The following is a 111,166-nucleotide window of genomic DNA, read 5'->3' on the forward strand; positions in this document are numbered from 1 at the left end:
AGCTATTGTCGTTATTATTTTGAAAAATACTGGGAGCAAGTTGTTCGCTGTTGATTTTTTCTGTAATTTTACATTATTTCAATGCGTATAATGTAAATGCACGAAGTTTTAAAAGAGACGGCTACATTTTATATATTTCAAGCACTTTTCGGGTTAAAAAAATTGTAAAAAAAAATGTCTTAAAGAAAACATAATCTATTTCATGGTGAAAAATTATCCGTATATCGTTGAACTTTAACGATCTTTGTTTCGTTACTATTTTTTCTAATTTTAATCATGTCACGTGACATACAGCTGTAAAAACGCTTTGACCGAACTCGGTTAAGACCCCATACATACATATGCACTTGTAAAATTCCTGTTAAATTCAATCTCACGCTAATAAAAAAGATATTAAAAATATTATTGATTATATTATCGGAATATTTGAAGGCATATTTCCTATGGTCGCCCTTAAACAAGCTGCGCATTTATTCCTATAAAAAAAAACTTTGATCATTAGTAATGGTCCCGTCCTACCCCGGACCGTGATCTGAACAGACGTGAATCTACTTGAGGATATATCCATATAAGTATTATCTAGTGTTTTTGAGAAGATTTTTAAAGAATTTTTTTTCAATATATTCCAATGTAAGTCTTTGATTGTAAGCTGTGGCCCAGCCCAACCCAATTGGGGCCATTATTTGAATAAACCTTATTCTACACTAAACGAGGACGTTTGCACATAAGTTTCGTCTTTCCTGACCGAATTGTTCTTGGGAAGAAGTTTTAAAAGATTTCTCCTATATATTCCTATGTAAATTTTTGATCGTCAGTTGTGGCTCACACTACGCATGAGTGTTATGATTTGATCAAAATTGAATCTACACCATCTGGGGATGATTCGTTATAAGATACAGCATTTAAGCCTTCGACTCAGGTGAGCTAAAATGTACAGGTGCACACTGTCGTACATCTTTAAAAAGGTGCAAAAGACGAAGACATATTTATGCGTTCATAATTGAATTGTTACATCAATTCATATGCCAAATTGTGACTGGACAATTTGATCTAGTTCAAAAGAAATGTAAAAAAAAAAAACTTCGGAGAAATGTATTACGTTATTTATTTCTTTGAAGTTTTAATGATATTAAATATGCTCCTTGTTTACAAAAGAAACCAATCCAATTGTGAAAGTAGCAAAGTAACAAGGTACAAAAATCACTCATATAATTCACATGTTTTCTTTAAATTCTTTCATTGTCACAATGTTTATGAAGACAGCTTTCGTATTCTTAAAAATGCCAAAGCTTTCCATTATACAATCCTGTTAAACTTGAATTAAAGATTACAGAAAATAAAATTAAAAAAAAAGATGAAAAGTAAATGACGCAATTGCACAAAATGTAGAATGAAAATAAAGTCTAAATAGATATAAAAATAAATAAACAAAATATTCAAATTACTATTTACACATGTTACAATAACTGAAAAAATACAGTCTTAACACTGGAAAATCTCGCGATATGTTGATGAATGATGTGGAACAGTATTCAATCTCAAAGTCTATAAATCACTACAAAATAGGAGCAGAGAAAACACGACCTCTGAGACATTAGAAGTAGAATCAGGTGCCAGTTGATAGAAAACCAAGTACGCATTGAGATATAAAGCATCCATAACTTCTCATGCCTGATCTAGAATAAATCTCTGTATCTTATTAATGATCCAGTAGTGCTAATTCATGTTTTTACGCCTGGTCTAGTATAAAACTTTGTATCCATTTACTGATCCAGTTGTGATAATTCCCATTTTTCACGCCTGGTCTAATATAAAACTTTGTAATAAGTAATTGATTCAGTTATGTTTTGCTAATTCACATTTTATTCACATCACGCATGGTCTAGTATGAAACTCTGTATCTAATCACCGATCCAGTAGAGCTCAAACGGTAACCCTTGAAGAAAAGATATCCTTTACAACAGAATAAAAAAAAAAGTGTAAGTTGCGTCTTTCAAAGAATAAAATTTTACAAATTAGTATTTCTAGACTTACATTACAATTTGATGTTAAAATAATCAAGAACTAACCTAGCACTGAGGTAAATCATTTGCCTAGATTGTTTTAAATAAGTTCTCTTGATTGCTTAAGGTGTCACACAAAGAAATAATTTCACTATATGTTACTATATAGCTTTAATTAAATTAATCAATTAACTAGACTCTTAGCATATAATTCATGAAATAGAAAATAAAGATTAATGCTTAGACAAAAATTTGAGATAAGAAAAAAACCTTTATGCGGCTTTTAAGAAAGAAAATTGAGAGTTAACATACCTACCCCGAAATAAACGTGGATTTAAATGTTGACAAACAGCCTTCACACCATCCAGGAAGTTGCATCACGCGCACCTAAAAAAGAGTTCCCTTTAATTCAGTGGCATTATTCTGCTAGAGAAACGAAATTCCTAGTACATGAGATTAAAATTTATACTGTCGACCTAAAAAGAGTTGCCGAAAATGAAAAGCAGGAAAAGAAATTATCTCTCTATATATAGAACATCATTTGACTAAGTTCATTTCAATTGGCTATTTCCTTACGTAAGATCTTAAAGGCTTCTAAAAGATATTAAAATTAAATGAAATTTGCACGAAATATCTCTGAGTTATTTATCTTTCATATACTAATGCACCATTTTTTTCTGTCCTTAAGGGATGAAGAATAGGAGATAACTCTTCCGAACAATTTATTGAATTTAAGTCTAAATTTCTATGCAAATCATTCTTCATTATATTCATTTCCAGACCTAAAAATATCTAATGAGTGCATTTTTGAGAGAAAAAAAATTAAATGAAATGCAAGTTAAAATGTGGTGTTTTTGGCTATCTACTTGCAAGTTTTTTTTAAAATCTAATTAATAACCTGTAATTAGCTAAGAAAGAGGAAGTTTATTGATTTATCAAGAAATTAATTAGCAATCCTTATTCTAAAACAAAGTCAGAGACTGGAAAAATGGTGTCAAAAGAGACTTCAATAATGTACCTTGGACTTTTGATAATAGTAATCGCTGATTAATGGCTGGTGATTAAGATAAGGCGTTCTTTAGCCGTCGGGGATGAGGCTTTTCCATCAGTCATCAAAGTTTGGAGTTTCTCTTAAAAGACAAGGTAGCTCTAAAATAAATAAAACAACACAAAAACTTGTTAAACTTAAAAATGTACACCACATACAATAGCATATTGTTAGTAAAAGTCTACAAGTGCTCAATTGACTAATAATCATGCCAAAAAAGGGACCAAAATGGTTGCATCATCATCAATACAAAAAAGGAAGTGTTCCTCGCAACAAAAACCATGAGAATATAGGCACCACTACCAGTCACATGTTTCTGGGAAGAACCAAAGCAATTAGTACGAGAATTGCTACAAACACTACTCCGGAGACATACCTATCGTCCTATAATGAAGCGTGATATATGTCCAGTACGGTTGGTTCCCTCATAAGATGGTACCGAGGACAGTGCGGAATGTCCGGTCAACTTGATTCCTCAACTTCCTGTCATGGACTGAAAAGCAATATGTGGAAATCTTCAGTGTTGCCTAGTGACTTTGAATGAAGAAAAAGTTGAAAGATTGTGAAGGGGGGGGGGGGGGGCTGTGGTATTGATGTTGTGTATTTTAATTGAATGTGTGATATCTGTACGACTGTTGTTCTGAAATTATTGAGACAATTACATTTAATCCATAAAGGAGGGAGATAATTTCATGAAAATTCATCAACATTTTATAAAGAACGAATAAAACATTTATTCAGATTTCTAATTTCTATGGTTATTAGCTAGATAATTTTTGGTGAAATGATAAACATGCATATGTCTTTCGACCCGGAACAGCAGCGCTACGTCATTTAACGTAACGTCAGCCGGTGATGGTTTCGCATTTTAAAACGATCGGGGACCGTTTAATTATTTTCCTTCTTTTTCTTTTTACATATAACATTGCCAAAATCAAACAGTTTCATTTCTTAAACTATTCTTTAAAGATGTATGTTGTTGCCCCAGTGTTAAATTTTATTATGTGGAAAATCATGACTAAGAATCATGCAGTGCCGATTTATGTAACACGGGTCAACGATATCGATATCGTACATAATAACTGATTAACGTCCAGAGCTTTTAATTTTACCTGGTTGAATTAATTGAAAAAGAAAATGTAAACCAACGAAATAACAAACCCAACCACAGTCTATTTTCTCTTGTTGTTATTGTTTTAGCAGGTATTTCGATCTGAAAAAGAGTTCTACATTGCGCTACACAAAATTTTAGGTATGCTAGCTGCTCCGCCCTTGACGTCAAAATCCATTTTGTCGTTGTTAGCAGCAGATTTCTCTATCGCGCTTTTTTTATGATCTCCGTATTTCTGATCAAAATTCTTAAATAGTTGCACAAAATGAATTTAAAGTAAAGATGAAAAATCATACATATTAATTAAATTATTATTGCTCCTTTTATAGGTCCACACAGAGTTAGAACGCTGACGTTACATATTTTCAATATCTGTTTTCATGACCGCTCCGGGTACCCCTTCTATTGACGCATTTATATACCATTTTGAGAAAGTATTTAACATTTGCTAAATATTTCTTGCTTTTATTAATTCTTAGTGTATGTCAAATGTATGTGCAAAATTTCAGCAAATGACCTTCATTAGAAAGCAAAATATACACAATGTCTAAATAATTTTCTAACAACCCTCGTATTTAACAGTTAAATACATACGTATTATGTGAATAGTCTTATATTTAGTAATTGCTGTTGTGTACTATTATGCACTAATTGATATTCAACTGTGTAAATGGGGAAAATGTTGATACTTACGTAAATGATGTATAATGCAATGTGTAAAATATTTCATTTTTTTATGCGAGGGAGTCCGTTCATGTTATTTTTGTCATTAACTATTTTATTTATCTCAATAAAATCATTTTAATCAATAACCTTATTTTTCTCACCTAATATGATGAACTCAAAAGATGTTAGAGAGGTGAGTGGTAGTAATACGCGTACGGGTATTACAGGTGTCAAACTCTCCGTTGATGACCAGACTGCATGTCGCACTGTAAAACGGCCATTTTGGATCTTTAAAAAGCGAGACTACCCCTGAAATCAAGTAAAATGTAATAAGAATGATTAACCTGATTTTGCTTTAGGTCTATCGCAAAGAAATATATAATTTCCATATGTATCTTGCTATGTAGCATTAATTAATTATCTAGACTCTCAGCAGATAATTCATTTAATAAAAATAAAGATTAATGCTTAGACAAAAATTTGAGATCAGAAAAATACCCCTTATGCGGCTTTTAAGAAAGACAATTGACAGTAAACATACCTATCCCGAAATACACGTGGGTTTCAGATGTTGAAAAACAGCCTTAACACCATCATATAAGTTGCATCACGCGCACCTGAAAAATAGTTCCCTTTAATCAGTGGCACTATTCTGCTAAAGAAATGATATTCCTAGTACATGAGTCTAAAATTTATACTGTCGACCTAAAATAATCTTCCAAACAGAAAAAAAAATAGAAAAAGAAATTGTACCTCTAGATATAGAACTTCATTTGACTAAGTTCATTTTAATTGACTATTTCCTTACCTAAAACCTTAAGAACAATCCTTCATTTCTTCATGAGTTATATCTGAACCTCCATCAAAGCAGGAAGAAAAGTTGATATCTGATATTTGTGCATAGATTTCTTTCTAGATGACATTCATAATTGAACGAATTAATTATGCTTATTAATTACGACAATCAGTAAATCGTACATTGTTTCAATCTCTCAAAATGGCGTAACTTTACTTAATAAAGAATAATGAAAAAAAAAATCATATAGTAGGGATATTTAAACTTATGAATTGTGATCAATTATAAATTTTGAAATATTTAAGGACTTATTATCGGGAAAAAATAATTAACAAAAGCAATACATAGTTAAGTAGTTGTTCGAGTTCGAGAGTTGGTGGCACAAATTAACTGTAGAGTTTACACTAAATTGAGAAAATAATTTTGTTTAGTATGATCAGGAATTGGGTCTAATTTACGTTCATTCTGGTGAAGTCATTCAATTTGTTAACACCATTTGGGCGGAATGACTTCAATCTGTGCATCCAGAACTTTTCTTTGCTTTTCCTCTGAGCATCTGTCCATCTTGGGTTATGGTCAATCACCACTACTGTCATGTCCTCCCATTTGTGACCCTCAAGGTTGAAATGTTCCCTAACGGGTTCATTGAGTTTTTTGGTCCTAATGGTCGAACGGTGGTTATTGACTCTCCTACGGAGATCTCCTGTTTCACCAACATACTGTTTGGAGCAAACTTTGCAACTGATGAGATAAATGCAGTTGTCAGTATGACAGGACAAATTCCCTAGTATTTTGTAGCTGCGGCCTGTAACAGGGCTGTTAAAACTGTCTGTGCCAGTGCTGTGCTTACAAAGAAGACATTTCCTGTCAGAGCAAGTTTTAAAGCCCCCGTTAGGTAATGGGTTGTCTAGTCTGGTTCTTACTACCATGTCCTTTAGATTCCTTGGGCGTCTGTATGCGGCCAATAGGGGTTCCTTAAATACCTCTGCCATTCGTTTGTTTGAATGGAGAATTGGTAGGTTCTTTTGAAAGATACCGTTAAGGTTCTTAAGAACGGGATGGTATGTGGTTACCAGAGGGACCCTGTCGCTATTGTCTTTTTCCTTGTAGCGTAATAGGTTTTGCCTGTCATGTTCCGCCATCTCATCAATAGCTGTTTGTACGGTGCGGGCATTGTAGCCTCTTTTGCATAAGTGGGACTTAAGAAGACCACTTTGCTCCTGATATAAGGCAGGGGACGAACAGATGCGTCGAATTCTGGTGGCTAGACCCTTAGGCACTCCCTTAAAAGTGTGTTGGGGATGACAGATAGTGGGCATAAGATATAGGTGGGAGTCTGTGGGTTTGGTGTGGAGACTGAATTCGATTTCACCATCAATCAGGGTAGATGTAGTATCTAGGAATACGTTTTTCGAATTAGATACGTCTACTGTAAATTTGATCGACTGATGAAAGGTGTTGGCAAACGTAATGAATGCCTCGAGGTTCTCGCGACAATCCACCCACTTCATCTCTATATCATCAATGAAACGCAACCAGCAATGAGGCCTAAATGGTGCTTGAAGTAACAAGTTGCGTTCCAGTCTGCCCATGAAGACATTGACAAAAGACGGTGCCATTTTCGTACCCATAGCAGTGCCATTAACTTGCAGGTAATATTCTCCATTAAACACGAAGTTGTTGAACTTGAGAACATGTTCAAGGAGCTTAGCAAGGGACTCGGTAGAAGGAACTTGTATGGATCTACTATCCCAGACTTCTCTACAGCCTTCGATACCCTCATCGTGCGAAATATTGGTGTACAAAGATGTGACGTCCATAGTCACGAGGAGGGTATGATCTGGGAGGCCAGGAGAGGGCGTCTTGTTAATGTAGTCCGTAGTGTCCTTAAGATAGGATGGCAAACTTTCTACGTGTGGACGGAGATGTAAATCAATGAATTCAGAAATTTTCTCCGTGGGGTGTCCAATTGCGCTGACTATGGGGCGACCTGGCATGCCTTCTTTGTGTATTTTAGGAAGCATAGAATTGTCCTGGTCTACAGTCAGTAGGATTTAAGGTCTCATAGACGTTGATACCAATCTCATTTTTCTCAAACATATCGTCAAGAGTTTTGGTAATGGCGGTTGAGAATTCTTTAGTAGGGTCAGAGTCCAGTTTCTTATAGAAACGTTCGTCTGAGAGTTGTCTTTGGGCCTCTGCCATGTAAGTCTCTTTATCCATTACTACAACTGTAGAGCCTTTGTCTGCTTTCTTAATTACAATGTCATCCCGATTTTTTAATGATTGTAAGGCAGATCTCTCTTCCTTACTCAAATTGTCGGGAGTTTTGTCTAGCATTGAAAGGAGCTTCTCTATGTCTGACTCAACGGCATCAATATACGACTCAAGCGCGCCGCACTTGCCCGGTGTAGGTTCCCATGCACTCTTGGGCTTATAGAGTTTGTGTTCCTCTAGGTCCTGTAAATCTGGCTTGGAAGAGTCGTATGAATTTGCTTCGGAGTCTTTTCTAGAGAAGTGCTCCTTCAAACAAAGTCTCCGAAAGAATGCTCGGGTGTCCTTTCTGACTTGTTTTTCGTCGACCTCATGTGGCGTGGGGCAGAAATTTAGCCCCTTTGAGAGAAGTGAGGTCTCTGATTCGGAGAGAGGAGCACTAGATGTATTGAGCATTGAGCAGACGTCAGGAGTTTGTATGGGTCCGTCCCTCGGAATTGTCTTAATGCGTTTGAAGCGTCTCGAGCGGGGTTTGCGTGTTTTGTTAACTCTGACCTCTGACCAGTTGTTCCTAGAAACTTGGAACACTGTCGCGGACAGAAATTTCTTTTTCTGAGTCTTGTTGAGTTTATTCGTTAGGGCCATATTATAGGTGTCTATAATATTATGGGCTTCATCAAGATCGGCCTGGGACATATCGTTGAGGGATGATTCTAAGGACTCGATCTCAATCTTCAATTGTCCTAACTTGTTGATATCCCAAGAAAGACAGAGTGACATCAATTGTTTAGAACATCTCCTTGTGATAACGTCCCAGAGTTCCTGAAGGCGTTTGGAGATTGGCCCTAGGTTAGGTGTAACATTTATCTGAAAGCCTTTCGGTATAATGTCACACTCTAAGTAGGTCTGTAAATTGGAGACCCGCGGTGTTCGGTTTTTATTGATTTTTGATGTTCTTTCTTTAGAAGTTTAAATGTTGGGTTATCTTTAATAGACATATTTGAAAAGAAATTACAATTGCCAAAATGATAAGACTTTTTTAAAGTTTTTAGTCGTATGAAGTCGAAAGATTCAACGAACTTTTGTTCTGTATTCTAACGGATTTCGTAGATAACTCGTGCACGAATTCAAAAATATTAAAAACAAACGACACGTGAGCAAAAATCGAAAGGGAAAAGCGGAAAGAACTTATTTGCAAAGATTGGAAACAAAATAAATAGTAAAAAAAGTCAATTGATGAAAGAAAACCAAAAATAAATGATAAGAACAGAGAATATAAATAAAGCAATGAGGGATATACGGGTGGATCTGTGAAGATACAGTTGGCGAAAAAGGATATAAAACCACTAAAAAACCAACAACACTGTATATCCTAAAGGTCGGATCTACCAAGTAGATAAACAAATGATGGATATACGGGTGGATCTGGTTATACAAGTAATTTTTCCCAATAGATCATTAGAGTTTAGAGTAAATTTATTTACAAATTCATATACAGTATATAAACTTCTAAACTTAAAAATAATCGTATGAGTTAATTGTTGAAAAAAAGAGTTAGAATACAATGCAAGATTGTTTTGTCTACCTGCTTAAAAAAATTTTAACTCTAATTATTAAGCTCTAATCAATTAAAAAGCATGAAATTTTACTGATTATTAATTAGAAAAAAGATGTATATCTTCATTCTAAAACAAAGTCAGAGACTGGAAAAAATGGTGTCAAAACAGACTTCAATATTGTACCTTGGAGCTTTGATAACAGTGATAACTGATTAATGGCTCGTAATTAAGGGGTCTTAAGCAGCGGGGGTGATGCAGCTTTTCCATCAGTCATCAAAGAATGGATTTTTTTAGAAGACCGTACAGCTCTTTAATAAATAAACAACAGAAAAGTTTTTTTAAGTATCGTATAAAACAAAAGACAAAAATACTTTAAAAGAAAACAAAAAACGCTGGTATGTTAAGGTTACAACAAAATATTCTACTTGCCTATATGATATGACGTCATAGTAAGCTATATGACGTGAAGTGTAGAGATAACGATTTCTTATAATCGATATCTAAGATTGATTTGAGTCGTTAGAATTAATCAAAATATGCAGAGTCACAATATAAACGGAATTTTGCCGTTTCTGGGTCTCTGTAGTTATCACAGGGGTTAAATATACCAAACCCGTGACGTCATAACAGTTGGTCATGTAGTAGCAGAGTGAAAGTGAAATGTAACGAGAATTCATGTAAACAAACACAAGAAATCGGAGTTTAAAGCATTTAGAATGAATGTCATGTGTGACTCATGTGGGAAAAAAGCTTATGAATAAGGTATGGTTATATAATTCTATAATTTCTTCGTAAAATTAAAGCAGCGAGGTTGTTTTCTTGCCGATCAGCTTTTCCTCTGTCGTTCGTAACAAAAGAGATGCGAAGTTCAACACTACGCCGCACATTTTGAAACTTAATTGTTGTTTATATCTAAAGTTCCTATTTTATTGTTCCTGGAAAGTGCTGCTAGAAACTAATGGTTTACAGGAATTGATGCATTTTTTTATGTTATGAACAAAATATAAAAATTTTGGGCAGGTTTCGTCCGAAAGTGTTGAATAATAATTTCTGTGTAAGGACAGTATGATTCTAGCATAACTTTTCGTGGTAGAGAGATGTTATTACATAACTACTATTACAAATTGAAATTAATTATCTCCGGGGTAGTGTTGAACTTTTCACTTTTTCATTTAGGCATATTTTCTAATTATAGACGTCACGTGGTGACGTCGTGGTGATGTGCTTCCTGTAGAATAAGTCCCATTGAAGTCTATAGAATTCATAATTATAGCAAAATTTTTATTCTTGACTTTTCCGATTTATAACTGTTATAAAATTATAAAAAAAGTGTTAATTTGCCGAATTCTGATCCATGTGCTGCCTTAACAAACCTGAGAACTGTTAAAATGTAAATCTCAAAGAAAATACTATATATCCTAATGATGTAAGCTATACCATAAAGAAAATCTAAAGACACTTTTTTAAATCGATTACTAAGTAATCCACAATTAAAAATGAAGTTGTGAGATTATAAAAGGAGGATTTATTTTGTGTATTTAATTTAGATATATGGAATTTGTATTTAATGCGTATTTTTTGAATTACATTTCATACAATAATTGTTGCTATGTTTTATCATGCAATATTCAACTGTGTTATTGGGGGAAATTTGGATATGTAAATGAGATGCAACTCTATGTGTGAAATGTGACATTTTCATTAACGTGAAAGTCTGAGTAAGAAAATATGCTTTAACTTTTATTATTTGCCTCATTCAAATTATTTTAAATAATTATCTTGATTTTCTTACCTCTATGATGAACACAACAAAGGTAACAGAAGTGATTGGTAGATATACGAATATACGGGTGTCAGAAGTTGAGACCTATCCTGAAATCAAAGACATTGTAGTCAAAATGAGAGTTACCTGTACGTCTATAGATCTCACACAAGGAAGTAATTTCACTATATGTTTCTAAATAGCTTTTATTTTACTAATTAATAAACTGGACTTTCAGCAGACAATTCATGTAAAAAAAATGATTAATGATGAGAAAAAAAATGAGATAAGAAAAAATGCGCCTAATGCGGTCTTTAAGAAAGACAATTGAGAGTAAAAATTTCAGCCCAAAATACACATGGATTTTACATGTTGACAAACAGCCTACATACCATTCAGTAGGTTGCATCTTGCACACCTAAAAAGGTTCCCTTTAATTTGGTAGCTAAAGATGTATGATATTCGTAGTCCATGAGTCCAAAATAATACTGTAGGCCTAAAAAATTGCCAAAAATGAAAAAAAAAATGTGTCTCTATATATATGTCCATTTTGATTGGCTATTTTCTTGTGTGTTACCTTTAAAGGGATACTCTCACATGAATAAATTTTCACAAACATTTACCAGGTCTATCCTCCCTCTTGGTATATCTTTGTGACAGTGCCAAGGCAAGGCTGACTTAAAGATTGTTCTTCTAAACGTTCAATGTCCAAGGTAGCAATTGTCAAACAATCTGGTATTGACAAAAAAGAGCAACATAGCTTTAAGTAGATATATATTTACAGGGATTCAAGCAGTAAGTAAGATAACAGGTTAGATTAAAGATATCATACGGTAAAGCTAATCTAGAATGATATCATCGAATAAGTATTTTAATTGACTTACCCGACTTTCTGCTTTGAATACAATGAGGATGAGAATGGAACATTATAAACAAGTATCACTAAGTCATTCTTGTCATTTTCACAATTTTTGAGATACAAGATACATATCTATAAACAAACACAAACACAGATAAAAGAGAAAAGCGATCTGGTATAAGGCACTCAATAATTGGATGAACTTAAGACGTAAGAAAATTCTCTCTTTTATTTTGATAAGGCTTTGCTATACATTAAATTAAATTTGTTAAAAGTATTTTTGTATTGAATTGAATTTAAACAAAATACTCCTACAGCAAACAAGACCTTGAACTATGCATGAACAAAATCAAATGTAATAAAATGTATCAAACCCTGTCCAAGCTCTTTTAAATGTCACTAAATTTGTCTGCAAATATTTAGTAAATATAATACATTGAATGCTAAAAAAACTGAAATGGAGATAATTTCATGATTATTTTTATTTATCCATAAATGCTTCGAATTCAGTTTAATTAAAATGTTTGTGACAAAACAGCATTATACATTTGTAACAATATACAGCATACATTTTACCTTAATGGTAACCGAGGTGAGTCGGTCTTTTCTTGTTTTTGAACGAGTTTGGGAAAAAGTCGTGATAATGATAATGGTATATGGATTTGGATTCCTTTTATAGACAGTAACCGTCAAAGTTGATCCTCTTTCTCTTTAGCCAACGTTCTCCCTCTCTCTTTCTTTCACCAGCCTTAAATCGCTTTCGGAATTTCTTACTCATTCTAACTACATGTAGGTACACCGGATGAAAATTGCGTTTTCGGTACTTTTTTCTTCATTTCATCAACCGGGCGCATGCATTCATGAAAATATCGATATGTGTACAACGAGAAAAACCGTAATGTCACTCAAAATTCATGAATAAATGTTTTTGATAAAGCATGCGCAATGTTCATGCAGCACACAAGTTTTTTTTAATTTATGATAAACTTCGTTCATACAACTTTAATTTGAAAATAATACAATTCATATATGTTTATTTACTTCATTACACTGGTGAATAACAGATTGGTAATGAAACAATGCCATGTGGTAAAATATTCAGCGCAAAACCATCTAAATCTTAGATGCCTTTGTAAACTAATGAAATGCACATTTTAGAAAAAAAAATATATCGCTACTGAACAAGGACGCACAGAAAAGATATGTTGAATATTGCAATGTTGTTATATTTCTTACTTTCAGAATTAAAACGTTCTTGTCTGGTAATAAGATGCCCTCCACCCTCTCCCTCTTTGTTCGAATACTAGTTTTAATTTTAATGTCACCGAAATTGTTATTTCGGAATTGCGTCCTATTCCACCCTGAATTTCATTTTAAATGTTTTGTTTGAGTTTCGTTCGTAATCATTTTAAAGAAGAAAATACACATCTCTTTTAAAACTCTCTTGTGCTCATCTAAAGATACTGATAGATATGTACAAACCCATGATATTACATAATACCCAGAAAATGATTTGTATGTATTTGAAGTAAGTGCCTTAAAAGTACAAGAGTATTTCTTAGATGAAGTGTATTTTCTATGCTACCGGGACTAAATTTCAATGACAATGTTGAAATAACATAAATTAAAAAAAAATGAGGAAGGCACTCTGTCGAGAACGATGCTCAACTGCAAAAAAAATTGTAAAAGTAAGTTTTAGCGTGCCTAAATGAATAAATGCTGAAAATGGAGGAGCAGAAAGATTTTCAAAGTACATGTATATGATTTACAATCACATTACATTATACAAAACCTGGAAGAAACATTTTCAATTCGGGAGCACAAGCAAACTAAAATTCTTAACAAGCAAATAAACATTTAAAAGTCATTGGTCAACAGTGTGTTTGAAAGAGACAGCCATATGTCAGCTTTTTTTTACAGAGCAAAGTTGCAATGGTAAATTTATACAGGGATATAACAGCAGATAAGTTGTTTGCTATGGCAAGGTATAAAGTGGCACGGTATGGCCAAGGCCTCACCTAACATTAATTTGTTAATATAAAAGAACAACAAACAAACAAATAGCTGTTATTTCAGGTAATTAAAATTTTACAGATATTTTCATTCTGCAGATTTTATGCAATTATGTACAAGAGGAGGGAAATTATTCCGAAAGTTTTATTTGAACTTTAATTAAAAAACTGTCACATTTTATTTCAGGGATACTAAGATGTTTCTTTTCATGTTTTCTTAGGTAATAAGTCTTCCTCGCCAATTTGCAAAGGTAATTAGATATGATATGATTTTCACAATTGGTAGCAACAACAGTATTCTCATCTTAAAGAATAAATATGAAGTTTATTATTGCTCTTAGTTACGTAGATAAGTATAAATAAATATAGTGAATGATATTTATAGATACATAAAGGCATAGTAATTGGTACTTTTTACTATCTACTAGTAGATATCAATAAGCGTTTACTTAATTCCTTTATTTAACTTGCTTTTTCGCCTCTAAACATAGATAATACCTTACCTCGAATACCAATGAGAGCTTTTGAGTTCATTTGAGTTCAAATAAGTTTCTATTTAAGGATGTCTATGAGGATTCTCAAATAATTCAGTGGAGTTTATCAAACTTAAAATAAAATCATTTTACCTGAGGTTTCCAATGCTGCTGGTGTTGTTGTAGTGAGTAAACAACCCATCGTTAGTAATGAGAAAACCCGCAGTGATGCTCCTCTTATATGGCGGGGAGTATAACATATAGGTTCCTTGGAATATTTCAATGTCAAGTTTCTTGATTTTGCAAACTTTCCAAAATCTGCTATTTTGCAGTCACAGTGCAGAGGATTGTCCTCTATAAACCTATGACAAATAAAACTACATGCATACATAATCGTAGTTTTTATGTGTTTAATTTTGGAACAATAATGAGGTATCCGTCAATTCTTATATCTACTTAAAAAATCTTACTGATGTAAATATACATTTATAATTTATATCACCAAAATTTAAATGATAAAAAAATGTACATCGAATGCATACTTACAGTTCCTTTAACTTTGGAAGTCCCAGGAAAATGTCTTGGTCTAGTACAGATATGTTATTGTTTTTGATGTCCCTATAAAGTTTAAAATTGAATTGCTAATAAAGTACACTTTGTCATCATCAGAAAATGACGGAAAATCCATGAGCAACTCAGTGCGTGAATAGTGGCCTAACAATTAGCGTGGAAAAGTCAGTCAGCATTTGACCTAATGAAAATTTTTATTCGTTGAAAAGGTCATTGTATCGACCACAAGACTTACAATATTATAACTTGAAACGAGACTGGACTGCTGATATTCTTGTTTCATCAATTTGTCATTGATTTATCTCGTCCTAAAAATTGTTCATACGTAGAGCACGCTCTGGAGTATTTAATCAACTGAGATATATAAATTATGAATGCAGGTGATGAGGGTATATTCCTACATAAGTAAGGAAAGTTGACGATTAAAAAGTTAAAGTGTCATCACGTTCATCATGAAGCTTTTTTGTTTAATATGAATATATTAGTTTATAAGTTTATAAATTTCAAATAAAACAATTATTCTTAACCTTATAAGTTAACACTTGTTTCATAAGTAGGTGTACTAAATCCAAGCATTACGTTCAGAAAAAAAAAACAAGTTGGGCAGTCATGTGAGGAAAATACTTTGTTTGAGTTTGAATATGTGAATGAAAGACTTACTACAGAACTTCACCCGTCACTCCTCAGATATAAAAAGCTCCAAAAACATTGTACCTGATGTTTTTAAAGTCTGATTGATTGATTGAATATTGTTTAACGTCCCTCTCGAGAATTTTTCAATCATTATGGAGACGTCATCGTATGCCGGTGAAGGGCTTCAAATTTAGACCTATACTCGGCACTCAGGGCCTTTGAGCAGTGAGGGTTCTTTATCGTGCCAGCGGCTACCGTGACACGGGACCTACGTTTTTAAGGTCATATCCGAAAGACCCGACCCGTGACTTTCACTTCTAGTGCCGATCGCTTTGCAGGGAACAGTCACTACCTTTGTTTACGTCTTAGGTATGACGCGGCGCCGCGAACGAAAATCGAACCCGGGCCTCCCGAACATTAAAGCGAACGCTCTACCACTAGGCTACCGCGACCGGTTTTTTAAGTCTGAAGAAACATTAGGTAGGAAGTAATTTTTTCACCCGAGGCAGTAAACATTCAGGGCACTTCAGCAAGAATTCTATGGAGTCAAATAACCAAATTATTTTCTACTTTTTTGTGTTCAGACCGTTCACGGTAGCTCAGTCGGTAGAGCGCTCGCTCCGTGATCGGGAGGTCATGAGTTCGAATCTCAGCCACAACTGACCTAAGACGACAAAAAATGGGAAACATATGTTCCTTTGCCATGCGCTCGGCACTTTAAAGTGAAAAATGCGGGTCCTTCGGATGAGACCTTAAAAACCGAGGCCCTGTGTCAGCGGCAGGCATTGGCACGATAAAGATCCCTCCCTGCTCAATGGTCTTAAGTGCCGAGTAAACGTCAAAATTTGAAACCCTTCACCGGGATATGGTGACGTCTCCATCTGGGTGAAAAATTTTCAAGAGGGACCTAAAACGATATACAATCAATCAATACAATTTTTGTGTTCAGTACATGTGTCGACATGCAGAGACAATATCTATTGTCCTTTACTCAATCCACAATCTTTTTTTTAAATGCAAATTTCTTGATAGATTAAATTTGCAAATTTGCTAATAAATAACATTTTCTTTTAATCTGAGATACGAAAAAAAGTATCAAAACCTTACCGATACTAAAAATTAAAATAAACATGACGCACTAACATTAGAAGTTTAGAAATTTGTAAAACATTTAAATTTGTCACCCTCTTTGTATCATTTTCTCAAGAATCTGCACAAAAATAATTTTCGTCATAAATTCATTGAAATATCTATTCTACAAATATACTGACACGCAAAAGAAACGCAACACCCTATTTTAGGGGGAAATAATTATGTAAAGTAAAGAATTTTGTATCCTAGAATTATGAATATCTTCAATTTGGTAAACATCAGTAAATTAACGGTTGAACGATACCATAACCGGTAGTCAAGTTTTAGTCTGCTTAACAGAAATCAAAACTTGCATGTTAAACAAAACATTTGGCATTATTATGGAGTTTTAAGGGTTATTTACTGTTCATCATAAGTAATGCAGCAATATTTCAAAAAATAAACTCTACCTTCGTTTCCCGAAACAATGCTAAGGCTATACTTGAAAATGGCATATGTACGCATTTCCATTGCTCTAGCTGGAAAATTTCAATGTAAAGGTGCGAAATTTCACTACATTTCGCCTCAGCAAGGTCTAACGTACCATATGTATTAAGGACAGTCCTTGTACCGGAAGTCCGAGGGTGACTACACTGCTCTAAGTTAGAGAAAATTCGACCTTATTATCTGAAAAAAGGGCATTTAAAAATATCAAAAAAATAATTCCTTCGCTAAGATCTCGATATTAATGAACCTATTGTATCATATAAATTAAGCTGCAATTGTTGTTTAGGGCAGTCTTGCACGTTTTACTTGAATGGCTGGGAGGGGGGGTGTTTTAACAGTCATATTTTACTTTAGTAAAGTAAACAGATAAACATTTAACATTTTTATCAAGTCTCTGATGTTCTGAAAAACGAATTTAACCTTACTTTATTCGCTTTTAAAAATCATAAGATAAAAAATCAAAAATTTGTAGATTACTGCTTGTTGCGTTTCTTTTCGTGTCAGTATATTAGTTTATTTCCATATAACTGAGTTTACCGACTCTTTATTATTAGGTTAAAAATTGAACTCTTTATAAAAGGTTACACATATATTGACTTATGTTCCCCAAACGAAGTTTGGGAACATATTGCTTTTACTCTGTTTCTTATTATTATTTTTCTTCTTCCTGGGAAAATCTTTTCCGCGAGTGATCTTGTAAACTACACGTCCGACTAAGGTGAAGCCTTTGTAGGGTCAGTAGGCATGTTATGTAGATTTGCGGAACCAAGGTCATTTTGCGCGCACGTGCTTGCAAGAGCGCGCACGTGCAACACGTGAAATGACCAAAATAATAGATATAGCCGTAACTTTTCTATTTTTTTTATTATATGCTTTGATACTCATAATATAAGTATATATTAAGAGTATAGACGTGATGACATGGTCAAAATAGCAAGATCTCACGCGCATGCACGTGCTCTTTGCTCTGATTGGCTGAAACTAAAGTCTCAATGTCTTTCTTGTTTTACGTCAAAAACCTTTGAAATTTCACTTCACACATTATAAAGATCTACAGCATGATATATAAATATTTTCATGAAAGCAAGTACATGCGCCTGTGCTGGCAAGAGCGCGCACGTGCAACATGTGAAAGTGACAATATAATTGATGAAGCCGTAAATTTTCTATCTCTTGATGGACTTTTTTTAAACGCACAATTCATGAATATATTAGTAGTATAGACAAGATGACATAGTCAAAATTGCAAGATCTTACGCGCATGCACGTGCACTTCGCTCTGATTTGCTAAAACTAGTCTCAATATCTTTCTCGTTTTACGTCATAATCCTTTGGAATTTTGAACTTAGTCACACATTATGAAGATCTACAGCATGATATATAAGAATTATCAGAAGCACGTAAATCCACGTGTGCTGCAATCTGATTGGCTGAAACTTTACATTCCTATATCTTTCTTTTTCTCAACAAAACAGGATGAAGTTTAGAATATGAATAGGTATTATGGAGTCCTACATGATACTGCGATTAAAATTGAATGCAAGGACGTGCTTGCATCCACTTGCGCACAGGCAATGCGTAAAATCAACAATACGTTTGAAAAACCGTAAAATTAATATTTTTATGACTTTTCATTGATTTTTGGAATATAAAGATATGTTAATGGTTTAGACAACATGCCATGATCACCTTGCATGCGCATGTACGTGCGTTTGCGTGCAATGCGTTAAATGACAAAAAGTTGATATCATTGTAGCTTTCAAAATTCTTTAATAAAATCCTGCGATACTAAGCATATTTAAAAAAAGGTTTTAAAGGAAATTTGCACAAAAAGGGAGTTGGGGAGCGTTTGGGAACATCTGTAACGGTCCCCGTTACACTTAGAACTAGTTATTATTGAATCTTACTTTAGTAATATTGTGTCGTGGAAATGTATTTCTACGACATTGACAATCTCAACAATTTACTATAAAACATTAAACAACCAGTACAGTTTAAGAGAAGAAATCATGGCTTAGTTTCTATTGTTGATATTATTCTTTGAAGATAGGTAAAAACCCTTTTCTAATCCCTTGTTTAAATGCATCTTCAAATGTTCAATACTTCTAGATATAAAAAAAAATGTTTCTTCCTTATTATAGAATCTGTTGATTCTAAATGATATCATAGGTTTACGTCAAAATCATATATTAATAATGGTTAAAACATTCATCAATGTACTATGTTGGTTGAAGGTTCAGTCCACAAACGATTAGATAAGCACTCTATTATCCATATGATATCAGGCACCTCTTAGACTTCTTTGTTGGATTGTTGTTAGAAAGTGAAATACTTCCCAATTAAAAAAAATAATTAAGAATTGTCTGCTTCTTGTCAAGGCTTGAAAAAGGGGGCGGGGCCTAATCTATACGGGAAAAGTTTTCTGTGACGTCACATAATAATATGACTTTATGCTTTTCTCAAAATACCTGAAAATGAAATTTGCAACTTTTAACTGTATTAGCATAATAAACAACAATATACTTTATCAATGCATTAAAAAAGCTTGCTAGTTAAATCCAATGTAGGTGCTTATAAACAAAGCACCGATCTCGATGAACTTGTCAATCATGACGTCATTTTGGTAAAAATGACGTATTTCATGTACTGTGAGAAGCAGATTGAGGAATTTTTTAACAATGAAAAATGCGTTTTATTATCAAACAAAATTTTATTTACAGGTTTCAAAAAGTCGATTAACACCATTGTATATCTTTTGTTTAGTGCAACTATTCATTAATTATCAAGAAAATGTATCATTAATTATGTCGTGTTTTTATATACAGGTTACGTACATTTTACAATGAGATGCCTCATAAAATCGTACTTTCGCAAGGGCTACACTAAATAGATCTTATCCATTTTTTGAATATAAATAAAGGATATGTTCCTTAACTTGAAAAGTGCTGCTGCTTTCTTTGAATTGAGGGTGTGATTTTTTAAATACACAAAATATTTGGTAAAAGCCAAACATATTTCGACATTGGCTTATTTACCTGAAAATTTAACTATTAAAATGGGAATTCTATTCAAAGCAGCAGCACTTTTCAGAAACTAAAAAGTATGCAGAAATAATTTATAGCTTTAATTTTTAATTTCAACTAGTGTATGCCCTTGCGATATTGAAATTTATTCATGACCTACATTCAGTACACGAACTAAACATTCATCACGTGACTGTCCATCGATGGGGCCAAACTTCACACAGTATAGAGTGGGTTATACTATGCTATTTCCAAAGTATTTAAGTTCTGTGATCATAAAACAGCTTAATAAAATAAATTCAGTTTTAATAAAACCACCCTATTTTGCACGTCTATTTTCCGTTGATTTATCATAATAAGCCTTATCAGTGCTGTGGAGTTTATATTACCTTTCTTGTGTCTAAGAAACATGTGTTAATATTACTTACGAAAAAATGTAAGAAATTGTTGTGAATTTAAGACATGGTATCTAAAATATGCAGTCATTTTGGGTATTCCAAATCAGTCAGAATTTTTCTACTCTCGGTAATTTACCCTTCCACTGTACCTCACATTACCATGCACACCTGTGTCAATCCATCGTTATTAACAGAATGATTTATCAAAAAACATACAAAAAAGGTATAATGTTTAAATTAAAATCTAGCTTCAACAACATCATTCATTATTTTGCTACCCTTTTCAAAAATCAGCTCGTACAAAAAAGACGCATTGAACTTCTCATCGAAGTCGTGACCTTGTTGTCTAAAACAGTTGTTAATTCTTGATGGATAAAACTTGATGATTTATGCTACCATAGAATAGCAATTTTACAGGCTTCCATAAACATTTAACTGTTTGATAACACCTAAAAATATGTAAGTTATCAATGCACTTTGTCCCACCCCTTACAGTTTTGTGTATTTTCGAATCATGTGTTCACAGGACTGCAGCTGAATAAATTACCCATTCTGCACACACATTACATTTTTATACAATGTTTTATACGTGTAATAATATTAGTTTCTTTAAATGCAACTTTAAGGGCATGTAAGCATGGTTAATGATGATTTAACAAAACGAGACGAAAGCTATTAAGTCAAAATCGGGTGAACATCGGTCAGTGATGTTAAATACCCCCCCCCCATTTCCAATGATAATTTGTCAAAGATATGTGGATGGTAAATGATGTGGATCTTATTTTTTTTTTCAACTTGGACAACTGGCTTTGATATGTACTAAATTCCGCAGCTTTTGATTAAATCGTTCACAGTTAAAATGAAAAACATGGTTCGGAATGAAATGATCGATGTGCATGTAAATATTTGATCCGCAAACCACATTACAATGTAAAAAGTCATTCATTAAAAAAATTTTTAGTAAACTGCAAAACTATTGAAGACAATTAATACTAAAATGAGAGGAAATCAGCTTGTGTATTTTTACGTAAAAGAAATTATTCTTATCAGAAATAAATTAGATGCAGAAAATAAAATCCAAATAAAATTCCAGCGTTAAGAAATTTCTATGGAGAAAAAAATTGTAATCAGATAGCTTTTAATTTCAGCTTAAATTTAAAGCTATGCTGTTTCAACTCGTAAGGGGGAATTAATTGTTGTTTATCGACCCCCTCATGAATCTTTGACTAATGGAAACACAACTTGCCCATTCGTGGATCTAAAAGAGATGAGTGTCGTTTGGTCCGACCACTATCCCCGGAAATTGCAGTGTCAGCAAATTTAACAACTTAATAAAAGAGACTTTGAACACCCCAACCCATCCATAGAAAACGCGGACCCCTCCTCTATGAAAAGTCAATGGTGTAATTCATCTTGATTGAATGCTGTTTGACGCCCCTCTCGAGAATTTTTCACTTACATTTACGACGGATTTTTCCGTTATTTCCTGATCATGACAAGGAGCATATGGCGGATGTGACCGGTTTGCAGAGGATGCTCACTTCCCCATGGCACCTGATCCCACCTCATATGTTTCGGGGGTCCGTGTTTGCTCTGCTCTTATTTTGTATTGTTTTATGGACTTTGAGATTGAACATTGTTCGTTATCTACATATAATTCTTGTATGTGTAGACGGCACCACTTGTTGGAGTGTCGAATTCTGTCTTACATTGGGCACTATGGTCATTGAGCTTGGAGGGATCCTTTTCGTGCCTACTGCCACACAGGAACTCGTTTTATTACAAGACCGGTCTCCACGTCCCACAGTGTGATTCGAATCGGCGATTTAAGGACCTCCTTTATTCGTGAATTTAGAGCGGACGCTCCATATACCACTATGCCTCGCGGGCAACCAATTGCACGATGTTTTTATAAGTACCCCCCCCCCCCAAAAAAAAAAAGGTTTTTCATACAAGCACTCTTAAAAAAGTTACTTTTAAAATAAGATATTAGATAAAGAAAAAATAGTACTAATAGGTATTCTATTTAGTCTGAATAGCAAGAAAATGATTATCATAGTAAGTAATTGTAAACCTAATTAGTAATTAGGATAAATTCTTTTACTTATAAAATGATTTACTAAGTATCAATAGAATCCCTTAAACAATAGAAATGATATTATTAGTAAATGAACCACTTATTTTTTGGTGAATTATTATTACTTAATTTAAAGAAAATACGCTTTCTATTTACTAAATTTTTTCAATTATTACTAAGTAAATGAAATACTGAAATTTATTAAAATCTAGGATATTATTACTTAAAAGAATACTAACTAAATAAAATACTTTTATTTAATAAATCCACATTATTTACTAGAAACACTGCAAGGTATCGACCCTCTCAAAATAGATATAACTTTGAAATTAAAAGTTGTGATTACTATTCACAGTTTTGTTGATCAGAGATACCTTATTGAGACCTCGAATTGGTGAAGTAGATGAAACAGTGGATGGAAACAATACTTTCCATTTCTTTTGCCAATTTCTTTTTAATTGTTTTATTATATTTAACAATAAAACATTTCATTCCAACATCAAAAGCCTTATAAATTGAATATGTTGTATCTTTTTAAGGACCACTTTAAAAATGATTTACAGGTAATGTTTCAAGTATTCAATACAACATTTTTATTAGTATGATTTTTTTTTTACATGAAGAAATATTTGGAAGAAAGATTACTACTCCTCGCAGATGTATTTTTTTCTTACAACCACATACAACATTGTGTGATTTTCTGAATTAGGAAACATCGCTTCGTGTTGTTTTCTAACATAATTTTAATAGGTATGGTACTAAGTATTATTTTCATATGCACCTCATATATTAAATTTAATAATTAATCGCTTATCTTTCTGTTCTCAGTGTTTAATTTCTTCATATCATGATCTGACATAAAAAATATTTCTGAGAAAATAAGCAGTGCATCATACTTTAAACTATTTTCCTGTGACTTTATTGTTATTGTTGTTTATGAAAATCAATATTAAAAAATTTAGATTTTCTCAAGTGAAACTTATAGGAGAGGGTCGCGACCCCTTAATTATATAAAGAAACAGCTTTGTGATTTTATAGAAATTTATTATTCAATATCATATGGATATCCAAATGGCTTAAAGTACTGCAACATAATGCATACATACATACATACATGTATAGTTATAAAACTTACAACACCATGCATCAACAATGTGTAAAGTTATATGCAATTTATAACACGATAAGGTGCAAAAATTTAACTGAAGGAGAAAATGTACGATTACTTTGTATCTTCATGACCATTGTATTGAATCCTATCTTTTGACAAGTGGCGGCAAAAAAAAACCCCAACATTATTAAGTATTTGAACAAAGTTATATGCATATTTACTAACAGCATGTACAGTGAGTAGACTCTTTTGTCGATCTTAATTATATTTCAAGAATTCAATCCGATAGTGATTAGACTACCATATTATATATATATACATAATTATTTGTACTTGAACTGCTCTGAATTCTCCTGGATTCAGTACATAAATTATTGTTTTAAGTAGGACAATTAAATATAATTTAAACAAGATGTGTTTGTGAAACACTATGCACCCAGCGGCAACAAAGTTCTAAGGAATAGTTTATACCAAATAGGTCACAGTCAAGCCACTCGATCATTGTACTTGGAGTAATTTGAAAGCACTTTCAAGTTATTGCGAATATTCGAAAAAAAAATTATTTTTAACAAATAGGTTACAGCCAAGGTCACAAAGTCATTGACCTTAGTGTTAGATGAAAGTCGTTAATTAGTGGAGTATGTATACCAAATATGAAATCTCTATCTCTCACGGTTCAAAATTTATGGCGAAGGTTAAAGTTGACAACAGACAGACAAGCAGACATACAAACAGACAGACAGTACAAAAACAATATGCAGCCCGAATAAAATCAGGCGCATCAAAATATTTTGGTAATACATGTAGGTAAATAGTGGTAAAATGTAAGAAAACACCAATTAATGTTAAAACTTATATACACAAAATTTAAAAAAAAAACCAAACTTTTTTAGTGTGTAAGTAAGACAATTCTTTAAAATACAAAATCAAGTAAAACATTTGAATTTGGTAATTGACGTATATTTTAAAATTGAATTATTAAAGTTTTTATTACACTGTACTTATCTTTGTTATTTCAAGTAAAAATGACTACTTAGTAAAAGTTTTTTTAAAAGTGAGATAATTCAAGATATTTCTGGGTTGATTTTTTTTTCTTTAATGGGGTGAACACCTGGATTACTCAGAGCCATTGAGTAGTGAGGATCTTTTTCGTGCCAAACAACAGGGGATACCGATTTATACGATCTCATCCGAACAGTTTCAACGTCCCGCAGTGGATTTAATCCCACGACGTACATATAATGATAAGGTCTGAGGCGATAGGGGGGGTGTCTTGATCAACTCAAAAATATTGTAGTTATATGTTTTTTTTAATAAAATAAATTTTAAAAAAATCAATATACATTTAAAAAAATTTCTTTCGAGGTCCAATTTATAGCACCAGTTTAGGCCGCACATGAGGAAATGAGACGTTAATTCATTTATATCATATTTATAAATGTTTTTTTAAACTATACATTATTTTGCTTCAGAGACAGTCTAAAATAAAAATGATCACCATTTTAGCTTTGGATATCTTGTGCTTTCCTTGCTTGGATACTTTCAAAATTGTGGAAGAACTTTTGAAAATGCTAATTTTTCTTTATAGCCGATTTTATGCTTTGCATAAAGGATGAATTCTTCAGATCATTTTACCCCAAGTGGGTCTTCGTACTTAAACATGTCGTAAAATTCAAACTGATAACAATTTACAAACACCTTTTTAAAGTTTTCATGATCTACATGTTTAACTGTATTTTTTTTTTAAATAAAAAAAATCGTTCTATGTTGTATTAATGACCAAGACATGTGCAAAATTACGATATTTACGACATAGGCCTAAGAAAGTCGACAAGTGAAATCGACATTACGAACCCGATCGGGAGGGGAAGAAGACGGGACCGCCCCTTTCAAAGCAACAGGAATGCCGAATGGCACTCCGTTAAAAGAGCCAACAGACAGAAATTTTAAAACATTTAAAAAAATTATCGATATCACAATTAGGTCAACAGGTACTTTCTCGAAAGTGGTTCCAAAACATGCCAGCCAAGAGCGCCGTTCTCGAAGTGTTTTGACAACATTCCAGTAGCAGTGGAAAAGCGAAAATGTAGGTTTACAATGCTTTCAAACTTATTGAAAATAGCAATGTTTATGCATTATAGATACAAAAGTTTCAAAATACATAGAATACTGTCACATCTCAAACTGAAACATAGCATAAACATGTTACATACATGTACGAAACGTTTAAGGCCTAAGGGTTCTTCAGATGCGTGCAGACGACAGCATTCTTTTTTATTGCAACTTTAGCTCTTAGTATATGATAAGTTTCCTTTGATATTGTAAATGCAGAATATATATCCCAAATTTACAGACATACCTTACGAAAATAATAAAATAACATCTATAATTTTTAGCTGTTTACATTCGATACGAAACTAGGTCGCTTCGTTCTATGGCGACCTACACGGGTTAGAAAATGGAATATTTCTGAAACATTCTAGAACATGTAGAAATTATTTGATTCTTAACTGCAGGCTTAGGTTCATAAAAACAAAGTCAGGTAGACAAAATAATGATTTTACATTTTTTGAACAATGATGTTACCAGGAATTATAATCTTCTTTTTTAAAATAATTTTTTCAGGTAAGTCTTGTCACAAGAATCACAAATGAAGAACTTTAGAAGAGAGCAGGGTTTTAGAACCACTAAAATCAGATGGACAAAACCATCAAATCATATTGAAAAAGTGGGACTGGATTTGACTGATCACAGGGAAGCCACCATCCTACACCACAAACCAGGACCCAATCTGGAACCCGCAGGGCAAGAGAAAGAGAGGGCATTTACCAAAATATTATGAAGTTTTATATGTTAATTGATTATTTTTTTATTCATTAAAAGCTTTTCTTAACAAGATTGTAATTATTATCTGAAATTATCACACTAATTTTGAATATTTGGTGAATAAAAAAACACACTTTTCACGCCTAAATGCCTTGATTTATTTTCATTAAATGCTGAAAAGAAATAGGGTTGGTGATATAAAAAATATCAAAACTTTCTTATATGTGCACTAACCCCTACTTTTCATGCTATGAAAAGGAGTCATAATCTCTAAAGAAACTGTACAACAATTTTCTCAAAAAGTTTAATTGTAGAACTATGTTTTTCTATGGTTTTTCAAGCAATTTTATAGGAAAAAAAATTGCCTAATTTTGACACTTGTGAACAACATTTTTGGGTACAATTTATTTAATTGGTAATTATTTGCTCATATTTTGCTTTAAAAATCAACTTTTCAATACTTTTGAGTAAATCAAAACAAAATTAAGTTTAAATTGATTGTATTTATAATTTTATGGGGGTATTTTATAGTCTAATAGCGTTTTTAATGAAATTTCCCATGCTTTGTTTTGGCCTATGTTCGAACGGTTGAATCTCTCTTATATGGACACTAACATACTCTTTTCTTGTCTTTAAATTATTCCTTGGGTAGTACACTTTCAGAAAAATAAAAGCATGTGAAAAGTTTAATGCACGTTTTTTTTTTCCGGATTGAGAATACATCCTTAATACTTGCGTACATGAATGTGTGTATATTTACAAAATACACAAGGAGCGAAGACATCACTTATTCCCAATTTGATATATTTTTTTCAGGATTATCATAATGAAAAAAATAGAGTAAGTCCACACAATAATATTACATGTTTATGTAAATCAAAAAGAATAACAAGGACGCAAGAATTAAGGCTGAGCGCCCCCTTGCAATTGTATAGATCAAGGCATCATTGGACATCGATCCCGATGCAAATTACATCACTTCCGTTTTTTGCACAGATTCGCCCACATACAAACAAACACAATATATATTGCTTATATCCCTTAAAATTCCATTGCAAAGAAATAATTACATGGCATGCTCACTTTTTGATACACACAGAAATCCTAATTGAGGTTCAAAAGCCATATTTCATTGACGGTATTATAAAAGATCCCTACTCTCATTTAGGAAAAAAAATGTTTTAATAGCGAGTGCAACGAATGAAACTCGAAACTGCGAACTCTAACGATAACGCCTGGGCAAAGAGAAAATTCGGACCACTGCACATTCATTCCATAAAAATTTTTGCCGCAGAATTTTTGACCTACAATGCATTGCTTCGTGTACAAACCAAAGACCACATTCTCGCGAGAATAACGACAACAGTTGAAGGAAAAAATAAACTTGCCGTTTAAATAATTTTTTTTGTTCATTACAGAAAAATAGTCATAAACTGATTGAAATCGGCCCTGTTCAGGTATTGGTTTGGTAAAGCAACAGTGCAAACGAAGTCAGGTGACGTCAGAGAATTAGACGCACCGAATGTCACGTGCCGTTTGACAAGTCCGATCTAAATAAAAACTGGATAAGTATCTGTGCTCGAATTAAATTATGAACAGGATATTTCAAGTTTATTTACTGATGACCTATTATTTGCAACAAAACTCATCTATGTTTTGAAAATAGCTGAAATCGTCATGTTTTTGAGATATTTCCTTTCCGTTATTAATGCAGTCAGAGACATATTTATGAACATAGGTCATTGCTATGACAGCATAAGATTATCATCATTACACCTTGACAAAAGAAAGAACAAGAAATAGTTTTCATATAAATCTTGCCCTGTGGTTTCTAAAAAAATGAAACTGGTGTAAGAGGTGAAAAATAATACTTTCTGAATCATTGAAATTCCATGCAGAAAAATCATACAAATCATTTTTCTCACATGTGTTTTAAAATGCTAATTGTGACGTCATAAACTTATGCATTTTCACGTATTTTCTTCAAAAGTAGCAGAAGACAACAATTTCCAATGGAATTTTCTTTCAGAAAACATTGTCCACAGGTATCGCCAACAAAGATTTTGAAGTATGTGATTATTTATGTTTTTTTTCCACAACATATCAGAAAAATAAAAGTGCGCGACGGCTGTGTAAACTATTTTCTAAAGGAAAATTACACTTGGAATGGATTAATTTGAGGCTTTTTCTGTTAATTAAGAAATAAGGTATCATTTTTAAACATCTATGGGGATATAAATACGGGTTAAATTAAATTCCATCAAGCCCGAAGGGCTTTTTGATGATTTTAATCTTGTACCAACCCGTATTTATAGCCCGATAGATGTTTTAAAATGATAACTTATTACTTATATTTACATTTGTGACTTATTCAGACTTTATATTTACCTAATTATGACTTTTGACTTGTGAAATGCATTATTTTTCTAAACCCAACGACATGTAAACAATCCACTAAACGCACGTCGACCCTTTATGACGTCACTGAGAAATTACGTCAAACAATTATCTATACGCACATCTATGACCTTTTAACCCCGTACCTGTATTTATACAGTTATAGATACGCATTCCTTCCAGTAGTTTTATATAAGGGAAAACATTTGCAAATGTAAATATAAATACAGAAATGCATCACATTAATGACGTCATATTTGCAGAATTGTAATGCTTTGTGCCATATTCTTTCCTGGTTTATCACAGTCATATACTTAACTAATATTAAAGCCGAATCCAAAACTTTTTGATGACATTACATTTTTAGGGCACAATTAAGCTAAAACCATACCTTCTTCTTTAGCGGTTATAACCTATCAAATAAGTTTTATTATTATTAGAAGTATGAGTGAGTAGGTTTATCTCAGTGACCTCAGAGGAAGGTGATAAGTAACTGTGTGTGTATTAGATAATGACGCTACTTTCTAACGTTTAACAAAACGGTGATTTACTAATTCTTTAATTATCTTCTTAAATTAATATTATCGGACAAATTAATGATATTTCTAAAAAATAGATATCCACAACACATAACCAAATAAATGAAATTTATTTTCAAGCTGGGGCTGATTTTACCCCCATGGAGCCCCTACCTCTTTGTTTTTAACTTGAAAATACGTATGACAGAATATACGTATGACAATACGTATGAGTAAACAATCATGGAATGGACAAATGAATTGCTCTTTACCAATTTTTTTGAATGGTTTTAATTACTCTTGCACTGTATAATGTAAGGAATCTGCTATATTCCTCATCCCAAGATTTTCTTTCTTTATGGCTTCAGATTGATTTCAATACTTGACTTCAGATCGATTCAATTTTTGGGGGTCGTGTTTGCTCAACTCCTATTTTGTATTGTATTATGGACTTTGATATTGAATGTTTTTCTTATCTCCATATCCTTCTTAAATGAATGACGGGTATGGATATAACGAACAGCAAATATATTCCAGGTTAAAATTGTTAAAAAAAAACACTTATTCTAAACCCTATAAGTTTACACTTGTTTCTTAAGTACGTGTACTCAATTCAAGCATTATGTTCATGAAAACAATTTGAGCAGTAATGTATAGAAAACACTTTCATCCTTGTTTGAGTTTGAACAAGTTAATGAAAGACTTACTACATCACTTCACCTGTCACTCCTCAAATATAAAAAGCTCCAAAAACATTGTACATGATGTGGTTTTTTTATGTATAAAGAAACATTAAGTATAAGTTATTTTTTCACCCTTGTCAGTAAACATTCAGTGTACTTCATCATGCATTCTATAGAGTCAAATAACCAACTTATTATCTACTACGATTGTTTATGTTCAGTACATGCGCCAACCTGCAGAGACAACATCTATTGTCCTTTACTCAATCCAATGAATATCCGCTATCATTTCTTAAAATGTTGTAAGCAAATTCCCTGATACATTAAATTTGCAAAATTGCTAATAAATTAAGTTTTCTTTTAATCTGACAAATGAAAAAAATTGATCAAAAACTTACAGTGCCTGTAAATTTGGCAATCCATTAAAGGCGTTGTCTGCAATGGTGGTTATCTGGTTGCTTTGTAGTGATCTGAAATAATATTTCTTCATTAATTCATTAAAATGTCTATTCTATAAATATTAGTTTATTTACGTCTAACTGTCTTTACCGACATTGCTAAAGTTGAACTCTTTGCATTAAATTATAATTGAATCATCCTTATGTAATATTTAACATATTTATCTCCTACACCAATCGTTTAAAAATAGAATGTTTCATTATTTACATTGACAACGCACAGTTCCTTGCAAAAGTTCACTGTTCGTTTAAATAATAGGCGCATTTAAAAAAGAAATAAAGATCTATAACTCAATGGATTTTTTCACTAATAGTTTCTTTGCTAAAATTAGTTATGTTCCCCAAACGAAGTTGGGGAACATATTGTTTTTACTCTGTTTCTTATTAATATTATTTTTTTTCTTCTTCCTGGGTACTTTTTTGTCCGGGAATGATCTCGTAAACTATACATCCGACTTAGGTGAAATGTTTTTAGGGTCAGTAGACATGTTATGTAGATTTGCCCAACGAAGGTCATTTTGCGCGCATGTGCTTGCAAGAGCGTGCACGTGCAACATGTGAAATGACCGATTTAATTGATATAGGCGTAACTTTTTAAATTTTTGATTAAATGCTTTGAAACTTATAATATCAGGATATATTAGTAGCATAACAATATGACATGGTCAAAATAGCAAGATCTCACGCGCATGCACGTGCGCTTTGCTCTGATTGGCTGAAACAGAATCCTTAATATCTTTTTTGTTTTATTATGAAATGCTTTGAAACTTATAGCATAGACATGTATTAGGATGTTTTACAAAATAATATATAAAATTTTTCATGAAATCACGCGCATGCACGTGCGCTGCAATCTGATTGGCTGAAACTTTAAATGACTATAACTCCCTTGATTTTCAGCCAAACAGCATGGGATTTAGAACATAGATAGACATAAAGGACTCCTACAAGATGGTGTGGTCACCATTCACATGCATGCACGTGCGCTTTGCTCTGATTGGCTGAAACAAATTTCTCAATATCTCTTTTGTTTTTTGACGAAATGCTTTGAAATTTTAAATATAGTAATGAACTAGTATATTCTACAATATGATATCAAAAAAATTTCAAGAAATCACGCGCATGCACGTGTGCTGCAATCTGATTGGCTGAAACTTTAAAAGGCTATATCTCCTTTGTTTTTTGATGAAATGCTTTGAAATTTAAGATATAGCCATACTTTAGAATACCCTGCAATATGATATACAGAAAAATTAAAGAAATCACGCGCATACACGTGTGCTGCATTCTGATTGGCTGAAACTTTAAATGGCTAAATCCCCCTTTGTTTTTTGACGAAATGCTTTGAAATTTAAAACATAGTTTTACATTAGGATATCCTGCAATATGATATACAAAACAATTCATGAAATCACGAGCATGCACGTGTGCTGCAATCTGATTGGCTGAAACTTAAAATGGCTATAACTCTCTTGTTTTTCAACCAAACAGGATGGGATTCAGAACATAGATAAATATAAGGAACTCCTACAAGAAGGTATGGTCATCATGCACGTGCACGCACGTGCGTGCATTTGGAAAGAGTGAAATTAAAAATACACTTAAATGAGTGATTTTTAATACTTTTGGACTGAATGCTTTGATATATAGTATATTTAAATATATAGATAGTGTAGACAAGATGATATGGTCATACCGCACATGCATTCACATGCGCACGGGCGCAATGCTAAAATTTGAATATAATTGGTATCCTTCTGGGTAAATTTTGTTTAAGTCTAAATTACCAGAATTTGTCTTATTAAATGAAGCTTACAGGGAATATGGCACCAAAAGGGAGTTGGGGAGCGTTTGGGGAACATCTGTAACGGTTCCCGTTACAATTAGCACTAGTTTTTAATGCTTTAGGAGTTAGAATTACTGAGTAAGAAATAACAATGCAGTTAGACATTGCAATTAGTTTTCAAAGTATACAAAGTTTATTATTGTTGATTCATTTTTGATGATGAGGATGGGTATTTTAATTGAGAAGTGGCCAATGTTTTTTTCTCTCACTTTCTCTCTTTCAAAGTAAAAAAGAAATGTGTGTATTATCCATATAAACATAATGTGCCTCCTAATAGATAATATTAAAATTTGAACATATTTTCTATATAATATGTTTTAGTGAAAAATTTTGTTCTTCCTGCCTTGAGATTGCAGTTGAATAAAATAATGACTTTTAAAAACAGATAAGGCTGTGTTTTGGTTTGTATTTGAGTCCCCTTTTGAACCCCCCCCCCCTTTTAGATCTGTACGTGGTGGGATTATTTTTCCTTCAGAAGGGGCACAAAGTTACATGTTGTTTTTTTTAATTAATAAACGTTTTGTTCCATAAATAAGAAAATGAATACTAGTAATCTCTTTCTTAGTGTACCTCTCTCAGATCAAAGGTTGATGACTTGAAAATTATATAAAGTAAACATGGTCAATAATTATGCACATGTGATTTTTTTTAGAAAAAATGCCAAGTTGTGGACCAAAATTTTATCCTTGCATACTTTGCAAGAAAAGGACAGAGCCTAGTGAAAGACGGCCCGTGAATAAAAGCACAAGAAAGATTTTAAGAAGAAAATTTATGACTGAGTGCAGAGATGTTGCATTATGCAGAAAATGTAGAAAAAATACGATACATTAAAAGGAACACCGCAAGAGAAGTCATCGGGACCAACCTGCACCACCCCCATACAGAGCCCTGCTGGACGAAGTACATGTACTTTGAAGAGTCCACCATCTGTGACTTTGTCGCTACAAAGCACAGTTAACAGTCATGCATACTGTGTTTTGTGTAGAAAACCTGATCCGTTGTTTCCACACAAGCAAGGTTTAATTTTTTTCCTGAAGCAGAACATTCTAATACCTGCAGGTATGAATATGTTTGATTAACATATTTATATTACTGGTAGTATTAATGTGTATGCAGTGTATATACTGATATATTAAATTCATAGAGGTATAAACAATTTGTTTTAACATGCAGATTCTCGTTGTTGTCCGGCTCACATACTGAATGACATCATAAACATCAAGACTATAGAGAGCCCAATACCACCAAAGGACACAAGTTTTGTAAGCAGATCTACAACTATGGAGCTTGTTGGACAACTCAGACAAGAACTATTGATAAGAGGATCAGAGATTAGACTTTGATGACTCTTCATCTTTAGCAGAAAGTGACTACTGTATTTTACTCTCACCGGACTTGGAAAAATAGAATTTGATGATCTGTTATCTTATGTGCAAACTGGAGACGTTAGGTCATCTAAATCAAGGAGCGTTAGAAATTGTTTAGCGATTTTTCTGACCAAATTGAGGACAGCTATGGATAACAACATGCTGGGAGTTTTGTTCAACATGACTAAACCACAAATAGGAAGGAATTTAAAATTATCAATAGTTAATATATTAAAGCAGAATTATGATATCTAAATCTCATAGTTTTCTTCTGATTCTACATAATTATTTTTGTATGCTAATAGAGATCAGTACAAGTGAAATATTAATTATACCGACAAAAATTGTTCCACTGCATAACTTTCATTATTTTATTGGAACATTTGTGAATTGAAGATGCAAAAAGTCAATCTTGATAAAAGGAAATATATTGCAGCGCTACATGTAAATAAAAATATTGTTTTAGATTAGACGAGCTGTATCCACTAGGAGACAAGCAGTTAGCATCTACTTTGTCCCAAATCACCTTGGTTTCAATCATATTAGCAGGGATACCGTTATCCATGACCATACCAGACCCCTTGTCAATGAACTGTTCTCTCCCACCCTCAACCAGGCCATATTTGTGCTGGATGGTGTAAAGACGAATAATGACCCCCGTCGAATTGACTGGGGGTCATTTTTCAACGACAAAAAGTGACCCCCTACCCGTAGAAAAAAATATTTTTTGTAGAAAAAGTGTCCTAGGGGTCATTTTTTTTATATGTTAGTCCAATTAAAAAAATGACCCCAATTGAAAAATGACCTCCTTTAAAGTGAAAAGAGATTCTTTAATTGTCAAGTAAATATATTCCTCCACATAGTGTTTGCTTAAAGAATGATATTCCACTTGTTTTTAGAAATCAGACCATGCAACAATCAGGTTCCAATACTCTTTAATAGAAAAATTATTATTTCCTTCATTTCAACTGTTAGCTTGTATATGTTTGGCAAATCCTATTTGACAATGAAAGAGGAAATTTTTCATCCCCCCCCCCCCCCCCCCCCCTAAAAACAAAATAACGTTTAATCAAAACAAACAAAAAATAAATGAAAAGCAAATATAAATAAAACTCTATACCTTTCAATAATACTGAAAGAGGCTCTAGAAAAAATATAGCTACAGTTGAAAATAAGTAGAAAGTAGATTATTGTAAGCTTATTTTTAATCCCTCCTTATAGAAAAATAAAGGTAGGGTAGTTTTTGGTAGCTTTTGTTGATAATCAACTTCCTCCTAGATAAGTAATGGGGTGGGTATAATACATAAAAATATTCTCTGTAAAGCTATGGGCTAGTGTAAAATACACATTCTAATGCAAAAACTATACATGTAGACATAACCTTATATTTAAATTTCCAATAAATTTCCCCTATGATTCTCTACAAAATAAAATGCAGTTTATTTTCTCATGAACTACATTAGGTATGTACCACGAATAAACATGGATATCTCCATTGACCGTCATAATACCACTTTTGACGTCAAAAAATATAGTGCACACTGTTTTGCTTGAAAAAATGACATTAGAACGGAGTAAAGAACTATATGCGGTATATTGCATATACTTGCCCCTACAAAAGTCAAATTTTGAAAACTTCTTGAAATGTGCTGAATTCAATAAATTGTATGAGAAATATAAATTAACAGAACATATTATAGTTTCAAAGCAGTTTATTCACAATTTTTGTTTTATCCAATTTTATATCCTTTTTCAGAAAAAGGACAAAATGGACAAAATTTCAACAACTTTAGCTTTAAAATTTATAGAGCGCAAGTTTTTTCAGGAACAATATGTACATATTTCATTGATATTATTATTCTACACAGTATATCAAAATATTGATCCTGAACACACATGCGCTCGGTGACTTTTACTCAAAATATCGACGAATTATGTACATTTTTTCTGTAGAATTCATAAAAAACTAAAATTTACGTCATGTTTGTGACGTCATTACGTACATATGACGTCATTACTTAATTAAATATAACTCCATCAAAATTTGATTTTGGGGAGCAAATATTGGTTATTACCGAATAAAGTTCTTCATGGCAAGTCATTAGAGAAATAATGTAATAAGAAATAAATTTAATTTTGGTATATGTGTAGGACTCCAAAGTGCGACGGGACTCCAAAGTCCGATGGTCACGCCAAAGTCCGATGGTCTACGCCATACCCCGATGGTTTGACACGCCAAACCCCGATGGTGCTGAAAACAATTTACATTTATGACGTCATAATACTAATGCGGCAAACTACAATGCCGCACCATGCCAAAATTTTAAATAAGCATTAATAATTATCATTAAGCAAAAACTAACCCTTATCTCTCGGATAGGTACTTACTTAACCCTTATCGCTCGAAAAGTGTGTAGGCCTAACAACTATATATATACCTAAATATCTTGGGTGGGTGCGATATTAACCCTAATAACTCGACTAGTGTGCGAGGACTAACCCTAAATCAATCAAACTAAAAGGACTAACCCTAATCAGTTGAGTGGTGTGCGAGGACTAATCCTAATATCTCTGAAACATGTAAGCAATACACAAAATAAATAAAAGCGTTTGCAATGATCAATTCGGAAATTATGGCATTTGAATGCAGGAAAACGGCGTCAATGATTGACGTCGTATTATTGTGACGTAATGAACGTTGATTGTTTCTCCACACCATCGGACTTTGGCGTGTCAGTCCATCGCACTTTAGCGCAGCGTGTCTCATAGGAAACGAACCATCGTACTTTGGCGTGACCATCGGACTTTGGCGTCCGTACCGACAACAAACCATTGGGGTTTGGCGCAGACCATCGGGGTTTGGCGAGACCATCGGACTTTGGCGTCACCATCGGACCTTGGAATCTTACATATGAACTACAATGCTTCACGCCAGCATATTTATTTATGCCGGCGTGAAGCGTCGTAGTTTATAACCTCATGAATCTTCACAAATTAAATTCATTCTTATTTGATTTAGCACACAGTATTCATTACATTTCTTATTTCTTGTTTTACTCTACGATTTTACCCAGTTCTGAGTATATTTTTCAGTGAATTTAATATGAAAATCAACACCAAAATTTTCATTTGTGTAACGTCTTCTTTATACTGTATCATAATATGAAAAGTAAATTGAAGACCATTTCTTTTTATGTCCCTGTAATCGAAGATTCGGGGGTATATAGTTTTATCGTGTCCGTCTGTCTGTCTGTCTGTCTATCTGGCGGTCTGTTTCTCCGCAAAAACTTTAACCTTTACCATAACTTTTCATTTATTGTAGCTATATCTTTCATATTCAATATGTGTACATTCCTTGTGACAAGACCTTACTTTGAGTACCACCAAAGAGGGTGTTGCAGTTCTTTTGTTATTTTCCCTAAATGTGTAGCAGATTAAAAGGGGAATTCTTATGTTGAAGAAACTCGTATTTATTTTTTTCAAATGCAACAATCTATAACGCACAACGAGAAACAATATTTGGAAGGTGTGTATTGATTTCCAACTTGCCGTTAAATGATGTGAAAATTAGTCTTACGGCAAAAAAATATTTTCACTTTTTTAAATAGGGAATCCTCATTGTTCTGAAAAAAATGCCTCTTAAAACAAAATAATTTGATATATACACAAAGAGGCAGGATTTTTCTTCAAAACTGCCATTTCCGATTTTTGTTTCAAAGAGGCACAATTTTGAAAAACGCAAATATTGAATAAAAATTATTCGCCAAACGAAATGCAAAATGTGTACTTTAAATAACACTACAAAACAGTTGTGTCCGAAATGGTCTAGTAGATATGCTGGAGGGCTTCCAACTTGTACTTTTACCGGAGAATGGGTTCGAATCCTGGTATGGATCATTTTTGCATATTTTTTTTCCGTATGTAATGGTAGTGCAATACACATATATTTTTGAAAGAGAGAGAGAGAAGGGGGGTGGGTGTCAAGAAGTTAATTAATGACTAAACTATAGATTATGAATACAGGATTATTTGTTTTCCTTGCTATGTTGGGACCAAAAACCAATGCTTTATTTACTTTCGTCTTGGAAAATAAAGTAACTGTATTGTTTAATTAATTAATTTTTTTACATACTGAAGTTAAGTATTACAATTTTGATCTCTTAATTAGTAGCAAAGAATTTGATTTGAAACAAATAACATATATTGGATATAGCACCAACAGTTTTATTATGGGACGAAGTTTTATTTGATGAAATATTTTCGCACGATGTCTACAGTATATCTTTCAAAATGCTGCTTTAGCCACTGTGCTTTTAGTTGTTCCAACATCTTTCGTGCAAAATGACGAAAGTGTTTTGCTGTATCAAGCAGGAATTACCAGCCGTAAACATAGTCCTCTACGTACCTTTATTATATTTAGACATAACGAGGGTATTTAAATGTCCTTCTCGATATATAGGGAATAATAGCGAGTTTCTGCAACACCTTCTTTGACCTTTTGACCTTTATCCCATTTTACACAAAAATGCCAAATTTTTAATTAATTAGCTTCGGCTATAACTTTTAAACGGTAGATACTCGTACTTTCATACTTCACAAATGTAATCCATGTTACATTAAACCTTTCTTAAGAAACCATCAACTTTGACCCTTTGACCTTTGAGTTTTACCTACCTTTCAAACACTTATCCTTAGCTATTAATTTTGAACAAGTGGTGCTAGGACTTTCCTATTTTGCAATTGTATTTCTTGTGAGAAGACCCTACTTTGGGTACCATTATATTTAAATTGCCTTTAAGAAAAGTTCAATCTTCGCTATGTTGCCATACAGGGACATAGCTGTTTTACAAATACATCTTTTTATATATAAGAAGAGTTGCGGATAACAGATGGATACCACAAAGCGTAACAGACGGAGAGACATCCAAATCACTATATACCCTTCCGGTTTTCAAGCGCCGGATAAAATAATATATGATACTGCTGATTTTTTCTGTCAGTACGATGATTCCCACCATCGAAAAACAATATTTAACAAACCCTTTAGGCTCGATAAATCTTTACTCCTTTAGATTCTGAATCATCGCATTGACCTTAAAGTATAGCTATAATCGTATGTTATGAGGTGAACATATAAATTTAATCAAAATAACCTCAGATGAGCATTTTGGCCGATATGTTTCTTTATCTATTTTTATTTTGCCCCCTAAAAATTTCAGCTTTAATCAACAGGGAGTCATTTTTCTACGGGGCCATTTTTCTTCACGTGGGTTCTTCAAATGTTTAGGGTGGTGACACTTTTTCTACGGGCAAAAGGGTCATTTTTCTACGTCGAATAATGACCGGGGGTCATTTTTCGCTGTCGAAAAATGACCCCCTGCCATTATTTGATGGGGGTCGTTATTCATTTTACAGATGGAACACATATATATATATATATATATATATATATATATATATATATATATATATATATATATATATATATATATATATAATATATGTATATATTCAAAAAATTATTTTTCCTTGGTATAGGGATAAAATAAAATCCAAATTCAAATGATACACTCAAAAAAAACTCAAAAGTTTGAGTTTATCATTTGAATTTGGATTATATATACAGTGGGGCCTCATTTATCCGGACGCTTTGGTTCCTTGTCAATTTGTCCGGATATGTGAAGCATCCGGATACCTGAATCACCAGTTAAATAAGACAAAGTAACATTTAAAAATTCTGTCCCGATGAAAAATCGTCCGGATACTGAAGCATCCGGATATCTGGCGTCCGGATATCTGAGGGTCCACTGTATACATATATATATATATATATATATATATATATATATATATATATATATATATATATATATATATATATATATGTTCAAAAGAGTTCACAGCTTTCCTTTCAAAGGCGGTCATACAGTATGCAAAAAACAAAGGTAAGAAATATCAAATATATAATTAAAAATGAATCTTAATAAAAATGAATCTTTAATTTTGGTGGCATATAAAAAATGTCTTGCTCTGTTTGTCAGACTGCAGTCTGCAGAAACTCTGTATAACTTTGACAATAACTTTTGATAGGTTAAAGTTATGACATTTGTATTTCAACAAATGAATTAATGCAAATTACTTGAAATTTTATCATATAACAATTTTGCGATTTAGTTTTCATAGAAAGAAAACATTTGTAGCTATTTAAATTTTGTATAAAATGTCATGTAAGTTATAATTGTAAAATTACAATTTTTTAAGCTATGAATTCAAAATTATTGAATATTGAATGATTATCTATAAACAGGCATCTACTGAAATCAATGATGATTGTCACGACCACAAGTTATATCATAGCTGCCATTGGACCGTATTTAGCCGACGGAAAGAAATCTGATGCAAACATTTTAAAACACATAATTGGTACGGACACTCAAGAAATTAAGACTTGGCTTCAGGAGGATGATGTCATGATAGTGGACAGGGGTTTTAGGGATTTTGCAGGAGTATTGGAAAATCTAGGAATTCATATAAAGATGCCTTCTTTTTTACAAAAAGGCCAAAGGCAACACTCCACAGAGGATGCCATTAGCTCTCGTTTGATCACAAAGGTAATTGTCTGCATGTATTATGCACCCAATAAATGAATAATGATTGATAATAGACATATGAATAAGATATGCCCGAATGTATTAGTATATTAACAGCAATTATAATTTTTTTCCTATAACAGATACGATTGAATGTAGAATCAGTAAATGCGAGAATTAAGACGTGGTGGTACTTGGCAAGACAAATCCCTAATTCCCAGATCCCATATGTTGGTGACAATGTGCGAATTTTAAGTGCAATCTGTAACAAATACAGGTACACTTCATAGGTATAATTCAAACACTTTGCAGCAGCCTGAACAAGTTTTTAATTTCAATTATAAAAAATTCAATTTAATATACATTGTAATTATTCTGAAAGAAATTGCTTTAGGCCACCTCTAAGCAGTGGAGATGAAGAAAATGATTTCCAGATCGCAACAAATATGCGATACCTCTCTACCCAGACGAATCGGCTGCAGACAGAGGTAGAGTCAGAAAAGCTAATGAAGAAGCGATATAGTTGGAGGAAGATTGAGGATGAGGAGACCACCATTACTGACTTTCCAAAGTATACAGAGGAAGAAATTCGGGAATTGACTCTTGGTGTGTATCAAATTAAATTGGCAAAATTTTACATTCAGGAACATGTGAACCAGGATGGATGGGGTGAGGGTTGATCAGTACAAGCCAGGCCTCGTTGATGCCAAGATCCAAAGTAGACATATCTCAAGCAAATGCTATCTGTGCTGGATTAGGTTTGAGGATGGTGTCGTGACCTCTTGGTATTGCCGCTGTAAGTCAGGAGCACGAGTAGTTGGAACCTGTGCACACATTTCCAGTATTATTTGGTACTTGTCATTTGCTAGATACTCTGATGTCATCAACCTTGAATTAGACAAGAACTGGCTAGACAATGTATGTGATGCAGCGGATATTCCATAGATAGTTGATGAAAGTGACAGTAAAACTGAAGCCACTGAGGAATAAAGACAAGAAAGCTTAAAGTTATTGATTGTGTATTTTCAAATTATGTTTTATTCATTTAGATTGACAGGTTTTTTCTTGTGTCCCTTATCAAAATGTATCAAAAAAAATAATAATTTCATATATAGTTCTTTGAGCAGTGTGAGTGTTATTTCCGATGCGGTTATTGGCATGTAACCTCCTTTTTTCTGATATTTTTGTTGATAATGTTTAATATAGTTTGCTAAATATGTAATAATTTTAAATCTTCAGAGCCAAAAAATACAAAGACATTGCAAACTGCTTCTGTATTTGATGATTTTATAGTTGAACTCACATTAACGGAACAGTACTTGTTTTATGTTTAAAATGATGATTTGTATGTGCAGCTTCAATTTGAACAGTTTGACACTTTTCAATTTTTCTCAAAAGAAATAAAAAGTATTTTTATGCTAATTTAAGTCAGTTGTTTTGTATAGCTTTGCAAGTTTCCTCTTGGTAAGTTAAGAAATGTTTCAATTAATGCTTTGTCAGTGGTGCACATTCAAAGAGGTATTTAATGTGCAAAGTCATGATAAACCAAAAGAAAATGCTTAATTGTCATTAATATCATTATATCCTGCTCATTTCTTTAATTTCTTTATTTTTAATTTTGATGTACATCGTTATCTTTTAAACAAAGAGTACCTAATATTTTTAAAATTGTATTATTTTACCTCAAAAGGGTGGTTTTTTGCTTTGTAACATATTTTAAACTTAAGTACAAAAGGGTCAAAATAAATGCTTAAGAAAGTGACATTTCCTCATTTATTTTTAAAGATCCTTTAAAAACCACATCTTTTAGAAATCATGATCTATGATTTTAACATTACTGAAAAAAATGACTTGATTTGAGGGAAAAAATCGTCTGCAAAATATGCAAAGAATTGACTGCAATTATGATATTCAGATATACAGAGATATTAGAAGTCATTTGTTCTTTAAAACATTCTTTTTGCACAATATTATTTTTAAGGTAAATAAACAATGTAATTTTAACAGTTAAATATAAAATAATTTACTTATAACATACAATGAAACATTAAACTTGTTATAAAAATGTTCTTAATTGATCGTAAAAATGACGTCACAGTCCTCAAATCAGTAAAATGCAATGAAATACACCCCATCTTTAGAGGGTCATTTCACCTTAACTATAAAAGAAAGATGAAAATTGGTAATATATTCATGAAGTGTACAGGTCATATTAATTATTTTCATTTTTTAAAGAAAGGACGATTTTTCTAACTAACATACTTGGCTCTTTTAAATTTTCTCATGTGAGATTTATCGAAGAGGGTCAGGACCCCTTAGTTATGTAAAGAAACGGCTTTGTTATTACATAGAAATTTCTTATTCAATATCATACGGATATCCAAATGTTTTCAAGTACTGAAACATAATGCATACATACATACATGTATAGTAACTGTTATAAAACTTACAACACCATGCATCAACAATGTGTAAAGTTATATGCAATTTATAACACGATAAGGTGCAAAAATTTAACTGAAGGAGAAAATGTACCCATTACTTTGTATCTTCATGACCAATGTATTGAATCCTATCTTTTGACAAGAGGCGGCAAAAAAAACCCCAACATTATTAAGTATTTGAACACAGTTATATAAATATTTACTAACAGCATGTACAGTGAGTAGACTCTTTTGTCGATATTAATTATATTTCAAGAATTCAATCCGATAGTGATTAGACTACCATATTTAAGTAATTATTTGTACTTGAACTACTCTGAATTCTCCTGGATTCAGTAAATAAATTATTGTTTTAAGTAAATCAATTAAATACAATTGAAACAAGAAGTGTTTGTGAAACACTATGCACCCGGCGGCAACAAAGTTCTAAAGATTAATTTTTATCAAATACTGTAGATTGGTAAATAATCACGATGGTTTTATTTTCACTATGTTCGCGATTCACCATCTTTCCGCGAAATTAAACCCATAGCGAAGGTCCTCATTTCTTTTAAAAAACGTTTAAATGCTTATACGAAAATTAAATTAATTTCTAGTTGCGTGAAATTAAAACAATCGCGAATGGTACTTTTTGAGAAATCGTGAAATTTAAACACCGTGGAATTAAAAAGATTTACAGTAGGTCACAGTCAATTTACTGGATCATTGTCCTTGGTGTAATTTGAAAGCAATTAATTAATTATGCATACCAAATATAAAGTCTTTATCTCCTTCAAAAGTTATCGAAATGCATCTGTTCATTACAGAAAAATAGTCATAAACTGATTGAAATCGGCCCGTTTAGGTATCGGTGTAGTAAAGCAACAATGCAAACGACGTCATGTGACGTCAGAGTATATTACGCACCGAATGCCACGTGCGGTTTGACAAGTCCGATCTAAATGAAAACTGGATACCTATCTGGGCTCGAATTAAATTATGAACAGGATGTTTCATGTTAATTTACTGATGACCTCTTCTTTGCAACAAAACACATCTATGTTTTGAAAATAGCTAAAATCGTAATGTTTTTGAGATATTTCCTTTTTGTTATTAATGCAGTCAGAGACATATTTATGAACATAGGTCATTGCTATGACAACCATAAGATTATCATCATTACACCTTTACAACAAGGTATGATTTTCATATAAATCTTGCCCTGTGTGTTCTAAAAAAAATAAAACTAGTGTAAGTGGTGAAAAAAATACTTTCTGAATTATTGAAATTCCATGCAGAAAAATCATACAAATCATTTTTCTCACATGTGTTTTAAAATGCTAATTGTGACGTCATAAATTTATGCATGTTCACGTATTTTCTTCAAAAGTAGCAGAAGACAACACTTTTCAATGGAATTTTCTTTCAGAAAACATTGTCCACAGGCATCGCCCACAAAGATTTTGAGATATATGATATTTAATGGTTTTTTGCACAACATATCAAACAAGAGGCCCAGGGGCCACAGCGCTCACCTGAACACATACTCCCACCCCCCACCCCCCACCAGGCGTTCGTCATGTGAACAAACTAGAATCTACACTACCTGAGAATGATTCCATATAAATATCACTAATCATAGCTTTTAAGTACTTGTAAAGAAGCTTTTAAAAGGTTTCCCTAGATATCCCTAAGTAAAACTTGGGTGGGCCATTTTGTCCGCACCCTAGCCCCAGGGGTCATAATTTGAACAAACTTAAATCTGCACTACCTGAGGATGATTCCTCGAGTTTTATCTTTCCTGGCCCAGTGGTTCTGGAGAAGATTTTTAAAGATTTTTCCTATATATTCCTATGTAAAACTTGGGTCGGCCATTTTGGCCCCACCCTTGCCCCAGGGGTCATGATTTGAACAAACTTGTATCTACACTACCTGAGGATGATTTCACATGAGTTTCATTCTTCCTGGCCCAGTGGTTCTGGAGAGAAAAAGATTTTTCCTATATATTCCTATGTAAAACTTGGGTCGGCCATTTTGGCCCCACCCTTGCCCTGGGGGTCATGATTTGAACAAACTTGAATCTGCACTACCTGAGGATGATTCCACATGAGTTTTATCTTTCCTGGCCCAGTGGTTCTGGCGAAGAAGATTTTTAAAGATTTTTCCTGTATAATCCTATGTAAAACTTGGGTCGGCCATTTTGGCCCCACCCTTGCCCCAGGGGTCATGATTTGAACAAACTAGAATCTACACTACCTGAGGATGATTCCACATGAGTTTCATCTTTCCTGGCCTAGTGGTTCTGGAGAAGAAGATTTTTTAAGGTTTTTCCTATATATTCCTATGTAAAACTTGGGTCGGCCATTTTGGCCCCGCCCTTGCCCCAGGGGTCATGATTTGAACAAACTAGAATCTACACTACCTGAGGATGATTCCACATGAGTTTCATCTTTCCTGTCCTAGTGGTTCTGGAGAAGAAGATTTTTCTTATATATTCCTATGTAAACCTAGGGTCGACCATTTTGGCCCCACCCTTGCCCCGGGGGTCATGATTTGAACAAAGTTGAATCCACACTACCTGAGGATGATTCCACATGAGTTTCATCTTTCCTGGACCAGCGGTTCTAGAGAAAAAGATTTTTTAAAAATGCCATTAATTTTAAACAAATTCATGATTATCTCCCCTTGGAAAAGGGCGTGGCCCTTCATTTGAACAAACTTGAATCCTCTTTACCCAAGAAAACTTTGTGCCAAGTTTGGTTTAAATTAGCCCAGTGGTTCTTGAGAAGAAGATGAAAATGTGAAAAGTTTACGACGACAACGACAACAACGATAACGACGACAGACAACGGACAAATTTTGATCAGAAAAGCTCACTTGAGCCATCGGCTCAGGTGTGCTAAAAATAAAAGTGCGCGATGGCTGTGGAAACTATTTTCTAAAGGAAAATTACCCTTGAAATTGGTTAATTTGAGGCTTTTCTGTTACAAATATAGTAATGCATCACATTAATGATGTCATATTTGCAGAATTGTAATTCTCTGTGCCATATTCTTTCCTGATTTAACACAGCCATATACTTAACTAATATTAAAGCCGAATTCAAAACTTTTTGATGACATTACATTTTTTGGGCACAATTAAGCTAAAACCATACCTTCTTCTTTAGCGGTTGTAACCTATCAAATAAGTTTTATTATTGTTAGTAGTATGAGTGAGTAGGTTTATCTCAGTGACCTCAGAGGAAGGTTATGAGTAACTGTTGTGTATTACGTAATGACGCTACTTTCTAACGTTTACGTTAACAAAATTGTGATTAATTAATTCTTTAATTATCTTCTTAAATTAAGATTCTCGGACAAATAAATGACATTTCTAAAAAAAATAAATATCCACAACACATAACCAAAAAAAATAAAATTTAATTTTAAGCTGGGGCCGATTTTCCCCCATGGAGCCCCTACCTCTTTGTTTTTAATTTGAAAATACGTATGACTGAATATACGTATGACAATACGTATGAGTGTACAATCATGGAATGGACAAATGAATTGCTCTTTACCAATTTTTTGAATGGTTTTAATTACTCTTGCACTGTATAATGTAAGAAATCTGCTATATTCCTCATCCCAAGATTTTCTTTCTTTATGGTATCAGATTGATTTCAATACTTGACTTCAGATCGATTCAATTTTTGGGGGTCGTGTTTGCTCAACTCCTATTATGTATTGTATTATGGACTTTGATATTGAATGTTATTCTTATCTCCATATCCTTCTTATATGAATGAAGGATATGGATATAACGAACAGCAAATATATTCCAGGTTAAAATTGTTCAAATAAAACACTTATTCTAAACCCTATACGTTTACACTTGTTTCTTAAGTACGTGTACTATATCAAAGCATTATGATCATGAAAACAATTTGAGCAGTAATGTATAGAAAATACATTTTGAACATGTTAATGAAAGACTTACCACAACACTTCTCCTGTCACTCCTCAAATATAAAAAGCTCCAAAAACATTGTACCCGATGTTTCTTTTTATGTATAAAGAAACATTATGTATAAGTTTTTTTTTCACCCTTGGCAGTAAACATTAAGGGTACTTCATCATGCATTCTATAGAGTCAAATAACCAACATATTATCTACTACGTTTGCTTATGTTCAGTACATGCGTCGACCTGCAGAGACAACATCTATTGTCCTTTACTTAATCCAATGAATATCCGCAATCATTTCTTTAAATGTTGTAAGCAAATTCCCTGATACATTAAATTTGCAAAATTGCTAATAAATAAAAATTTCTTTTAATCTGACAAATGAAAAAAAAAATGATCAAAAACTTACAGTGCCTGTAAATTTGGCAATCCATTAAAGGCGTTATCTGCAATGGTGGTTATCTGGTTGCTTTGTAGTGATCTGAAATAATATTTCTTCATTAATTCATTAAAAGGCCTATTCTACAAATATTAGTTTATTTACGTCTAACTGTCTTTACCGACATTGTTAAAGTTGAACTATTTGCATTAGATTACATCATTACATAAATTATCATAGACTCATCCTGATGTAATATTTTACCTATTTTGTCGAAAGGTATTTTTACGACATTAATGATCTCAAAAATTTACCATAAACCATTAAACACTGCAACGTATAGACCCTCTCAGAATAGAGTTAACTTTGAAAGTACAAGTTGTGAGTATTATTCAAAGTTTTGTTGATCAGAGATACCTTATTGAGACTTATTGAAATCTAAGTGGATGGAAACAAATTAACAATACTTTCCATTTCTTTTGCCAATTTCTTTTTAATTGTTTTATTATATGTAACAATAAAACATTTAATCCCAACATCAAAAGCCTTATAAATTGAATAAGTTGTATCTTTTTAAGGACCACTTTAAAACTGGTTTAATGGTTCAAGTACTCAATACAGCATTTTTATTAGTATAACTTTTTTCACATGAAGAAATATTTAGAAGAAAGATAACTCCTCCCAACAGATGTTTTTTTTTCTTACAACCACATACTATAATTGTGTGATTTTCTGACTTAGGAAACATCGCTTCGTGTTGTTTTCTAACATAATTTTAATAGGTATGATACTAAGTATAATTTTCATATGCACCTCATATATTAAATTAAATGTTGTGATAATAAATCGCTTATCTTTCTGTTCTCAATGTTTAATTTCTTCATATCATGATCTGACATAAAAATCATTTCTGAAAAAATGAGCAGTGCTTCATACTTCAAACTATTTTCTATGTGACTCTAATGTTATTGTTGTTTTTGAAAATCAATCTTACAAATTTTAAATTTTCTCAAGTGAGTTTTATAGAAAAGGGTCAGGACCCCTTAATTTTGTAAAGAAACAGCTTTGTGATTTTATAGAAACTTATTATTCAATATCATATGGATATCCAAATGGCTTAAAGTACTGCAACATAATGCATACATACATACATGTATAGTTATAAAACTTACAACACCATGCATCAACAATGTGTAAAGTTATATGCAATTTATAACACGATAAAGTGCAAAAATTTAACTGAAGTAGAAAATGTACCCATTACTTTGTATCTTCATGACCAATGTATTGAATCTTATCTTTTGACAAGTGGCGGCATAAAAAAACAACATTATTAAGTGTTTAAACACAGTTATACAAATATTTACTAACAGCATGTACAGTGAGTAGACTCTTTTGTCGATCTTAATAATATTTCAAGAAATCAATCCCGATAGTGATTAGACTACCATATTTAAGTAATTATTTGTACTTGAACTGCTCTGAATTCTCCTGGATTCAGTAAATAAATTCTTGTTTTAAGTAAATCAATTAAATACAATTTAAACAAGATGTGTTTGTGAAACACTATACACCCGGCGGAAACAAAGTTCTAAAGATTAATTTTTATCAAATACTTTAGATTGGTAAATAATCACGATGGTCTTATTTTCACTATGTTAGCGATTCACCATCTTTCCGCGAAATTAAACCCATAGCGAAGGTCCTCATTTCTCTTAAAAACGTTTAAATGCTTATACGAAAATAAAATTAATTTCTAGTTGCGTGAAATTAAAACCATCGCGAATGGTACATTTTGAGAAATCGTGAAATTTAAACACCGTGGAATTAAAAAGATTTACAGTAGGTCACAGTCATTTTACTGGATCATTGTCCTTGGTTTAATTTGAAAGCAATTAATTAATGGAGTATGCATTACAAATATAAAGTCTCTATCTCCTTCAAAAGTTATCAAAATGTATCTGTTCATTACAGAAAAATAGTCATAAACTGATTGAAATCGGCCCGTTCAGGTATCGGTTTAGTAAAGCAACGCGCAACATATCAAAAAATAAAAGTGCGCGATGGCTGTGGAAACTATTTTCTAAAGGAAAATTACCCTTGAAATTGGCTAATTTGAGGCTTTTTCTGTTAAAAATACAGAAATACATCACATTATTGATGTCATATTTGCAGAACTATAATTCTTTGTGCCATATTCTTTCCTGATTTATCACAGCTATATTCTTAACTAATATTGAAGCCGAATTCAAAACTTTTTGATGACATTACATTTTTTGGGCACAATTAAGCTAAAACCATACCGTCTTCTTTGGCGGTTGTAACCTATCAAATAAGTTTTATTATTGTTAGTAGTATGAGTGAGTAGGTTTATCTCAGTGACCTCAGAGGAAGGTAATGAGTAACTGTTAAGTATTAATTATTGACGCTACTTTCTAACGTTTACGCTAACAAAATTGTGATTAATTAATTATTTAATTATCTTCTTAAATTAAGATTCTCGGACAAATTAATGACATTTCTAAAAAAAAATAAACATCCACAACACATAACCAAAAAAAATAAAATTTAATTTTAAGCTGGGGCCGATTTTCCCCCATGGAGCCCCTACCTCTTTTTTTAACTTGAAAATACGTATGACTGAATAAACGTATGACAATACGTATGAGTGTACAATCATGGAATGGACAAATGAATTGCTCTTTACCAATTTTTTGAATGGTTTTAATTACTCTTGCACTGTATAATGTTAGAAATCTGCTATATTCCTCATCTCAAGATTTTCTTTCTTTACGGCATCAGATTGATTTCAATACTTGACTTCAGATCGATTCAATTTTTGGGGGTCGTATTTGCTCAACTCCTATTTTGTATTGTACTATGGACTTTGATATCACTACTGAACTTAAAATTCCCTGATATTCTGAAAAATCTCTGATAAACTCTGTTACCCACTGTTAATGTTCTGATTTTTTCTGTTTAAGCACTGTACAGTCACTGTACAAATTCCCTGTACCTACTGTAATCCTCGGTAAATCACAGTGCAAACTCACTGATATTTTTTGTACATCCCTGTACATTACTGTACGTCCCCACTGTACAGCACAGTACACCACTGTCTCTCATTGTACGCCTTCACAGTACAACACTGTACATCACAGACGCGTACAGTACTCAATCTCTGTACAGCACAGTACACTACTGTTAATCACTGTACGCATCCCAGACTGGCACTGTACATCACTGAAGATCAATGTACACATCCCAGTTTGACACTGTACATTACTGAACCATACTGTGATTTTTTAGACTTGTTAAACTTCTGTAGTTCTTAAATTTTACATTTTTTTAACTTCACTAATTGTTTAGATAAAGCCGTTGGTATTTTAATCTTAGTAAATAAAATATTTATTTTGAAAGTGATAATTTTGCGCTGATAAGTGCGCTTAGAATACACAAATGCCATGTATAAAAAGTAAGAAAAAAAACAAATTCTAATTATTGATTATACGTAATATCATAATAATATTAAATAATTATGATTTCTCTAGTCTTGAAGTTTTGAATTGACCGATCAATTAAATTAAAAATATCTTCTCTTTTATTTATCAGGTATTTGATTTCAAAGAAAAATTATTTAATTTAAAATTAGTATTTTATTAAGGCATATCTACTATCATCTGTAAATGCTGTACATTGTATAAGTTGATCATATCTTGTGTCAACTCCATGACCATATGGAGAGTAAAAAAATACATTGCTATTTATATAAGATTAATTTGAAAAAGATGGAAAATACTAAATAAAGTACCAGCATTGTACTATATATTTTTTTTATTTTGGTTTACTGTGAGTCGGAAAATGCAAACAATAGATCGAGTGTAAGATTACTCTTTTTGTTTCTTCTGTCATTAATTGAGTTGAGAGTAACAAAAGAAAATTAATTTTGAAAAAAAATAATAATTACATTTAGTGAATTCTAGATAGTAAAATGTCCACATTGGCCCACGCACCCAGGTCCAATGGGAGAAAGGGGATCTAAATGGTAATAAATGTCAAACTGGTACTAGTGGATATGAATTTCGACATCTACCTTAAATAAGTAAACTTTTATTTTACTCTGAAAAATCAGTTCATATACATTTGTATTTAATAAGATCAGATGTACAAGCCAAATCTGCAGTATAATATGACGCGAACTCTTAGCCTAGCTAATAATTCACGAATTACGTGCATAATTGTTTAAGAAATGCATTCACCGTTATAAAAGACATATTTCAGTGGTCAAAATGATTGGGAAAATATGTAATAATTGTTATGCTCAATGTGTAAATCCATAACGTTATACAGAATACTACATTTAGTATTCGGCATTCAGACATCTGGAATTAAAATCGAGATAGGTGAGAAATGTGACTGAGAAAAAGTGAAGATTGAAGAACAAATTTCAGACAATTCGGATAAGCCATCAAGTTATTTGTGACAAGATTAAAACATTCAGTTGGTTGAAATTTTGAATTGAATAATATACCTATTTTATCAACAAACTTTGTATCGTCTCTTATCTTATTTTCGACCATATTGTATTTCTAACCTATTTTCCCCATTCTGCACGGTAGAACATAATTGTTTGGTTGCTAAACTTGGAAAATACTTTTGAAGCACAACTGTAGTGAAAATATCCAAAATAATTAATTCAACGGAATTCCCCCGATGGTTTTAGTGCGTTGTCAAAAATTCTAGTCTTTTCACTAATGCACATTTATCTGTAGATTAATTAAAGCCGTAATCGGTTATTAACAAAGACTTTTTGATGACATTTTTCCGAAAGAAAATTAAGATCTCTGTCAACCAGATGCATGAATATTGAAATGAATGGGTGGATCAAACGAATTTTTTTCTTCCATAAATATGGCCACTCTCTTACAGATTTTTACTGGAAAATGCTACGTAATTTAGTTGATTTTTTGTGGAAATACACAGCTACTGACAGATGGGTTCAACCAACGAATAAGTGTATTTGCTGCCAAAATATGCAACTTGTTAATTTTTTTTTTGAAAGACAGATAATCGTATTTTTATTGCTTGGAATATCCAATGGATATTTATAGCCAATACTGATAGGGCATTGATGCTATATTTAGGCCGAAAACATAAGACGTTAATAGTTTTTTTTTTTTTTAAGAAAACTGCACCCTTTCCATATTACGGCATATAAATAAAATAGTTACACAAAAGTGCAATATGGGTTATATCATTTTAATTATAGACACATATGCTAACATTTTAAGCCCCCATTTGCTTATATTCTTCAAAGTTTGCAATAAATTTATTTAATAAATAACATCTAAATAGCTCGAAAAAAAAACCAATACGCCAGGATATTATATAACTGTACAAGGTATCCTGTAGAATTTCATGAGAATATACGGATGAAAGTAAACTATTATAATAAATTTCTATTAAAAATCCTTGATCCGCGCCTTTTCTTTCACATGCTTACGCACTCGGGTAGAACCAAGGTAAGTTCTTGTATATCACATGTTATTCGCTATGGTCAGTTTAACAATAGACCCTAATTGCCTTTTGTTCTGGGCTCGCGTCTCACCAGTGATGTAAGTTGCAAATATACAAACTAACTAACCACTCAGAACAAGGTGGAATTTTCACAAATCTCTATACATCACAACAATCATATTTTTTTAAATAATCAAGAAGAAAGAAATCATGCTTTTTAAATAGAAAAAAAAATGTTTGAATTAAAAACTGCAGTACATAGATATTGTACTAGAGACACAATGCATGAACTGATAAAAATAGGGAAAAAAGTACATGTATACAAAATCAAATAACAAAAATTGAATTAACCCCAGAGAGAGAGAGAGAGAGAGAGAGAGAGAGAGAGAGAGAGAGAGAGAGAGAGAGGGGTGCAGAGAGAAAATGATTATTATAGCAATTTGTAAGATACATGTAAATCATAAGAATAAAACACACAGAGGAAGAGCGAGAAAGAAGATAGAGGATAAATCAATAAACAATAATGGATCATACATTAAGTAATTACAAAGTAGTATTTTGTCAAAAGTTATTGGAAACTTGAGAGTCTTATGTGCAGTCTTAATTACGTTCATCCACATCAAATAGGCCTAATAGGAAGTCCTTCAAATGGGGGAGTTGGGGAGGGGGGTTGTTGATGCATAAGATGTAAATACGGCATTTAATGAAAATAATATCGTTTCAAGTAAGTTCCAAGAAAAAATTTCATTCAGAATCGCGCTTAAAAAATGGATTATATAATATATTGAATGAAGTAATACATGTAGCATGTAATATTTGAGTTTTATCGATCTGTTAGTAAATAAATATTTTTTTGATTGAAGCCGTTTTTCCAGTTTGTCAGCAGTGGTTATCTTTCCTAAGGATTTTTTGGTATGTTTTCCTCCTAAAATGCGTCCAGATCACAATACCCATAAGTGCAGACTCTTGGATTATCACAATAATAAATAAGTTCTATGTGTATGTTTTAAATTTGTGTTGAGAGAATCAGTATCGCACGTCGGAGCAAAAAAATATTCTAAGGAGCTACAGACAGACATGGACCCTGCGTGCAAGTACGTGATCCCTTAATGTAGAATATATTTGTTTATTTTTTTCACAAAAAGTAAGCAATTAAATATTGTATATATTGAACATGTTTGAGAAGAATGGTTTACTGAGGAGCTGAAGACACGGGGCCTAAGGATCAGCGAACAAGAAAGGTCCCTCACTGCTGAGTAATGTGCCATGTAATGGATCAAAATAATAATAAAAGAAAAATAATCAAACAAATAAATAATCAACAACAACAGAATATTGGTTGACGTTTGCACACGAATAAGTAACTTTGATTACTTCCCATATATTTGTGCATTGGTAGTCCGTCATGGCACGATTGCAAGGATTTGATGGCACGGAACTGATGGCACGGGAGCGAGAAAGATCCCTCATTGCTTCACAGCTTAAATGTAAATTTGTTATAATTCATTGGTAATTTTAGCATTTACTAATTGAATGTAAAGTTCTCAAAGGGTCTTGCATGCAAAAGAAAAAAATGCTATTTTATCAAATTAAAGCCGGTGAATTGCCCGGGGCCATCAGTTTCGTGCCATCAGATCTCTGCATTGTTATACTCAAACGTGCCATGACCGATTTTAGGGGATCACGGTTGAATTTTATATTTAAACACTCAAGGAAACCTTGATTGTTTTTCTTTTTTGGGATGAGGGGGGCAGACACGCGATATAATACAAGATGCATGAAATTTTTTGACAATATCAATGATTGGAATTGGATTTTCTTCTCTCTATTTTCTTTCTTATTCTTTTTTTATTTTTTTAAAATATCATATCAAAGGAGGGGATGTCAAATATCAGAATTTCTCATTAATGATGGATTGCATGAAGTTTGATTCGTAAAAACAAAATAACTAAAATAGATTTTTTTACGTTTACTGAGATATATTAAGGGACTTGTAAAAATTTGTAACTAAAGGCATTATGATAGGTGTTATAAGCTAGTATTTAGACTGACAGAGTAAATATTTTTGAATATAAAAAATGTAATCGCGAGTAACAGAGAAAAATGTATTAGTTATCATCGTTCATAAACACTGACTTTTATTCTGTTGCTAGAAAATATTTTTAATTTCTGTCAAAAGTAGTTTCTATCTTAGCTAATTAAAGTCAGAATGTAATGTACATGTAATCTTAACAGTGTCCGTGACAATTATTTGATACAAAATTTTCGAGAGTATTTTTGTCAGGTTAAAAAGATTTCAGAAATTGGTAAATCTAGCATCGCTTGTTTAAAAACAAAAGTGTGTACACACTATCGGCAGCGCCGGGAAGTACCCCGAACAGTGAGACGACAGGTGTCACTGCCGCCATGGACACTCGCCGGTTACATGTATATAGAAGCATGCAATATTACGCAACATTGAAGTGACACGTGTATTCGGAAATATCTTCTCTCTCTCTCTCTTGTATTTCAAGTAAAGTGTTATTATTAAAAAAAAATAAATAAAAAGTAATTGTTAAAATATTACAATTTATTGTTCGAAGTGAATTTAAGCTGGATCTTTCATAAATACATTTTAGAATTATTAAACTGTACTAGTATAATCTTTCTTGACACTTTTCATTTAAAAATTTTGTTATTTAACTAAACTCAACTCTTTTATAATTTTCCTTTTAATAGAAGAATGTTTATGAATTGAAGGAAGTGTCGCAATGTCATCAGTGAAAGATTGCTACTTAAAATCTGAAGGTAATTCTTGAAAAAAAAATTTAAATATATAAGTCATACCATATCAATAAAAATTTAAAATCATTTAAGATTGATTAAGGTAGACTCAACGAAGAATGCTTTTTTACGAACATAACTTATTCTAAGTCCGTTTTTAACTGTAAATTCATTTTATTTACACTTAATATTTGTGCAGTTTGACATCACTCAATTTATTTTAACTTGAGATCATGATTTATTAAGAATTCAGATTTATAGATATATGTGTGCATTATCAGTTCATGTGAAAAATTCAAAATTTATAAATGCCCTAGCAATTGTACATACGATGCTCAAATTATTTTTTTTTTTTCAGATTATGTAAGATTAATAAGGATTATATAACAAAACGATCCTTTAGTATTTTATTCATTAAAAAAATACTTAGGCGAAATGGGAATTTTAGTATTTGTGAATATTATTACTGGGTTGATATAAAAAATTGAATGAAATATTTATTTAAAATTTAATTTCGTAATTAATGGCAATTTATGAATACTGCGAATGAAATAATACATGTTATACCAAAAAATACTTTATGCTGAATATATTAAATCTTCCTTTCCTTAATTCACCTAAGAGCTTACTAAGGCGAAACGGGAATGCTTAATTTTACAGTTAAAGCGAGATGGGAATAAACCGTATAATCTTGAAAGAAGGGAAAAAAAACTTTTGTTACATTTGATTGTGATTGTGTGTTTAGATACAAAAAAAAAAAATAAAAAGAAGAGGAAAATACAACTATACATGATTGAAATTTATCTAGTACATAATCACTACATTCATAATTGTATCTAAATAAGTTTAAGTCAATAGAGTTAGAGCAGAGGTAAATGCTATTGGTTTTTAATTTACAAAAGAAAGAAAGCAGAAAATAACATTTTCAGCGGATTTAGATAATTAAGTAAACTCAAAGAATTAAATATCAACATAAAGGTAACGGGATATTTTTTGGTTTATTATATTCGTCCTCTGTACACTGAAACATAGAGAAATGAAATATTTAGTCATTTGAAAAAAAATATTGATTAAAGATTTTTTTTTTTAAAGAAGCCATTTTAAATCAAACTCTTGTCTTGGCCTTTTTTTTTTCTTTTAGCGGGTGTGATATTGGAAATATAACCTCCAAAATGCTTACACGGAAATACTTAGGATGAAAAATATAAATACAAACAAAACTTTGATAACAGAATTATTAAAAATTCAGTCATTTACTGGAATAAAGACTTATTATTAAATAAAACTCAATGGGGAAAAGGACAGTGTAAAACTGTGCAGTACAGTAATGTACAGTTATGGGTACTGTGAAATACTGTGATGTACTGTAATGTACAGTATATGTGTACAGGGAATAATAGAAATGTACTGTGAAGTACAGTTATCTGTACAGCAAAAATCTGTGACGTACAGTGGAAAACAGTGACTGCGTACTAGGAAGTACTGTAGAGTACTGTGATGTACAGAGGAAATGTACTGTGAAGTACAGGGAGGTGCTGGGAAATGCTGTGATTCTGTACAGTGATGTACTGTAATGTACTGTGTTGTACAGAGCCAAGTACAGTGATTTACAGTGAAAGTACAGAGTCTATCAGAGATTTTCAGAGAATTATCAGAATATCAGGGAATTTCAAGTCCAGTAGTGTATTGAATGTTATTCTTATCTCCATATCTTTCTTATATGAATGAAGGATATGGATATAACGAACAGCAAATATATTCCAGGTTAAAATTGTTCAAATAAAAAACTTATTCTAAACCCTATAAGTTTACACTTGTTTCTTAAGTACGTGTGCTACATGTAAATCCAAGCATTATGTTCATGAAAACAATTTGAGCAGTAATGTATAGAAAATACTTTCATCCTTGTTTGCGTTTGAACATGTTAATGAAAGACTTACTACATCACTTCACCTGTCACTCCTCAAAAAATAAAAAGCTCCAAAAACATTGTACCTGATGTTTTTTTTATGTATAAAGAAACATTATGTAGAAGTTATTTTTTCACCCTTGGCAGTAAACATTAAGGGTACTTCATCATGCATTCTATAGAGTCAAATAACCAACTTAATATCTACTACGTTTGTTTATCTTCAGTACATGCGTCGACCTGCAGAGACAACATCTATTGTCCTTTACTCAATCCAATTAATATCCGTAATCTTTTCTTTAAATGTTGTAAGCAAATTCCCTGATACATTAAATTTGCGAATTTGCTAATAAATAAAATTTTCTTTTAATCTGACAAATGAAAAAAAAAATGATCAAAAACTTACAGTCTCTGTAAATTTGGCAATCCATTTAAGGTGTTGTCTGCAATGGTGGTTATCTGGTTGCTTTGTAGTGATCTGAAATAATATTTCTTCATTAATTCATTAAAAGGCCTATTCTACAAATATTAGTTTATTTACGTCAAACTGTCTTTACCGACATTGTTAAAGTTGAACTCTTTGCATTAGATTACATCATTACATAAATAATCATTGACTCATCCTTATGTAATATTTTACCTATTTTGTCGAAAGGTATTTTTACGACATTGATGATCTCAAAAATCTACTATAAACCATTAAACACTGCAAGGTATATACCCTCTCAAAATAGAGTTAACTTTGAAAGTACAAGTTGTGACTATTATTCAAAGTTTTGTTGATCAGAGATACCTTATTGAGACTTATTGAAATCTACAGTGGATGGAAACAATACTTTCCATTTCTTTTGCCAATTTCTTTTTAATTGTTTTATTATATTTAACAATAAAACATTTAATCCTAACATCAAAAGCCTTATAAATTGAATAAGATGTATCTTTTTAAGGACCACTTTAAAACTGGTTTAATGTTTCAAGTACTCAATACAGCATTTTTATTAGTATATTTTTTTTTCACATGAAGAAATATTTAGAAGAGAGATAACTCCTCCCAACAGATGTATTTTTTTTCTTACAACCACATACTATAATAGCCGTGTTTCGAGTTATGCCGGAACACCGTTTTTATTCGATTTTTACTCGCGCCTTCACTAAAATGTTCCACATGGTAACTTCCGGTTTCGTGACGTTTTCTTGAAATATCAAAACAAAAACATGAAAAAGCGGAATATCATAGTAAATAATAGGAGGTTTGGCTGAAGATATGATTTTTTTTTTCTCCTGGCTTGTTTCCGATTTGCAGAACTATCTCCAGGACAAAGGAATTCAGTGCAGTATGGCGAGAAACTTGGATTTACAATGTACATGTAGATCTAGGTCGTTGTGAACTCGTTCACGAACTTAATCTTGAGCGTTGAGGTACACCACACATGTATCTATTTATAATTAATAATGCTGTAAAATTTACGAATAAATTTCCACTTAAACTGTCAAAGTTAAATTGTACAGTGTAAAAATATATTCTATTTAATTATAATAGTAGCATCAGTGACCTTGCTGCCTTGTGGTTTATAGGTCCCTGGTTGCTTAATATTAAAAAATCTTTTATCATGTCTATAGATGTATTCTCATGGTGAATATGTAGACGTCGATACTCGATGCAGATATGTGTTCGTTGGATCGGAGAAGGTGATACTGGACCAAGTCAGCCATCCTAAGTTTCTAACTGGTATGATGTGTTGAAATTTTCTCAGCTTATAATAGTTATTAGATCAGCTCTAAAAGTAATTGTTTTTTTCACATGTTTACTGCATGCTTAGTATGGAAGTTACTTCAAGATCAATCATGTTATAATAGCTATTTACTGAGTATTTAGCATGGTCAAATATTTCAATATTTTACTAGATATTTAAAACAAGACTGTATAGTATGAAGTGTTGAAGTTCCTTTATCCTGCATCTGATAAAAATCTTTGAAATTCAATGATCGAAAAGAATACTGCATGAAACGATGTTATGCTGTTTACCCACACCATATTGCTAATGTGCCCCCTCAACGTGACCTACCCACCACACATCAAATCAAATGCCCCCTCCACATGCCATACTGCACAGTTCATAATCAATATGTTGTTTTCATTTATACACAAAGAGTTTAAAAATTGATCTCATATACACATTAAATGATGTCGCAATGTAAACAATTGTTACGGAACGATTTACTAATACAAAAAAAAATGTTTTAAAGAATCTTTGATTGGATAATTCATTATGTAGACACTTAGAGGGGTACTAAATACAAAAATATGTGGGGTTCTCCAAAAAACATTTTGGGCTCAGCTTACGCCTTGCCCAATATGCATTTTTCAAGGACCCCTTATATTTCTGTATTACCCCTCTAAGTGTCTATATAACTACAAAGAGTTAGTTTGAAATCAGAGAAAAAAATTCTTTAAATATAATTCATTTAGTAGATATTCCATTTGAGTCTAAATACCGAAAGAGGAAAAGAGAAAATATATAGGGAATTGGACCTACATATAAAACTCCTGCATCCCTAGTTAGGCGTTAAATGGATTGAGTAACCCTGGCCAATATTCACAGTTCAGTAAAATCATTAAAAAAACACATAAAATTCATAAGCACAACTTAATTGATCTTACAGTTAGAGAAACATATAGGCAGCACAAAGAAAAATAAATTAATCTAAAAACATTTATTTATATAAATTACATATATTGAAAATAGAATTGGAAGTTGAAATAGTTTAAAGATTGAATGAGTTTTGTTTTTATATAGGAACAAGGATTTAGATGTAGGATCTTTGGATGTTTTAGTTTACCTCATGCAGAAGTGTCGGTGGAGTTCTGCATGTGTATTACAAGCAGGACAATCAATGGTTATTATCTTCATATGGTAGGACACATTCCTAAATTTTCATATTTTGTTTTTAAAAATGAAAAATTTGATTTTTGAGTACATGAAAGTTTTTAGGATGATAAATTTTTAAAACATAATTATAATTAATTAACATTATATACACATTTTCTAATTTCTTCCTTTTTTACTACAGGATATAATGGAGTATGTAAGCATTGTGTTGCCTTCATTTTCTCATTGTCCAATTTTTTTGTGAAAAGCACAGGGACCGAAGCAATGAGGCCTATACAGACATACAGTGTGTCTGGGATAAGCCAAAGAAAAAGTCTGCACCATGTGAAATAAGCAAGATAGATTGAGGATTGATCATACCCAACCACCATCCATTGTGTCAACATTGTGTAATATCCACACATAAAGCATGCTTGTTTTGAGATACACACAGAAACTTAGACATTTAAGAGCATTGGCAATAAATTCTATTACAATGTGTAGCTAGAGTATTAAATCATTATACAATGTACATAGCACTCATAGTACATAAAGTATTTCGTATAAACTACATTTAATTTTAAAAGATAAAGAATGTTTAATTAGCTCTCAGTCAATAATTTTATCTTTTTTATTAAAAATGAAATACATCTCATTTGTATAATATACATTGTATGTCTAGTTGTTTTAATACAATTATTTGAGACTTTTAAAAATAAACATTTTACAAATCTGAAGCATTTTTTCCCTCATAATAATTATTTCTTTACAAGTGGCTTTTGAAGTTTGCACAAAAATGCACATACAGTAAGAATTTGATTTGGTTCAGGTTTTAGATTTAGCGGCATAGTTTTTGACAAAATCCGAAAAGTTTTCAATCTACCAATAGCTCTCTCTATATGAATCCTCAATTGAGCAATATGTGGATCTCTCAGGAGTGTATCTGGATCATTATACTGTTTTGCTTTTTGCTGCAAATTGTCTGTATCAGTAATGCTGAAATCTGTCTGAGTTAATGCATCTGTGTTGCTGAGTGGGATACCGGTATGCTCTCCATAATCATGATCTCTTGCAATATCTTCTATATAAAGCAAACATCAGTATTTATGATACTTTAAGAATGTGAATACAATCATCTGTTTGATAATAGCCATTTGTAATTCTTAAATTAACTGATGATGTGAATTCATAATATCAATATGAGATGTAAAATAACATTTTTAAGCACCTGGCTATGGTTGGGAGACGGATGTCTCCCTGTCAGAAATCACACATTCTTTTACAACAGCCATTCTATTCTTGGGGATTTATGTCATCAGCATCAACCTGAGACAAGAAATGAAGCAAAAACATTACACCAGTACACATGGTCTACAATACATGAGAGTACTGAATATTATATTATTTTTTATAATTATATATTCGATATGTTTAGTGTAAGAATTAGTAAAATAAAGAACATTGAAATTCAAAACAACTTACTACGCAGTACAGTTAAGGCAACATTTTCTGTAAAAAGTCACCGAAAATGATACACTTAATATTTAATTGTTTGATTTTTCGGCAAGACATTCTTATTAAAATAGCATTATGTTATCTTGAAGAGTATGTCCATCGCTATTCACATCGGTATTTTTTGTCATCATGTGACCCTCTTAAGTCACGTGGGCTCCGATTTTAGGTCAACAAATGAATTGTCAAATTTAACCAAAAAGTTCAAGGGCAAGGCAAACAAAAAAATAACTGCACAGTGTTTTAAATTGTCCCTATGTATCTATACTTTTGCAAAAACAATGCTCATTCAGTTAGTTTTCCGATATATTTAAGTTATTCAGCTAAAACAGACAGTAGCATATGAGAAATAGGGTATTTTCCTAATTTCATAGATAATTATAAATTACCTAAAGGATTACAAAGAAATGAGCATCACTTTTTGAAAACTATACAGTAAAACGAATAATTTAAAAAAATAAACCTACTTTTTAGATTGTCGCCTTGCCCTTGAACTTTTTGATTAAAAATTGACATCTTGGTACAGTCAATCTAAATTAAGATTTCAAACGCATCGCCGACCCAGCATGGGAGATAACTCTTTAGTACTTGATATAGTTTGTTTACCTCGTAGATTCTAAATAAATATACTTGCGGACTGCGCTGGGATTTTTTACTAAATCAAACGGTATGCATAAAACATCCTGAACATTTGTTCCTTCTATTTTGTGACTTCGTTCTCTATACAATATATGAATGATGTATGCAAAAAGACGTCTTTCAGACCTTCCGCATTTCCTCAAATATGTGTCAACACACAATATCATGCAGCTACACGTAGTGTAAATTTTGCTGCAGCATATATAAATCCAAAACGCCGATTGTTAATGAAAATGGAATTATTCAATTATAATTTTAAATAGTCAATTGATAGGCTCCATCAATGCAACATTTAAGTCGAAAACTATACAACTCTGTCACTACTGTACATACACTTGTGTACAAGAAAATGTTTTGGTTTGTTTCATTTTATTTTTGCATACGAGATTCTGTTATGATGGCTTTCATTTAAACCTTCAACTCCTAAGGAATTCAAGTTGTACGTCTTAAGAACTAAGCGGATAGTATTAATATTCCTGCATTTGGTAAGAAGACTACGTATACCATTTCATTCCGAAAGAGGTGGGGGGGGGCAATTCTCGAAAATGTTGAAAATACACGTCCCGGACTGGATAAGAAATAAATAATCTCCCTAACAAAAAAATACTATAGTTAACTATAGTTTACTATAGTTAACTATAGTAAATCAAAGTGTCAAAGTTTTCGTCAAAGTTTTTCAAAGTGTCAAAGTTTTCGCCAAAGTTTTTCAAAGTGTCAAAGTTTTCGTCAAAGTTTTTCAAAGTGTCAAAGTTTTCGCCAAAGTTTTTCAAAGTGTCAAAGTTTTTGCCAAAGTTTTTCAAAGTGTCAAAGTTTTCGTCAAAAAATTTCAAAGTGTCAAAGTTTTTGCCAAAGTTTTTCAAAGTGTCAAAGTTTTCGTCAAAGTTTTTCAAAGTGTCAAAGTTTTCGTCAAAGTTTTTCAAAGTGTCAAAGTTTTCGCCAAAGTTTTTCAAAGTGTCAAAGTTTCGTCAAAGTTTTTCAAAGTGTCAAAGTTTTTGCCAAAGTTTTTCAAAGTGTCAAAGTTTTCGTCAAAGTGTCAAGTTTTCGTCAAAGTTTTTCAAAGTGTCAAAGTTTTCGCCAAAGTTTTTCAAAGTGTCAAAGTTTTCGTCAAAGTTTTCCAAAGTGTCAAAGTTTTCGTCAAAGTTTTTCAAAGTGTCAAAGTTTTCGTCAAAGTTTTTCAAAGTGTCAAAGTTTTCGTCAAAGTTTTTCAAAATGTCAAAGTTTTCGCCAAAGTTTTTCAAAGTGTCAAAGTTTTCGTCAAAGTTTTTCAAAGTGTCAAGGTTTTCGCCAAAGTTTTTCAAAGTATCAGAATTTTCAATAAAGTTTTTCAAAGTATCAAACTTTTCGATAAAGTTTTTCAAAGCATCCCAAGTTTTCGATAAAGTTTTTCAAAGCATTCCAAGTTTTCGATAAAGTTTTTTAAATTTTCAAAGTTGGCGATAAAGTTTTTCTATGTGTAAAAGTATCCAAGTTTTCGATTAAGTTTTTTAAATATTCAAAGTTTTTGATAAAGTTTTTCAAAGTTTTCGATAAAGTTTTTAAAGTGTCAAAGTTTTTTAATAATTTTTTTCGAAGTGTTAAAGTTTCTAAGTTTTCAACAAAGTTTTTCAAAGTGTTAAATTTTTTGATAAAGTTTTTCAAAGTATCCAAGTTTTCGATTAAGTTTTACAAAGTATTAGAGACTTCGATAATGTTTTTCAAAGTGTCAAAGTTTTCGATAAAGTTTCTCGAAGAATAAAAGTTTTTCATAAAGTTTTTTAAAGTGTCTAAGTTTTCAATAAACTTTTTCAAATTTTTAAAGCATCCAAGTTTTCGATAAAGTTTTTCGAAGTATCCAAGTTTACAATTAATTTTTTCGAAGTATCCAAGTTTTCGCCAAAGTTTTTCAAAGTATCAAAGTTTTTGATAAAGTTTTTTGAAGTATCAAAGTTTTTCGATAAAGTTTTTCAAAGTGTCAAAGTTTTCGCCAAAGTTTTTCAAAGTATCAAAGTTTTCGCCAAAGTTTTTCAAAGTATCAAAGTTTTCGTCAAAGTTTTTCAAAGTGTCAAAGTTTTCGCCAAAGTTTTTCAAAGTGTCAAAGTTTTCGCCAAAGTTTTTCAAAGTGTCAAAGTTTTTGCCAAAGTTTTTCAAAGTGTCAAAGTTTTCGTCAAAGTTTTTCAAAGTGTCAAAGTTTTCGTCAAAGTTTTTCAAAGTGTCAAAGTTTTCGTCAAAGTTTTTCAGTGTCAAAGTTTTCGCCAAAGTTTTTCAAAGTGTCAAAGTTTTCGCCAAAGTTTTTCAAAGTGTCAAAGTTTTTGCCAAAGTTTTTCAAAGTGTCAAAGTTTTCACTAAAGTTTTTCAAAGTGTCAAAGTTTTCGTCAAAGTTTTTCAAAGTGTCAAAGTTTTCGTCAAAGTTTTTCAAAGTGTCAAAGTTATCACTATAGTAAATCAAAGTTTTCAAAGTGTTAAAGTTATCACTATAGTTAACTATAGTATTTTTTTGTTAGGGCTGCCCCAGACCAGCGCTCACGTCTTATGAATTAGAGGGTTTTTTTTTTTTTTTTTTTTTGCTTGCCAGACATTTTTTCAGTGAAGAGGAAAATAAATAATCTGTCCTTCATCTTATTGGAAATAAATATTATTTAAAAAAAATAACTTGGGAAAACATGCCAATCACCCCTCTCCTTCAGAATAAAATGGTGGTCCCCTTACATGTACCTGTTTTGAATCAATAATCTCCTTTTTAGCTCCTTTTATAGAAAAACAAATTAACACTACATGTATGTACATGCTGGAAATAATATCTTGATGGAGATTGACACCCACCACACAAACATATGCAAGTTGAGATTTCCAAATCTTAATAGCCTTTTCAGTAATTATACAGTATAAGTAAATGTATATGAAAAAGTCAAAGCGTGATTTATTGATCAAGAAAAATTTATTTCATAAACAGCTTTTCAAATTCATAGGTAGACTTTATAAGGAATACTGAGCAGGTGCAAATTATTTCCATCACTTCATGTTCTTGTGGATGAAGTCAATTCTGAAAATACAAGTATGAGAAAGTCAGGATATACATGTATACATACCATTATTGAGAGTAAATTGGTGTTAAAAATTAAATTAAATTCAAAACAATGTATTAAAACATGGAGCATTGAATGCATGATTAATTGAAAAATAAATTACATGCAATTCTACTGTTTTATTTTATGATTTTGTCAGGAATATTGCTTGGTTTATAATAGATAAAATCATGGAGCATACCATTTTCCTTAAATGATGGATTAACTTGCTGCCTGAATGAATTCATAGATCCGATTCTTTGGGAATAGCTGCAACAAATTATAATGCTATGAGATTACTAAATGAAATACATTGTAGAATAAATTGACATTACACACACAAAACAAATCATGATATACAAGATATTAAATAGAAACAAAGTTGTGTTACAAAACTTTTCTGGGAAATTAAAAACTCTGACATTTACGAGACAAAGTAATTAGTATATGAAAAAAAAAACATTCTTTCATCTTTACCAAAATGAAAAATAAATATAATCATACCTGCATGCTTAAAAATGTTAAATGCTTTAGAAGTATACATACCCTGTGGAGAAATGGAAGGGATTTTTATTTATTCATCCTCAAGCCTGGAACTCTTGACAGCTAGCTACAATAGTAGAAGTTTTATATATCATATAATTTAAACAAAAATAATGTATAAATTACAGAATTTCATTGACTTGACATGCAATCAAACTAAAAAATATTTTATTTCCCCCATTAATTTAGTTCTATAAATTCACAAACAAAGATTTAAACTGTAGGTTTTGTTTTCAACATAATGATACAGAAAATATTTTATAAATATATTATGTAGCATATTTGTATACTGTCAGAAAGAAAACAACCTATCATGTTCAGTAAATCATTGTCAACCAATTTACTGAAACAATGAAATTTCAAATTTAATTTAGTGTAAATCTGTATTACTTTTGTCACATTTGATCCCCATTACTACACATAATGTCTCAAAGAATATAAGCGAATTGACAAGAACTCTGTACCATATACTTATGGTACAATTACATAAAAAATTCTAATATAAAAGTGTTCAACTTTGTATGTGTATGTTGGAACTGTTGGGGGGGGGCATAATATACACACAATCGCAATACACTGCATTAGGTTTTCACTGACTGTGATACATGTAATACATGTAAATGATCATGTAAACACTCGCTATCGGTTTTTTCTATAAAATATCTAGATATTGCACATACATGCGCATACATACCTGGGCTAAATGTACTGCAGAGATGGATCTAGGGAGCTGGATGATGATCGTCTCAGTCTTTTATTATCTTCCGAAATAATGTTCTCATATTCTCGTAATAAGGATAAACAATGCCTTGTTTCTTATCTTATCCCTATTTTCTTATAAGATTCCCCGGTTATTGCATTAAAATCCACTGCATATCTCAGCTGATGTCGCCACGTTTGTAGATGTAAACAACACTCCATGTCATCGAGTGCAAGCGTTCGGCTGAAGCCGAATGCAGCCAAGCGGCACATAAAAAGTGAATTATTTTATAGATCTGCTATTCTATGTAAGAGAAAACCACTAATAAGTATTTATTTAAACATGAAAATATTGACGTTTGCTACAAATTCTTGCAAATATCGGTAAATAGTTATTTTGAGCTCTATTTCCTTATAAAGATTGATCAGGGCCGAGCAACTGTCATGACGTCAGACCTCATTATGACCTCATTACCATATTTTTTCATGTGTTGCCTTAACTGTACTGCGTATATGTTTTACTGGTGTCAAGTCATAATCACTGCAACCATCCTCGTCTCTGCAGACACCAGCATCGTTCTTCATAGAATTGTGTAAATGTAATAAAGCCTGTTCTCTTTTTAGAATTGAGGTATTAGGGCGAATCTACAAACGAAATTCATCTTTATTGTAGCAGTGTATTCATAGCAATAGTTGTGTACATATTAATTGCAAAGCTTATGTACGTTTGATTTTTTTTTAAATTTGCATCTGTGGAATATAGGCATTATGAGGTAAATTAATTATATTTTAAACCTTTTTTTACTTTATTTGAAGTTGTTATATTCAAATACTTCTGGGTATGGGTGGTCAGGAGTGGGTTTTTCGTCCACAAAGTGTAAGGAACAGACAAGTCTCATTCTTTTAGGCTCGAAGTCGGATCCCCTACTTCTAAGGTCAAGACATTTTTTTCTTTTTGTTGGTGCCTTTATTTTGGAGAAGAAGTCAAAAAACTGTACTGACGACATGTACCCATATCTCCCCTGTATTCAGTCGTCATATGTTCAGCCAGAAGCCGCGCAGGAGTACCAGCCGGCGTCCTTTTTCGCTTCAAACGGTATGTTTCCAACGTAAACAATGACAACCGGAAGTAACTATGAGGAACATTTTTGTGAAATCACGTGATCGGCGTGAATAAAAGTAGAATAAAAACGGTGTTCCGGCATAACTCGAAACGCGGCTATTGTGTGATTTTCTGACTTAGGAAACATCGCTTCGTGTTGATTTCTAACATAATTTTAATAGGTATGATACTAAGTATTATTTTCATATGCACCTCATATATTAAATTAAATGTTGTGATAATAAATCGCTTATCTTTCTGTTTTCAATGTTTAATTTCTTCATATCATGATCTGACATAAAAATCATTTCTGAAAAAAATAAGCAGTGCTTCATACTTCAAACTATTTTCTATGTGACTCTAATTATTGTTGTTTTTGAAAATCAATCTTACAAATTTTAAATTTTCTCAAGTGAAATTTATAGAAAAGGGTCAGGACCCCTTAATTATGTAAAGAAACAGCTTTGTGATTTGATAGAAACTTATTATTCAATATCATATGGATATCCAAATGGCTTAAAGTACTGCAACATAATGCATAAATACATACATGTATAATTATAAAACATACAACACCATGCATCAACAATGTGTAAAGTTATATGCAATTTATAACACGATAAGGTGCAAAAATTTAGATGAAGGAGAAAATGAACCCATTACTTTGTATCTTCATGACCAATGTATTGAATCCTATCTTTTGACAAGTGGCGGCATAAAAAAACAACATTATTAAGTGTTTGAACACAGTTATACGAATATTTACTAACAGCATGTACAGTGAGTAGACTCTTTTGTCGATCTTAATTATATTTCAAGAAATCAATCCTGATAGTGATTAGACTACCATATTTAAGTAATTATTTGTACTTGAACTGCTCTGAATTCTCCTGGATTCAGTAAATAAATTCTTGTTTTAAGTAAATCAATTAAATACAATTTAAACAAGATGTGTTTGTGAAACACTATGCACCCGGCGTCAACAAAGTTCTAAAGATTATTTTTTATCAAATACAGTAGATTGGTAAATAATCACAATGGTTTTATTTTCACTATGTGGACCGTGGAATTAAAAAGATTTACAGTAGGTCACAGTCAATTTACTGGATCATTGTCCTTGGTGTAATTTGAAAGCAATTAATTAATGGAGTATGCATACCAAATATAAAGTCTCTATCTCCTTCAAAAGTTATCGAAATGTATCTGTTCATTACAGAAAAATAGTCATAAACTGATTGAAATCGGCCCGTTCACGTGCGGTTTGACAAGTCCGATCTAAATGATAACTGGATACGTATCTGCGCTCGAATTAAATTATGAACAGGATGTTTCATGTTAATTTACTGATGACCTCTTCTTTGCAACAAAACACATCTATGTTTTGAAAATAGCTAAAATCGTCAAGTTTTTGAGATATTTCCTTTCTGTTATTAATGCAGTCAGAGACATATTTATGAACATAAGTCATTGCTATGACAACCATAAGATTATCATCATTACACCTTGACAAAAGAAAGAACAAGGTATCAATGGTTTTCATATAAATCTTGCCCTCTGGTTTCTAAAAAGTAAAACTGGTGTAAGATGTGAAAAAAATACTTTCTGAATTATTGAAATTCCATGCAGAAAAATCATACAAATCATTTTTCTCACATGTGTTTTTAAATGCTAATTGTGACGTCATAAACTTATGCATTTATATGTATTTTCTTCAAATGTAGCAGAAGACAACAATTTTCAATGAAATTTTCTTTCAGAAAATATTGTCCACAGGCATCGCCCACAAAGATTTTGAGATATGTGATTTTTTGTTGTTTTTTGCACAACATATCAAAAAATTAAAGTGGGCGATGGCTGTGGACACTATTTTCTAAAGGAAAATTACCCTTGAAATTGGCTAACTCGAGGCTTTTTCTGTTAAAAATACAGAAATGCATCACATTAATAATTTCATATATGCAGAATTGAAATTCTTTGTGCTATATTCTTTCCTGATTTATCACCGCTATATACTTAACTAATATTGAAGCCGAATTCAAAACTTTTTGATGACATTACATTGTTTGGGCACAATTAAGCTAAAACCATACCGTCTTCTTTGGCGGTTGTAACCTATCAAATAAGTTTTATTATTGTTAGTAGTATGAGTGAGTAGGTTTATCTCCGTGACCTCAGAAGAAGGTAATGAGTTACTGTGTGCTTATTACTTAATGACGCTACTTTCTAACGCTTACGTTAACAAAATTGTGATTGATTAATTCTTTAATTATCTTCTTAAATTAAGATTCTCGGACAAATTAATGATATTTCTAAACAATAGATATCCACAACACATAACCAAAAACAAATTAATTTAATTTTAAGCTGGGGCCGATTTTCCCCCATGGAGCCCCTACCTCTTTGTTTTTAACTTGAAAATACATATGACTGAATATACGTATGACGATACGTACGAGTGTACAATCATGGAATGGGCAAATGAATTGCTCTTTACCAATTTTATGAATTGTTTTTAATTACTCTTGCACTGTATAATGTAAGGAATCTGCTATATTCCTCATCCCAAGATTTTCTTTCTTTATGGCATCAGATTGATTTCAATACTTGACTTCAGATCGATTCAATTTTTGGGGGTCGTGTTTGCTCAACTCCTATTTTGTATTGTATTATGGACTTTGATATTGAATGTTTTTCTTATCTCCATATCCTTCTTAAATGAATGACGGGTATGGATATAACGAACAGCAAATATATTCCAGGTTAAAATTGTTAAAAAAACCACTTATTCTGAACCCTATAAGTTTACACTTGTTTCTTAAGTACGTGTACTAAATCCAAGCATTATGTTCATGAAAACAATTTGAGCAGTAATGTATAGAAAATACTTTTATCCTTGTTTGAGTTTGAACATGTTAATGAAAGACTTACTACATCACTTCACCTGTCACTCCTCAAAAAATAAAAAGCTCCAAAAACATTGTACCTGATGTTTTTTTATGTATAAAGAAACATTATGTAGAAGTTATTTTTTCACCCTTGTCAGTAAACATTCAGTGTACTTCATCATGCATTCTATAGAGTCAAATAACCAACTTATTATCTACTACGTTTGTTTATGTTCAGTACATGCGCCGACCTGCAGAGACAACATCTATTGTCCTTTACTCAATCCAATGAATATCCGCAATCTTTTCTTTAAATGTTGTAAGCAAATTCCCTGATACATTAAATTTGCGAATTTGCTAATAAATAAAATTTTCTTTTAATCTGACAAATAAAAAAAATGATCAAAAACTTACAGTGTCTGTAAATTTGGCAATCCATTAAAGGCGTTGTCTGCAATGGTGGTTATCTGGTTGCTTTGTAGTGATCTGAAATAATATTTCTTCTTTAATTCATTAAAATGTCTACAAATATTAGTTTTTTTTACGTCTAAGTGTCTCTACCGACATTGTTAATGTTGAACTCTTTGCATTAGATTACATCATTACATAAATTATCATTGACTCATCCTTATGTAATATTGAACCTATTTTGTCGAAAGATATTTTTACGACATTGTTGATCTCAAAAATTTACCATAAACCATTAAACACTGCAAGGTATAGACCCTCTCAAAATAGAGTTAACTTTGAAAGTACAAGTTGTGATTATTATTCAAAGTTTTGTTGATCAGAGATACCTTATTGAGACTTATTGAAATGTACAGTGGATGGAAACAATACTCTCCATTTCTTTTGCCAATTTCTTTTTAATTATTTTATTATATTTAACAGTAAAACATTTAATCCCAACATCAAAAGCCTTATAAATTGAATAGGCTGTATCTTTTTAAGGACCACTTTAAAACTGGTTTAATGTTTCAAGTACTCAATACAGCATTTTTATAAGTATAACTTTTTTCACATGAAGAAATATTTAGAAGAAATATAACTCCTCCCAACAGATGTTTTTTTTTTTCTTACAACAACATACAACATTGTGTGATTTTCTGACTTAGGAAACATCGCTTCGTGTTGTTTTCTAACATAATTTTAATAGGTATGATACTAAGTATTATTTTCATATGCACCTCATATATTAAATTAAATGTTGTGATAATAAATCGTTTATATTTCTGTTCTCAATGTTTAATTTCTTCATATCATGATCTGACATAAAAATCGTTTCTGAGAAAATAAGCAGTGCTTCATACTTCAAACTATTTTCTATGTGACTCTAATGTTATTGTTGTTTTTGAAAATAAATCTTACAATTTTTAAATTTTCTCAAGTGAAATTTATAGAAAAGGGTCAGGACCCCTTAATTATGTAAAGAAACAGCATTGTGATTGGATCGAAACTTATTATTTAATATCATATGGTTATCCAAATGGCTTAAAGTACTGCAACATAATGCATACATACATACATGTATAGTTATAAAAGTTACAACACCATGCATCAACAATGTGTAAAGTTATATGCAAATTATAACACGATAAGGAAAAAATTTAACTGAAGGAAAAAATGTACCAATTACTTTGTATCTTCATGACCAATGTATTGAATCCTATCTTTTGACAAGTGGCGGCATAAAAACAACATTATTAAGTATTTGAACACAGTTATATGAATATTTACTAACAGCATGTACAGTGAGTAGACTCTTTTGTCGATCTTAATTATATTTCAAGAAATCAATCTCGATAGTGATTAGACTACCATATTTAAGTAAATATTTGTACTTGAACTGCTCTGAATTCTCCTGGATTCAGTAAATAAATGCTTGTTTTAAGTAAATCAATTATATACAATTTAAAGAAGATGTGTTTGTAAAACACTATGCACCCGGCGTCAACAAAGTTCTAAAGATTAATTTTTATCAAATACTGTAGATTGGTAAATAATCACAATGGTTTTATTTTCACTATGTTCGCGATTCACCATTTTTCGCAAAGTTAAACCCATAGCAAAGGTCATCATTTCTTTTAAAAACTTTTAAATGCTTATACGAAAATTAAATTAATTTCTAGTTGCGTGAAATTAAAACCATAGCGAATGGTACTTTCTGAGAAATCGTGAAATTTAAACACCGTGGAATTAAAAAGATTTACAGTAGGTCACAGTCAATTTACTGGATCATTGTCCTTGGTGTAATTTGAAAGCAATTAATGAATGGAGTATGCATACCAAATATAAAGTCTATCTCTTTCAAAAGTTATCGAAATGTATCTGTTCATTAGAGAAAAATAGTCATAAACTGATTGAAATCGGCCCGATCACGTGCGGTTTGACTAGTCCGATCTAAATGATAACTGGATACGTATCTGCGCTCGAATTAAATTATGAACAGGATGTTTCATGTTAATTTACTGATGACCTCTTCTTTGCAACAAAACACATCTATGTTTTGAAAAATAGCTAAAATCGTCAAGTTTTTGAGATATTTTCTTTCTGTTATTAATGCAGTCAGAGACATATTTATGAACATAAGTCATTGCTATGACAACCATAAGATTATCATCATTACACCTTGACAAAAGAAAGAACAAGGTATCAATGGTTTTCATATAAATCTTGCCCTGTGGTTTTTAAAAAGTAAAACTGGTGTAAGAAGTAAAAAAAATACTTTCTAAATTATTGAAATTCCATGCAGAAAAATCATAAAAATCATTTTTCTCACATGTGTTTTTAAATGCTTATTGTGACGTCATAAACTGATGCATTTTCACGTATTTTCTTCAAATGTAGCAGAAGACAACAATTTTCAATGAAATTTTCTTTCAGAAAATATTGTCCACAGGCATTGCCCACAAAGATTTTGAGATATGTGATTTTTTATGGTTTTTTGCACAACATATCAAAAAATAAAAGTGCGCGATGGCTGTGGAAACTATTTTCTAAAGGAAAATTACCCTTGAAATTGGCTAATTTGAGGCTTTTTCTGTTAAAAATACAGAAATGCATCACATTAATAATTTCATATTTGCAGAATTGAAATTCTTTGTGCTATATTCTTTCCTGATTTATCACCGCTATATACTTAACTAATATTGAAGCCAAATTCAAAACTTTTTGATGACATTACATTGTTAGGGCACAATTAAGGGGATGAAGGATGTATGGTCACGTGACTCAGTTGATTTACGTCATAATCTCTGATAAAATATGTACAAAACGAGATTAAAACCACAGTATTTGTAAAAAAAAAAATTACTGTTTGTTTGAGTTCACCATCTTGTATAAAAATAACTAAAAACATTCAAACTTTCTTGCAAATAGTTTCAAATTACGGATTAGATTGATCCACTCTTCTGTTTCCCTACACTGCGCGTCCAACGAGTCGCTGACGTCATAGTGGATCTCAGTACAGTAAGATTATAAAAGGTAAAACATGGGTCGTATAATATCATAAAAACGGGTCATGATCAGTACATGGTGGGACATTTTATGAATTACAGAACACAAAAAATATTTTACATGGTTGTTGACGGAAATATATTGTAGTTATGTCTTGCTTAGCTTATTTCGCAAATGTGTGACGTCATAGTAGGGTTTTCCGGTACTCGAGAAATGTAAACATGACACGTTTTTCTATGATCATGACTCGTTTAACTTTGCCCCGTGCAATATTGAGCTCAGCTTTACCAATCGATATTTTTACAGTTAATCAATACAATGGCGACCTTGAACTTCGACGTAAATTTTCAAATATTGAATGATAGGATTTTTTGCAAATTAATTTTCTTATGGTTTAAGTTGTCCTAAAAAAGTCGTAAATTTCCGTCTCCAGATGTGGTGTTACAAAAGAATCTTGCTTTTTTTCGAATTTTTAACCCTATTCATACTATAATAAAATTTAAAAGACACATTTCCGCTGGTATATTTTTTATCTATGGTGAAAAATTTCAATTATCGACCGAGTTGTGGACCCAGAAACACGGAGAATAAAAACTCCGCTCAGACACTGTGGGGTATGGTATTTGTCACTCAATATCTCAAAAATAAGTCTAGAAACCTATTGATATGTCTGCTTTATAGTATGTAGGACATACTAAATAAGATATATACAAAATATGAAAAAAATTAAATGACAGGTATTTTTTCAGCTAAAGGTCCTTCATCCCGATAAGCTAAAACCATACCGCCTTCTTTGGCGGTTGTAACCTATCAAATAAGTTTTATTATTGTTAGTAGTATGAGTAAGTAGTTTTATCTCAGTGACCTCAGAGGAAGGTAATGAGTTACTGTGTGCTTATTACTTAATGACGCTACTTTCTAACGCTTACGTTAACAAAATTGTGATTAATTAATTCTTTAATTATCTTCTGAAATTAAGATTCTCGGACAAATTAATAATATTTCTAAACAATAGATATCCACAACACATAACCAAAAACAAATTAATTTAATTTTAAGCTGGGGCCGATTTTCCCCCATGGAGCCCCTACCTCTTTATTTTTAACTTGAAAATACATATGACTGAATATACGTATGACAATACGTACGAGTGTACAATCATGGAATGGGCAAATGAATTGCTCTTTACCAATTTTGTGAATTGTTTTTAATTACTCTTGCACTGTATAATGTAAGGAATCTGCTATATTCCTCATCCCAAGATTTTCTTTCTTTATGGCATCAGATTGATTTCAATACTTGACTTCAGATCGATTCAATTTTTGGGGGTCGTGTTTGCTCAACTCCTATTTTGTATTGTATTATGGACTTTGATATTGAATGTTTTTCTTATCTCCATATCCTTCTTAAATGAATGACGGGTATGGATATAACGAACAGCAAATATATTCCAGGTTAAAATTGTTAAAAAAAAACACTTATTCTAAACCCTATAAGTTTACACTTGTTTCTTAAGTACGTGTACTAAATTCAAGCATTATGTTCATGAAAACAATTTGAGCAGTAATGTATAGAAAATACTTTTATCCTTGTTTGAGTTTGAACATGTTAATGAAAGACTTACTACATCAGTTCACCTGTCACTCCTCAAAAAATAAAAAGCTCCAAAGACATTGTACCTGATGTTTTTTTTTATGTATAAAGAAACATTATGTAGAAGTTATTTTTTCACCCTTGGCAGTAAACATTCAGTGTACTTCATCATGCATTCTATAGAGTCAAATAACCAACTTATTATCTACTACGTTTGTTTATGTTCAGTACATGCGCCGACCTGCAGAGACAACATCTATTGTCCTTTACTCAATCCAATGAATATCCGCAATCTTTTCTTGAAATGTTGTAAGAAAATTCCCTGATACATTAAATTTGCGAATTTGCTAATAAATAAAATTTTCTTTTAATCTGACAAATAAAAAAATGATCAAAAACTTACAGTGTCTGTAAATTTGGCAATCCATTAAAGGCGTTGTCTGCAATGGTGCTTATCTGGTTGCTTTGTAGTGATCTGAAATAATATTTCTTCTTTAATTCATTAAAATGTCTACTCTACAAATATTAGTTTTTTTTAAGGTCTAAGTGTCTCTACCGACATTGTTAATGTTGAACTCTTTGCATTAGATTACATCATTACATAAATTATCATTGACTCATCCTTATGTAATATTGAACCTATTTTGTCGAAAGGTATTTTTACGACATTGATGATCTCAAAAATTTACCATAAACCATTAAACACTGCAAGGTATAGACCCTCTCAAAATAGAGTTAACTTTGAAAGTACAAGTTGTGATTATTATTCAAAGTTTTGTTGATCAGAGATACCTTATTGAGACTTATTAAAATGTACAGTGGATGGAAACAATACTTTCCATTTCTTTTGCCAATTTCTTTTTAATTGTTTTATTATATTTAACAGTAAAACATTTAATCCCAACATCAAAAGCCTTATAAATTGAATAGGCTGTATCTTTTTAAGGACCACTTTAAAACTGGTTTAATGTTTCAAGTACTCAATACAGCATTTTTATTAGTATAACTTTTTTCACATGAAGAAATATTTAGAAGAAATATAACTCCTCCCAACAGATGTTTTTTTTTTCTTACAACAACATACAACATTGTGTGATTTTTTGACTTAGGAAACGTCGCTTCGTGTTGTTTTCTAACATAATTTTAATAGGTATGATACTAAGTATTATTTTCATATGCACCTCATATATAAATTAAATGTTGTGATAATAAATCGTTTATATTTCTGTTCTCAATGTTTAATTTCTTCATATCATGATCTGACATAAAAATCATTTCTGAGAAAATAAGCAGTGCTTCATACTTCAAACTATTTTCTATGTGATTCTAATGTTATTGTTGTTTTTGAAAATCAATCTTACAAATTTTAAATTTTCTCAAGTGAAATTTATAGAAAAGGGTCAGGACCCCTTAATTATGTAAAGAAACAGCATTGTGATTTGATCGAAACTTATTATTTAATATCATATGGATATCCAAATGGCTTAAAGTACTGCAACATAATGCATACATACATACATGTATAGTTATAAAAGTTACAACACCATGCATCAACAATGTGTAAAGTTATATGCAAATTATAACACGATAAGGTGCAAAAATTTAACTGAAGGAAAAAATGTACCCATTACTTTGTATCTTCATGACCAATGTATTGAATCCTATCTTCTGACAAGTGGCGGCATATAAACAACATTATTAAGTATTTGAACACAGTTATATAAATATTTACTAACAGCATGTACAGTGAGTAGACTCTTTTGTCGATCTTAATTATATTTCAAGAAATCAATCTCGATAGTGATTAGACTACCATATTTAAGTAATTATTTGTACTTGAACTGCTCTGAATTCTCCTGGATTCAGTAAATAAATACTTGTTTTAAGTAAATCAATTATATACAATTTAAACAAGATGTGTTTGTAAAACACTATGCACCCGGCGGAAACAAAGTTCTAAAGATTAATTTTTATCAAATACTGTAGATTGGTAAATAATCATAATGGTTTTATTTTCACTATGTTCGCGATTCACCATTTTTCGCGAAGTTAAACCCATAGCGAAGGTCATCATTTCTTTTAAAAACTTTTAAATGCTTATACGAAAATTAAATTAATTTCTAGTTGCGTGAAATTAAAACCATCGTGAATGGTACTTTTTGAGAAATCGTGAATTTTAAACACCGTGGAATTAAAAAGATTTACAGTAGGTCACAGTCAATTTACTGGATCATTGTCCTTGGTGTAATTTGAAAGCAATTAAATAATGGAGTATGCATACCAAATATAAAGTCTCTATCTCCTTCAAAAGTTATCACTCAAGAGGGACGTTAAACAATATACAATCAATCAATCAAAAGTTATCGAAATGTATCTGTTCATTACAGAAAAATAGTCATAAACTGATTGAAATAGGCCCGTTCAGGTATCGGTTTAGTAAAGCAAGAATACAAACGACGTCATGTGACGTCAGAGTATATTACGCACCGAATGCCACGTGCGGTTTGACAAGTCCGATCTAAATGAAAACTGGATACGTATCTGCGCTCGAATTAAATTATGAACAGGATGTTTCATGTTAATTTACTGATGACCTCTTCTTTGCAACAAAACACATCTATGTTTTGAAAATAGCTAAAATCGTCAAGTTTTTGAGATATTTCCTTTCTGTTATTAATGCAGTCAGAGACATTTTTATGAACATAGGTCATTCCTATGACAACCATAAGATTATCATCATTACACCTTGACAAAAGAAAGAACAAGGTATCAATGGTTTTCATATAAATCTTGCCCTGTTGTTTCTAAAAAATAAAACTGGTGTAAAAGGTGAAAACAAATGCTTTCTGAATTATTGAAATTCCATGCAGAAAAATCATACAAATCATTTTTCTCACATGTGTTTTTAAATGCTAATTGTGACGTCATAAACTTATGCATTTTCACGTATTTATTACAAATGAAGCAGAAGACAACAATTTTCAATGAAATTTTCTTTCAGTAAATATTGTCCACAGGCATCGCCCACAAAGATTTTGAGATATGTGATTTTTTATGGTTTTTTGCACAACATATCAAAAAATAAAAGTGCGCGATGGCTGTGGAAACTATTTTCTAAAGGAAAATTACCCTTGAAATTGGCTAATTTGAGGCTTTTTCTGTTAAAAATACAGAAATGCATCACATTAATAATTTCATATTTGCAGAATTGAAATTCTTTGTGCTATATTCTTTCCTGATTTATCACCGCTATATACTTAACTAATATTGAAGCCGAATTCAAAACTTTTTGATGACATTACATTTTTAGGGCACAATTAAGCTAAAACCATACCGTCTTCTTTGGCGGTTGTAACCTATCAAATAAGTTTTATTATTGTTAGTAGTATGAGTAAGTAGTTTTATCTCAGTGACCTCAGAGGAAGGTAATGAGTTACTGTGTGTTTATTACTTAATGACGCTACTTTCTAACGCTTACGTTAACAAAATTGTGATTAATTAATTCTTTAATTATCTTCTTAAATTAAGATTCTCGGACAAATTAATGATATTTCTAAACAATAGATATCCACAACACATAACCAAAAACAAATAAATTTAATTTTAAGCTGGGGCCGATTTTCCCCCATGGAGCCCCTACCTCTTTATTTTTAACTTGAAAATACATACGACTGAATATACGTATGACAATACGTACGGGTGTACAATCATGGAATGGGCAAATGAATTGCTCTTTACCAATTTTATGAATTGTTTTTAATTACTCTTGCACCGTATAATATAAGGAATCTGCTACATTCCTCATCCCAAGATTTTCTTTCTTTATGGCATCAGATTGATTTCAATACTTGACTTCAGATCGATTCAATTTTTGGGGATCATGTTTGCTCAACTCCTATTTTGTATTGTTAATGGACTTTGATATTGAATGTTTTTCTTATCTCCATATCCTTCTTAAATGAATGACGGGTATGGATATAACGAACAGCAAATATATTCCAGGTTAAAATTGTTCAAAAAACCACTTATTCTAAACCCTATAAGTTTACACTTGTTTCTTAAGTACGTGTACTAAATTCAAGCATTATGTTCATGAAAACAATTTGAGCAGTAATGTATAGAAAATACTTTTATCCTTGTTTGAGTTTGAACATGTTAATGAAAGACTTACTACATCACTTCACCTGTCACTCCTCAAATATAAAAAGCTCCAAAAACATTGTACATGATGTGGTTTTTTTATGTATAAAGAAACATTAAGTATAAGTTATTTTTTCACCCTTGGCAGTAAACATTCAGTGTACTTCATCATGCATTCTATAGAGTCAAATAACCAACTTATTATCTACTACGTTTGTTTATGTTCAGTACATGCGCCGACCTGCAGAGACAACATCTATTGTCCTTTACTAAATCCAATGAATATCCGCAATCTTTTCTTGAAATGTTGTAAGCAAATTCCCTGATACATTAAATTTGCGAATTTGCTAATAAATAAAATTTTCTTTTAATCTGACAAATAAAAAAAAATGATCAAAAACTTACAGTGTCTGTAAATTTGGCAATCCATTAAAGGCGTTGTCTGCAATGGTGGTTATCTGGTTGCTTTGTAGTGATCTGAAATAATATTTCTTCATTAATTCATTAAAATGTCTACTCTACAAATATTAGTTTTTTTACGTCCAAGTGTCTTTACCGACATTGTTAAAGTTGAACTCTTTGCATTAAATTACATCATTACATAAATTATTATTGACTCATCCTTATGTAATATTGAACCTATTTTGTCGAAAGGTATTTTTACGACATTGATGATCTCAAAAATTTACCATAAACCATTAAACACTGCAAGGTATAGACCCTCTCAAAATAGAGTTAACTTCGAAAGTACAAGTTGTGATTATTATTCAAAGTTTTGTTGATCAGATATATCTTATTGAGACTTATTGAAATCTACAGTGGATGGAAACAATACTTTCCATTTCTTTTGCCAATTTCTTTTTAATTGTTTTATTATATTTAACAGTAAAACATTTAATCCCAACATCAAAAGCCTTATAAATTGAATAGGCTGTATCTTTTTAAGGACCACTTTAAAACTGGTTTAATGTTTCAAGTACTCAATACCGCATTTTTATTAGTATAACTTTTTTCACATGAAGAAAGATAACTCCTCCCAAAAGATGTTTTTTTTCTTACAACAACATACAACATTGTGTGATTTTCTGACTTAGGAAACATCGCTTCGTGTTGTTTTCTAACATAGTTTTAATAGGTATGATACTAAGTATTATTTTCATATGCACCTCATATATTAAATTAAATGTTGTGATAATAAATCGTTTATATTTCTGTTCTCAATGTTTAATTTTTTCATATCATGATCTGACATAAAAATCATTTCTGAGAAAATAAGCAGTGCTTCATACTTCAAACTATTTTCTATGTGACTCTAATGTTATTGTTGTTTTTGAAAATCAATCTTACAAATTTTAAATTTTCTCAAGTGAAATTTATAGAAAAGGGTCAGGACCCCTTTATTATGTAAAGAAACAGCATTGGGATTTGATAGAAACTTATTATTTAATATCATATGGATATCCAAATGGCTTAAAGTACTGCAACATAATGCATACATACATACATGTATAGTTATCAAAGTTACAACACCATGCATCAACAATGTGTAACTTTATATGCAATTTATAACACGATAAGGTGCATAAATTTAACTGAAGGAAAAAATGTACCCATTACTTTGTATCTTCATGACCAATGTATTGAATCCTATCTTTTGACAAGTGGCGGCATAAAAACAACATTATTAAGTATTTGAACACAGTTATATGAATATTTACTAACAGCATGTACAGTGAGAAGACTCTTTTGTCGATCTTACTTATATTTCAAGAAATCAATCTCGATAGTGATTAGACTACCATATTTAAGTAATTATTTGTACTTGAACTGCTCTGAAATCTCCTGGATTCAGTAAATAAATGCTTGTTTTAAGTAAATCAATTATATACAATTTAAACAAGATGTGTTTGTATAACACTATGCACCCGGCGGAAACAAAGTTCTAAAGATTAATTTTTATCAAATACTGTAGATTGGTAAATAATCACGATGGTTTAATTTTCACTATGTTCGCGATTCACCATTTTTCCGCGAAGTTAAATCCATAGCGAAGGTCATCATTTCTTTTAAAAACTTTTAAATGCTTATGCGAAAATTAAATTAATTTCTAGTTGCGTGAAATTAAAACCATCGTGAATGGTACTTTTTGAGACATCGTGAAATTTAAACACCGTGGAATTAAACAGATTTACAGTAGGTCACAGTCAATTTACTGGATCATTGTACTTGGTGTAATTTGAAAGCAATTAATTAATGGAGTATGCATACCAAATGTAAAGTCTCTATCTCCTTCAAAAGTTATCGAAATGTATCTGTTCATTACAGAAAAATAGTCATAAACTGATTGAAATAGGCCCGTTCAGGTATCGGTTTAGTAAAGCAACAATACAAACGACGTCATGTGACGTCAGAGTATATTACGCACCGAATGCCACGTGCGGTTTGACAAGTCCGATCTAAATGAAAACTGGATACGTATCTGCGCTCGAATTAAATTATGAACAGGATGTTTCATGTTAATTTACTGATGACCTCTTCTTTGCAACAAAACACATCTATGTTTTGAAAAATAGCTAAAATCGTCAAGTTTTTGAGATATTTCCTTTCTGTTATTAATGCAGTCAGAGACATTTTTATGAACATAGGTCATTGCTATGACAACCATAAGATTATCATCATTACACCTTGACAAAAGAAAGAACAAGGTATCAATGGTTTTCATATAAATCTTGCCCTGTTGTTTCTAAAAAATAAAACTGGTGTAAAAGGTGAAAAGAAATACTTTCTGAATTATTGAAATTCCATGCAGAAAAATCATACAAATCACTTCTATTATCCATATGATTGCAAGCATCTTTTTGATTTTTTGATTGGGTTCTTCTTAGAAAGTGCGATATTTCCCAATAAAAAAATAATTAAGAATTATCTGTTTCTCGTTATTCTTATCAATTGAGGAAGTGTTGTAAAATTTTTAACTTTAACACCATAAAGTGGTCCCCATGCATAGTTATATCTACGAGATGCTGTCATGAGACAGTAATGCCCGCACTACGAAGTTTGCCTCTAAATACACACTCGTATATATTGGGCTTTCCAAGGAAAAAGTCAAAATAATTCTATAATTTACACAGAACATGTATTCTTCAAATTGAGAATGAAAATCCCAGACCCTGTGACCCATGTGATCTATGACTCAGAACCTCTTATATGTATTTTATATGCTTTATTCATTACCAGTCTGAAAAAAACAGAATTTAACTAATGATGTAAATTAGATTTTGATAAATGTTTTGCTCAAAATAGGAGCCCCCCTCTCCCACCACCCCCGACACCACAAACACACGACTCGTACGTTTTCTTAAATAGGCTAGATGGAAAAGTATATAGTTTTACCGTTCAGGGGCGTAGCCAGGGTACATTTGATGTGGACGCCTGGATATGCTGGGGGTTTGTGGGTGGCCTTAAGGCCCCCAATGGGGGAGGTGAATTTTCGACAATTTCGATGTGCATGTTTGACCCTTCTGAAAGCATTTTTCTTACACTTTTTCTGCTTGTTATGCAGCCAGATTTAAGGATTGTTTTTTCCTTGTATAAAAAGCGGATAGGTACTTAAAAATGAGAAAAGATCTGTCCAAAAGCGAACCCACTAAAACAATTTTAGACTTAAAGCTCCACAAAATACGTATGGTAACATACGGTAGTTGGTTTGAATGCTTGATTGGTTTAGACAGACCACGTTATTGACTGATAGTCAGGCTTACATTAATATTAAAAATACACCTCCAACGATTAAAAATAACAAAGACAGAAGAATTCTTTTCAACGGATTTTCTTGCACATTTCCTATGAACATTGTATACATTTTAAAATGAATGTTCCTAAAAATTTACAAATCTGGTATCTTAAACTTTTTACAACAATTATAAAAACATGTAAAATATACAGTACTGGTTTTAAGAAAGTGTTACGGATGCCTTATCAGGAGCGGATCCAGAAATTGAAGTTAGGGGGGTGCAAGATTTAGGCAGGGGGCTGGGGGCCGCCTTGAGGCTTGGTGGGGGCCAGGGGGCGAAGCCCTGGAAGCGCATGGATTCTAGAGGTTTTGTAGGGTAAAAATGAGGTCTACCAAGTACTGCGAGTAGACGTTTTAAACATTAATTTTGTCAACAAAACTATGTTTATGCTAACTTTTACAATTTTAGGGGGTGCGCCCCCCTTTAATCCGCAACTGCTTATCAATAGTTTTTTAAAGGTTAAACTGAATTTTACCAATTTTTCGATTTTTGATGTTCAAATATAAAGATGAATAATGATTTTTGAAGTCTCTCATGAATCCGATATTACTGAGGTTAAAATTGAGGGGGGTGGGGGTGGGTATCGTTACATAAGTTAAGCATTGCAGTTGGAAGGTAATTTCTATTAAGAGAAATTGAAATTTTTGGCATTAAATAAAATCATTGTTACTTTTAAGGGAACCGACCGGGGTTTCATTGTGTGACATCTACAATAGAGAAACTCTTTAAGAATGTAATTATTTATTACACTTAAAAAAAAATCAGCAATTTTCGATAGTTCGAAATCCGGGAAAATCTTTTGAATTCAGGAAGGTCTATAATATCGTATTTTCCCCCCAAAACTGTTTCACTTATTTTTTATATCGTTAATTCTAAATTGTCTCTAAGTTTATTTTTTATTTTTAGCGCACATGAGCCGAAGGCTCAAGTGAGCTTTTCTGATCACATTTTGTCCGTCGTCCGTCCGTCCGTCTGTCCGTCTGTAAACTTTTCACATTTTTGACTTCTTCTCAAGAACTACTGTGCCAATTTTTACGAAACTTGGTACAAAGCATCCTTGGGTAAAAGGAAATTTAAATTGTAAAAATGAGGGGCCAAGTCTCATCACAAGTGGAGATAATCAAGATAAGACAAAAAAGGTGGGGTCATTAAAAAATCTTCTTCTCAAAAACCACTGAGCCAGAAATGCTGAAACTTATGTGGAAGCATCCTGGGGTAGTGTAGATTCTAAATTGTTCAAATCATGACCCCCGGGGTAAGGGCGGGGCCACAATGAGGAATCAAAGTTTAACATAGAAATATATAGGTAAAATCTTTAAAAATCTTCTTCTCAAGAACCACTGAGCCAGAAAATTTGAAACATATGTGGAAGCATCCTGGGGTAGTGTAGAATCCAAATTGTTCCAATTATGACCCCCGGGGATAGGGCGGGGTCATAATGGGGAATCAAAGTTTTACATAGAAATATATTGGTAATATCTTTGAAAATCTTCTCAAGAACCAGTGGGCCAGAAAAGCAGAAACTTATGTGCAGGCATCCTGGGGTAGTGTCGATTCTAAATTGTCCAAATCATGACCCCCAGGGGTAGGGCAGGGTCTCTTTGGGGAATCAAAGTTTTATATAGAAATATATAGGAAAAATCTTTTAAAGATCTTCTTCTCAAGAACCACTGGGCCAGAAAAGCTGAAACATGTGGAAGCTTCCTGGGGTAGTGTAGATTCTAAAGTGATCAAATCATGACCCCTGGGGGTAGAGCGGGGCCACCATGGGGAATTAAAGTTTTACAATTGGGAATCAAAGCATCCTGTGGTAGTGTACATTTCAAATTGTCTAAATTATATCAGTGGGGTAGGGTCGGGTAACATTATGTATTACAAAGGGGAAATCTGGTAAAGATCAGAATGGTCGAAGCTTCTCAGGTGAGCGATATGGCCCATGGGCCTCTCTTGTTTAAAATTATTTACTAATATTTTGAAAAAAATGTGAGTACGCATTTCAATATTACGCATGTCTCGCTCTCTTCTCCTTTCTTTTTTTCTTTCTTTCCTATTTTTTTTTTTTGAAAATGATGTGGATGTTTTTGCGTACAAAAGTACGCCTGGCTAAGCGCCTGCCGTTTTTATGAATAACTTTAGAATATGTTCTTGTACTATACATGTTTACATGTTATGTAAACACCATTTGGGAAATTTCTACATCACATTTTGTTGCGTCAGCCATTATCAAATTTTTAGATTAAGCATCACTCGGCACACCTTGGGCGATTCCCACTTCATCTGATAAGATGATTTTCCCGAAGGGATTATAAGCACATGGTTCAGTTTGGTGTGTATTGAAATAATTCATTTTGCGGTTTAATTGGATTATATATCATGAAGTTCACAGGATCTATGACAGTCGGTTAGTACAAATTTAAGTATAGATAGGAGTAAAATAAACCGCAGATAAGGTTAAAGTTAAAAAAGGGTCAAAGATCATCGCATGCCACAGTGGACGAATATTTCACATTGTGAAGTTATCTCCCGTTGTTGATGTGACATTTAGCTACTGGAGTAGATCCAGATTTTTTTCGGGGGAGGGGGGGGGGTTACACCTCGGTCAAACAAATTCCAACCCAGAATTTTATGACAAGCAAAGAAAAAAAATAACTTAAAAGAAATCAACAAAATAAAAACAATGATAGTGGGGTCAATTTTTCTAGGGGGGAGTATGTCCAAAGTCATTTTTATTTGCTTCAGTATATGTACAGTCTAATTCAAATAACAATGCAAATTCCAAAGAAGGGGGGTTACAATCTCCCTAGCCACTCCCTGTCTCTGAAATTACAATAGATCTTGTGACTCCAAAATAATAGATTTTTTTTTCCATTTGACTATATATAAATATATACATATTTTATTTCTTGTGTTATATTATGTCTGTCTATTTGTCCGCAGAAACTTTAATCTTGCCAATAAGTTAAGTTTTAAGTGGGATGGGCTATGCACATGGCTTCCATATTTCATAGGTTAATTCCTTGGGACATAAGACCTTTTATTTGGGTACCACCAATTTTGACCTCTTGACCTTGGATTTTTACCCATTTTTACAAAAAAAAATACAAAACTCTAAACTTGACCTAAGTTTTGATCAGTAGGTGCTAGAGCTTTTATGCTTAACATCTGTATTCATTGTGAACTTTTAACAGGTATAAATATGTTTGACCTTGACCATAGAGTTTGACCCACTTAAAAAAAATTTTAACCTTGGCTATTTACTTTTTGAACAGGAAGTACTAGGTATTTCTTATTTCACATGTGTATTCCTGAGAGAGATGTTTTCACAATAAACAAATAAATTACTAAAAAAAAACATAAAACATGAACATGTTGGTCATATCTCTTGTTCTCCCTTGAATCAGAAATGATGATATAAATATTTTTAAAATTATTATTATTATTAGAGTTGAATAGGTTGTGCATCTTAAAATTGAGTAAGTTCTGTGGTTGAACTAGCTCTGATATGTTTACTAGCTTTATTTTGCTGCTCAAAACACCTTGTTTGACTATATACAATCATACTGTTTTCTGAAATGTTCATTTTTTTCAACAATGGATACATGTCATACATGTACATTTTCAGCTTCTCAAAAAATTGCAAAAAAATTTTCAAATACTGTTACCATGATAACCCTTTCAAAATACTCATTTGAGCTTTTCTTGTTTCCTTTTCACATTATGTCTGTTGTCCATATCTGTTTGTCTGGAAAGTATTTACATTTTTAACTTCTTCTCTTTAACCATTGGGCCAATTTTAACCAATTCACATAGAAATATGTACATTTCTATGTCAGTCTATTCATCTGTCTCAATAAATTTAACCTTGGTCATCACGGTCATATCTATTGAATGAGAAGAGACAAGGAATTCATATTGAACATATATATTTGTATTTACCTGTGACAATGGCATGATTATTTTTTTACCTTGACCGTGAAGTTTGACCTACTTGCAAAAAAAAATTACATGTTTTCAATTTATCATTTTGAAAGAGAATAGTTAAGGCATTCATAATTTACATGCATATATTATTACCTGTGATAAGACCTTTCCAAATAAATCGTGACTTTTGACTTTGTGACCTTGAAGCTTAACTTTCTTTTAAAAAATGTAGCATTTACTTATAACTTTTGATTGAGAAGAGATATGACTTTCACATATGATATGACATGTACATTAATTACTCATAAGAATTCAAGATGTTTCCCAGCATGCAATGATGTTTTACCCTTTAATGTTTTACCTAATTGTCAAAATTTCTGACAATAATAACTCCACCGAGGACACGCAAGAAATTGAGATTTTTAACAATCATTTCACAGGTATATCGGAAAAATTAATCTCAAATACCGAACGGAAAGATTTTGACTACGAGAAATTAGATTACAAAAACCAAGCTTGATTATGGTGATAAATTAAACATTCCCCTAATACAAGAAAATGACGTGTTAGCTTTATTAAACAAACTTGATGTAAATAAATTAGCTGGTATCGATACCATAGGTCCACGCTTGCTTAAACATGCTGCACCAGCGGTATACAAATCTATCACCCACTTAATCAATGTCAGTATTTCTACAGGAATATTTCCAAATGAACTGTCCGCCGAAATATGGCTGAAATATTGCTGCCTCGGCGTTAAACAATATAAATCAATCAATCAATCCAAATGAATTGAAATCTGCAAAGGTAACACCGATATACAAGAAAGGAGATGGACTTGATCCTAGTAATTATAGGCCAATATCTATCCTCCCCACTTTGTCGAAACTAGTTGAAAAACATGATTCTTATCAGATTTTGATTTACTTTGCAAATCACAATCAGGTTTCAGAGAATCACAGTCGTGCCAAACCGCGCTTACTAAACCAATTGAGGAATGGCTACAAGCAATATATACTGGCGAACTTGTCGGCGTAACCTTTCTTGATTTTAGCAAGGCTTTTGATCTTGTGAATCATGATATTTTAATTAAAAACCTACGTTGCTACAATTTTGACCGCAAAGCAATACAATGGTTTGACTCATATTTAAACTGTAGGTTTCAGATTGTTCAACTTGGAAATATAAAATCTGAAAAACAGTTAGTCACAGCGGGAGTGCCACAGGGAGCAATTTTAGGTCCACTTCTTTTCTTATTTTACATCAATGATCTCCCATTATTCATAGAGAAATCAAGCATAGACTTATTTGCGGATGACGCTACTCTTCACTTTTCTGACAGTAATGTTTCTTCCATTCAAAACATCTTATCTTCGGATATAAGTAATATAAAAACACGGTGTTCTCAGAATCAGATGATTCTGAACACTAGTAAAACAAAATGCATGTTGATAGGCACACATCAGAGACGATCAAAACAGACAAACCAAAATCTAAAATTAAAAATCTCAGATCATTTTCTTGAGAGTGTCACACATGAAAAATTACTTGGAATTCATATTGATAATTCACTTAACTTTAATACACATATCGATGCTGTTTGTAAATCTGTATCGGGAAAGATATCTGTATTACGAAGAATTAAGAAATATCTTCCATTAAACACTAGAAAGTTATTCTATAATGCTTATATAATGCTATCAATTGAATACTGTTTAACAATTTGGGGAAATGCATCAGCCTCTAGCCTCGAGAGGATTCTTAAGTTACAAAAACGGGCAGCTCGCTGTATCTTAGATGCTGCATATGACACGCCATCAAAACCCTTATTTGAAAAACTTGATTGACTGTAAATAAGTTAGTATTAGTGTACAAAACGCTTTACGGTGCAAGTCCAAATTACCTGTCTGAAATGTTCAACTACCAATCAACCAATTCGTACCATCTAAAGATCTGAATATAATTTTGACTTAAGTGTTCCAAAGCTCAAAACCAAAATATTTCAAAATTCTTTTCAATATTCAGGTGCAGTATTGTGGAACAATTTACCTTTAAATGTAAGAATGTCTCCATCACTTCAAATTTTAAAATCAAGTCAAGAAAATTTATAATAGACCAACGATCAACTTAAATTATTATATAATTGTATATATATGTGGACTGTATTATTAATGAAATGATGCATGTTTTATTATTGTATATCGAGTCATACTGTTGAACATTGTTGAATGTACTATTTATCTTTGTGTTTTATATATATATTTTTATAGAGGGCATCAAGGAAGAATAGTGCTCGCACTATTTGAGTCACCCTCTTTAAATAAAGTATTATTATTATTATTATTATTATTATTAAAATATTTAACTCCCCTGAAAGATGATAATGCTGATGTGTAAAATGTACATGTAGAAGGAGTTCAGGAAAGAGGGGGCTTTTTGCAAAAAAAAACATCACTTTTCAACCCCCATTTGACCCCCCCCCCCCCCCGGCAAAATCAAAAATTCCGAAACCTTACTGCACATCTACATGACACCAACAACCATCTCCCAAAAGCTGACTAGGCTACTGTGTAAAATGTACGAGGAGTTCAAGGAAGACGTGGCTTTTTGCATAAAAAAACGTCATTTTTCGACCCCCATTTGACCCCTAGGGCAAAATCTAAATTCCAAAACCTTACTGCACATCTACATGATACCACCAACCATCTCCCAAAAAAAAAAATGATTAGGCTACTATGTAAAATGTAGGAGGAGTTCAGGGAAGATGGAGCTTTTTGTACAAAAAACGTCATTTTTCGACCCCAATTTGACCCCCCAGGGCAAAATCAAAATTCCGAAACCTTACTGCACATCTACATGACACCATCAACCATCTCCCAAAAGATGACTAGGCTACTATGTAAAATGTAGGAGGAGTTCAGTGAAGAAAAGTGTGACAGACGGACGGACGGACGAGCGGACGGACATGAGTAACAACAATATACCCGAACTTTCTTTAGAAAGTGCGGGTATAAACATATTGATGATGGTTATAAATTAAGCATTATAAGCATTCTTGGTTGAAAACTATCACCAATGAAACGAGTCTCTACTTTTTAAATAGAAGAAAAGGGGTTCAAATTCGGAATTTACATACCTAATCTCTTGTTGCAGTTAGATCATGTCGTACTATTGTATTCAATTGATAATATAATTTATTTGATACTTAGATTATTGGTGTTAATGACAAAGTTGTAATTAAATTGTATTATTACTATATAAATGTTATGCATCCTTTTACGTATTGTATTCTGACTGGCGAGCATAACCAATCAAAAACAACAAGTTTTGCAGGCATATGAGAGCCATGTGCGAGTGTTTAATTTTGTACAGGAAAATTAGTGTTTAACTTGACAATACGTATAACTGAATGTACGTATGCCAATACGTATGAGTGACTAATCATGGGCAAATAAGTTGCACTGTACTAATTTTTATGCATGGTTTCAATTACTCTTGCACGATATAAAGTAAGTATTTCTCATCCCAAGATTTTCTTACTTTATGGAATCAGATTGATTTTAATACTTTACTTCAGATCGATTCAATCGATATTTGTTATTTTAATTGACAACTTTAATTCCGGATGCATGGTAAGATGTATATTGATCTTGTATTTCATGTACTTGCTAGAAATATGTAATGACGATCTTCTGTCAGCTGTATCAATATCTTACCTACGCGGGTATGTTAAGGAAGCATATAAATCATTTCTCGGGAAATTTAGATTTTTAAAGAAAATTAAGTTTGATAATTTACCAAAACCTCTGATAAACATAAACTAGATGCTGTCATGAGACAGTAATACCCGCACTGAGGTGTTTGCCTCTAAATACACAATCCTACGGGCGGCTTACCAAGGAAAAAGTCAAAATAATTCTATATAATTCAGGCACGTAGCATCGTTTTTGAAAGTGGGGGGGGGGGGAAACCTGAGAAATTTTTTTTTACTAACCTAAAAAAATTAATAAGGAAAAAAAATGAAATGGGGGGTGGGGGTGGGGGTGGGAGGTGGTGGCCACTTTTTTTTCATGGCAAAATTACTTTCACTTCCAATTTTTCCCATATTTCCTTGCAATGTATATACTGTGGTTAAAAGTGGGAGGAGGGGGCAACCATCTTTTTAATGGACATTTTTTTATAGTACAGGTAATGTTGGGAAAAAAAGGGCAGCCCCCCCCCCCCTCCCCCCCCGGTTGCTACGTGCCTGTAATTTACATATGTATTCATAAAATTGGGTATGAAATTATCCCTGTGACCTATAACTCAGAACCTCTTATATTTATTTTACATGCTTAATTCATTATATACCAGTTTGAATTCTATTCATAATGTAAATTAGATTTTGATAAATGTTTTGCTCATATTAGGACCTTTTTAAATTTACTAATCCCCCCCCCCTCCCGACACCACAATCACACAGTAGATACTTTTGGAATAGGCTAGATGGAACAGTTTTGTTAAAACAGTGCTTGTTATGAATTAATTTAAAATTTGTTCTTGACATGTAAATTCTACATCACATCACGTTGTGTCACCCATTATCATATTTTTATATTAAACTCCATTCGGTACACCTCGGCCGATTCCCATTTCATCTGATAAGGTGACGGAATCGATGGCACGGAGGTTTTCCGAATGGAATATCATTATAACATGCTGCAGAATGGTGTGCTTTGGATTAATTCATTTTGTGTTATAATTGGATTTATATTTCATGAAGTTTACAGGACCTATGGAGGTCGGTAAGTACAGGTTTAAGTATAGTGGGGGTAAAATAAACCCAAACGATTAGGTTAAAGTTCAAAAAGGGTCAAAGATCATCGCATGCCACACTAGACGAATTTCATATTGTGAAGTTATCTCCCCTTGTCGATGTGACATTCAGTTACTGCCAATACTGGTGCGGATCCAGAATTTTTTTCGGGAGTAGGGAGGGGGGTTTACATCTCAGTCAAAATATTCATGCCTAGAATTTCCTGACGAGCAGGAGAAAAAAATCATACACTGAAAACAAATAGACAAAAAAAACCCAATGTTTTCTTAGTTAGGGGGAGGATGTCCAGAATCATTTTTTATTTGCTTCAGTATATAGTCTTGTTTGAATAACAAAGGAAATTCCAGGGGGGGGGGTTCCAATCTCCCTACCCACTCCCTATCCCTGAAATAACAATCTATTTTGTGATTCCAATTAAATAGTATATTTTTTTCCATTTGACTAATTATGTACATATTTTGTTTCTTGTGTTTATATTATGTCTGTATATTTGTCTGCAGAAATTATAACCTTGCCCATAAGTTTTAAGTGGGATGGGCTATACAATTGGCTTCCACATTTTATAGGTTTAATTCTTGTGACAATTAAGACCTTTTATTTGGGTACCGTTAATTTTTACCTCTGATCATTTGACCTAGAATACACATTTTTACAAGAAAAATACCCAACTTTAAACTTGGCCTAAATTTTGATCAGTAGGTGCTAGGGCTTTCATGCTTAACATGTGTATTCATTGTGAACTGTCAACAGGTATAAATATGTTTGACCTTGACCGTAGAGTTTGAACCACTTAAAAAATTAACCTTGGCTATTAACTTTTGAAGAGGAAGTACTAGGGATTACTTATTTCACATGTGCATTCCTTGTGACAAGACTTTTTTCTGATACCAACAACTGAACCTTTTGACCTTGACCTTTGAGTTTGACATATATTTGAGAAACTTCAACCTTCGCCATAGGCTACCAGACAGGGACATCAGTGTTTCACAAACACATCTTGTCTTCATTATTATTTGGTGGTGTCTCCATATGACGGAAAAATTCCAATGAGATATGTATTCACAACAAACAAACAAATTACTAAAGAAACTAGATGCTGTCATGAGACAGTAATACCCGCACTAAGGTGTTTGCCCCTTAATATACACTCATTCATATTGGACTTTCCAAGGAAGAAGTCAAAATAATTCTATAATTATCACCGTACATGTGTTCGTCAAATTGAACATAAAATTTTCAGATGACCATATCAACTCTGAGCCTCACATATGTATTTTAAAATACTTAATTCATAACCAGTCTGAAATAACAGAATTTAATTAATGACTGAAGTAAATTACTTAATTAGATTCAAATAAATAATTTTCCCATAATTTGGAACTTTTTAAATTTACTTTCTCAGCGACATAAAATATTATTTTAGTACAAAGCGTTTTTGATGAATTTATCAAAATGTGCAAACTGATTTTAGTATTTGGTCGGGAAAAAAACCCATTGAAAATACAACCCGATTAATTTGTCAATGCCTATCCCCCCCCCCCCCCACACACACACACACTCTCTCTCTCTCTCTCTCTCTCACTCTCACTTTTTTTAAAAAACATAGTTTAATTTATTATGATAGTTTGAAATTTGTTCTTGTACTAAAAAGTTTTATTTTTTACATTCACATTGGGTTTGCGTCACCCATTATCATATTTATAGATATCACCTCTCGGCACACCTCGGCCACTTCATACTGGCAACGGAATCAGCAAAGGTTTGTCGAATGAGATTATTTAGCACATGTATGCTGACGATGCAGTGTGGTCAGTTAAAATCATTTGTGTTTTAATTGGATTATATGGATTATATTTCATGAATTCGTTGTCACGACCTATGACATTCGGTAAGTACAAGATTTAGTATAGATTGCATAAAAATAAATAAATGCAAATGGTTAGGTTGAAGTTCAAAAAGGGTCAACATGGTCAAAGATCATCGCATGCCACATTCGACAAATTTCACATTGTCAAGTTATCTCCCGTTGCGGACATTCAATATATAACAGACGCAGATCCAGAATTTTTTTTTTCAGAAAGGGGGGGTGTCACTCCTCAGTCAAAAAAATCAGCCCAAGATTTCCTGAGATGGAAATAAAAAATAATAATAAAAACAATGATGGTGGAGTCCCTGTTTTCTAAGGGGGAGGATGTCCAAAGTCATTTTTATTCTCTACAGTACATATTTAGTCTTATTTAAATAACTGCTAATTCCAGGGGGGGGGTCTGATCTCCCTAGCCACTGACTCCCTGTACCTGAAATGACAATTGATCTTCTGACTCCATAATAGTAGAATTTTTTTTTCATTTGACTATTTATACATATTTTGTTTCCTATGTTTATGTATTTTTGTTTGTCCACGGAAACTTTAACCTTGCCCATATTTTTTAAGTGGATTGGGCTATACACATGGCTTCAATATTTCATAGGTAAATTTCTTTTGGCAAAACCTTTTAATGGGTACCACCAATTTTGACCTCTTGATCTCTTGACCTTGGAGTTTGACCCAATTTTACAGAAAAATACCTTGAACTTGGCGTAAGTTTTGAACAGGTGGTGCTAGGACTTTCATGCTCTTACATGTGTAATCATTGTGAACTTTCAACAGGTATAATTATTTTTGACCTAGACCTTAGAGTTGAATCCAATTTAACTTTAACCTTGGCAATAACTTTTGAACAGGTGAGGAAGTTCTAGGGATTTCTCCCTTTTTTCACATTTGTATTCCTTGTGACAAGACTTTCCCTTTGATACCAACAATTTAGACCCTTTGACCTTGACCTTGGAGTTTGACTTACATTTGAGAAACTTCAACCTTTGCCAAAAGCTGCCATAACAGTTGCTGTCACAACAAACAAACAAATTACTAAAAAAAAACACAGAATACATGTACATATTTTATATTCAACAGATATACATCTGATCACATCTCTAGTTCTCCCTTGAATGAGACATGGTGATATAAATTTTAAAAAATAATTATAAGAGTTGAAAAGGTTGTGCATATTGAAATATACTAAGCTCTGCGGATGAATTAGATATACCAGTTAAGCTTTATTTTGCTACCCAAAGCACCTTGATTAACTATTTATAAGCATACTGTTTTCTGAAATGTACTGATTTCTGTTGTCCATCTGTTTATCTGCAAACTTTTCACATTAACTTCTTAAGAACCACTGAGCTAATTTCAACCAATTTACATTTAAATATGCAGGGCACTTTTTAAGCGCCCGGATCGATAGATCCCGGGCGTATATTGTTTTTGTCCTGTCTGTTTGTCTGTTTGTCTGTTTATCTGTTTGTCTGTTTGTCAACTTTAACCTTGGCCATAACTTTTGAACAATAAGGGATAGAGACTTCATATTTGGTAAGCATACTCCACTAATAAAGTCCTTTCAAATGACTTCAAGGGCAATGACCTTGTGACCTTGACTAAGACTTATATGCTAAAAATAGCTTTTTTCGTACTGTTTGTCATAACTTTTGAACCATAGGAGATAGGGACTTCATATTTGGTATGCATACTCCACTAATAGAGTCCTTTCAAATGACACCATGGTCAATGACTTTGTGACCTTGACTGTGACCTATATTCTAAAAATAGCTTTTTACACTGTTTGTCATAACTTTTGAACCATAGGAGATAGGGACTTCATATTTGATATGCATACTCCACCGATTAAGTCCTTTCAAACGACGGCAAGGTCAATGATCTTGTGACCTTGACTGTGACGGATATGCTAAAAATAGCTCTTTACACTTTTTGCCACAACTTTTGAACCATAGGAGATAGGGACTTCATATTTAGTAGGCATACTCCACTGATTAAGTTCTTTCGAATGACACCATGGTCAATGACTTTGTGACCTTGACTGTGATCAATATGCTAAAAGAAGATTTTTTTAACTTTGTTGCCGCCGGGCGGGTAGTGTTTCACAAACACATCTTGTTCCAACATAAATCTTCTTCTCAAGAACAGCAAAGACATTTATTGTTCCTATTTTTGCTAAAGGTAGGGTACATTAAATCTCATTTGTTTGTCAATCTGCCCATCTGTCACAATTAATTTAACCTTGGTCATCATGGTCGTATATTTTGAATGAGAAGAGATAGGACTTTTATATTAAACATGTGTATTAGTATTAAATGGGACAATACCATTCTAAATACACTATGATTTTCATTACCCATGATCTTGAAGTTTGACCTAATTTCCTTAAAAAATTAATTGCTTTGAATTGATCATTTTGAAAGATAAATGAAAGGGCATTCATATTACCTGTGATAAGACCTTCCAAAATGTATCATGACTTTTTGACTCTGTGACCTTGACCATGAAGTTTAACTTAGTTTTCATTAATGTTGTATTTCCTTTTCATTGAGAAGAGATTTGACTTTCACATTTCAAGTGAACATTACCCATAACAAGAGGCTCCCCCATATGCTATGACTTTTTACCCCTTGACCTTGATGTTTTAACAAAATTTCAAAAGAGTGAACTCTCTCAAAAGATGATAAGACCACTGTTTAAAACAAAAAAGGAGTTTAGGGAAGACTGGGCCTTTTCCATAAAAAACGTCATTTTTCAACCCTCATTTGACCCCCCGGGCAAAATCAAAATTCCGAAACCTAACTGCACATCTACATGACCCTACCAACCATCTCCCAAAGATGATTAGGATGCTGAATAAAATGTAAGAGGAGTTCAGGGAAGATGGGGCTTTCTCCATAAAAAACATCATTTTTCGACCCTTATTTGACTCCCCGGGGCAAAATCAAAACTCCGAAACCTACCTGCACATCTGCATGACCCCACCAACCATCTCCTAAAATATGATTAGGCTGCTGAATAAAATGTAAGAGTTCAGGGAAGATGGAGATTTTTGCATAAAAAACGTCATTTTTCGACCCCCATTTGACCCCCCAGGGCAAAATCTAAAATCCAAAACCTTACTGCACATCTACATGACCCCTACCAACCATCTCCCAAAAGATGATTAGGCTACTGAGTAAAATGTAAGAGGAGTTCAGGGAAGACGGAGCTTTTTGGTAAAAAAACGTCATTTTTCGACCCCCATTTGACCCCCTGGGGCAAAATCAAAATTCTGAAAGCTTACTGCACATCTACATGACCCCACCAACCTTCTCCCAAAAGCTGGTTAGGCTACTGAGTTAAATGTAGAAGGAGTTCAGGGAAGACGGGGCTTTTTTGACAAAAAACGTCATTTTTCGACCCCCATTTGACCCCCTGGGGCAAAATCGAAATTCCAAAACCTTACTGCACATCTACATGACCCCACCAACCATCTCCCAAAAGATGATTAGGCTACTGAGTAAAATGTAAGAGGAGTTCAGGGAAGACGGAGCTTTTTGCTTAAAAAACGTCATTTTTCGACCCCCATTTGACCCCCTGGGGCAAAATCAAAATTCCGAAAGCTTACTGCACATCTACATGACCCCACCAACCATCTCCCAAAAGCTGGTTAGGCTACTGAGTAAAATGTAGAAGGAGTTCAGGGAACACGGGGCTTTTTGGACAAAAAACCTCATTTTTCGACCCCCCATTGACACCCGGGTGCTCATTCGACATTCGTTAACTTCCGTGCACATCTACATGACCCCACCAACCATCTCCCAAAAGCTGATTAGGCTACTGAGTAAAATGTAAGAGGAGTTCAGGGAAGACGGAGCTTTTTGCTTAAAAAACGTCATTTTTCGACCCCCATTCGACCCCCTGGGGCAAAATCAAAATTCCAAAACCTTACTGCACATCTACATGACCCCTCCAACCATCTCCCAAAACCTGGTTAGGCTACTGAGTAAAATGTAGAAGGAGTTCAGGGAAGACGGGGCTTTTTGGACAAAAAACGTCATTTTTCGACCCCCATTTGACCCCCCGGGGCAAAATCGAAAATCCAAAACCTTACTGCACATCTACATGACCCCACCAACCATCTCCCAAAAGCTGGTTAGGCTACTGAGTAAAATGTAAGAGGAGTTCAGGGAAGACGGAGCTTTTTGCTTAAAAAACGTTATTTTTCGACCCCCATTTGACCCCCTGGGGCAAAATCAAAATTCCAAAACCTTATTAGGCTACTGAGTAAAATGTAAGAGGAGTTCAGGGAAGACGGAGCTTTTTGCTTAAAAAACGTTATTTTTCGACCCCCATTTGACCCCCTGGGGCAAAATCAAAATTCCAAAACCTTACTGCACATCTACATGACCCCACCAACCATCTCCCAAAACCTGGTTAGCCTACTGAGTAAAATGTAGAAAGAGTTCAGGAAAGACGGGGCTTTTTGGACAAAAAACGTCATTTTTCGACCCCCATTTGACCCCCCGGGGCAAAATCGAAATTCCAAAACCTTACTGCACATCTACATGACCCCACAAACCATCTCCCAAAAGATGATTAAGCTACTGTGTAAAATGTAGGAGGAGTTCAGGGAAGAAAAGTGTGACAGAGGGATGGACAGACAGAAGGAGGGACGGACATGAGTAACAACAATATACCCGAACTTTCTTTAGAAAGTTCGGGTATAAATATAAAACATGAATATGTTGGTCATGCATATCTCTGCATGAAAAAAAAATCCAGCTTTTCAAGTACTGCAACCATATTGTAACCCTTTCAAAACACTCATTTGAGCTTTTCTGGTTTCCTTGTCATATAACGTCTGTTGTGACATGTTGTCCATCTGTTTGTCTGAAAAACTTTTTACATTTTTAACTTTTCTAGAACCACTGGTCCAATTTTACCCTTGCAATTCATATAGTAATATGTACATTTGTATGTCAGACTGTTCTTCTGTCTGCATAAAATTAACCTTGGTTATCACGGTCATATCTTCTGAATGAGAAGAGACAAGGCATTCATATTAAACTTATGTACTAGTATTTACCTGTGAGAATGGCATGGGTTTTTTTTTTTCATATGACCTAGAAGTTTGACCTACTTGCAAAAAAATTAAATTGTTATAAATTTATCATTTTGAAAGAGAAAAGTTAGGGCATTCATATTATAATGCATGTATATTATTACCTGTGATAAGATCTTTCCAAATGAATCATGACTTTTACTCTGTGACCTTGACCTTGAAGCCTAACCTACTTTTCAAAAATGTTGCATTTGCTTATAACTTTTGATTGGATTGAGATATGACTCTCACATTTGACATTTGTACATTAATTACTCATAAAAATTCAAGATGTTTCCCAGCTTGCAATGTTTTTTTACTCTTTAACGTTAATGTTTTACATAATTTTCAAGATATTTAACTCTCCTAAAAGATGATTAGGCTTCTGGATAACATTAAGGAGGACTTCAGGTAAGACAGGGCTTTTTGCACAAAAAATGTAATTTTCCACCCCCATTTGACCTCCCAGGGCAAAATCAAAATTCAAAACCTTACTGCACATCTAAATGACACCACCAACCATCTCCCAAAAGATGATTAGCCTACTGTGTAAAATGTAAGAGGAGTTCAGGGAAGACGGGGCTTTTTGCATAAAAACGTCATTTCTTTTTACCCCTATTTGACCCCCCGGGGCAAAATCAAAATTCCGAAACCTTACAGCACATCTACATGACACCACCAACCATCTCCTAAAAGATGATTAGCCTACTGTGTAAAGTGTAAGAGGAGTTCAGGGAAGACGGGGCTTTTTGCATAAAAAACGTCAATTTTCAACCCCCATTTGACCCCCCGAGGCAAAATCGAAATTCTGAAACCTTACTGCAAATCTACATGACAAAACCAACCATCTCCCAAAAGATGATTAGCCTACTGTGTAAAATGTAAGAGGAGTTCAGGGAAGTGGGGGCTTTTTGCATTAAAAAAACGTCATTTTTCGACCCCCATTTGACCCCCCGGGGCAAAATCAAAATTCCAAAACCTTACAGCACATCTACATGACACCACCAACCATCTCCTAAAAGATGATTAGCCTACTGTGTAAAATGTAAGAGGAGTTCAGGGAAGACGGGGCTTCTTGCATAAAAAACGTCATTTTTCGACCCCCATTTGACCCCCCAGGGCAATATCAAAATTCCAAAACATTACTGCACATCTTCATGACACCACCAACCATCTCCCAAAAGATGATTAGCCTACTGTGTAAAATGTAGGAGGAGTTCAAGGAAGAAAATTTTGACATAAAAAACGTCATTTTTCGGACGGACATTTGACCCCCCGAACTTTCAAAATTCCGAAACCTTACTGCACATCTACATGACACCACCATAATCAAAAAGATGATTAACCTACTGTGTATAATGTAAGAGGACATCAGGGAAGACAAGCTTTTTAAGTACTGATTAATACCCCCGGGGCAATATCAAAATTCAGAACATTACTCATAAATTTTCATTATTTCAAAGTATTTCCCAAAAGATTTAGCAGTGTAAAATGTAAGAGGAGTGCATATTTCAGACTGGAAAAAAATGGTCATTTTTCGACCCGCATTTGACCCCGCCGGGCAAAATCAAAATTCCAAAACCTATATGCACATTCACATGACAAACAGACCATCTCCCAAAAGAGAATGCAGTTAAAATGTAGAGGGCAGTGAAGACGGGGCTTTTTGCATAAAAAACGTCATTTTTCGCAGAAGTTGACCCCCCAAGGCAAAATCAAAATTCCGAAACCTTACTGCACATCTACATGACACAACCAACCATCTCCCAAAAGATGATTAGCCTACTGTGTAAAAAAGAGGATAGGGAAAATTGTAAAAACAGCCCTTAGGGTAATTTTTATTTTTATTTGTGAGTCCTATAAAATTTTGACTCTCATTGAAAAATAACCACTTTTCAAACAGATTAATACAAAATCTTTAATAAGTGGTTGGTGCCAATGTTTAACCCTCAATGTTTGATTCTTCTTTATGTCCTATTTGACGTAAGTCAAAGATTGGTTATAACTATTCACGTAATTTCCCTTTATGACTGACTTCCTTCTGTTTCAAATTTTGATATTTGACTTAATGAAGCGTCCATACTTTAAAGACGGCAAAGCGGAATCTTCTGACTATTCAATGCTTTTAGAAGGAAACAAAAAGAAAAAAAGGAATAGCAAAAGTTTTGGAAATAAATTCGGAAAGCTGTGTAATATAATATATTTTACATGATATAAAATGCATGTGCAGATTCTTGGGGTGAGGAAACTGTCTCCACGGAAGAAAGTGTCATTATTCGACGTCGAATAATGAACTGAAGTCGTTTTCGCCCTTGAATCATAACTGGAGATAATTATATATTCGAAGGGGAAAATGAAAAATAAAAATGCTATTATTCTGTTGGGGTTCAGGTTCAGAAAAACTGTAAACTATGTTTTCCACTAGATATAAATACAGAGACTAACATTATCCTGCGAACATGCACAAAAGTGATTTAAAGAATTCTTCTTCCGGTGGGGAGTTGAACGCTATACAGAGTGTTAATAATTAAAGGGACCTTCCATATAGGGATGGTCTTGTCAAATGAATAATTCAAATAATCATACAAAGGAACAATTTGTATCCATTGCCTTAAAGATTAAATATACACATTTCAATGTATTTTCAAAGCATCAACGTTTGAATATGTACAGTTTAAAATGTCAATGTGCATGGTAAAAGCATCAAAATTTTATAGAAAGTAATATATGTTCGTTTATATGAAGTATATTGAAAATACATGTATAACCAGTTCACATCGAAGAAAATGTGAATTTCATTGTAGGTATGAATTTTTTCTTTCCTTTCCTTTCTTTGTATTCTTGGTATCTAGCCACTTCTCTTCTGCATCAATACTTCTTGGGGTCTGCATCTTCTAAAAAAAATAATGACATGAAATACATTTAGAATCTACATGCTATTTGCATAACCCAATAAACAAAGTACTGTATTAAAGATTTTTGTAACGAAACAAGCTATAAACTTCTTTTTTTTTTGACATTTTATATTTGTTATTTGGACAAGACATTGTTAACTTGATCAATGACAGAATATGAAAATTGGGGCTTAGACTATGTATGATTATGTAAATAATGCGCTGGTAAACAATGAAAAAGATGTGTTTAACACGGAAATATGGTAGCTCATGGCCAAGGTTAAACTTTTTTTCAAAAATAGGACAAACTAAAAGATCAAGATTATGAGGTGAAGAGTGTTAGTAACCAAAAAAAAGGTCTTGTCTCAGGAATACACATATCAGACCATGCAAAATTTTTGCCAAGCTTACTTTTTTTCGAAAAGTAAGTCAAACTCCAATAAGGTAAAACAAGTCAAAACTGGCGATACCCTGTGAAATGTCATTATAAAAATACATATACACACATGAAACATGAAACATATGAACAATCAAAAGTAATGGCCAAGGTTAATGTTTTTCAAAAGTTAGGTCAAACGCAAACATCAAATTCATGGGATAAATCATGAGATATATGAGTCCTTACCCATAGTTATGGTGGAAGTTGAAGTTTTTGAGGACAAACAGCCAAGAAATATTATAGGGGCATAAGTATTTGCCAAGACTGTAGGGGGTAAAGTTTTGAAGTTAATAAGGATTGAGAACCATGCAAAAGCCTTTGTATACCCTCCCCTTGTCAGACAAAGACCAGTCGTGATACTTGTACACGCAAATAAAGAATGAAAAAAAACAAGGGGAAGGTGATCCCCGAAAATACTTACTGTTACTTATAGCTCAGAATTATATGATTATTGAAAAAAAAGTTCTGTTTTGAATTTAATTTACAAGCACCCTACATGTAGCAGACTGGAAGGATATATTTGTTGTCTATCGGTATTTAATGTTTATTATTAACTGCACAGGAAAAGCCTTAGTTTAAAAAAAAACAACTTTAAAAAACAAGTTTGTAGGTACTAATATAATAGTAGAATCTTGAGCAGGTATAACGTGGCGTACAATTTTATATTGCAACTAAAAATGCTAGTACAATTTTGCAATTGATGACAAACGCAGAAAAAAACCCAAAACTTCCTTAAAGCCAATTCAAAATATCTTTAGCTTCTTGTGATAAAATGAGAATAAAAGCTACACATTCAAATCAATGTTTTTCGTTTTTTCAAAACCACAATTGAGAATTTATTATGTGTCTTTAAATTATTGCTGCCAATTTCTATAGCTGGAATCTGTATATGCCTTGCCCAAGATTCACAATGAATTGGTTTGTATATTTCATGAGCAGATTTCCCGGACACAGCAGGCCAAATGTCAAGAGGAAATCGACAGAAAAGTGTATTGGTAAATCTTCACAAAAAATTAAAACTATAAACTTAAAGTTCTTTAAAAACCGAAAAGAAATTGTTCTAATTTATTGAAAATATAGATACAAAAGAATATTTCATAATCTGGTTCAGCTTTGAAATTTCAAGGGCGAACGATTAACACAAAGTCTTCTACACAAAGTATTCTACTTATTCTCTTAACTCTTACATTTATCAAGGATAATTCTCTCGATAATTTGGAGCATTGTGCTTATAATCCTTCTTTTCTGATTACATTTAAGACTCGGGGTATCTATCAATGAAGGACCGTGGCAATCTGAACTACACAGAGGCGTGCATGTTTGAAACAATGAGACTAGGAAGCGTTGTGGGGCTAGGTATCCCGCACATGACGATCTGTAATACACAAGTTGGTAGGTAATTATCTATACAAGTAATGGGGCCCTCATCATCGAATTTCATTTCGATTGTGACTTTTTGTTATCGAGTTTTGAGGTGATGCTTGGAGAATCTCATGCACAAATAGTAATACGATCTTAACTTACAAAAGCATTTACTTATTTTTAACAGGGGGATATGACATACCAAAATATGATAGCTCATTAAAAACGATTGGGCTCTTCACCACTATCCTAATTTCTTTAAAGACCCAGAAAAATTTGACCCTTATCGTTATCTTGATGAAAAAGGAAAAATGAAGCCTAGTAGACCAGACGGATGGCTGCCATTCTCCGCTGGCCGCCGAGTATGTTTGGGAGAATCCCTAGCTAAACCTGAAATACTCCTGATGTGTGCGACTTGCTGAAGCGATTTGAAATTCGTCTTCACTTGGCTAGCCAAACTAGTTTTGACAATAAAAGCAGTATGGATTTGGTACAGAACTTCCACCTGATTATACAAAAATCGTTGTGAAGGAAAGATATAAAAATTAAACATTCTATTGAGTCTCCGAATAAATAATACACATGTACACTTTAATACAATGTGTACTGCCATTTTGGGTAGTATTTTGTATTTCCTGTGTATTCAAGACAAATTATATATTAACTATTATAAACCATGTATTTAGTTGTGTAAAATTGTCTGTTACGACAAGTACAGGACTTTGCAAGAGTAATCGTCATACAGATATAACTTATGTATATGGTATGAGAATATAAGTTGAGGTTCCCAGCAATCCTGTTCATTCGGTACATAGAACATAATTCCTACATAGGAGGCGTGATTTGAAAAGAAAATAATTAACACTTCAAACAAGTATCGTCTTTCTTTATGACGTTTTATGTCTTTGCTTCTCCTCTAGAGAAGAAGGTTATTAAAATCTTTTCCTAACACTTTATTTGTAGAACACCGTTCACCGGCTAGCTCAGTCGGTAGAGCGCTCGCTCCGTGACCGGGACCGGCCGCGACTCCTACCTAAGTCGATAAAAAATGGCTAGCAACTGTTCCTTCGCCATGCGCTCGGCACTTTGAAGTGAAAGCTGCGAGTCCTTCGGATGAGAGTTGGAAAATCTAGTGCTCGTGTCAGTGCGGCAGGCGTTGGCACGATAAAGATCCCTCACTGCTCAATGGCCTGAGTACCGAGTAAAGGTCAAAATTTGACGCCCTTCACCGGGATACGGTGACGTCTCCGATATGAGTGAAAAATTCTCTGAGAGGGACGTTAAACAATATACCATCAATCAATCATTTGTAAAACAATGATCATCTAGTGTGGCCTCAACATACCCTTGTGGTTGAACTTGTTCAGGCCACTTCCTCGCTATGTTTTATAAACATAAACTCTGAAGACTTCTTTCAATTAGCCTAGACACATACATACTATATACACTGGCATTTTTCGTCTTTTCACTCTTGCAAACAATTTTGCCCTGGTTTTAATCGTGATGTCATGTTGAGCACGTATTCCTTGAATTTTTCCCGTTTAAAAAAATGGCCAATATTAAATATAATACAGGGTGAAAGGGGCGAAAATAAAACGGAGGGCGAATTTCCCTGTATACAGTATGCATAAGCAGGCTTGAAAATTAATTACGACATGGAATATGAAAATGTACTCAGGGAATTCATCGAAAGACAAGTCAAGCTTCTTTCATTTTCAGACGCAGATTTTAAATTATTTTTTCGGACAACTTTCAACATGTTCAATCACACAATTAGGAAGAAAGTGGCTGTTCAATTTCACTTACGATTAAGTGGGAAAGGGATGGGGTAAATACAAACAATTTTGAAATATGAAAGTTTTGAAATATATTTTTATTAAAGAAACAATTGTCTGATTTTTTGGTTTCATAATGTGAGTGGTCTGCGTGATACTGTGTAAACGCCGAAGGCGTTTTAATTATTTGCATAAATTACCACGAATGAAACTATTTGATCATCGTCATTTACTCCCAAAAAATCTGATTGCGTCGATTTGAACCAGTACATTAAGTATTTTTTGATATATCTTGGACAAAGACATCGGAAATATAAATATTTTTTTATCAAGCTAAGATTTTGGTCACAATGATAGTGTGTATCCGATGAAGCAAGAATTCTTTTACTTGACAAAAAGGCGTATCAGGTATTTTACTTAGTACTTAGTTCAATTTATCATTCAATCCAGCTCAATGTTCACAACGCAAACCTTTACATATTCCTTTAATAAGGCTATTTTAAAGGATATATATTGTCAATTAAGAATGGTAATTTCCATTCCTACGTCGATACGATATATCCTAGTGAGTTTTACCTAAAAGATACCACAGATTCTGACACACTTGTTTTCAGCACTCCTATATTTTACTTGGAAAATACGTTAATTGTAATCAAAAACCAAGCTGTATGATAAAAGTGATGACTTTAACTTTCCTATCGTAAACTTCCCTTACTGATACAGCAATATACTTTCATCACCTGCATACGAAGTTAATATCTCTCAGTTAATTCGATATGCAAGAGCATGCTCTAACCGTATCTAACAATTTCTAACGAGTTAAACATCTATGAAACAAACTGATGAAAATAGAAACAATATTAGCAATTTCATTTAAAGTCATCATTTGGTTAGTTCTGGTCGATACTATGGCAATCTTTTCAAGAAAGAGCATTCTCAAGCACGATCATTGAGTCAAATTCTGATAATCCTTAGATTTTCAACTAATTGTACAGGTTGATTTATCATAGAAACACCGAATTGACGGCGGATTTTCCCGTTATTTCCCATCATGGCAAGGAGCACAAGGCGGGTGTGATCGGTCTGGAAGCGTAATGCTCTCCTCAAACTCACATCGATAGAGATAGCAAACTTCAGAAACGAGCAGCTAGGATTATTTTAAATGAAAAATATGATGCACCTTCAATGCCATTGTTTAACATTTTAGGCTGGTTAACAGTTTACGAACTTCTATATTTACAGAAAAGCATTCTAATGTTCAAAATATTTCATCATATGTCTCCGGATTATATGCATGATTTTTTTGAATTTCAAAGTTCTGGATCATACACATTACGCTCAATAGAGACAAATCAGAACTCCGTTTACCAAATATAAAACAAATTTATTCAAAAATTCTTTAACAATATTCGGGGGTTATTATTGGAACGAGTTGCCTATTAGTATTAGGAATTCCCAATCCGTTGCAATATTTGAAGAGTGTTGAAAATTTTTTACTTATGAAACGTACTGGTTTGACATGAAATTTATGTTTTCCTTTTCTTTCAACGAAATGCCAATATTTAATTTTATTCGATTGTAACAAAGTGTTTATATTTTATTGTTTTCATGTTTGTAATTATTGTCTTTAATGTATAAAACATTGTATATATGTTATAAAGAAGGCCCTGAGGAAGACTAGTGCTTCGCCCTGCACTAATCGGGTTACCTTCTATAAATAAAGTATTATTATTATTATTATTATTATTAATGCTCACTCCTTCGTACTTTATCCCTCCTCCCATGTTTTGGAGGTCCGCGTTTGCTCTGCTCGTATTTTTGTATTATTTTATGGACTTTTGATCTTGAATACTGTTCGTCATCTCCATATATTTATTTTTAGACGGTATGATGTGACCCCGTCTATTAGTTTACTGTCTGAACCCTCAAAACGAAGTGGTGATAACACATGAATTAAACTACGCTATATGAAACAGTGCAGAAATTAATTGTATTTATCAAAATATGAATATTCTGTATCAAACTGAAGAAGTGGAATGCACTTTTTTCTAAATCATATTACAGAAGTATTTTGTGGAATGTAACCTCAATATATCAATTGTAAACACAGACTAGAAGCAAAATACTCTGCTAGTACTGCGACTGCGTACGCATTATCGATTGTTTACTTCCGGAAAAATATTAATTCGGACCAGGTGAATTTGTAGAGTTCCAAAAAGGTTTATAGACTTAGAAATTATTGAAATTTCTCGCCACAAATTAAATGAAAAAACGCGAATTATCTATATTATTCACAGTTTTGTTTTTAGTGTATGTTAAATGAAAAAAAGTTATCAAAACTCGTTAAAAAAAATCACATTTGTGAATTTATCTAGCATGAAAATTATTTTGACCCCGTCTTTCAGTACTGCCTCAGAGTACTTTGATTTAGAAATAACTTGCTGGTTACAAAGCTACAAAATAAGTCTGGCATTTGCAGGCAGTATGCGTATTTCTAATGTGTGAAAACATCTAGCAAACTGAATGATATTTCTTTTGTAAAATGTCAGGGGCATTATTTTTTTGCTTATTTCTTGGTTGAAGAATTGTTTGCATGCAAACCAAATTTAATAGGCTTCTGTATATTTTCATAGTTAGTTTAACTTCAACTTTCCCTACGTGTTTCATTTTAAAATTGGAGTTAAATTTTCTTTGTTTCACTAATATACTTTCATTACAATCCATATTGTAACAAGCTTTATGTATTACTTTACAGATGAGACTAACGTAAGGAGCTGAAATTAAAATAATATACCTTCTTTTACAGTTAGCACACAAGCAAATCCTTTTGTTTTTCGTTTTAATACTTCTAAGTTTTCATATAGTAACTTATTTATGTACAGAGTATTAGAAATATGATATTATATATTTAAGTAAAACATAGGCTTCAAATAAATGTTTTAAATTGATCAATTTTAGCAATAAGTCTTATGCCTTCAGCACTCCATTTTCTCTAATGTAAAGTAGTCATTATTTTCTGTAGTTCTATTTGCACCATTCTCAATATGGCAGACCAATATTGGAGACACTACTGGACGTTCCAACTGGCACCGAATTTTCAGGTGACTTCTCTCTCTCGGCAGTATTCTGTATTTAGCAGCCATTTCCTGTATCTAGACTTGACTGCTGTTGGTATTGTTTGTAGTTTTCTACAAAATCAAATCTTTTTTTACAGACGAATAATAAAATACGAGAAAATTAACATCACATTCTGTATCTCGAACTTCCTTTCAGGTATAAATAATTCTAACCCTTACTGCTTTTTCTTCCATATCTGGTTCTTCGATAGAATGATATATCTCCATTTCCGTAGAATGCTCTGAGTACTTCCTACTCAAAAGCAAGGCGTTTGAATTGTTACTGAGAATTCTTTTCCTATTAAATAATTACAATCCATTGTTAAGCTTTCATTTTTTTTTTACTTGTAATGTGTTAAAAGATTGATGGATTTGTCTCATCATTTAATTGCGATAAACACAAACAGAACTTTATTTTATGACGTGAATGTAAAATGCGAAATTAACTTCTGTTTACAGAGTACTTGTCTTTTGTCACAATACCATTTGGAAATTCGAAAATGTGTACATTTGAAGTGTTTTTGTTTGTAGAATTACGCAAACATGCATGGTCCTAGCAACTTTGGTAATTATTGGGAAAATCGTTCTTCTGTACAATACCTTTTTGAGTATTGTTTTGTCTTTTTCGTCACAACACACAAGAAACTATCGCAGAAAGTACAACGCCAATAATCATAGAGTCCTCCAGATAAACTTGCTGCCAAAGGAAATATTTCCTCTGATGCCGATGGCATTAACTCTTGAATAAAAAAAAGATAAGAAAATTGCAGGAAAATTGATTTGAAAATAACAGGGAATGATGTTTTGTTAATTCAATTTGGTTAAAAGTTGGAAAAATATATCAAAACACATTTTTTTTTTCAATTTATTTAAAGAACTCAATGTAATATTTTTTTCGTCGCATCGATGTATCGAAAAAATTTGGACGAAAACTTCATCAGTGCGCGTAGCGTATTTGATGAAAAAGTTTTCGTTTGGGTTTTTGATACATCGATCAAAGAAAAAATTATTACATTCATTTTGTATCATTTAATTATGATTTTAAATTAATAAAATGAAAGTTTCTTTCACTTTTCTATTAAATTTATGCATCAAAAACAGTGCGACGAATACATCACCATAACGTCAACGTTGCTGAAAATTAAATGGCTCTAACCATGCTACTCAAAAAACGTTCTCAAACATTGTCGTGTGATTACCAACAGTCGCCAAAATAATTTACAGTTCTTTAACACAAAAAACTTACCTGTTGTGTTATCCCTCTGATTAGATTTTCCCCTAAGTTATCTAAGTTCGTAAATGTAAAGGGAAGCTACTCAAATATCCAAGGCTAACAGTTCTAGGTACAGAAATTTTGGATTTCATTTACGCATCTTTTCATTTGAATTTCAAACCGAATATATATACGTATCACGACCTTTCAATGCTGTAAAACCTGAAAGAGTCGCTACAGCTTCAAGTATCTACTCCATCTCTAATTCATGCAGTGTCGTTTTTTCTCGATCACTCGTTTCCCACGATTTAGGCCTAACAGATTTACGGTTTTCCCCGCTTTGGTAGCATAATAAAACATTTTTCTCAGAGTTCTATTGTTTCATACCAGATATCTCAAAGTCAAACATTTAAGAAAAGTATGCCGATTAAATGATTTCTTCCCTTCCTCCCCGTAACCGTATTGCAGACGATTTTAATTTGTTTAGCAAAGGGGGATAATTCAAAATGAAACGAAAGTAGAAAGTAAGTCAGGAACCTAACGGACAGGTTCCGAAATTCAGGAAAATATTTATTAAAGCAAAAGGTATTTAATTATTCCTTCAAAAGTAACCTGGAAGTGGGGAATATACATGTACCGACTGTCAAAAGCAGTCATGCCGCTCCAGCCAACCGCACTCTAGATTTTATTGATGCAGTTATCAAAAGAATTTTTTGACAATCCAATAAGAATCAAGTATTTTATAGAAATTAAATGATTTTTAAGTACACCGCTCTCAGATGGCAAAAAGACAATTTATCATGCAGAAGTCCCTGTTGGAAAAAATTAACTGTTCTTAGGATATTTCAGATAAATTGATTTTTTATACCTTTCACACATTT

General features: G+C 32.6%; 1 protein-coding gene and 4 long non-coding RNA genes across 10 annotated transcripts; 1 reads left to right on the forward strand and 4 right to left on the reverse strand.

The window, feature by feature from the left end:
- Positions 1-1,121: 1,121 nt before the first annotated feature.
- LOC134240124 (uncharacterized) lies at positions 1,122-5,747 on the reverse strand. 6 transcript variants are annotated; one of them, XR_009986365.1, is made up of 7 exons: positions 5,582-5,747; positions 5,370-5,445; positions 4,990-5,137; positions 3,428-3,544; positions 3,022-3,152; positions 2,320-2,390; positions 1,123-1,936 (listed from the first exon to the last, which is right to left on the reverse strand). It is a non-coding gene; the product is annotated as an uncharacterized LOC134240124 (long non-coding RNA). The 6 variants fall into 6 exon arrangements; XR_009986364.1 differs by having other exon boundaries at positions 5,370-5,500; XR_009986367.1 differs by lacking the exon at positions 5,582-5,747 and having other exon boundaries at positions 1,122-1,936; positions 3,428-3,585; positions 5,370-5,571.
- A 3,833-nt stretch (positions 5,748-9,580) lies between these two features.
- Positions 9,581-14,001, reverse strand: LOC134240126 (uncharacterized). The gene is made up of 4 exons (XR_009986368.1): positions 12,595-14,001; positions 11,552-11,655; positions 11,190-11,269; positions 9,581-9,705 (listed from the first exon to the last, which is right to left on the reverse strand). It is a non-coding gene; the product is annotated as an uncharacterized LOC134240126 (long non-coding RNA).
- Positions 14,002-30,655: 16,654 nt separating this feature from the next.
- Positions 30,656-80,988, reverse strand: LOC134240128 (leucine-rich repeat-containing protein 15-like). Its single transcript, XM_062722235.1, has 7 exons — positions 80,984-80,988; positions 80,402-80,473; positions 76,260-76,331; positions 71,222-71,293; positions 57,923-57,994; positions 47,358-47,429; positions 30,656-30,787 (listed from the first exon to the last, which is right to left on the reverse strand). The coding sequence occupies exons 1-7, from the start codon at positions 80,986-80,988 to the stop codon at positions 30,712-30,714; spliced, it is 441 nt and encodes a 146-aa protein (XP_062578219.1). The 3' UTR covers positions 30,656-30,711.
- Positions 58,607-61,736, forward strand: LOC134240123 (uncharacterized). Its single transcript, XR_009986361.1, has 4 exons — positions 58,607-58,935; positions 59,137-59,245; positions 60,315-60,431; positions 60,589-61,736. It is a non-coding gene; the product is annotated as an uncharacterized LOC134240123 (long non-coding RNA).
- On the reverse strand, positions 65,444-67,161 carry LOC134240127 (uncharacterized). The gene is made up of 4 exons (XR_009986369.1): positions 66,816-67,161; positions 66,125-66,188; positions 65,781-65,848; positions 65,444-65,556 (listed from the first exon to the last, which is right to left on the reverse strand). It is a non-coding gene; the product is annotated as an uncharacterized LOC134240127 (long non-coding RNA).
- Positions 80,989-111,166: the final 30,178 nt, after the last annotated feature.

The sequence above is a fragment of the Saccostrea cucullata genome, unplaced genomic scaffold, assembly GCF_032062105.1.
Source record: "Saccostrea cucullata isolate Sc308-1 unplaced genomic scaffold, CSIRO_AGI_Scuc_v1 ctg1099, whole genome shotgun sequence".
NCBI classification, from domain to species: domain Eukaryota; kingdom Metazoa; phylum Mollusca; class Bivalvia; order Ostreida; family Ostreidae; genus Saccostrea; species Saccostrea cuccullata.

Coding starts and splice junctions, on each gene's coding strand:
- LOC134240128 (XM_062722235.1), bottom strand. Junction 76,332..80,401: donor TTGCCAAATTTACAGACACT/GTAAGTTTTTGA, acceptor ATATTATTTCAG/ATCACTACAAAGCAACCAGA. Junction 57,995..71,221: donor TTGCCAAATTTACAGACACT/GTAAGTTTTTGA, acceptor ATATTATTTCAG/ATCACTACAAAGCAACCAGA.